Raw genomic sequence first — 144,179 nt, forward strand, 5'->3', positions numbered from 1 at the left:
GCTCACCTGTAGATAATGCCTACAACTGTGAAGCTCATCTGAAGATAATGCCTACAACTGTAAAGCTCACCTGTAGATAATGCCTTCAACTGTAAATCTCATCTGTAGATAATGCCTACAACTGTAAAGCTCACCTGTAGATAATGCCAACAACTGTCAACCTCACCTGTAGATAATGCCTACAACTGTAAACCTCACCTGTAGATAATGCCTACAACTGTAAAGCTCATCTGTAGATAATGCCTACAACTGTGAAGCTCATCTGTAGATAATGCCTACAACTTTAAAGCTAATCTGTAGATAATGCCTACAACTGTAAAGCTAACCTGTAGATAGTGCCTACAACTGTGTTGCTCATCTGTAGATAATGCCTACAACTGTGAAGCTCACCTGTAGCTAATGCCTACAACTGTAAAGCTCATCTGTAGATAATGCCTAAAACTGTGAAGTTCATCTGTAGATAATGCCTACAACTGTAAAGCTCACCTGTAGATAATGCCTACAATTGTGAAGCTCACCTGTAGATAATGCCTACAACTGTGAAGCTCATCTGAAGATAATGCCTACAACTGTAAAGCTCACCTATAGATAATGCCTACAACTGTAAATCTCATCTGTAGATAATGCCTACAACTGTAAAGCTCACCTGTAGATAATGCCTACAACTGTGAAGCTCACCTGTAGATAATACCTACAACTGTAAAGCTCATCTGTAGATAATGCCTACAACTGTAAATCTCATCTGTAGATAATGCCTACAACTGTAAAGCTAACCTGTAGATAGTGCCTACAACTGTGAAGCTCATCTGTAGATAATGCCTACAACTGTGAAGCTCACCTGTAGCTAATGCCTACAACTGTAAAGCTCATCTGTAGATAATGCCGACAACTGTGAAGCTCATCTGTAGATAATGCCTACAACTGTAAAGCTCATCTGAAGATAATGCCTACAACTGTAAAGCTCATCTGTAAATAATGCCTACAACTGTGAAGCTCATCTGTAGATAATGCCTACAACTGTAAACCTCAACTGTAGATAATGCCTACAACTGTGAAGCTCATCTGTAGATAATGCCTACAACTGTGAAGCTCATCTGTAGATAATGCCTACAACTGTGAAGCTCATCTGTAGATAATGCCTACAACTGTAAAGCTCACCTGTAGATAATGCCTACAACTGTGAAGCTCATCTGTAGATAATGCCAACAACTGTAAACCTCAACTGTAGATAATGCCTACAACTGTGAAGCTCATCTGTAGATAATGCCTACAACTGTGAAGCTCATCTGTAGATAATGCCTACAACTATGAAGCTAATCTGTAGATAATGTCAACAACTGTGAAGCTCATCTGTAGATAATGCCTACAACTGTGAAGCTCACCTGTAGATAATGCCTACAACTGTAAACCTCACTTGTAGATAATGCCTACAGCTACAAAGCTCACCTGTAGATAATGCCTACAACTGTAAACCTCACTTGTAGATAATGCCTACAGCTACAAAGCTCACCTGTAGATAATGCCTACATCTGTAAAGCTCACCTGTAGATAATGCCTACAACTGTGAAAACTCACCTGTAGATAATGCCTACAACTGTGAAGCTCACCTGTAGATAATGCCTACAACTGTAAAGCTCATCTGTAGATAATGCCTACAACTGTAAAGCTCACCTGTAGATAATGCCTACAACTGTGAAGCTCACCTGTAGATAATGCCTACAACTGTAAATCTCACCTGTAGATAATGCGTAAAACTGTAAAGCTCATCTGTAGATAATGCCTACAACTGTAAAGCTAATCTGTAGATAATGCCTACAACTGTAAACCTCACCTGTAGATAATGCCTAAACTGTGAAGCTCATCTGTAGATAATGCCTACAACTGTAAACCTCACCTGTAGATAATGCCTACAACTGTAAACCTCATCTGTAGATAATGCCTAAAACTGTGAAGCTCATTTGTAGATAATGCCTACAACTGTAAAGCTCAACTGTAGATAATGCCTACAACTGTGAAGCTCATCTGTAGATAATGCCTACAACTGTAAAGCTCATCTGTAGATAATGCCTACAACTGTATAGCTCATCTGTAGATAATGCCTACAACTGTAAACCTAACCTGTAGATAATGCCTACAACTGTGAACCTCACCTGTAGATAATGCCTACAACTGAGTACCTCACCTGTAGATAATGCCTAAATTTGTAAAGCTCATCTGTAGATAATGCCTACAACTGTGAAGCTCATCTGTAGATAATGCCTACAACTGTAAACTTCACCTGTAGATAATGCCTACAACTGTAAAGCTCATCTGTAGATAATGATGCCTACAACTGTATAGCTCATCTGTAGATAATGCCTACAACTGTAAACCTAACCTGTAGATAATGCCTACCACTGTGAACCTCACCTGTAGATAATGCCTACAACTGTAAAGCTCACCTGTAGATAATGCCTACAACTGTGAAGCTCATTTGTAGATAATGCCAACAACTGTAAACCTCAACTGTAGATAATGCCTACAACTGTGAAGCTCATCTGTAGATAATGCCTACAACTGTGAAGCTCATCTGTAGATAATGCCTACAACTGTGAAGCTCATCTCTAGATAATGCCAACAACTGTGAAGCTCATCTGTAGATAATGCCTACAACTGTGAAGCTCACCTGTAGATAATGCCTACAACTGTAAACCTCACTTGTAGATAATGCCTACAACTGTAAAGCTCATCTGTAGATAATGCCTATAACTGTAAACCTCACTTGTAGATAATGCCTACAACTGTAAAGCTCACCTGTAGATAATGCCTACAACTGTGAAGCTCATCTGTAGATAATGCCTACAACTGTAAAGCTCATCTGTAGATAATGCCTACAACTGTATAGCTCATCTGTAGATAATGCCTACAACTGTAAACCTAACCTGTAGATAATGCCTACAACTGTGAACCTCACCTGTAGATAATGCCTACAACTGAGTACCTCACCTGTAGATAATGCCTAAATTTGTAAAGCTCATCTGTAGATAATGCCTACAACTGTGAAGCTCATCTGTAGATAATGCCTACAACTGTAAACTTCACCTGTAGATAATGCCTACAACTGTAAAGCTCATCTGTAGATAATGATGCCTACAACTGTATAGCTCATCTGTAGATAATGCCTACAACTGTAAACCTAACCTGTAGATAATGCCTACAACTGTGAACCTCACCTGTAGATAATGCCTACAACTGAGTACCTCACCTGTAGATAATGCCTAAATTTGTAAAGCTCATCTGTAGATAATGCCTACAACTGTGAAGCTCATCTGTAGATAATGCCTACAACTGTAAACTTCACCTGTAGATAATGCCTACAACTGTAAAGCTCATCTGTAGATAATGATGCCTACAACTGTATAGCTCATCTGTAGATAATGCCTACAACTGTAAACCTAACCTGTAGATAATGCCTACCACTGTGAACCTCACCTGTAGATAATGCCTACAACTGTAAAGCTCACCTGTAGATAATGCCTACAACTGTGAAGCTCATTTGTAGATAATGCCAACAACTGTAAACCTCAACTGTAGATAATGCCTACAACTGTGAAGCTCATCTGTAGATAATGCCTACAACTGTGAAGCTCATCTGTAGATAATGCCTACAACTGTGAAGCTCATCTCTAGATAATGCCAACAACTGTGAAGCTCATCTGTAGATAATGCCTACAACTGTGAAGCTCACCTGTAGATAATGCCTACAACTGTAAACCTCACTTGTAGATAATGCCTACAACTGTAAAGCTCATCTGTAGATAATGCCTATAACTGTAAACCTCACTTGTAGATAATGCCTACAACTGTAAAGCTCACCTGTAGATAATGCCTACAACTGTGAAGCTCATCTGTAGATAATGCCTACAACTGTAAAGCTCATCTGTAGATAATGCCTACAACTGTATAGCTCATCTGTAGATAATGCCTACAACTGTAAACCTAACCTGTAGATAATGCCTACAACTGTGAACCTCACCTGTAGATAATGCCTACAACTGAGTACCTCACCTGTAGATAATGCCTAAATTTGTAAAGCTCATCTGTAGATAATGCCTACAACTGTGAAGCTCATCTGTAGATAATGCCTACAACTGTAAACTTCACCTGTAGATAATGCCTACAACTGTAAAGCTCATCTGTAGATAATGATGCCTACAACTGTATAGCTCATCTGTAGATAATGCCTACAACTGTAAACCTAACCTGTAGATAATGCCTACCACTGTGAACCTCACCTGTAGATAATGCCTACAACTGTAACGCTCACCTGTAGATAATGCCTACAACTGTGAAGCTCATTTGTAGATAATGCCAACAACTGTAAACCTCAACTGTAGATAATGCCTACAACTGTGAAGCTCATCTGTAGATAATGCCTACAACTGTGAAGCTCATCTGTAGATAATGCCTACAACTGTGAAGCTCATCTCTAGATAATGCCAACAACTGTGAAGCTCATCTGTAGATAATGCCTACAACTGTGAAGCTCACCTGTAGATAATGCCTACAACTGTAAACCTCACTTGTAGATAATGCCTACAACTGTAAAGCTCATCTGTAGATAATGCCTATAACTGTAAACCTCACTTGTAGATAATGCCTACAACTGTGAAGCTCACCTGTAGATAATGCCTACAACTGTAAACCTCACTTGTAGATAATGCCTACAACTGTAAAGCTCATCTGTAGATAATGCCTACAACTGTGAAAACTCACCTGTAGATAATGCCTACAACTGTGAAGCTCACCTGTAGATAATGCCTACATCTGTAAAGCTCACCTGTAGATAATGCCTACAACTGTGAAAACTCACCTGTAGATAATGCCTACAACTGTGAAGCTCACCTGTAGATAATGCCTACAACTGTAAAGCTCATCTGTAGATAATGCCTACAACTGTAAAGCTCACATGTAGATAATGCCTACAACTGTGAAGCTCACCTGTAGATAATGCCTACAACTGTAAATCTCACCTGTAGATAATGCGTACAACTGTAAAGCTCATCTGTAGATAATGCCTACAACTGTAAAGCTAATCTGTAGATAATGCCTACAACTGTAAACCTCACCTGTAGATAATGCCTAAACTGTGAAGCTCATCTGTAGATAATGCCTACAACTGTAAACCTCACCTGTAGATAATGCCTACAACTGTAAACCTCATCTGTAGATAATGCCTAAAACTGTGAAGCTCATTTGTAGATAATGCCTACAACTGTAAAGCTCACCTGTAGATAATGCCTACAACTGTGAAGCTCATCTGTAGATAATGCCTACAACTGTAAAGCTCATCTGTAGATAATGCCTACAACTGTATAGCTCATCTGTAGATAATGCCTACAACTGTAAACCTAACCTGTAGATAATGCCTACAACTGTGAACCTCACCTGTAGATAATGCCTACAACTGAGTACCTCACCTGTAGATAATGCCTAAATTTGTAAAGCTCATCTGTAGATACTGCCTACAACTGTGAAGCTCATCTGTAGATAATGCCTACAACTGTAAACTTCACCTGTAGATAATGCCTACAACTGTAAAGCTCATCTGTAGATAATGCCTACAACTGTATAGCTCATCTGTAGATAATGCCTACAACTGTAAACCTATTCTGTAGATAATGCCTACCACTGTGAACCTCACCTGTAGATAATGCCTACAACTGTAAAGCTCACCTGTAGATAATGCCTACAACTGTGAAGCTCATTTGTAGATAATGCCAACAACTGTAAACCTCAACTGTAGATAATGCCTACAACTGTGAAGCTCATCTGTAGATAATGCCTACAACTGTGAAGCTCATCTGTAGATAATGCCTACAACTGTGAAGCTCATCTCTAGATAATGCCAACAACTGTGAAGCTCATCTGTAGATAATGCCTACAACTGTGAAGCTCACCTGTAGATAATGCCTACAACTGTAAACCTCACTTGTAGATAATGCCTACAACTGTAAAGCTCATCTGTAGATAATGCCTATAACTGTAAACCTCACTTGTAGATAATGCCTACAACTGTGAAGCTCACCTGTAGATAATGCCTACAACTGTAAACCTCACTTGTAGATAATGCCTACAGCTGCAAAGCTCACCTGTAGATAATGCCTACATCTGTAAAGCTCACCTGTAGATAATGCCTACAACTGTGAAAACTCACCTGTAGATAATGCCTACAACTGTGAAGCTCACCTGTAGATAATGCCTACAACTGTAAAGCTCATCTGTAGATAATGCCTACAACTGTAAAGCTCACATGTAGATAATGCCTACAACTGTGAAGCTCACCTGTAGATAATGCCTACAACTGTAAATCTCACCTGTAGATAATGCGTACAACTGTAAAGCTCATCTGTAGATAATGCCTACAACTGTAAAGCTAATCTGTAGATAATGCCTACAACTGTAAACCTCACCTGTAGATAATGCCTAAACTGTGAAGCTCATCTGTAGATAATGCCTACAACTGTAAACCTCACCTGTAGATAATGCCTACAACTGTAAACCTCATCTGTAGATAATGCCTAAAACTGTGAAGCTCATTTGTAGATAATGCCTACAACTGTAAAGCTCACCTGTAGATAATGCCTACAACTGTGAAGCTCATCTGTAGATAATGCCTACAACTGTAAAGCTCATCTGTAGATAATGCCTACAACTGTATAGCTCATCTGTAGATAATGCCTACAACTGTAAACCTAACCTGTAGATAATGCCTACAACTGTGAACCTCACCTGTAGATAATGCCTACAACTGAGTACCTCACCTGTAGATAATGCCTAAATTTGTAAAGCTCATCTGTAGATAATGCCTACAACTGTGAAGCTCATCTGTAGATAATGCCTACAACTGTAAACTTCACCTGTAGATAATGCCTACAACTGTAAAGCTCATCTGTAGATAATGCCTACAACTGTATAGCTCATCTGTAGATAATGCCTACAACTGTAAACCTATTCTGTAGATAATGCCTACCACTGTGAACCTCACCTGTAGATAATGCCTACAACTGTAAAGCTCACCTGTAGATAATGCCTACAACTGTGAAGCTCATTTGTAGATAATGCCAACAACTGTAAACCTCAACTGTAGATAATGCCTACAACTGTGAAGCTCATCTGTAGATAATGCCTACAACTGTGAAGCTCATCTGTAGATAATGCCTACAACTGTAAAGCTCACCTGTAGATAATGCCTACAACTGTGAAGCTCATTTGTAGATAATGCCAACAACTGTAAACCTCAACTGTAGATAATGCCTACAACTGTGAAGCTCATCTGTAGATAATGCCTACAACTGTGAAGCTCATCTGTAGATAATGCCTACAACTGTGAAGCTCATCTGTAGATAATGCCAACAACTGTGAAGCTCATCTGTAGATAATGCCTACAACTGTGAAGCTCACCTGTAGATAATGCCTACAACTGTAAACCTCACTTGTAGATAATGCCTACAACTGTAAAGCTCATCTGTAGATAATGCCTATAACTGTAAACCTCACTTGTAGATAATGCCTACAACTGTGAAGCTCACCTGTAGATAATGCCTACAACTGTAAACCTCACTTGTAGATAATGCCTACAACTGTAAAGCTCATCTGTAGATAATGCCTATAACTGTAAACCTCACTTGTAGATAATGCCTACAACTGTGAAGCTCACCTGTAGATAATGCCTACAACTGTAAATCTCACCTGTAGATAATGCGTACAACTGTAAAGCTCATCTGTAGATAATGCCTACAACTGTAAAGCTAATCTGTAGATAATGCCTACAACTGTAAACCTCACCTGTAGATAATGCCTAAACTGTGAAGCTCATCTGTAGATAATGCCTACAACTGTAAACCTCACCTGTAGATAATGCCTACAACTGTAAACCTCATCTGTAGATAATGCCTAAAACTGTGAAGCTCATTTGTAGATAATGCCTACAACTGTAAAGCTCACCTGTAGATAATGCCTACAACTGTGAAAACTCACCTGTAGATAATGCCTACAACTGTGAAGCTCACCTGTAGATAATGCCTACAACTGTAAAGCTCATCTGTAGATAATGCCTACAACTGTAAACCTAACCTGTAGATAATGCCTACCACTGTGAACCTCACCTGTAGATAATGCCTACAACTGTAAAGCTCACCTGTAGATAATGCCTACAACTGTGAAGCTCATTTGTAGATAATGCCAACAACTGTAAACCTCAACTGTAGATAATGCCTACAACTGTGAAGCTCATCTGTAGATAATGCCTACAACTGTGAAGCTCATCTGTAGATAATGCCTACAACTGTGAAGCTCATCTGTAGATAATGCCAACAACTGTGAAGCTCATCTGTAGATAATGCCTACAACTGTGAAGCTCACCTGTAGATAATGCCTACAACTGTAAACCTCACTTGTAGATAATGCCTACAACTGTAAAGCTCATCTGTAGATAATGCCTATAACTGTAAACCTCACTTGTAGATAATGCCTACAACTGTGAAGCTCACCTGTAGATAATGCCTACAACTGTAAACCTCACTTGTAGATAATGCCTACAGCTGCAAAGCTCACCTGTAGATAATGCCTACATCTGTAAAGCTCACCTGTAAATAATGCCTACAACTGTGAAAACTCACCTGTAGATAATGCCTACAACTGTGAAGCTCACCTGTAGATAATGCCTACAACTGTAAAGCTCATCTGTAGATAATGCCTACAACTGTAAAGCTCACCTGTAGATAATGCCTACAACTGTGAAGCTCACCTGTAGATAATGCCTACAACTGTAAATCTCACCTGTAGATAATGCGTACAACTGTAAAGCTCATCTGTAGATAATGCCTACAACTGTAAAGCTAATCTGTAGATAATGCCTACAACTGTAAACCTCACCTGTAGATAATGCCTAAACTGTGAAGCTCATCTGTAGATAATGCCTACAACTGTAAACCTCACCTGTAGATAATGCCTACAACTGTAAACCTCATCTGTAGATAATGCCTAAAACTGTGAAGCTCATTTGTAGATAATGCCTACAACTGTAAAGCTCACCTGTAGATAATGCCTACAACTGTGAAGCTCATCTGTAGATAATGCCTACAACTGTAAAGCTCATCTGTAGATAATGCCTACAACTGTATAGCTCATCTGTAGATAATGCCTACAACTGTAAACCTAACCTGTAGATAATGCCTACAACTGTGAACCTCACCTGTAGATAATGCCTACAACTGAGTACCTCACCTGTAGATAATGCCTAAATTTGTAAAGCTCATCTGTAGATAATGCCTACAACTGTGAAGCTCATCTGTGGATAATGCCTACAACTGTAAACTTCACCTGTAGATAATGCCTACAACTGTAAAGCTCATCTGTAGATAATGCCTACAACTGTATAGCTCATCTGTAGATAATGCCTACAACTGTAAACCTATTCTGTAGATAATGCCTACCACTGTGAACCTCACCTGTAGATAATGCCTACAACTGTAAAGCTCACCTGTAGATAATGCCTACAACTGTGAAGCTCATTTGTAGATAATGCCAACAACTGTAAACCTCAACTGTAGATAATGCCTACAACTGTGAAGCTCATCTGTAGATAATGCCTACAACTGTGAAGCTCATCTGTAGATAATGCCTACAACTGTAAAGCTCACCTGTAGATAATGCCTACAACTGTGAAGCTCATTTGTAGATAATGCCAACAACTGTAAACCTCAACTGTAGATAATGCCTACAACTGTGAAGCTCATCTGTAGATAATGCCTACAACTGTGAAGCTCATCTGTAGATAATGCCTACAACTGTGAAGCTCATCTGTAGATAATGCCAACAACTGTGAAGCTCATCTGTAGATAATGCCTACAACTGTGAAGCTCACCTGTAGATAATGCCTACAACTGTAAACCTCACTTGTAGATAATGCCTACAACTGTAAAGCTCATCTGTAGATAATGCCTATAACTGTAAACCTCACTTGTAGATAATGCCTACAACTGTGAAGCTCACCTGTAGATAATGCCTACAACTGTAAACCTCACTTGTAGATAATGCCTACAACTGTAAAGCTCATCTGTAGATAATGCCTATAACTGTAAACCTCACTTGTAGATAATGCCTACAACTGTGAAGCTCACCTGTAGATAATGCCTACAACTGTAAACCTCACTTGTAGATAATGCCTACAGCTGCAAAGCTCACCTGTAGATAATGCCTACATCTGTAAAGCTCACCTGTAGATAATGCCTACAACTATGAAAACTCACCTGTAGATAATGCCTACAACTGTGAAGCTCACCTGTAGATAATGCCTACAACTGTAAACCTCATCTGTAGATAATGCCTACAACTGTAAAGCTCACCTGTAGATAATGCCTACAACTGTGAAGCTCACCTGTAGATAATGCCTACAACTGTAAATCTCACCTGTAGATAATGCGTACAACTGTAAAGCTCATCTGTAGATAATGCCTACAACTGTAAAGCTAATCTGTAGATAATGCCTACAACTGTAAACCTCACCTGTAGATAATGCCTAAACTGTGAAGCTCATCTGTAGATAATGTCTACAACTGTAAACCTCACCTGTAGATAATGCCTACAACTGTAAACCTCATCTGTAGATAATGCCTAAAACTGTGAAGCTCATTTGTAGATAATGCCTACAACTGTAAAGCTCACCTGTAGATAATGCCTACAACTGTGAAGCTCATCTGTAGATAATGCCTACAACTGTAAAGCTCATCTGTAGATAATGCCTACAACTGTATAGCTCATCTGTAGATAATGCCTACAACTGTAAACCTAACCTGTAGATAATGCCTACAACTGTGAACCTCACCTGTAGATAATGCCTACAACTGAGTACCTCACCTGTAGATAATGCCTAAATTTGTAAAACTCACCTGTAGATAATGCCTACAACTGTGAAGCTCACTTGTAGATAATGCCTACAACTGTAAACCTCATCTGTAGATAATGCCTACAACTGTAAAGCTCACCTGTAGATAATGCCTACAACTGTGAAGCTCACCTGTAGATAATGCCTACAACTGTAAACCTCACTTGTAGATAATGCCTACAACTGTAAAGCTCATCTGTAGATAATGCCTATAACTGTAAACCTCACTTGTAGATAATGCCTACAACTGTGAAGCTCACCTGTAGATAATGCCTACAACTGTAAACCTCACTTGTAGATAATGCCTACAACTGTAAAGCTCATCTGTAGATAATGCCTATAACTGTAAACCTCACTTGTAGATAATGCCTACAACTGTGAAGCTCACCTGTAGATAATGCCTACAACTGTAAACCTCACTTGTAGATAATGCCTACAGCTGCAAAGCTCACCTGTAGATAATGCCTACATCTGTAAAGCTCACCTGTAGATAATGCCTACAACTATGAAAACTCACCTGTAGATAATGCCTACAACTGTGAAGCTCACTTGTAGATAATGCCTACAACTGTAAACCTCATCTGTAGATAATGCCTACAACTGTAAAGCTCACCTGTAGATAATGCCTACAACTGTGAAGCTCACCTGTAGATAATGCCTACAACTGTAAATCTCACCTGTAGATAATGCGTACAACTGTAAAGCTCATCTGTAGATAATGCCTACAACTGTAAAGCTAATCTGTAGATAATGCCTACAACTGTAAACCTCACCTGTAGATAATGCCTAAACTGTGAAGCTCATCTGTAGATAATGTCTACAACTGTAAACCTCACCTGTAGATAATGCCTACAACTGTAAACCTCACCTGTAGATAATGCCTACAACTGTGAAGCTCACTTGTAGATAATGCCTACAACTGTAAACCTCATCTGTAGATAATGCCTACAACTGTAAAGCTCACCTGTAGATAATGCCTACAACTGTGAAGCTCACCTGTAGATAATGCCTACAACTGTAAATCTCACCTGTAGATAATGCGTACAACTGTAAAGCTCATCTGTAGATAATGCCTACAACTGTAAAGCTAATCTGTAGATAATGCCTACAACTGTAAACCTCACCTGTAGATAATGCCTAAACTGTGAAGCTCATCTGTAGATAATGTCTACAACTGTAAACCTCACCTGTAGATAATGCCTACAACTGTAAACCTCATCTGTAGATAATGCCTAAAACTGTGAAGCTCATTTGTAGATAATGCCTACAACTGTAAAGCTCACCTGTAGATAATGCCTACAACTGTGAAGCTCATCTGTAGATAATGCCTACAACTGTAAAGCTCATCTGTAGATAATGCCTACAACTGTATAGCTCATCTGTAGATAATGCCTACAACTGTAAACCTAACCTGTAGATAATGCCTACAACTGTGAACCTCACCTGTAGATAATGCCTACAACTGAGTACCTCACCTGTAGATAATGCCTAAATTTGTAAAGCTCATCTGTAGATAATGCCTACAACTGTGAAGCTCATCTGTAGATAATGCCTACAACTGTAAACTTCACCTGTAGATAATGCCTACAACTGTGAACCTCACCTGTAGATAATGCCTACAACTGTGAAGCTCACCTGTAGATAATGCCTACAACTGTAAACCTCACTTGTAGATAATGCCTACAACTGTAAAGCTCATCTGTAGATAATGCCTATAACTGTAAACCTCACTTGTAGATAATGCCTACAACTGTGAAGCTCACCTGTAGATAATGCCTACAACTGTAAACCTCACTTGTAGATAATGCCTACAACTGTAAAGCTCATCTGTAGATAATGCCTATAACTGTAAACCTCACTTGTAGATAATGCCTACAACTGTGAAGCTCACCTGTAGATAATGCCTACAACTGTAAACCTCACTTGTAGATAATGCCTACAGCTGCAAAGCTCACCTGTAGATAATGCCTACATATGTAAAGCTCACCTGTAGATAATGCCTACAACTATGAAAACTCACCTGTAGATAATGCCTACAACTGTGAAGCTCACCTGTAGATAATGCCTACAACTGTAAACCTCATCTGTAGATAATGCCTACAACTGTAAAGCTCACCTGTAGATAATGCCTACAACTGTGAAGCTCACCTGTAGATAATGCCTACAACTGTAAATCTCACCTGTAGATAATGCGTACAACTGTAAAGCTCATATGTAGATAATGCCTACAACTGTAAAGCTAATCTGTAGATAATGCCTACAACTGTAAACCTCACCTGTAGATAATGCCTAAACTGTGAAGCTCATCTGTAGATAATGTCTACAACTGTAAACCTCACCTGTAGATAATGCCTACAACTGTAAACCTCATCTGTAGATAATGCCTAAAACTGTGAAGCTCATTTGTAGATAATGCCTACAACTGTAAAGCTCACCTGTAGATAATGCCTACAACTGTGAAGCTCATCTGTAGATAATGCCTACAACTGTAAAGCTCATCTGTAGATAATGCCTACAACTGTATAGCTCATCTGTAGATAATGCCTACAACTGTAAACCTAACCTGTAGATAATGCCTACAACTGTGAACCTCACCTGTAGATAATGCCTACAACTGAGTACCTCACCTGTAGATAATGCCTAAATTTGTAAAGCTCATCTGTAGATAATGCCTACAACTGTGAAGCTCATCTGTAGATAATGCCTACAACTGTAAACTTCACCTGTAGATAATGCCTACAACTGTAAAGCTCATCTGTAGATAATGCCTACAACTGTATAGCTCATCTGTAGATAATGCCTACAACTGTAAACCTAACCTGTAGATAATGCCTACCACTGTGAACCTCACCTGTAGATAATGCCTACAACTGTAAAGCTCACCTGTAGATAATGCCTACAACTGTGAAGCTCATTTGTAGATAATGCCAACAACTGTAAACCTCAACTGTAGATAATGCCTACAACTGTGAAGCTCATCTGTAGATAATGCCTACAACTGTGAAGCTCATCTGTAGATAATGCCTACAACTGTGAAGCTCACCTGTAGATAATGCCTACAACTGTAAACCTCACTTGTAGATAATGCCTACAACTGTAAAGCTCATCTGTAGATAATGCCTATAACTGTAAACCTCACTTGTAGATAATGCCTACAACTGTGAAGCTCACCTGTAGATAATGCCTACAACTGTAAACCTCACTTGTAGATAATGCCTACAGCTGCAAAGCTCACCTGTAGATAATGCCTACATCTGTAAAGCTCACCTGTAGATAATGCCTACAACTGTGAAAACTCACCTGTAGATAATGCCTACAACTGTGAAGCTCACCTGTAGATAATGCCTACAACTGTAAAGCTCATCTGTAGATAATGCCTACAACTGTAAAGCTCACCTGTAGATAATGCCTACAACTGTGAAGCTCACCTGTAGATAATGCCTACAACTGTAAATCTCACCTGTAGATAATGCGTACAACTGTAAAGCTCATCTGTAGATAATGCCTACAACTGTAAAGCTAATCTGTAGATAATGCCTACAACTGTAAACCTCACCTGTAGATAATGCCTAAACTGTGAAGCTCATCTGTAGATAATGCCTACAACTGTAAACCTCACCTGTAGATAATGCCTACAACTGTAAACCTCATCTGTAGATAATGCCTAAAACTGTGAAGCTCATTTGTAGATAATGCCTACAACTGTAAAGCTCACCTGTAGATAATGCCTACAACTGTGAAGCTCATCTGTAGATAATGCCTACAACTGTAAAGCTCATCTGTAGATAATGCCTACAACTGTATAGCTCATCTGTAGATAATGCCTACAACTGTAAACCTAACCTGTAGATAATGCCTACAACTGTGAACCTCACCTGTAGATAATGCCTACAACTGAGTACCTCACCTGTAGATAATGCCTAAATTTGTAAAGCTCATCTGTAGATAATGCCTACAACTGTGAAGCTCATCTGTAGATAATGCCTACAACTGTAAAGCTAATCTGTAGATAATGCCTACAACTGTAAACCTCATCTGTAGATAATGCCTACAACTGTGAAGCTCATCTGTAGATAATGCCTACAACTGTAAACTTCACCTGTAGATAATGCCTACAACTGTAAAGCTCATCTGTAGATAATGCCTACAACTGTAAAGCTCATCTGTAGATAATGCCTACAACTGTAAACCTCACCTGTAGATAATGCCTACAACTGTAAAGCTCATCTGTAGATAATGCCTAAAACTGTGAAGCTCACCTGTAGATAATGCCTACAACTGTGAAGATCATCTGTAGATAATGCCTACAACTGTGAAGCTCACCTGTAGATAATGCCTACAACTGTAAAGCTCACCTGTAGATAATGCCTACAACTGTAAAGCTAATCTGTAGATAATGCCTACAACTGTAAAGCTCATCTGTAGAGAATGCCTACAACTGTGAAGCTCATCTGTAGATAATGCCTACAACTGTAAAGCTCACCTGTAGATAATGCCTACAACTGTAAAGCTAATCTGTAGATAATGCCTACAACTGTAAACCTCACCTGTAGATAATGCCTAAACTGTGAAGCTCATCTGTAGATAATGCCTACAACTGTAAACCTCACCTGTAGATAATGCCTACAACTGTAAACCTCATCTGTAGATAATGCCTACAACTGTATAGCTCATCTGTAGATAATGCCTACAACTGTAAACCTCACCTGTAGATAATGCCTACAACTTTAAAGCTCATCTGTAGATAATGCCTACAACTGTATAGCTCATCTGTAGATAATGCCTACAACTGTAAACATAATCTGTAGATAATGCCTACAACTGTAAACCTCATCTGTAGATAATGCCTACAACTGTGAAGCTCATCTGTAGATAATGCCTACAACTGTAAACTTCACCTATAGATAATGCCTACAACTGTAAAGCTCATCTGTAGATAATGCCTACAACTGTAAAGCTAATCTGTAGATAATGCCTACAACTGTAAACCTCACCTGTAGATAATGCCTACAACTGTAAAGCTCATCTGTAGATAATGCCTAAAACTGTGAAGCTCACCTGTAGATAATGCCTACAACTGTGAAGATCATCTGCAGAGAATGCCTACAACTGTGAAGCTCACCTGTAGATAATGCCTACAACTGTAAAGCTAACCTGTAGATAATGCCTACAACTGTAAACCTCACTTGTAGATAATGAATACAACTGTAAACCTCACTTGTAGATAATGCCTACAACTGTAAAGCTCACCTGTAGATAATGCCTACAACTGTAAAGCTCACCTGTAGATAATGCCTACAACTGTGAAGGTCATCTGTAGATAATGCCTACAACTGTAAACCTCACCTGTAGATAATGCCTACAACTGTAAAGCTCATCTGTAGATAATGCCTACAACTGTGAAGCTCATCTGTAGATAATGCCTACAACTGTGAAGCTCATCTGTAGATAATGCCTACAACTGTGAAGCTCATCTGTAGATAATGCCTACAACTGTAAAGCTCACCTGTAGATAATGCCTACAACTGTGAAGCTCATTTGTAGATAATGCCAACAACTGTAAACCTCAACTGTAGATAATGCCTACAACTGTGAAGCTCATCTGTAGATAATGCCTACAACTGTGAAGCTCATCTGTAGATAAATGCCTACAACTGTGAAGCTCACCTGTAGATAATGCCTACAACTGTAAAGCTCACCTGTAGATAATGCCTACAACTGTGAAGCTCATCTGTAGATAATGCCTACAACTGTGAAGCTCATCTGTAGATAATGCCAACAACTGTGAAGCTCATCTGTAGATAATGCCTACAACTGTGAAGCTCACCTGTAGATAATGCCTACAACTGTAAACCTCACTTGTAGATAATCCCTACAACTGTAAAGCTCATCTGTAGATAATGCCTACAACTGTAAACGTCACTTGTAGATAATGCATACAACTTTAAAACTCACCTGTAGATAATGCCTACAACTGTAAACCTCACTTGTAGATAATGCCTACAACTGTAAAGCTAATCTGTAGATAATGCCTACAACTGTAAACCTCATCTGTAGATTATGCCTACAACTGTGAAGCTCATCTGTAGATAATGCCTACAACTGTGAAGCTTATCTGTAGATAATGCCTACAACTGTAAAGCTCATCTGTAGATAATGCCTACAACTGTAAAGCTAATCTGTAGATAATGCCTACAACTGTAAACCTCACCTGTAGATAATGCCTACAACTGTAAAGCTCATCTGTAGATAATGCCTAAAACTGTGAAGCTCACCTGTAGATAATGCCTACAACTGTGAAGATCATCTGTAGATAATGCCTACAACTGTGAAGCTCACCTGTAGATAATGCCTACAACTGTAAAGCTAACCTGAAGATAATGCCTACAACTGTAAACCTCACTTGTAGATAATGCCTACAACTGTAAACCTCACTTGTAGATAATGCCTACAACTGTAAAGCTCATTTGTAGATAATGCCTACAACTGTAAAGCTCACCTGTAGATAATGCCTACAACTGTGAAGCTCATCTGTAGATAATGCCTACAACTTTAAAGCTCATCTGTAGATAATGCCTACAACTGTAAACCTAACCTGTAGATAATGCCTACAACTGTGAACCTCACCTGTAGATAATGCTTAGAACTGAGTACCTCACCTGTAGATAATGCCTAAATTTGTAAAGCTCATCTGTAGATAATGCCTACAACTGTGAAGCTCATCTGTAGATAATGCCTACAACTGTAAACTTCACCTGTAGATAATGCCTACAACTGTAAACTTCACCTGTAGATAATGCCTACAACTGTAAAGCTCATCTGTAGATAATGCCTACAACTGTATACCTCATCTGTAGATAATGCCTACAACTGTAAACCTAACCTGTAGATAATGCCTACAACTGTGAACCTCACTTGTAGATAATGCCTACAACTGTAAACTTCACCTGTAGATAATGCCTACAACTGTAAAGCTCATCTGTAGATAATGCCTACAACTGCAAACCTCACCTGTAGATAATGCCTACAACTGTGACGCTCATCTGTAGATAATGCCTACAACTGTGACGCTCATCTGTAGATAATGCCTACAACTGTGACGCTCATCTGTAGATAATGCCTACAACTGTGAAGCTCATCTGTAGATAATGCCTACAACTGTGAAGCTCATCTGTAGATAATGCCTACAACTGTAAACCTAAACTGTAGATAATGCCTACAACTGTGAAGCTCACCTGTAGATAATGCCTACAACTGTAAACCTCACTTGTAGATAATGCATACAACTGTGAAACTCACCTGTAGATAATGCCTACAACTGTGAAGATCATCTGTAGATAATGCCTACAACTGTGAAGCTCACCTGTAGATAATGCCTACAACTGTAAAGCTCACCTGTAGATAATGCCTACAACTGTAAAGCTAATCTGTAGATAATGCCTACAACTGTAAAGCTCATCTGTAGATAATGCCTAAAACTGTGAAGCTCACCTGTAGATAATGCCTACAAATGTGAAGATCATCTGTAGAGAATGCCTACAACTGTGAAGCTCACCTGTAGATAATGCCTACAACTGTGAAGCTCATCTGTAGATAATGCCTACAACTGTAAACCTCACTTGTAGATAATGAATACAACTGTAAACCTCACTTGTAGATAATGCCTACAACTGTAAAGCTCACCTGTAGATAATGCCTACAACTGTAAAGCTCATCTGTAGATAATGCCTACAACTGTAAAGCTCACCTGTAGATAATGCCTACAACTGTAAAGCTCACCTGTAGATAATGCCTACAACTGTGAAGCTCATCTGTAGATAATGCCTACAACTGTAAACCTCACCTGTCGATAATGCCTACAACTGTAAAGCTCATCTGTAGATAATGCCTACAACTGTGAAGCTCATCTTTAGATAATGCCTACAACTGTGAAGCTCATCTGTAGATAATGCCTACAACTGTGAAGCTCATCTGTAGATAATGCCAACAACTGTAAACCTCAACTGTAGATAATGCCTACAACTGTGAAGCTCAACTGTAGATAATGCCTACAACTGTGAAGCTCATCTGTAGATAATGCCTACAACTGTGAAGCTCATCTGTAGATAATGCCTACAACTGTGAAGCTCATCTGTAGATAATGCCAACAACTGTGAAGCTCATCTGTAGATAATGCCTACAACTGTGAAGCTCACCTGTAGATAATGCCTACAACTGTAAACCTCACTTGTAGATAATCCCTACAACTGTAAAGCTCATCTGTAGATAATGCCTACAACTGTAAACGTCACTTGTAGATAATGCATACAACTGTGAAACTCACCTGTAGATAATGCCTACAACTGTAAACCTCACTTGTAGATAATGCCTACAACTGTAAACCTCATCTGTAGATAATGCCTACAACTGTGAAGCTCATCTGTAGATAATGCCTACAACTGTGAAGCTCATCTGTAGATAATGCCTACAACTGTGAAGCTCATCTGTAGATAATGCCTACAACTGTAAAGCTCACCTGTAGATAATGCCTACAACTGTGAAGCTCATCTGTAGATAATGCCAACAACTGTAAACCTCAACTGTAGATAATGCCTACAACTGTGAAGCTCATCTGTAGATAATGCCTACAACTGTGAAGCTCATCTGTAGATAATGCCTACAACTGTGAAGCTCATCTGTAGATAATGCCAACAACTGTGAAGCTCATCTGTAGATAATGCCTACAACTGTGAAGCTCACCTGTAGATAATGCCTACAACTGTAAACCTCACTTGTAGATAATCCCTACAACTGTGAAACTCACCTGTAGATAATGCCTACAACTGTAAACCTCACTTGTAGATAATGCCTACAACTGTAAAGCTAATCTGTAGATAATGCCTACAACTGTAAACCTCATCTGTAGATAATGCATACAACTGTGAAGCTCATCTGTAGATAATGCCTACAACTGTGAAGCTTATCTGTAGATAATGCCTACAACTGTAAAGCTCATCTGTAGATAATGCCTACACATGTAAAGCTAATCTGTAGATAATGCCTACAACTGTAAACCTCACCTGTAGATAATGCCTACAACTGTAAAGCTCATCTGTAGATAATGCCTAAAACTGTGAAGCTCACCTGTAGATAATGCCTACAACTGTGAAGATCATCTGTAGATAATGCCTACAACTGTGAAGCTCACCTGTAGATAATGCCTACAACTGTGAAGCTAACCTGTAGATAATGCCTACAACTGTAAACCTCACTTGTAGATAATGCCTACAACTGTAAACCTCACTTGTAGATAATGCCTACAACTGTAAAGCTCATTTGTAGATAATGCCTACAACTGTAAAGCTCACCTGTAGATAATGCCTACAACTGTGAAGCTCATCTGTAGATAATGCCTACAACTGTATACCTCATCTGTAGATAATGCCTACAACTGTAAACCTAACCTGTAGATAATGCCTACAACTGTGAACCTCACTTGTAGATAATGCCTACAACTGTGAACCTCACCTGTAGATAATGCCTAAATTTGTAAAGCTCATCTGTAGATAATGCCTACAACTGTGAAACTCATCTGTAGATAATGCCTACAACTGTAAACTTCACCTGTAGATAATGCCTACAACTGTAAAGCTCATCTGTAGATAATGCCTACAACTGCAAACCTCACCTGTAGATAATGCCTACAACTGTGACGCTCATCTGTAGATAATGCCTACAACTGTGACGCTCATCTGTAGATAATGCCAACAACTGTGAAGCTCATCTGTAGATAATGCCTACAACTGTGAAGCTCATCTGTAGATAATGCCAACAACTGTGAAGCTCATCTGTAGATAATGCCTACAACTGTGAAGCTCACCTGTAGATAATGCCTACAACTGTAAACCTCACTTGTAGATAATCCCTACAACTGTAAAGCTCATCTGTAGATAATGCCTACAACTGTAAACGTCACTTGTAGATAATGCATACAACTGTGAAACTCACCTGTAGATAATGCCTACAACTGTAAACCTCACTTGTAGATAATGCCTACAACTGTAAAGCTAATCTGTAGATAATGCCTACAACTGTAAACCTCATCTGTAGATAATGCATACAACTGTGAAGCTCATCTGTAGATAATGCCTACAACTGTGAAGCTTATCTGTAGATAATGCCTACAACTGTAAAGCTCATCTGTAGATAATGCCTACAACTGTAAAGCTAATCTGTAGATAATGCCTACAACTGTAAACCTCACCTGTAGATAATGCCTACAACTGTAAAACTCATCTGTAGATAATGCCTAAAACTGTGAAGCTCACCTGTAGATAATGCCTACAACTGTGAAGATCATCTGTAGATAATGCCTACAACTGTGAAGCTCACCTGTAGATAATGCCTACAACTGTAAAGCTAACCTGTAGATAATGCCTACAACTGTAAACCTCACTTGTAGATAATGCCTACAACTGTAAACCTCACTTGTAGATAATGCCTACAACTGTAAAGCTCATTTGTAGATAATGCCTACAACTGTAAAGCTCACCTGTAGATAATGCCTACAACTGTGAAGCTCATCTGTAGATAATGCCTACAACTGTATACCTCATCTGTAGATAATGCCTACAACTGTAAACCTAACCTGTAGATAATGCCTACAACTGTGAACCTCACTTGTAGATAATGCCTACAACTGTGAACCTCACCTGTAGATAATGCCTAAATTTGTAAAGCTCATCTGTAGATAATGCCTACAACTGTGAAACTCATCTGTAGATAATGCCTACAACTGTAAACTTCACCTGTAGATAATGCCTACAACTGTAAAGCTCATCTGTAGATAATGCCTACAACTGCAAACCTCACCTGTAGATAATGCCTACAACTGTGACGCTCATCTGTAGATAATGCCTACAACTGTGACGCTCATCTGTAGATAATGCCTACAACTGTGAAGCTCATCTGTAGATAATGCCTACAACTGTGAAGCTCATCTGTAGATAATGCCTACAACTGTAAACCTAAACTGTAGATAATGCCTACAACTGTGAAGCTCACCTGTAGATAATGCCTACAACTGTAAACCTCACTTGTAGATAATGCATACAACTGTGAAACTCACCTGTAGATAATGCCTACAACTGTGAAGATCATCTGTAGATAATGCCTACAACTGTGAAGCTCACCTGTAGATAATGCCTACAACTGTAAAGCTCACCTGTTGATAATGCCTACAACTGTAAAGCTAATCTGTAGATAATGCCTACAACTGTAAAGCTCATCTGTAGATAATGCCTAAAACTGTGAAGCTCACCTGTAGATAATGCCTACAACTGTGAAGCTCATCTGTAGATAATGCCTACAACTGTATACCTCATCTGTAGATAATGCCTACAACTGTAAACCTAACCTGTAGATAATGCCTACAACTGTGAACCTCACTTGTAGATAATGCCTACAACTGTGAACCTCACCTGTAGATAATGCCTAAATTTGTAAAGCTCATCTGTAGATAATGCCTACAACTGTGAAGCTCACCTGTAGATAATGCCTACAACTGTAAACCTCACTTGTAGATAATGCATACAACTGTGAAACTCACCTGTAGATAATGCCTACAACTGTGAAGATCATCTGTAGATAATGCCTACAACTGTGAAGCTCACCTGTAGATAATGCCTACAACTGTAAAGCTCACCTGTTGATAATGCCTACAACTGTAAAGCTAATCTGTAGATAATGCCTACAACTGTAAAGCTCATTTGTAGATAATGCCTACAACTGTAAAGCTCACCTGTAGATAATGCCTACAACTGTGAAGCTCATCTGTAGATAATGCCTACAACTGTATACCTCATCTGTAGATAATGCCTACAACTGTAAACCTAACCTGTAGATAATGCCTACAACTGTGAACCTCACTTGTAGATAATGCCTACAACTGTGAACCTCACCTGTAGATAATGCCTAAATTTGTAAAGCTCATCTGTAGATAATGCCTACAACTGTGAAACTCATCTGTAGATAATGCCTACAACTGTAAACTTCACCTGTAGATAATGCCTACAACTGTAAAGCTCATCTGTAGATAATGCCTACAACTGCAAACCTCACCTGTAGATAATGCCTACAACTGTGACGCTCATCTGTAGATAATGCCTACAACTGTGACGCTCATCTGTAGATAATGCCTACAACTGTGAAGCTCATCTGTAGATAATGCCTACAACTGTGAAGCTCATCTGTAGATAATGCCTACAACTGTAAACCTAAACTGTAGATAATGCCTACAACTGTGAAGCTCACCTGTAGATAATGCCTACAACTGTAAACCTCACTTGTAGATAATGCATACAACTGTGAAACTCACCTGTAGATAATGCCTACAACTGTGAAGATCATCTGTAGATAATGCCTACAACTGTTAAGCTCACCTGTAGATAATGCCTACAACTGTAAAGCTCACCTGTTGATAATGCCTACAACTGTAAAGCTAATCTGTAGATAATGCCTACAACTGTAAAGCTCATCTGTAGATAATGCCTAAAACTGTGAAGCTCACCTGTAGAAAATGCCTACAACTGTGAAGATCATCTGTAGAGAATGCCTACAACTGTGAAGCTCACCTGTAGATAATGCCTACAACTGTGAAGCTCATCTGTAGATAATGCCTACAACTGTAAACCTCACTTATAGATAATGAATACAACTGTAAACCTCACTTGTAGATAATGCCTACAACTGTAAAGCTCACCTGTAGATAATGCCTACAACTGTAAAGCTCATCTGTAGATAATGCCTACAACTGTAAAGCTCACCTGTAGATAATGCCTATAACTGTAAAGCTCACCTGTAGATAATGCCTACAACTGTGAAGGTCATCTGTAGATAATGCCTACAACTGTAAACCTCACCTGTCGATAATGCCTACAACTGTAAAGCTCACCTGTAGATAATGCCTACAACTGTAAAGCTCACCTGTAGATAATGCCTACAACTGTGAAGGTCATCTGTAGATAATGCCAACAACTGTAAAGCTCATCTGTAGATAATGCCTACAACTGTGAAGCTCATCTGTAGATAATGCCTACAACTGTGAAGCTCATCTGTAGATAATGCCTACAACTGTGAAGCTCATCTGTAGATAATGCCAACAACTGTGAAGCTCATCTGTAGATAATGCCTACAACTGTGAAGTTCACCTGTAGATAATGCCTACAACTGTAAAGCTCATCTGTAGATAATGCCTATAACTGTAAACCTCAGTTGTAGATAATGCCTACAACTGTGAAGCTCACCTGTAGATAATGCCTACAACTGTGAACCTCACCTGTAGATAATGCCTAAATTTGTAAAGCTCATCTGTAGATAATGCCTACAACTGTGAAGCTCATCTGTAAATAATGCCTACAACTGTAAACTTCACCTGTAGATAATGCCTACAACTGTAAAGCTCATCTGTAGATAATGCCTACAACTGCAAACCTCACCTGTAGATAATGCCTACAACTGTAAAGCTCATCTGTAGATAATGCCTACAACTGTAAAGCTCACCTGTAGATAATGCCTACAAATGTAAAGCTAATCTGTAGATAATGCCTACAACTGTAAACCTCACCTGTAGATAATGCCTAAACTGTGAAGCTCATCTGTAGATAATGCCTACAACTGTAAACCTCACCTGTAGATAATGCCTACAACTGTAAACCTCATCTGTAGATAATGCCTACAACTGTATAGCTCATCTGTAGATAATGCCTACAACTGTAAACCTCACCTGTAGATAATGCCTACAACTGTAAAGCTCATCTGTAGATAATGCCTACAACTGTATAGCTCATCTGTAGATAATGCCTACAACTGTAAACCTAATCTGTAGATAATGCCTACAACTGTAAACCTCATCTGAAGATAATGCCTACAACTGTGAAGCTCATCTGTAGATAATGCCTACAACTGTAAACTTCACCTATAGATAATGCCTACAACTGTAAAGCTCATCTGTAGATAATGCCTACAACTGTAAAGCTAATCTGTAGATAATGCCTACAACTGTAAACCTCACCTGTAGATAATGCCTACAACTGTAAAGCTCATCTGTAGATAATGCCTAAAACTGTGAAGCTCACCTGAAGATAATGCCTACAACTTTAAAGCTCATCTGTAGATAATGCCTATAACTGTAAACCTCACTTGTAGATAATGCCTACAACTGTGAAGCTCACCTGTAGATAATGCCTACAACTGTGAACCTCACCTGTAGATAATGCCTAAATTTGTAAAGCTCATCTGTAGATAATGCCTACAACTGTGAAGCTCATCTGTAAATAATGCCTACAACTGTAAAATTCACCTGTAGATAATGCCTACAACTGTAAAGCTCATCTGTAGATAATGCCTACAACTGCAAACCTCACCTGTAGATAATGCCTACAACTGTAAAGCTCATCTGTAGATAATGCCTACAACTGTGACGCTCATCTGTAGATAATGCCTACAACTGTGAAGCTCATCTGTAAATAATGCCTACAACTGTGAAGCTCATCTGTAGATAATGCCTACAACTGTAAACCTCAACTGTAGATAATGCCTACAACTGTGAAGCTCATCTGTAGATAATGCCTACAACTGTGAAGCTCATCTGTAGATAATGCCTACAACTGTGAAGCTCATCTGTAGATAATGCCTACAACTGTAAAGCTCACCTGTAGATAATGCCTACAACTGTGAAGCTCATCTGTAGATAATGCCAACAACTGTAAACCTCAAATGTAGATAATGCCTACAACTGTGAAGCTCATCTGTAGATAATGCCTACAACTGTGAAGCTCATCTGTAGATAATGCCTACAACTATGAAGCTAATCTGTAGATAATGTCAACAACTGTGAAGCTCATCTGTAGATAATCCCTACAACTGTGAAGCTCACCTGTAGATAATGCCTACAACTGTAAACCTCACTTGTAGATAATCCCTACAACTGTAAAGCTCATCTGTAGAAAATGCCTACAACTGTAAACCTCACTTGTAGATAATGCCTACAACTGTGAAACTGACCTGTAGATAATGCCTACAACTGTAAACCTCACTTGTAGATAATGCCTACAACTGTAAAGCTAATCTGTAGATAATGCCTACAACTGTAAACCTCATCTGTAGATAATGCCTACAACTGTAAAGCTCATCTGTAGATAATGCCTACAACTGTAAAGCTAATCTGTAGATAATGCCTACAACTGTAAACCTCACCTGTAGATAATGCCTTCAACTGTAAAGCTCATCTCAGACATCTGTAGATAATGCCTAAAACTGTGAAGCTCACCTGTAGATAATGCCTACAACTGTGAAGATCATCTGTAGACAATGCCTACAACTGTGAAGCTCACCTGTAGATAATGCCTACAACTGTAAAGCTAACCTGTAGATAATGCCTACAACTGTAAAGCTCACCTGTAGATAATGCCTACAACTGTAAAGCTCATCTGTAGATAATGCCTACAACTGTAAAGCTCACCTGTAGATAATGCCTACAACTGTAAAGCTCACCTGTAGATAATGCCTACAACTGTGAAGGTCATCTGTAGATAAGGCCTACAACTGTAAACCTCACCTGTCGATAATGCCTACAACTGTAAAGCTCATCTGTACATAATGCCTACAACTGTGAAGCTCATCTTTAGATAATGCCTACAACTGTGAAGCTCATCTGTAGATAATGCCTACAACTGTGAAGCTCATCTGTAGATAATGCCTACAACTGTGAAGCTCACCTGTAGATAATGCCTACAACTGTAAAGCTCATCTGTAGATAATGCCTATAACTGTAAACCTCACTTGTAGATAATGCCTACAACTGTGAAGCTCACCTGTAGATAATGCCTACAACTGTGAACCTCACCTGTAGATAATGCCTAAATTTGTAAAGCTCATCTGTAGATAATGCCTACAACTGTGAAGCTCATCTGTAAATAATGCCTACAACTGTAAAATTCACCTGTAGATAATGCCTACAACTGTAAAGCTCATCTGTAGATAATGCCTACAACTGCAAACCTCACCTGTAGATAATGCCTACAACTGTAAAGCTCATCTGTAGATAATGCCTACAACTGTGACGCTCATCTGTAGATAATGCCTACAACTGTGAAGCTCATCTGTAAATAATGCCTACAACTGTGAAGCTCATCTGTAGATAATGCCTACAACTGTAAACCTCAACTGTAGATAATGCCTACAACTGTGAAGCTCATCTGTAGATAATGCCTACAACTGTGAAGCTCATCTGTAGATAATGCCTACAACTGTGAAGCTCATCTGTAGATAATGCCTACAACTGTAAAGCTCACCTGTAGATAATGCCTACAACTGTGAAGCTCATCTGTAGATAATGCCAACAACTGTAAACCTCAACTGTAGATAATGCCTACAACTGTGAAGCTCATCTGTAGATAATGCCTACAACTGTGAAGCTCATCTGTAGATAATGCCTACAACTATGAAGCTAATCTGTAGATAATGTCAACAACTGTGAAGCTCATCTGTAGATAATGCCTACAACTGTGAAGCTCACCTGTAGATAATGCCTACAACTGTAAACCTCACTTGTAGATAATCCCTACAACTGTAAAGCTCATCTGTAGAAAATGCCTACAACTGTAAACCTCACTTGTAGATAATGCCTACAACTGTGAAACTCACCTGTAGATAATGCCTACAACTGTAAACCTCACTTGTAGATAATGCCTACAACTGTAAAGCTAATCTGTAGATAATGCCTACAACTGTAAACCTCATCTGTAGATAATGCCTACAACTGTAAAGCTCATCTGTAGATAATGCCTACAACTGTAAAGCTAATCTGTAGATAATGCCTACAACTGTAAACCTCACCTGTAGATAATGCCTTCAACTGTAAAGCTCATCTCAGACATCTGTAGATAATGCCTAAAACTGTGAAGCTCATCTGTAAATAATGCCTACAACTGTAAACTTCACCTGTAGATAATGCCTACAACTGTAAAGCTCATCTGTAGATAATGCCTACAACTGCAAACCTCACCTGTAGATAATGCCTACAACTGTAAAGCTCACCTGTAGATAATGCCTACAAATGTAAAGCTAATCTGTAGATAATGCCTACAACTGTAAACCTCACCTGTAGATAATGCCTAAACTGTGAAGCTCATCTGTAGATAATGCCTACAACTGTAAACCTCACCTGTAGATAATGCCTACAACTGTAAACCTCATCTGTAGATAATGCCTACAACTGTATAGCTCATCTGTAGATAATGCCTACAACTGTAAACCTCACCTGTAGATAATGCCTACAACTGTAAAGCTCATCTGTAGATAATGCCTACAACTGTATAGCTCATCTGTAGATAATGCCTACAACTGTAAACCTAATCTGTAGATAATGCCTACAACTGTAAACCTCATCTGAAGATAATGCCTACAACTGTGAAGCTCATCTGTAGATAATGCCTACAACTGTAAACTTCACCTATAGATAATGCCTACAACTGTAAAGCTCATCTGTAGATAATGCCTACAACTGTAAAGCTAATCTGTAGATAATGCCTACAACTGTAAACCTCACCTGTAGATAATGCCTACAACTGTAAAGCTCATCTGTAGATAATGCCTAAAACTGTGAAGCTCACCTGAAGATAATGCCTACAACTTTAAAGCTCATCTGTAGATAATGCCTATAACTGTAAACCTCACTTGTAGATAATGCCTACAACTGTGAAGCTCACCTGTAGATAATGCCTACAACTGTGAACCTCACCTGTAGATAATGCCTAAATTTGTAAAGCTCATCTGTAGATAATGCCTACAACTGTGAAGCTCATCTGTAAATAATGCCTACAACTGTAAAATTCACCTGTAGATAATGCCTACAACTGTAAAGCTCATCTGTAGATAATGCCTACAACTGCAAACCTCACCTGTAGATAATGCCTACAACTGTAAAGCTCATCTGTAGATAATGCCTACAACTGTGACGCTCATCTGTAGATAATGCCTACAACTGTGAAGCTCATCTGTAAATAATGCCTACAACTGTGAAGCTCATCTGTAGATAATGCCTACAACTGTAAACCTCAACTGTAGATAATGCCTACAACTGTGAAGCTCATCTGTAGATAATGCCTACAACTGTGAAGCTCATCTGTAGATAATGCCTACAACTGTGAAGCTCATCTGTAGATAATGCCTACAACTGTAAAGCTCACCTGTAGATAATGCCTACAACTGTGAAGCTCATCTGTAGATAATGCCAACAACTGTAAACCTCAAATGTAGATAATGCCTACAACTGTGAAGCTCATCTGTAGATAATGCCTACAACTGTGAAGCTCATCTGTAGATAATGCCTACAACTGTAAAGCTCATCTGTAGATAATGCCTACAACTGTAAAGCTCACCTGTAGATAATGCCTACAACTGTAAAGCTCACCTGTAGATAATGCCTACAACTGTGAAGCTCATCTGTAGATAATGCCTACAACTGTAAACCTCACCTGTCGATAATGCCTACAACTGTAAAGCTCATCTGTAGATAATGCCTACAACTGTGAAGCTCATCTTTAGATAATGCCTACAACTGTGAAGCTCATCTGTAGATAATGCCTACAACTGTGAAGCTCATCTGTAGATAATGCCTACAACTGTGAAGCTCATCTGTAGATAATGCCAACAACTGTAAACCTCAACTGTAGATAATGCCTACAACTGTGAAGCTCATCTGTAGATAATGCCTACAACTGTGAAGCTCATCTGTAGATAATGCCTACAACTGTGAAGCTCATCTGTAGATAATGCCAACAACTGTGAAGCTCATCTGTAGATAATGCCTACAACTGTGAAGCTCACCTGTAGATAATGCCTACAACTGTAAACCTCACTTGTAGATAATCCCTACAACTGTAAAGCTCATCTGTAGATAATGCCTACAACTGTAAACGTCACTTGTAGATAATGCATACAACTGTGAAACTCACCTGTAGATAATGCCTACAACTGTAAACCTCACTTGTAGATAATGCCTACAACTGTAAACCTCATCTGTAGATAATGCCTACAACTGTGAAGCTCATCTGTAGATAATGCCTACAACTGTGAAGCTCATCTGTAGATAATGCCTACAACTGTGAAGCTCATCTGTAGATAATGCCTACAACTGTAAAGCTCACCTGTAGATAATGCCTACAACTGTGAAGCTCATCTGTAGATAATGCCAACAACTGTAAACCTCAACTGTAGATAATGCCTACAACTGTGAAGCTCATCTGTAGATAATGCCTACAACTGTGAAGCTCATCTGTAGATAATGCCTACAACTGTGAAGCTCATCTGTAGATAATGCCAACAACTGTGAAGCTCATCTGTAGATAATGCCTACAACTGTGAAGCTCACCTGTAGATAATGCCTACAACTGTAAACCTCACTTGTAGATAATCCCTACAACTGTGAAACTCACCTGTAGATAATGCCTACAACTGTAAACCTCACTTGTAGATAATGCCTACAACTGTAAAGCTAATCTGTAGATAATGCCTACAACTGTAAACCTCATCTGTAGATAATGCATACAACTGTGAAGCTCATCTGTAGATAATGCCTACAACTGTGAAGCTTATCTGTAGATAATGCCTACAACTGTAAAGCTCATCTGTAGATAATGCCTACAACTGTAAAGCTAATCTGTAGATAATGCCTACAACTGTAAACCTCACCTGTAGATAATGCCTACAACTGTAAAGCTCATCTGTAGATAATGCCTAAAACTGTGAAGCTCACCTGTAGATAATGCCTACAACTGTGAAGATCATCTGTAGATAATGCCTACAACTGTGAAGCTCACCTGTAGATAATGCCTACAACTGTGAAGCTAACCTGTAGATAATGCCTACAACTGTAAACCTCACTTGTAGATAATGCCTACAACTGTAAACCTCACTTGTAGATAATGCCTACAACTGTAAAGCTCATTTGTAGATAATGCCTACAACTGTAAAGCTCACCTGTAGATAATGCCTACAACTGTGAAGCTCATCTGTAGATAATGCCTACAACTGTATACCTCATCTGTAGATAATGCCTACAACTGTAAACCTAACCTGTAGATAATGCCTACAACTGTGAACCTCACTTGTAGATAATGCCTACAACTGTGAACCTCACCTGTAGATAATGCCTAAATTTGTAAAGCTCATCTGTAGATAATGCCTACAACTGTGAAACTCATCTGTAGATAATGCCTACAACTGTAAACTTCACCTGTAGATAATGCCTACAACTGTAAAGCTCATCTGTAGATAATGCCTACAACTGCAAACCTCACCTGTAGATAATGCCTACAACTGTGACGCTCATCTGTAGATAATGCCTACAACTGTGACGCTCATCTGTAGATAATGCCAACAACTGTGAAGCTCATCTGTAGATAATGCCTACAACTGTGAAGCTCATCTGTAGATAATGCCAACAACTGTGAAGCTCATCTGTAGATAATGCCTACAACTGTGAAGCTCACCTGTAGATAATGCCTACAACTGTAAACCTCACTTGTAGATAATCCCTACAACTGTAAAGCTCATCTGTAGATAATGCCTACAACTGTAAACGTCACTTGTAGATAATGCATACAACTGTGAAACTCACCTGTAGATAATGCCTACAACTGTAAACCTCACTTGTAGATAATGCCTACAACTGTAAAGCTAATCTGTAGATAATGCCTACAACTGTAAACCTCATCTGTAGATAATGCATACAACTGTGAAGCTCATCTGTAGATAATGCCTACAACTGTGAAGCTTATCTGTAGATAATGCCTACAACTGTAAAGCTCATCTGTAGATAATGCCTACAACTGTAAAGCTAATCTGTAGATAATGCCTACAACTGTAAACCTCACCTGTAGATAATGCCTACAACTGTAAAACTCATCTGTAGATAATGCCTAAAACTGTGAAGCTCACCTGTAGATAATGCCTACAACTGTGAAGATCATCTGTAGATAATGCCTACAACTGTGAAGCTCACCTGTAGATAATGCCTACAACTGTAAAGCTAACCTGTAGATAATGCCTACAACTGTAAACCTCACTTGTAGATAATGCCTACAACTGTAAACCTCACTTGTAGATAATGCCTACAACTGTAAAGCTCATTTGTAGATAATGCCTACAACTGTAAAGCTCACCTGTAGATAATGCCTACAACTGTGAAGCTCATCTGTAGATAATGCCTACAACTGTATACCTCATCTGTAGATAATGCCTACAACTGTAAACCTAACCTGTAGATAATGCCTACAACTGTGAACCTCACTTGTAGATAATGCCTACAACTGTGAACCTCACCTGTAGATAATGCCTAAATTTGTAAAGCTCATCTGTAGATAATGCCTACAACTGTGAAACTCATCTGTAGATAATGCCTACAACTGTAAACTTCACCTGTAGATAATGCCTACAACTGTAAAGCTCATCTGTAGATAATGCCTACAACTGCAAACCTCACCTGTAGATAATGCCTACAACTGTGACGCTCATCTGTAGATAATGCCTACAACTGTGACGCTCATCTGTAGATAATGCCTACAACTGTGAAGCTCATCTGTAGATAATGCCTACAACTGTGAAGCTCATCTGTAGATAATGCCTACAACTGTAAACCTAAACTGTAGATAATGCCTACAACTGTGAAGCTCACCTGTAGATAATGCCTACAACTGTAAACCTCACTTGTAGATAATGCATACAACTGTGAAACTCACCTGTAGATAATGCCTACAACTGTGAAGATCATCTGTAGATAATGCCTACAACTGTGAAGCTCACCTGTAGATAATGCCTACAACTGTAAAGCTCACCTGTTGATAATGCCTACAACTGTAAAGCTAATCTGTAGATAATGCCTACAACTGTAAAGCTCATCTGTAGATAATGCCTAAAACTGTGAAGCTCACCTGTAGATAATGCCTACAACTGTGAAGCTCATCTGTAGATAATGCCTACAACTGTATACCTCATCTGTAGATAATGCCTACAACTGTAAACCTAACCTGTAGATAATGCCTACAACTGTGAACCTCACTTGTAGATAATGCCTACAACTGTGAACCTCACCTGTAGATAATGCCTAAATTTGTAAAGCTCATCTGTAGATAATGCCTACAACTGTGAAGCTCACCTGTAGATAATGCCTACAACTGTAAACCTCACTTGTAGATAATGCATACAACTGTGAAACTCACCTGTAGATAATGCCTACAACTGTGAAGATCATCTGTAGATAATGCCTACAACTGTGAAGCTCACCTGTAGATAATGCCTACAACTGTAAAGCTCACCTGTTGATAATGCCTACAACTGTAAAGCTAATCTGTAGATAATGCCTACAACTGTAAAGCTCATTTGTAGATAATGCCTACAACTGTAAAGCTCACCTGTAGATAATGCCTACAACTGTGAAGCTCATCTGTAGATAATGCCTACAACTGTATACCTCATCTGTAGATAATGCCTACAACTGTAAACCTAACCTGTAGATAATGCCTACAACTGTGAACCTCACTTGTAGATAATGCCTACAACTGTGAACCTCACCTGTAGATAATGCCTAAATTTGTAAAGCTCATCTGTAGATAATGCCTACAACTGTGAAACTCATCTGTAGATAATGCCTACAACTGTAAACTTCACCTGTAGATAATGCCTACAACTGTAAAGCTCATCTGTAGATAATGCCTACAACTGCAAACCTCACCTGTAGATAATGCCTACAACTGTGACGCTCATCTGTAGATAATGCCTACAACTGTGACGCTCATCTGTAGATAATGCCTACAACTGTGAAGCTCATCTGTAGATAATGCCTACAACTGTGAAGCTCATCTGTAGATAATGCCTACAACTGTAAACCTAAACTGTAGATAATGCCTACAACTGTGAAGCTCACCTGTAGATAATGCCTACAACTGTAAACCTCACTTGTAGATAATGCATACAACTGTGAAACTCACCTGTAGATAATGCCTACAACTGTGAAGATCATCTGTAGATAATGCCTACAACTGTTAAGCTCACCTGTAGATAATGCCTACAACTGTAAAGCTCACCTGTTGATAATGCCTACAACTGTAAAGCTAATCTGTAGATAATGCCTACAACTGTAAAGCTCATCTGTAGATAATGCCTAAAACTGTGAAGCTCACCTGTAGAAAATGCCTACAACTGTGAAGATCATCTGTAGAGAATGCCTACAACTGTGAAGCTCACCTGTAGATAATGCCTACAACTGTGAAGCTCATCTGTAGATAATGCCTACAACTGTAAACCTCACTTATAGATAATGAATACAACTGTAAACCTCACTTGTAGATAATGCCTACAACTGTAAAGCTCACCTGTAGATAATGCCTACAACTGTAAAGCTCATCTGTAGATAATGCCTACAACTGTAAAGCTCACCTGTAGATAATGCCTATAACTGTAAAGCTCACCTGTAGATAATGCCTACAACTGTGAAGGTCATCTGTAGATAATGCCTACAACTGTAAACCTCACCTGTCGATAATGCCTACAACTGTAAAGCTCACCTGTAGATAATGCCTACAACTGTAAAGCTCACCTGTAGATAATGCCTACAACTGTGAAGGTCATCTGTAGATAATGCCAACAACTGTAAAGCTCATCTGTAGATAATGCCTACAACTGTGAAGCTCATCTGTAGATAATGCCTACAACTGTGAAGCTCATCTGTAGATAATGCCTACAACTGTGAAGCTCATCTGTAGATAATGCCAACAACTGTGAAGCTCATCTGTAGATAATGCCTACAACTGTGAAGTTCACCTGTAGATAATGCCTACAACTGTAAAGCTCATCTGTAGATAATGCCTATAACTGTAAACCTCAGTTGTAGATAATGCCTACAACTGTGAAGCTCACCTGTAGATAATGCCTACAACTGTGAACCTCACCTGTAGATAATGCCTAAATTTGTAAAGCTCATCTGTAGATAATGCCTACAACTGTGAAGCTCATCTGTAAATAATGCCTACAACTGTAAACTTCACCTGTAGATAATGCCTACAACTGTAAAGCTCATCTGTAGATAATGCCTACAACTGCAAACCTCACCTGTAGATAATGCCTACAACTGTAAAGCTCATCTGTAGATAATGCCTACAACTGTAAAGCTCACCTGTAGATAATGCCTACAAATGTAAAGCTAATCTGTAGATAATGCCTACAACTGTAAACCTCACCTGTAGATAATGCCTAAACTGTGAAGCTCATCTGTAGATAATGCCTACAACTGTAAACCTCACCTGTAGATAATGCCTACAACTGTAAACCTCATCTGTAGATAATGCCTACAACTGTATAGCTCATCTGTAGATAATGCCTACAACTGTAAACCTCACCTGTAGATAATGCCTACAACTGTAAAGCTCATCTGTAGATAATGCCTACAACTGTATAGCTCATCTGTAGATAATGCCTACAACTGTAAACCTAATCTGTAGATAATGCCTACAACTGTAAACCTCATCTGAAGATAATGCCTACAACTGTGAAGCTCATCTGTAGATAATGCCTACAACTGTAAACTTCACCTATAGATAATGCCTACAACTGTAAAGCTCATCTGTAGATAATGCCTACAACTGTAAAGCTAATCTGTAGATAATGCCTACAACTGTAAACCTCACCTGTAGATAATGCCTACAACTGTAAAGCTCATCTGTAGATAATGCCTAAAACTGTGAAGCTCACCTGAAGATAATGCCTACAACTTTAAAGCTCATCTGTAGATAATGCCTATAACTGTAAACCTCACTTGTAGATAATGCCTACAACTGTGAAGCTCACCTGTAGATAATGCCTACAACTGTGAACCTCACCTGTAGATAATGCCTAAATTTGTAAAGCTCATCTGTAGATAATGCCTACAACTGTGAAGCTCATCTGTAAATAATGCCTACAACTGTAAAATTCACCTGTAGATAATGCCTACAACTGTAAAGCTCATCTGTAGATAATGCCTACAACTGCAAACCTCACCTGTAGATAATGCCTACAACTGTAAAGCTCATCTGTAGATAATGCCTACAACTGTGACGCTCATCTGTAGATAATGCCTACAACTGTGAAGCTCATCTGTAAATAATGCCTACAACTGTGAAGCTCATCTGTAGATAATGCCTACAACTGTAAACCTCAACTGTAGATAATGCCTACAACTGTGAAGCTCATCTGTAGATAATGCCTACAACTGTGAAGCTCATCTGTAGATAATGCCTACAACTGTGAAGCTCATCTGTAGATAATGCCTACAACTGTAAAGCTCACCTGTAGATAATGCCTACAACTGTGAAGCTCATCTGTAGATAATGCCAACAACTGTAAACCTCAAATGTAGATAATGCCTACAACTGTGAAGCTCATCTGTAGATAATGCCTACAACTGTGAAGCTCATCTGTAGATAATGCCTACAACTATGAAGCTAATCTGTAGATAATGTCAACAACTGTGAAGCTCATCTGTAGATAATCCCTACAACTGTGAAGCTCACCTGTAGATAATGCCTACAACTGTAAACCTCACTTGTAGATAATCCCTACAACTGTAAAGCTCATCTGTAGAAAATGCCTACAACTGTAAACCTCACTTGTAGATAATGCCTACAACTGTGAAACTGACCTGTAGATAATGCCTACAACTGTAAACCTCACTTGTAGATAATGCCTACAACTGTAAAGCTAATCTGTAGATAATGCCTACAACTGTAAACCTCATCTGTAGATAATGCCTACAACTGTAAAGCTCATCTGTAGATAATGCCTACAACTGTAAAGGTAATCTGTAGATAATGCCTACAACTGTAAACCTCACCTGTAGATAATGCCTTCAACTGTAAAGCTCATCTCAGACATCTGTAGATAATGCCTAAAACTGTGAAGCTCACCTGTAGATAATGCCTACAACTGTGAAGATCATCTGTAGACAATGCCTACAACTGTGAAGCTCACCTGTAGATAATGCCTACAACTGTAAAGCTAACCTGTAGATAATGCCTACAACTGTAAAGCTCACCTGTAGATAATGCCTACAACTGTAAAGCTCATCTGTAGATAATGCCTACAACTGTAAAGCTCACCTGTAGATAATGCCTACAACTGTAAAGCTCACCTGTAGATAATGCCTACAACTGTGAAGGTCATCTGTAGATAAGGCCTACAACTGTAAACCTCACCTGTCGATAATGCCTACAACTGTAAAGCTCATCTGTACATAATGCCTACAACTGTGAAGCTCATCTTTAGATAATGCCTACAACTGTGAAGCTCATCTGTAGATAATGCCTACAACTGTGAAGCTCATCTGTAGATAATGCCTACAACTGTGAAGCTCACCTGTAGATAATGCCTACAACTGTAAAGCTCATCTGTAGATAATGCCTATAACTGTAAACCTCACTTGTAGATAATGCCTACAACTGTGAAGCTCACCTGTAGATAATGCCTACAACTGTGAACCTCACCTGTAGATAATGCCTAAATTTGTAAAGCTCATCTGTAGATAATGCCTACAACTGTGAAGCTCATCTGTAAATAATGCCTACAACTGTAAAATTCACCTGTAGATAATGCCTACAACTGTAAAGCTCATCTGTAGATAATGCCTACAACTGCAAACCTCACCTGTAGATAATGCCTACAACTGTAAAGCTCATCTGTAGATAATGCCTACAACTGTGACGCTCATCTGTAGATAATGCCTACAACTGTGAAGCTCATCTGTAAATAATGCCTACAACTGTGAAGCTCATCTGTAGATAATGCCTACAACTGTAAACCTCAACTGTAGATAATGCCTACAACTGTGAAGCTCATCTGTAGATAATGCCTACAACTGTGAAGCTCATCTGTAGATAATGCCTACAACTGTGAAGCTCATCTGTAGATAATGCCTACAACTGTAAAGCTCACCTGTAGATAATGCCTACAACTGTGAAGCTCATCTGTAGATAATGCCAACAACTGTAAACCTCAACTGTAGATAATGCCTACAACTGTGAAGCTCATCTGTAGATAATGCCTACAACTGTGAAGCTCATCTGTAGATAATGCCTACAACTATGAAGCTAATCTGTAGATAATGTCAACAACTGTGAAGCTCATCTGTAGATAATGCCTACAACTGTGAAGCTCACCTGTAGATAATGCCTACAACTGTAAACCTCACTTGTAGATAATCCCTACAACTGTAAAGCTCATCTGTAGAAAATGCCTACAACTGTAAACCTCACTTGTAGATAATGCCTACAACTGTGAAACTCACCTGTAGATAATGCCTACAACTGTAAACCTCACTTGTAGATAATGCCTACAACTGTAAAGCTAATCTGTAGATAATGCCTACAACTGTAAACCTCATCTGTAGATAATGCCTACAACTGTAAAGCTCATCTGTAGATAATGCCTACAACTGTAAAGCTAATCTGTAGATAATGCCTACAACTGTAAACCTCACCTGTAGATAATGCCTTCAACTGTAAAGCTCATCTCAGACATCTGTAGATAATGCCTAAAACTGTGAAGCTCATCTGTAAATAATGCCTACAACTGTAAACTTCACCTGTAGATAATGCCTACAACTGTAAAGCTCATCTGTAGATAATGCCTACAACTGCAAACCTCACCTGTAGATAATGCCTACAACTGTAAAGCTCACCTGTAGATAATGCCTACAAATGTAAAGCTAATCTGTAGATAATGCCTACAACTGTAAACCTCACCTGTAGATAATGCCTAAACTGTGAAGCTCATCTGTAGATAATGCCTACAACTGTAAACCTCACCTGTAGATAATGCCTACAACTGTAAACCTCATCTGTAGATAATGCCTACAACTGTATAGCTCATCTGTAGATAATGCCTACAACTGTAAACCTCACCTGTAGATAATGCCTACAACTGTAAAGCTCATCTGTAGATAATGCCTACAACTGTATAGCTCATCTGTAGATAATGCCTACAACTGTAAACCTAATCTGTAGATAATGCCTACAACTGTAAACCTCATCTGAAGATAATGCCTACAACTGTGAAGCTCATCTGTAGATAATGCCTACAACTGTAAACTTCACCTATAGATAATGCCTACAACTGTAAAGCTCATCTGTAGATAATGCCTACAACTGTAAAGCTAATCTGTAGATAATGCCTACAACTGTAAACCTCACCTGTAGATAATGCCTACAACTGTAAAGCTCATCTGTAGATAATGCCTAAAACTGTGAAGCTCACCTGAAGATAATGCCTACAACTTTAAAGCTCATCTGTAGATAATGCCTATAACTGTAAACCTCACTTGTAGATAATGCCTACAACTGTGAAGCTCACCTGTAGATAATGCCTACAACTGTGAACCTCACCTGTAGATAATGCCTAAATTTGTAAAGCTCATCTGTAGATAATGCCTACAACTGTGAAGCTCATCTGTAAATAATGCCTACAACTGTAAAATTCACCTGTAGATAATGCCTACAACTGTAAAGCTCATCTGTAGATAATGCCTACAACTGCAAACCTCACCTGTAGATAATGCCTACAACTGTAAAGCTCATCTGTAGATAATGCCTACAACTGTGACGCTCATCTGTAGATAATGCCTACAACTGTGAAGCTCATCTGTAAATAATGCCTACAACTGTGAAGCTCATCTGTAGATAATGCCTACAACTGTAAACCTCAACTGTAGATAATGCCTACAACTGTGAAGCTCATCTGTAGATAATGCCTACAACTGTGAAGCTCATCTGTAGATAATGCCTACAACTGTGAAGCTCATCTGTAGATAATGCCTACAACTGTAAAGCTCACCTGTAGATAATGCCTACAACTGTGAAGCTCATCTGTAGATAATGCCAACAACTGTAAACCTCAAATGTAGATAATGCCTACAACTGTGAAGCTCATCTGTAGATAATGCCTACAACTGTGAAGCTCATCTGTAGATAATGCCTACAACTATGAAGCTAATCTGTAGATAATGTCAACAACTGTGAAGCTCATCTGTAGATAATCCCTACAACTGTGAAGCTCACCTGTAGATAATGCCTACAACTGTAAACCTCACTTGTAGATAATCCCTACAACTGTAAAGCTCATCTGTAGAAAATGCCTACAACTGTAAACCTCACTTGTAGATAATGCCTACAACTGTGAAACTGACCTGTAGATAATGCCTACAACTGTAAACCTCACTTGTAGATAATGCCTACAACTGTAAAGCTAATCTGTAGATAATGCCTACAACTGTAAACCTCATCTGTAGATAATGCCTACAACTGTAAAGCTCATCTGTAGATAATGCCTACAACTGTAAAGCTAATCTGTAGATAATGCCTACAACTGTAAACCTCACCTGTAGATAATGCCTTCAACTGTAAAGCTCATCTCAGACATCTGTAGATAATGCCTAAAACTGTGAAGCTCACCTGTAGATAATGCCTACAACTGTGAAGATCATCTGTAGACAATGCCTACAACTGTGAAGCTCACCTGTAGATAATGCCTACAACTGTAAAGCTAACCTGTAGATAATGCCTACAACTGTAAAGCTCACCTGTAGATAATGCCTACAACTGTAAAGCTCATCTGTAGATAATGCCTACAACTGTAAAGCTCACCTGTAGATAATGCCTACAACTGTAAAGCTCACCTGTAGATAATGCCTACAACTGTGAAGGTCATCTGTAGATAAGGCCTACAACTGTAAACCTCACCTGTCGATAATGCCTACAACTGTAAAGCTCATCTGTACATAATGCCTACAACTGTGAAGCTCATCTTTAGATAATGCCTACAACTGTGAAGCTCATCTGTAGATAATGCCTACAACTGTGAAGCTCATCTGTAGATAATGCCTACAACTGTGAAGCTCACCTGTAGATAATGCCTACAACTGTAAAGCTCATCTGTAGATAATGCCTATAACTGTAAACCTCACTTGTAGATAATGCCTACAACTGTGAAGCTCACCTGTAGATAATGCCTACAACTGTGAACCTCACCTGTAGATAATGCCTAAATTTGTAAAGCTCATCTGTAGATAATGCCTACAACTGTGAAGCTCATCTGTAAATAATGCCTACAACTGTAAAATTCACCTGTAGATAATGCCTACAACTGTAAAGCTCATCTGTAGATAATGCCTACAACTGCAAACCTCACCTGTAGATAATGCCTACAACTGTAAAGCTCATCTGTAGATAATGCCTACAACTGTGACGCTCATCTGTAGATAATGCCTACAACTGTGAAGCTCATCTGTAAATAATGCCTACAACTGTGAAGCTCATCTGTAGATAATGCCTACAACTGTAAACCTCAACTGTAGATAATGCCTACAACTGTGAAGCTCATCTGTAGATAATGCCTACAACTGTGAAGCTCATCTGTAGATAATGCCTACAACTGTGAAGCTCATCTGTAGATAATGCCTACAACTGTAAAGCTCACCTGTAGATAATGCCTACAACTGTGAAGCTCATCTGTAGATAATGCCAACAACTGTAAACCTCAACTGTAGATAATGCCTACAACTGTGAAGCTCATCTGTAGATAATGCCTACAACTGTGAAGCTCATCTGTAGATAATGCCTACAACTATGAAGCTAATCTGTAGATAATGTCAACAACTGTGAAGCTCATCTGTAGATAATGCCTACAACTGTGAAGCTCACCTGTAGATAATGCCTACAACTGTAAACCTCACTTGTAGATAATCCCTACAACTGTAAAGCTCATCTGTAGAAAATGCCTACAACTGTAAACCTCACTTGTAGATAATGCCTACAACTGTGAAACTCACCTGTAGATAATGCCTACAACTGTAAACCTCACTTGTAGATAATGCCTACAACTGTAAAGCTAATCTGTAGATAATGCCTACAACTGTAAACCTCATCTGTAGATAATGCCTACAACTGTAAAGCTCATCTGTAGATAATGCCTACAACTGTAAAGCTAATCTGTAGATAATGCCTACAACTGTGAAGCTCACCTGTAGATAATGCCTACAACTGTGAAGCTCATCTGTAGATAATGCCTACAACTGTATACCTCACCTGTAGATAATGCCTACAACTGTAAAGCTCATCTGTAGATAATGCCTACAACTGTAAAGCTCACCTGTAGATAATGCCTACAATTGTGAAGCTCACCTGTAGATAATGCCTACAACTGTGAAGCTCATCTGAAGATAATGCCTACAACTGTAAAGCTCACCTGTAGATAATGCCTTCAACTGTAAATCTCATCTGTAGATAATGCCTACAACTGTAAAGCTCACCTGTAGATAATGCCAACAACTGTCAACCTCACCTGTAGATAATGCCTACAACTGTAAACCTCACCTGTAGATAATGCCTACAACTGTAAAGCTCATCTGTAGATAATGCCTACAACTGTGAAGCTCATCTGTAGATAATGCCTACAACTTTAAAGCTAATCTGTAGATAATGCCTACAACTGTAAAGCTAACATGTAGATAGTGCCTACAACTGTGTTGCGCATCTGTAGATAATGCCTACAACTGTGAAGCTCACCTGTAGCTAATGCCTACAACTGTAAAGCTCATCTGTAGATAATGCCTAAAACTGTGAAGTTCATCTGTAGATAATGCCTACAACTGTAAAGCTCACCTGTAGATAATGCCTACAATTGTGAAGCTCACCTGTAGATAATGCCTACAACTGTGAAGCTCATCTGAAGATAATGCCTACAACTGTAAAGCTCACCTATAGATAATGCCTACAACTGTAAATCTCATCTGTAGATAATGCCTACAACTGTAAAGCTCACCTGTAGATAATGCCTACAACTGTGAAGCTCACCTGTAGATAATACCGACAACTGTAAAGCTCATCTGTAGATAATGCCTACAAATGTAAATCTCATCTGTAGATAATGCCTACAACTGTAAAGCTAACCTGTAGATAGTGCCTACAACTGTGAAGCTCATCTGTAAATAATGCCTACAACTGTGAAGCTCACCTGTAGCTAATGCCTACAACTGTAAAGCTCATCTGTAGATAATGCCGACAACTGTGAAGCTCATCTGTAGATAATGCCTACAACTGTAAAGCTCATCTGAAGATAATGCCTACAACTGTAAAGCTCACCTGTAGATAATGCCTACAACTGTAAATCTAATCTGTAGATAATGCCTACAACTGTAAAGCTCACCTGTAGATAATGCCTACAACTGTGAAGCTCACCTGTAGATAATGCCTACAACTGTCAAGCTCATCTGTAGATAATGCCTACAACTGTAAAGCTCATCTGTAGATAATGCCTACAACTGTAAACCTCACTTGTAGATAATGCCTACAACTGTGAAGCTCATCTGTAGATAATGCCTACAACTGTGAAGCTCACCTGTAGATAATGCCTACAACTGTGAAGCTCACCTGTAGATAATGCCTACAACTGTAAAGCTCACCTGTAGCTAATGCCTACAACTGTAAAGCTCATCTGTAGATAATGCCTAAAACTGTGAAGTTCATCTGTAGATAATGCCTACAACTGTAAAGCTCACCTGTAGATAATGTCTACAATTGTGAAGCTCACCTGTAGATAATGCCTACAACTGTAAAGCTAACCTGTAGATAATGCCTACAACTGTAAACCTCACTTGTAGATAATGCCTACAACTGTAAAGCTCACTTGTAGATAATGCCTACAACTGTAAAGCTCACCTGTAGATAATGCCTACAACTGTAAAGCTCATCAGTAGATAATGCCTACAACTGTAAAGCTCACCTGTAGATAATGCCTACAACTGTAAAGCTCACCTGTAGATAATGCCTACAACTGTGAAGCTCATCTGTAGATAATGCCTACAACTGTAAAGCTCACCTGTAGATAATGCCTACAACTGTAAATTTTATCTGTAGATAATGCCTACAACTGTAAACCTCACCTGTAGATAATGCCTACAACTGTAAAGCTCACCTGTAGATAATGCCTACAACTGTAAACCTCACTTGTAGATAATGCCTACAACTGCAAATCTCATCTGTAGATAATGCCTACAACTGTAAACCTCAGCTGTAGATAATGCCTACAACTGTAAAGCTCACCTGTAGATAATGCCTACAACTGTGAAGCTCATCTGTAGATGATGCCTACAACTGTGAAGCTCATCTGTAGATAATGCCTACAACTGTAAAGCTCACCTGTAGATAATGCCTACAACTGTGAAGCTCACCTGTAGATAATGCCTACAACTGTGAAGCTCATCAGTAGATAATGCCTACAACTGTGAAGCTCATCTGTAGATAATGCCTACAACTGTGAAGCTCATCTGTAGATAATGCCTACAACTGTAAAGCTCACCTGTAGATAATGCCTACAACTGTGAAGCTCATCTGTAGATAATGCCTACAACTGTAAACCTCACTAGAAGATAATGCCTACAACTGTAAAGCTCACCTGTAGATAATGCCTATAACTGTAAAGCTCACCTGTAGATAATGCCTACAACTGTAAAGCTCACCTGTAGATAATGCCTACAACTGTGAAGCTCACCTGTAGATAATGCCTACAACTGTGAAGCTCATCTGTAGATAATGCCTACAACTGTATACCTCACCTGTAGATAATGCCTACAACTGTAAAGCTCATCTGTAGATAATGCCTACAACTGTAAAGCTCACCTGTAGATAATGCCTACAATTGTGAAGCTCACCTGTAGATAATGCCTACAACTGTGAAGCTCATCTGAAGGTAATGCCTACAACTGTAAAGCTCACCTGTAGATAATGCCTTCAACTGTAAATCTCATCTGTAGATAATGCCTACAACTGTAAAGCTCACCTGTAGATAATGCCAACAACTGTCAACCTCACCTGTAGATAATGCCTACAACTGTAAACCTCACCTGTAGATAATGCCTACAACTGTAAAGCTCATCTGTAGATAATGCCTACAACTGTGAAGCTCATCTGTAGATAATGCCTACAACTTTAAAGCTAATCTGTAGATAATGCCTACAACTGTAAAGCTAACCTGTAGATAGTGCCTACAACTGTGTTGCTCATCTGTAGATAATGCCTACAACTGTGAAGCTCACCTGTAGCTAATGCCTACAACTGTAAAGCTCATCTGTAGATAATGCCTAAAACTGTGAAGTTCATCTGTAGATAATGCCTACAACTGTAAAGCTCACCTGTAGATAATGCCTACAATTGTGAAGCTCACCTGTAGATAATGCCTACAACTGTGAAGCTCATCTGAAGATGATGCCTACAACTGTAAAGCTCACCTATAGATAATGCCTACAACTGTAAAGCTCACCTGTAGATAATGCCTACAACTGTGAAGCTCACCTGTAGATAATACCTACAACTGTAAAGCTCATCTGTAGATAATGCCTACAACTGTAAATCTCATCTGTATATAATGCCTACAACTGTAAAGCTAACCTGTAGATAGTGCCTACAACTGTGAAGCTCATCTGTAGATAATGCCTACAACTGTGAAGCTCACCTGTAGCTAATGCCTACAACTGTAAAGCTCATCTGTAGATAATGCCGACAACTGTGAAGCTCATCTGTAGATAATGCCTACAACTGTAAAGCTCATCTGAAGATAATGCCTACAACTGTAAAGCTCACCTGTAGATAATGCCTACAACTGTAAATCTAATCGGTAGATAATGCCTACAACTGTAAAGCTCACCTGTAGATAATGCCTTCAACTGTAAAGCTCACCTGTAGATAATGCCTACAACTGTGAAGGTCATCTGTAGATAATGCCAACAACTGTAAAGCTCATCTGTAGATAATGCCTACAACTGTGAAGCTCATCTGTAGATAATGCCTACAACTGTGAAGCTCATCTGTAGATAATGCCTACAACTGTGAAGCTCATCTGTAGATAATGCCAACAACTGTGAAGCTCATCTGTAGATAATGCCTACAACTGTGAAGTTCACCTGTAGATAATGCCTACAACTGTAAAGCTCATCTGTAGATAATGCCTATAACTGTAAACCTCAGTTGTAGATAATGCCTACAACTGTGAAGCTCACCTGTAGATAATGCCTACAACTGTGAACCTCACCTGTAGATAATGCCTAAATTTGTAAAGCTCATCTGTAGATAATGCCTACAACTGTGAAGCTCATCTGTAAATAATGCCTACAACTGTAAACTTCACCTGTAGATAATGCCTACAACTGTAAAGCTCATCTGTAGATAATGCCTACAACTGCAAACCTCACCTGTAGATAATGCCTACAACTGTAAAGCTCATCTGTAGATAATGCCTACAACTGTAAAGCTCACCTGTAGATAATGCCTACAAATGTAAAGCTAATCTGTAGATAATGCCTACAACTGTAAACCTCACCTGTAGATAATGCCTAAACTGTGAAGCTCATCTGTAGATAATGCCTACAACTGTAAACCTCACCTGTAGATAATGCCTACAACTGTAAACCTCATCTGTAGATAATGCCTACAACTGTATAGCTCATCTGTAGATAATGCCTACAACTGTAAACCTCACCTGTAGATAATGCCTACAACTGTAAAGCTCATCTGTAGATAATGCCTACAACTGTATAGCTCATCTGTAGATAATGCCTACAACTGTAAACCTAATCTGTAGATAATGCCTACAACTGTAAACCTCATCTGAAGATAATGCCTACAACTGTGAAGCTCATCTGTAGATAATGCCTACAACTGTAAACTTCACCTATAGATAATGCCTACAACTGTAAAGCTCATCTGTAGATAATGCCTACAACTGTAAAGCTAATCTGTAGATAATGCCTACAACTGTAAACCTCACCTGTAGATAATGCCTACAACTGTAAAGCTCATCTGTAGATAATGCCTAAAACTGTGAAGCTCACCTGAAGATAATGCCTACAACTTTAAAGCTCATCTGTAGATAATGCCTATAACTGTAAACCTCACTTGTAGATAATGCCTACAACTGTGAAGCTCACCTGTAGATAATGCCTACAACTGTGAACCTCACCTGTAGATAATGCCTAAATTTGTAAAGCTCATCTGTAGATAATGCCTACAACTGTGAAGCTCATCTGTAAATAATGCCTACAACTGTAAAATTCACCTGTAGATAATGCCTACAACTGTAAAGCTCATCTGTAGATAATGCCTACAACTGCAAACCTCACCTGTAGATAATGCCTACAACTGTAAAGCTCATCTGTAGATAATGCCTACAACTGTGACGCTCATCTGTAGATAATGCCTACAACTGTGAAGCTCATCTGTAAATAATGCCTACAACTGTGAAGCTCATCTGTAGATAATGCCTACAACTGTAAACCTCAACTGTAGATAATGCCTACAACTGTGAAGCTCATCTGTAGATAATGCCTACAACTGTGAAGCTCATCTGTAGATAATGCCTACAACTGTGAAGCTCATCTGTAGATAATGCCTACAACTGTAAAGCTCACCTGTAGATAATGCCTACAACTGTGAAGCTCATCTGTAGATAATGCCAACAACTGTAAACCTCAAATGTAGATAATGCCTACAACTGTGAAGCTCATCTGTAGATAATGCCTACAACTGTGCAGCTCATCTGTAGATAATGCCTACAACTATGAAGCTAATCTGTAGATAATGTCAACAACTGTGAAGCTCATCTGTAGATAATCCCTACAACTGTGAAGCTCACCTGTAGATAATGCCTACAACTGTAAACCTCATCTGTAGATAATGCCTACAACTGTAAAGCTCATCTGTAGATAATGCCTACAACTGTAAAGCTAATCTGTAGATAATGCCTACAACTGTAAACCTCACCTGTAGATAATGCCTTCAACTGTAAAGCTCATCTCAGACATCTGTAGATAAAGCCTAAAACTGTGAAGCTCACCTGTAGATAATGCCTACAACTGTGAAGATCATCTGTAGACAATGCCTACAACTGTGAAGCTCACCTGTAGATAATGCCTACAACTGTAAAGCTAACCTGTAGATAATGCCTACAACTGTAAACCTCACTTGTAGATAATGCCTACAACTGTAAAGCTCACTTGTAGATAATGCCTACAACTGTAAAGCTCACCTGTAGATAATGCCTACAACTGTAAATCTTATCTGTAGATAATGCCTACAACTGTAAACCTCACCTGTAGATAATGCCTACAACTGTAAACCTCACCTGTAGATAATGCCTACAACTGTAAACCTCACTTGTAGATAATGCCTACAACTGTAAACCTCACCTGTAGATAATGCCTACAACTGTAAAGCTCACCTGTAGATAATGCCTACAACTGTAAACCTCACTTGTAGATAATGCCTACAACTGTAAAGCTCACTTGTAGATAATGCCTACAACTGTAAAGCTCACCTGTAGATAATGCCTACAACTGTAAAGCTCATCAGTAGATAATGCCTACAACTGTAAAACTCACCTGTAGATAATGCCTACAACTGTAAAGCTCACCTGTAGATAATGCCTACAACTGTGAAGCTCATCTGTAGATAATGCCTACAACTGTAAAGCTCACCTGTAGATAATGCCTACAACTGTAAATCTTATCTGTAGATAATGCCTACAACTGTAAACCTCACCTGTAGATAATGCCTACAACTGTAAAGCTCACCTGTAGATAATGCCTACAACTGTAAACCTCACTTGTAGATAATGCCTACAACTGCAAATCTCATCTGTAGATAATGCCTACAACTGTAAACCTCAGCTGTAGATAATGCCTACAACTGTAAAGCTCACCTGTAGATAATGCCTACAACTGTGAAGCTCATCTGTAGATGATGCCTACAACTGTGAAGCTCATCTGTAGATAATGCCTACAACTGTAAAGCTCACCTGTAGATAATGCCTACAACTGTGAAGCTCACCTGTAGATAATGCCTACAACTGTGAAGCTCATCAGTAGATAATGCCTACAACTGTGAAGCTCATCTGTAGATAATGCCTACAACTGTGAAGCTCATCTGTAGATAATGCCTACAACTGTAAAGCTCACCTGTAGATAATGCCTACAACTGTGAAGCTCATCTGTAGATAATGCCTACAACTGTAAACCTCACTAGAAGATAATGCCTACAACTGTAAAGCTCACCTGTAGATAATGCCTATAACTGTAAAGCTCACCTGTAGATAATGCCTACAACTGTAAAGCTCACCTGTAGATAATGCCTACAACTGTGAAGCTCACCTGTAGATAATGCCTACAACTGTGAAGCTCATCTGTAGATAATGCCTACAACTGTATACCTCACCTGTAGATAATGCCTACAACTGTAAAGCTCATCTGTAGATAATGCCTACAACTGTAAAGCTCACCTGTAGATAATGCCTACAATTGTGAAGCTCACCTGTAGATAATGCCTACAACTGTGAAGCTCATCTGAAGGTAATGCCTACAACTGTAAAGCTCACCTGTAGATAATGCCTTCAACTGTAAATCTCATCTGTAGATAATGCCTACAACTGTAAAGCTCACCTGTAGATAATGCCAACAACTGTCAACCTCACCTGTAGATAATGCCTACAACTGTAAACCTCACCTGTAGATAATGCCTACAACTGTAAAGCTCATCTGTAGATAATGCCTACAACTGTGAAGCTCATCTGTAGATAATGCCTACAACTTTAAAGCTAATCTGTAGATAATGCCTACAACTGTAAAGCTAACCTGTAGATAGTGCCTACAACTGTGTTGCTCATCTGTAGATAATGCCTACAACTGTGAAGCTCACCTGTAGCTAATGCCTACAACTGTAAAGCTCATCTGTAGATAATGCCTAAAACTGTGAAGTTCATCTGTAGATAATGCCTACAACTGTAAAGCTCACCTGTAGATAATGCCTACAATTGTGAAGCTCACCTGTAGATAATGCCTACAACTGTGAAGCTCATCTGAAGATGATGCCTACAACTGTAAAGCTCACCTATAGATAATGCCTACAACTGTAAATCTCATCTGTAGATAATGCCTACAACTGTAAAGCTCACCTGTAGATAATGCCTACAACTGTGAAGCTCACCTGTAGATAATACCTACAACTGTAAAGCTCATCTGTAGATAATGCCTACAACTGTAAATCTCATCTGTATATAATGCCTACAACTGTAAAGCTAACCTGTAGATAGTGCCTACAACTGTGAAGCTCATCTGTAGATAATGCCTACAACTGTGAAGCTCACCTGTAGCTAATGCCTACAACTGTAAAGCTCATCTGTAGATAATGCCGACAACTGTGAAGCTCATCTGTAGATAATGCCTACAACTGTAAAGCTCATCTGAAGATAATGCCTACAACTGTAAAGCTCACCTGTAGATAATGCCTACAACTGTAAATCTAATCTGTAGATAATGCCTACAACTGTAAAGCTCACCTGTAGATAATGCCTACAACTGTAAAGCTCACCTGTAGATAATGCCTACAACTGTGAAGGTCATCTGTAGATAATGCCAACAACTGTAAAGCTCATCTGTAGATAATGCCTACAACTGTGAAGCTCATCTGTAGATAATGCCTACAACTGTGAAGCTCATCTGTAGATAATGCCTACAACTGTGAAGCTCATCTGTAGATAATGCCAACAACTGTGAAGCTCATCTGTAGATAATGCCTACAACTGTGAAGTTCACCTGTAGATAATGCCTACAACTGTAAAGCTCATCTGTAGATAATGCCTATAACTGTAAACCTCAGTTGTAGATAATGCCTACAACTGTGAAGCTCACCTGTAGATGATGCCTACAACTGTGAACCTCACCTGTAGATAATGCCTTAATTTGTAAAGCTCATCTGTAGATAATGCCTACAACTGTGAAGCTCATCTGTAAATAATGCCTACAACTGTAAACTTCACCTGTAGATAATGCCTACAACTGTAAAGCTCATCTGTAGATAATGCCTACAACTGCAAACCTCACCTGTAGATAATGCCTACAACTGTAAAGCTCATCTGTAGATAATGCCTACAACTGTAAAGCTCACCTGTAGATAATGCCTACAAATGTAAAGCTAATCTGTAGATAATGCCTACAACTGTAAACCTCACCTGTAGATAATGCCTAAACTGTGAAGCTCATCTGTAGATAATGCCTACAACTGTAAACCTCACCTGTAGATAATGCCTACAACTGTAAACCTCATCTGTAGATAATGCCTACAACTGTATAGCTCATCTGTAGATAATGCCTACAACTGTAAACCTCACCTGTAGATAATGCCTACAACTGTAAAGCTCATCTGTAGATAATGCCTACAACTGTATAGCTCATCTGTAGATAATGCCTACAACTGTAAACCTAATCTGTAGATAATGCCTACAACTGTAAACCTCATCTGAAGATAATGCCTACAACTGTGAAGCTCATCTGTAGATAATGCCTACAACTGTAAACTTCACCTATAGATAATGCCTACAACTGTAAAGCTCATCTGTAGATAATGCCTACAACTGTAAAGCTAATCTGTAGATAATGCCTACAACTGTAAACCTCACCTGTAGATAATGCCTACAACTGTAAAGCTCATCTGTAGATAATGCCTAAAACTGTGAAGCTCACCTGAAGATAATGCCTACAACTTTAAAGCTCATCTGTAGATAATGCCTATAACTGTAAACCTCACTTGTAGATAATGCCTACAACTGTGAAGCTCACCTGTAGATAATGCCTACAACTGTGAACCTCACCTGTAGATAATGCCTAAATTTGTAAAGCTCATCTGTAGATAATGCCTACAACTGTGAAGCTCATCTGTAAATAATGCCTACAACTGTAAAATTCACCTGTAGATAATGCCTACAACTGTAAAGCTCATCTGTAGATAATGCCTACAACTGCAAACCTCACCTGTAGATAATGCCTACAACTGTAAAGCTCATCTGTAGATAATGCCTACAACTGTGACGCTCATCTGTAGATAATGCCTACAACTGTGAAGCTCATCTGTAAATAATGCCTACAACTGTGAAGCTCATCTGTAGATAATGCCTACAACTGTAAACCTCAACTGTAGATAATGCCTACAACTGTGAAGCTCATCTGTAGATAATGCCTACAACTGTGAAGCTCATCTGTAGATAATGCCTACAACTGTGAAGCTCATCTGTAGATAATGCCTACAACTGTAAAGCTCACCTGTAGATAATGCCTACAACTGTGAAGCTCATCTGTAGATAATGCCAACAACTGTAAACCTCAAATGTAGATAATGCCTACAACTGTGAAGCTCATCTGTAGATAATGCCTACAACTGTGCAGCTCATCTGTAGATAATGCCTACAACTATGAAGCTAATCTGTAGATAATGTCAACAACTGTGAAGCTCATCTGTAGATAATCCCTACAACTGTGAAGCTCACCTGTAGATAATGCCTACAACTGTAAACCTCACTTGTAGATAATCCCTACAACTGTAAAGCTCATCTGTAGAAAATGCCTACAACTGTAAACCTCACTTGTAGATAATGCCTACAACTGTGAAACTGACCTGTAGATAATGCCTACAACTGTAAACCTCACTTGTAGATAATGCCTACAACTGTAAAGCTAATCTGTAGATAATGCCTACAACTGTAAACCTCATCTGTAGATAATGCCTACAACTGTAAAGCTCATCTGTAGATAATGCCTACAACTGTAAAGCTAATCTGTAGATAATGCCTACAACTGTAAACCTCACCTGTAGATAATGCCTTCAACTGTAAAGCTCATCTCAGACATCTGTAGATAAAGCCTAAAACTGTGAAGCTCACCTGTAGATAATGCCTACAACTGTGAAGATCATCTGTAGACAATGCCTACAACTGTGAAGCTCACCTGTAGATAATGCCTACAACTGTAAAGCTAACCTGTAGATAATGCCTACAACTGTAAAGCTCACCTGTAGATAATGCCTACAACTGTAAAGCTCATCTGTAGATAATGCCTACAACTGTAAAGCTCACCTGTAGATAATGCCTACAACTGTAAAGCTCACCTGTAGATAATGCCTACAACTGTGAAGGTCATCTGTAGATAAGGCCTACAACTGTAAACCTCACCTGTCGATAATGCCTACAACTGTAAAGCTCATCTGTAGATAATGCCTACAACTGTGAAGCTCATCTTTAGATAATGCCTACAACTGTGAAGCTCATCTGTAGATAATGCCTACAACTGTGAAGCTCATCTGTAGATAATGCCTACAACTGTGAAGCTCACCTGTAGATAATGCCTACAACTGTAAAGCTCATCTGTAGATAATGCCTATAACTGTAAACCTCACTTGTAGATAATGCCTACAACTGTGAAGCTCACCTGTAGATAATGCCTACAACTGTGAACCTCACCTGTAGATAATGCCTAAATTTGTAAAGCTCATCTGTAGATAATGCCTACAACTGTGAAGCTCATCTGTAAATAATGCCTACAACTGTAAAATTCACCTGTAGATAATGCCTACAACTGTAAAGCTCATCTGTAGATAATGCCTACAACTGCAAACCTCACCTGTAGATAATGCCTACAACTGTAAAGCTCATCTGTAGATAATGCCTACAACTGTGACGCTCATCTGTAGATAATGCCTACAACTGTGAAGCTCATCTGTAAATAATGCCTACAACTGTGAAGCTCATCTGTAGATAATGCCTACAACTGTAAACCTCAACTGTAGATAATGCCTACAACTGTGAAGCTCATCTGTAGATAATGCCTACAACTGTGAAGCTCATCTGTAGATAATGCCTACAACTATGAAGCTAATCTGTAGATAATGTCAACAACTGTGAAGCTCATCTGTAGATAATGCCTACAACTGTGAAGCTCACCTGTAGATAATGCCTACAACTGTAAACCTCACTTGTAGATAATGCCTACAACTGTAAAGCTAATCTGTAGATAATGCCTACAACTGTAAACCTCATCTGTAGATAATGCCTACAACTGTAAAGCTCATCTGTAGATAATGCCTACAACTGTAAAGCTAATCTGTAGATAATGCCTACAACTGTAAACCTCACCTGTAGATAATGCCTTCAACTGTAAAGCTCATCTCAGACATCTGTAGATAATGCCTAAAACTGTGAAGCTCACCTGTAGATAATGCCTACAACTGTGAAGATCATCTGTAGATAATGCCTACAACTGTGAAGCTCACCTGTAGATAATGCCTACAACTGTAAAGCTAACCTGTAGATAATGCCTACAACTGTAAACCTCACTTGTAGATAATGCCTACAACTGTAAAGCTCACTTGTAGATAATGCCTACAACTGTAAAGCTCACCTGTAGATAATGCCTACAACTGTAAAGCTCATCAGTAGATAATGCCTACAACTGTAAAGCTCACCTGTAGCTAATGCCTACAACTGTAAAGCTCATCTGTAGATAATGCATAAAACTGTGAAGTTCATCTGTAGATAATGCCTACAACTGTAAAGCTCACCTGTAGATAATGCCTACAATTGTGAAGCTCACCTGTAGATAATGCCTACAACTGTAAAGCTAACCTGTAGATAATGCCTACAACTGTAAACCTCACTTGTAGATAATGCCTACAACTGTAAAGCTCACTTGTAGATAATGCCTACAACTGTAAAGCTCACCTGTAGATAATGCCTACAACTGTAAAGCTCATCAGTAGATAATGCCTACAACTGTAAAGCTCACCTGTAGATAATGCCTACAACTGTAAAGCTCACCTGTAGATAATGCCTACAACTGTGAAGCTCATCTGTAGATAATGCCTACAACTGTAAAGCTCACCTGTAGATAATGCCTACAACTGTAAATCTCATCTGTAGATAATGCCTACAACTGTAAACCTCACCTGTAGATAATGCCTACAACTGTAAAGCTCACCTGTAGATAATGCCTACAACTGTAAACCTCACTTGTAGATAATGCCTACAACTGCAAATCTCATCTGTAGATAATGCCTACAACTGTAAACCTCAGCTGTAGATAATGCCTACAACTGTAAAGCTCACCTGTAGATAATGCCTACAACTGTGAAGCTCATCTGTAGATGATGCCTACAACTGTGAAGCTCATCTGTAGTTAATGCCTACAACTGTAAAGCTCAAATGTAGATAATGCCTACAACTGTGAAGCTCACCTGTAGATAATGCCTACAACTGTGAAGCTCATCAGTAGATAATGCCTACAACTGTGAAGCTCATCTGTAGATAATGCCTACAACTGTGAAGCTCATCTGTAGATAATGCCTACAACTGTAAAGCTCACCTGTAGATAATGCCTACAACTGTGAAGCTCATCTGTAGATAATGCCTACAACTGTAAACCTCACTAGAAGATAATGCCTACAACTGTAAAGCTCACCTGTAGATAATGCCTATAACTGTAAAGCTCACCTGTAGATAATGCCTACAACTGTAAAGCTCACCTGTAGATAATGCCTACAACTGTGAAGCTCACCTGTAGATAATGCCTACAACTGTGAAGCTCATCTGTAGATAATGCCTACAACTGTATACCTCACCTGTAGATAATGCCTACAACTGTAAAGCTCATCTGTAGATAATGCCTACAACTGTAAAGCTCACCTGTAGATAATGCCTACAATTGTGAAGCTCACCTGTAGATAATGCCTACAACTGTGAAGCTCATCTGAAGATAATGCCTACAACTGTAAAGCTCACCTGTAGATAATGCCTTCAACTGTAAATCTCATCTGTAGATAATGCCTACAACTGTAAAGCTCACCTGTAGATAATGCCAACAACTGTCAACCTCACCTGTAGATAATGCCTACAACTGTAAACCTCACCTGTAGATAATGCCTACAACTGTAAAGCTCATCTGTAGATAATGCCTACAACTGTGAAGCTCATCTGTAGATAATGCCTACAACTTTAAAGCTAATCTGTAGATAATGCCTACAACTGTAAAGCTAACCTGTAGATAGTGCCTACAACTGTGTTGCTCATCTGTAGATAATGCCTACAACTGTGAAGCTCACCTGTAGCTAATGCCTACAACTGTAAAGCTCATCTGTAGATAATGCCTAAAACTGTGAAGTTCATCTGTAGATAATGCCTACAACTGTAAAGCTCACCTGTAGATAATGCCTACAATTGTGAAGCTCACCTGTAGATAATGCCTACAACTGTGAAGCTCATCTGAAGATAATGCCTACAACTGTAAAGCTCACCTATAGATAATGCCTACAACTGTAAATCTCATCTGTAGATAATGCCTACAACTGTAAAGCTCACCTGTAGATAATGCCTACAACTGTGAAGCTCACCTGTAGATAATACCTACAACTGTAAAGCTCATCTGTAGATAATGCCTACAACTGTAAATCTCATCTGTAGATAATGCCTACAACTGTAAAGCTAACCTGTAGATAGTGCCTACAACTGTGAAGCTCATCTGTAGATAATGCCTACAACTGTGAAGCTCACCTGTAGCTAATGCCTACAACTGTAAAGCTCATCTGTAGATAATGCCGACAACTGTGAAGCTCATCTGTAGATAATGCCTACAACTGTAAAGGTCATCTGAAGATAATGCCTACAACTGTAAAGCTCACCTGTAGATAATGCCTACAACTGTAAATCTAATCTGTAGATAATGCCTACAACTGTAAAGCTCACCTGTAGATAATGCCTACAACTGTGAAGCTCACCTGTAGATAATGCCTACAACTGTCAAGCTCATCTGTAGATAATGCCTACAACTGTAAAGCTCATCTGTAGATAATGCCTACAACTGTAAACCTCACTTGTAGATAATGCCTACAACTGTGAAGCTCATCTGTAGATAATGCCTACAACTGTGAAGCTCACCTGTAGATAATGCCTACAACTGTGAAGCTCACCTGTAGATAATGCCTACAACTGTAAAGCTCACCTGTAGCTAATGCCTACAACTGTAAAGCTCATCTGTAGATAATGCCTAAAACTGTGAAGTTCATCTGTAGATAATGCCTACAACTGTAAAGCTCACCTGTAGATAATGTCTACAATTGTGAAGCTCACCTGTAGATAATGCCTACAACTGTAAAGCTAACCTGTAGATAATGCCTACAACTGTAAACCTCACTTGTAGATAATGCCTACAACTGTAAAGCTCACTTGTAGATAATGCCTACAACTGTAAAGCTCACCTGTAGATAATGCCTACAACTGTAAAGCTCATCAGTAGATAATGCCTACAACTGTAAAGCTCACCTGTAGATAATGCCTACAACTGTAAAGCTCACCTGTAGATAATGCCTACAACTGTGAAGCTCATCTGTAGATAATGCCTACAACTGTAAAGCTCACCTGTAGATAATGCCTACAACTGTAAATCTTATCTGTAGATAATGCCTACAACTGTAAACCTCACCTGTAGATAATGCCTACAACTGTAAAGCTCACCTGTAGATAATGCCTACAACTGTAAACCTCACTTGTAGATAATGCCTACAACTGCAAATCTCATCTGTAGATAATGCCTACAACTGTAAACCTCAGCTGTAGATAATGCCTACAACTGTAAAGCTCACCTGTAGATAATGCCTACAACTGTGAAGCTCATCTGTAGATGATGCCTACAACTGTGAAGCTCATCTGTAGATAATGCCTACAATTGTAAAGCTCACCTGTAGATAATGCCTACAACTGTATACCTCACCTGTAGATAATGCCTACAACTGTAAAGCTCATCTGTAGATAATGCCTACAACTGTAAAGCTCACCTGTAGATAATGCCTACAATTGTGAAGCTCACCTGTAGATAATGCCTACAACTGTGAAGCTCATCTGAAGATAATGCCTACAACTGTAAAGCTCACCTGTAGATAATGCCTTCAACTGTAAATCTCATCTGTAGATAATGCCTACAACTGTAAAGCTCACCTGTAGATAATGCCAACAACTGTCAACCTCACCTGTAGATAATGCCTACAACTGTAAACCTCACCTGTAGATAATGCCTACAACTGTAAAGCTCATCTGTAGATAATGCCTACAACTGTGAAGCTCATCTGTAGATAATGCCTACGACTTTAAAGCTAATCTGTAGATAATGCCTACAACTGTAAAGCTCACCTGTAGATAATGCCTACAACTGTAAACCTCACTTGTAGATAATGCCTACAACTGCAAATCTCATCTGTAGATAATGCCTACAACTGTAAACCTCAGCTGTAGATAATGCCTACAACTGTAAAGCTCACCTGTAGATAATGCCTACAACTGTGAAGCTCATCTGTAGATGATGCCTACAACTGTGAAGCTCATCTGTAGATAATGCCTACAACTGTAAAGCTCACCTGTAGATAATGCCTACAACTGTATACCTCACCTGTAGATAATGCCTACAACTGTAAAGCTCATCTGTAGATAATGCCTACAACTGTAAAGCTCACCTGTAGATAATGCCTACAATTGTGAAGCTCACCTGTAGATAATGCCTACAACTGTGAAGCTCATCTGAAGATAATGCCTACAACTGTAAAGCTCACCTGTAGATAATGCCTTCAACTGTAAATCTCATCTGTAGATAATGCCTACAACTGTAAAGCTCACCTGTAGATAATGCCAACAACTGTCAACCTCACCTGTAGATAATGCCTACAACTGTAAACCTCACCTGTAGATAATGCCTACAACTGTAAAGCTCATCTGTAGATAATGCCTACAACTGTGAAGCTCATCTGTAGATAATGCCTACAACTTTAAAGCTAATCTGTAGATAATGCCTACAACTGTAAAGCTAACCTGTAGATAGTGCCTACAACTGTGTTGCTCATCTGTAGATAATGCCTACAACTGTGAAGCTCACCTGTAGCTAATGCCTACAACTGTAAAGCTCATCTGTAGATAATGCCTAAAACTGTGAAGTTCATCTGTAGATAATGCCTACAACTGTAAAGCTCACCTGTAGATAATGCCTACAATTGTGAAGCTCACCTGTAGATAATGCCTACAACTGTGAAGCTCATCTGAAGATAATGCCTACAACTGTAAAGCTCACCTATAGATAATGCCTACAACTGTAAATCTCATCTGTAGATAATGCCTACAACTGTAAAGCTCACCTGTAGATAATGCCTACAACTGTGAAGCTCACCTGTAGATAATACCTACAACTGTAAAGCTCATCTGTAGATAATGCCTACAACTGTAAATCTCATCTGTAGATAATGCCTACAACTGTAAAGCTAACCTGTAGATAGTGCCTACAACTGTGAAGCTCATCTGTAGATAATGCCTACAACTGTGAAGCTCACCTGTAGCTAATGCCTACAACTGTAAAGCTCATCTGTAGATAATGCCGACAACTGTGAAGCTCATCTGTAGATAATGCCTACAACTGTAAAGCTCATCTGAAGATAATGCCTACAACTGTAAAGCTCACCTGTAGATAATGCCTACAACTGTAAATCTAATCTGTAGATAATGCCTACAACTGTAAAGCTCACCTGTAGATAATGCCTACAACTGTGAAGCTCACCTGTAGATAATGCCTACAACTGTCAAGCTCATCTGTAGATAATGCCTACAACTGTAAAGCTCATCTGTAGATAATGCCTACAACTGTAAACCTCACTTGTAGATAATGCCTACAACTGTGAAGCTCATCTGTAGATAATGCCTACAACTGTAAAGCTCACCTGTAGCTAATGCCTACAACTGTAAAGCTCATCTGTAGATAATGCCTACAACTGTAAAGCTCACCTGTAGCTAATGCCTACAACTGTAAAGCTCATCTGTAGATAATGCCTAAAACTGTGAAGTTCATCTGTAGATAATGCCTACAACTGTAAAGCTCACCTGTAGATAATGTCTACAATTGTGAAGCTCACCTGTAGATAATGCCTACAACTGTAAAGCTAACCTGTAGATAATGCCTACAACTGTAAACCTCACTTGTAGATAATGCCTACAACTGTAAAGCTCACTTGTAGATAATGCCTACAACTGTAAAGATCACCTGTAGATAATGCCTACAACTGTAAAGCTCATCAGTAGATAATGCCTACAACTGTAAAGCTCACCTGTAGATAATGCCTACAACTGTAAAGCTCACCTGTAGATAATGCCTACAACTGTGAAGCTCATCTGTAGATAATGCCTACAACTGTAAAGCTCACCTGTAGATAATGCCTACAACTGTAAATCTTATCTGTAGATAATGCCTACAACTGTAAACCTCACCTGTAGATAATGCCTACAACTGTAAAGCTCACCTGTAGATAATGCCTACAACTGTAAACCTCACTTGTAGATAATGCCTACAACTGCAAATCTCATCTGTAGATAATGCCTACAACTGTAAACCTCAGCTGTAGATAATGCCTACAACTGTAAAGCTCACCTGTAGATAATGCCTACAACTGTGAAGCTCATCTGTAGATGATGCCTACAACTGTGAAGCTCATCTGTAGATAATGCCTACAACTGTAAAGCTCACCTGTAGATAATGCCTACAACTGTGAAGCTCACCTGTAGATAATGCCTACAACTGTGAAGCTCATCAGTAGATAATGCCTACAACTGTGAAGCTCATCTGTAGATAATGCCTACAACTGTGAAGCTCATCTGTAGATAATGCCTACAACTGTAAAGCTCACCAATAGATAATGCCTACAACTGTGAAGCTCATCTGTAGATAATGCCTACAACTGTAAACCTCACTAGAAGATAATGCCTACAACTGTAAAGCTCACCTGTAGATAATGCCTATAACTGTAAAGCTCACCTGTAGATAATGCCTACAACTGTAAAGCTCACCTGTAGATAATGCCTACAACTGTGAAGCTCACCTGTAGATAATGCCTACAACTGTGAAGCTCATCTGTAGATAATGCCTACAACTGTATACCTCACCTGTAGATAATGCCTACAACTGTAAAGCTCATCTGTAGATAATGCCTACAACTGTAAAGCTCACCTGTAGATAATGCCTACAATTGTGAAGCTCACCTGTAGATAATGCCTACAACTGTGAAGCTCATCTGAAGGTAATGCCTACAACTGTAAAGCTCACCTGTAGATAATGCCTTCAACTGTAAATCTCATCTGTAGATAATGCCTACAACTGTAAAGCTCACCTGTAGATAATGCCAACAACTGTCAACCTCACCTGTAGATAATGCCTACAACTGTAAACCTCACCTGTAGATAATGCCTACAACTGTAAAGCTCATCTGTAGATAATGCCTACAACTGTGAAGCTCATCTGTAGATAATGCCTACAACTTTAAAGCTAATCTGTAGATAATGCCTACAACTGTAAAGCTAACCTGTAGATAGTGCCTACAACTGTGTTGCTCATCTGTAGATAATGCCTACAACTGTGAAGCTCACCTGTAGCTAATGCCTACAACTGTAAAGCTCATCTGTAGATAATGCCTAAAACTGTGAAGTTCATCTGTAGATAATGCCTACAACTGTAAAGCTCACCTGTAGATAATGCCTACAATTGTGAAGCTCACCTGTAGATAATGCCTACAACTGTGAAGCTCATCTGAAGATGATGCCTACAACTGTAAAGCTCACCTATAGATAATGCCTACAACTGTAAATCTCATCTGTAGATAATGCCTACAACTGTAAAGCTCACCTGTAGATAATGCCTACAACTGTGAAGCTCACCTGTAGATAATACCTACAACTGTAAAGCTCATCTGTAGATAATGCCTACAACTGTAAATCTCATCTGTATATAATGCCTACAACTGTAAAGCTAACCTGTAGATAGTGCCTACAACTGTGAAGCTCATCTGTAGATAATGCCTACAACTGTGAAGCTCACCTGTAGCTAATGCCTACAACTGTAAAGCTCATCTGTAGATAATGCCGACAACTGTGAAGCTCATCTGTAGATAATGCCTACAACTGTAAAGCTCATCTGAAGATAATGCCTACAACTGTAAAGCTCACCTGTAGATAATGCCTACAACTGTAAATCTAATCTGTAGATAATGCCTACAACTGTAAAGCTCACCTGTAGATAATGCCTACAACTGTGAAGCTCACCTGTAGATAATGCCTACAACTGTCAAGCTCATCTGTAGATAATGCCTACAACTGTAAAGCTCATCTGTAGATAATGCCTACAACTGTAAACCTCACTTGTAGATAATGCCTACAACTGTGAAGCTCATCTGTAGATAATGCCTACAACTGTGAAGCTCACCTGTAGATAATGCCTACAACTGTGAAGCTCACCTGTAGATAATGCCTACAACTGTAAAGCTCATCTGTAGATAATGCCTACAACTGTAAACCTCACCTGTAGATAATGCCTACAACTGTAAAGCTCACCTGTAGATACTGCCTACAACTGTAAATCCCATCTGTAGATAATGCCTACAACTGTAAACCTCACCTGTAGATAATGCCTACAACTGTAAAGCTCACCTGTAGATAATGCCGACAACTGTAAACCTCACTTGTAGATAATGCCTACAACTGTAAATCTCATCTGTAGATAATGCCTACAACTGTAAACCTCACCTAGATAATGCCTACAACTGTGAATCTCATCTGTAGATAATGCCTACAACTGTGAAGCTCATCTGTAGATAATGCCTACAACTTTGAAGCTCATCTGTAGATAATGCCTACAACTGTATACCTCACCTGTAGATAATGCCTACAACTGTAAAGCTCAACTGTAGATAATGCCTACAACTGTAAAGCTCACCTGTAGATAATGCCTACAACTATGAAGCTCATCTGTAGATAATGCCTACAACTGTGCAGCTCATCTGTAGATAATGCCTACAACTGTAAATCTCATCTGTAGATAATGCCTACAACTGAAAACCTCACTTGTAGATAATGCCTACAACTGTAAACCTCACTTGTAGATAATGCCTACAACTGTGAAGCTCATCTGTAGATAATGCCTACAACTGTGAAGCTCACCTGTAGATAATGCCTACAACTGTGAAGCTCACCTGTAGATAATGCCTACAACTGTAAAGCTCATCTGTAGATAATGCCTACAACTGTAAACCTCACCTGTAGATAATGCCTACAACTGTAAAGCTCACCTGTAGATAATGCCTACAACTGTAAATCACATCTGTAGATAATGCCTACAACTGTAAACCTCACCTGTAGATAATGCCTACAACTGTAAAGCTCACCTGTAGATAATGCCGACAACTGTAAACCTCACTTGTAGATAATGCCTACAACTGTAAATCTCATCTGTAGATAATGCCTACAACTGTAAACCTCACCTGTAGATAATGCCTACAACTGTAAAGCTCACCTGTAGATAATGCCTACAACTGTGAAGCTCATCTGTAGATGATGCCTACAACTGTGAAGCTCATCTGTAGATAATGCCTACAACTGTAAAGCTCACCTGTAGATAATGCCTACAACTGTGAAGCTCACCTGTAGATAATGCCTACAACTGTGAAGCTCATCAGTAGATAATGCCTACAACTGTGAAGCTCATCTGTAGATAATGCCTACAATTGTGAAGCTCACCTGTAGATAATGCCTACAACTGTGAAGCTCATCTGAAGATAATGCCTACAACTGTAAAGCTCACCTGTAGATAATGCCTTCAACTGTAAATCTCATCTGTAGATAATGCCTACAACTGTAAAGCTCACCTGTAGATAATGCCAACAACTGTCAACCTCACCTGTAGATAATGCCTACAACTGTAAACCTCACCTGTAGATACTGCCTACAACTGTAAAGCTCACCTGTAGATAATGCCTACAACTGTAAATCTCATCTGTAGATAATGCCTACAACTGTAAACCTCACCTGTAGATAATGCCTACAACTGTAAAGCTCACCTGTAGATAATGCCGACAACTGTAAACCTCACTTGTAGATAATGCCTACAACTGTAAACCTCAACTGTAGATAATGCCTACAACTGTGAAGCTCATCTGTAGATAATGCCTACAACTTTAAAGCTAATCTGTAGATAATGCCTACAACTGTAAAGCTAACCTGTAGATAGTGCCTACAACTGTGTTGCTCATCTGTAGATAATGCCTACAACTGTGAAGCTCACCTGTAGCTAATGCCTACAACTATAAAGCTCATCTGTAGATAATGCCTAAAACTGTGAAGTTCATCTGTAGATAATGCCTACAACTGTAAAGCTCACCTGTAGATAATGCCTACAATTGTGAAGCTCACCTGTAGATAATGCCTACAACTGTGAAGCTCATCTGAAGATAATGCCTACAACTGTAAAGCTCACCTATAGATAATGCCTACAATTGTGAAGCTCACCTGTAGATAATGCCTACAACTGTAAAGCTCACCTGTAGATAATGCCTACAACTGTAAATCTCATCTGTAGATAATGCCTACAACTGTAAAGCTCACCTGTAGATAATGCCTACAACTGTGAAGATCACCTGTAGATAATACCTACAACTGTAAAGCTCATCTGTAGATAATGCCTACAACTGTAAATCTCATCTGTAGATAATGCCTACAACTGTAAAGCTAACCTGTAGATAGTGCCTACAACTGTGAAGCTCATCTGTAGATAATGCCTACAACTGTGAAGCTCACCTGTAGCTAATGCCTACAACTGTAAAGCTCATCTGTAGATAATGCCGACAACTGTGAAGCTCATCTGTAGATAATGCCTACAACTGTAAAGCTCATCTGAAGATAATGCCTACAACTGTAAAGCTCACCTGTAGATAATGCCTACAACTGTAAATCTCATCTGTAGATAATGCCTACAACTGTAAAGCTCACCTGTAGATAATGCCTACAACTGTGAAGCTCACCTGTAGATAATGCCTACAACTGTCAAGCTCATCTGTAGATAATGCCTACAACTGTAAAGCTCATCTGTAGATAATGCCTACAACTGTAAACCTCACTTGTAGATAATGCCTACAACTGTGAAGCTCATCTGTAGATAATGCCTACAACTGTGAAGCTCACCTGTAGATAATGCCTACAACTTTGAAGCTCATCTGTAGATAATGCCTACAACTGTAAATCCCATCTGTAGATAATGCCTACAACTGTAAACCTCACCTGTAGATAATGCCTACAACTGTAAAGCTCACCTGTAGATAATGCCGACAACTGTAAACCTCACTTGTAGATAATGCCTACAACTGTAAATCTCATCTGTAGATAATGCCTACAACTGTAAACCTCACCTGTAGATAATGCCTACAACTGTAAAGCTCACCTGTAGATAATGCCTACAACTGTGAAGCTCATCTGTAGATGATGCCTACAACTGTGAAGCTCATCTGTAGATAATGCCTACAACTGTAAAGCTCACCTGTAGATAATGCCTACAACTGTGAAGCTCACCTGTAGATAATGCCTACAACTGTGAAGCTCATCAGTAGATAATGCCTACAACTGTGAAGCTCATCTGTAGATAATGCCTACAACTGTGAAGCTCATCTGTAGATAATGCCTACAACTTTGAAGCTCATCTGTAGATAATGCCTACAACTGTATACCTCACCTGTAGATAATGCCTACAACTGTAAAGCTCAACTGTAGATAATGCCTACAACTGTAAAGCTCACCTGTAGATAATGCCTACAACTATGAAGCTCATCTGTAGATAATGCCTACAACTGTGCAGCTCATCTGTAGATAATGCCTACAACTGTAAATCTCATCTGTTGATAATGCCTACAACTGTAAACCTCACTTGTAGATAATGCCTACAACTGTGAAGCTCATCTGTAGATAATGCCTACAACTGTGAAGCTCACCTGTAGATAATGCCTACAACTGTGAAGCTCACCTGTAGATAATGCCTACAACTGTAAAGCTCATCTGTAGATAATGCCTACAACTGTAAACCTCACCTGTATTTAATGCCTACAACTGTAAAGCTCACCTGTAGATAATGCCTACAACTGTAAATCTCATCTGTAGATAATGCCTACAACTGTAAACCTCACCTGTAGATAATGCCTACAACTGTAAAGCTCACCTGTAGATAATGCCGACAACTGTAAACCTCACTTGTAGATAATGCCTACAACTGTAAATCTCATCTGTAGATAATGCCTACAACTGTAAACCTCACCTGTAGATAATGCCTACAACTGTAAAGCTCACCTGTAGATAATGCCTACAACTGTGAAGCTCATCTGTAGATGATGCCTACAACTGTGAAGCTCATCTGTAGATAATGCCTACAACTGTGAAGCTCATCTGTAGATAATGCCTACAACTTTGAAGCTCATCTGTAGATAATGCCTACAACTGTATACCTCACCTGTAGATAATGCCTACAACTGTAAAGCTCATCTGTAGATAATGCCTACAACTGTAAAGCTCACCTGTAGATAATGCCTACAACTATGAAGCTCATCTGTAGATAATGCCTACAACTGTGAAGCTCATCTGTAGATAATGCCTAAAACTGTAAAGCTCACCTGTAGATAATGCCTACAACTGTGAAGCTCACCTGTAGATAATGCCTACAACTGTGAAGCTCATCAGTAGATAATGCCTACAACTGTGAAGCTCATCTGTAGATTATGTCTACAACTGTGAAACTCATATGTAGATAATGCCTACAACTGTAAAGCTCACCTGTAGATAATGCCTACAACTGTGAAGCTCATCTGTAGATAATGCCTACAACTGTAAACCTCACTAGTAGATAATGCCTACAACTGTAAAGCTCACCTGAAGATAATGCCTATAACTGTAAAGCTCACCTGTAGATAATGCCTACAACTGTAAAGCTCACCTGTAGATAATGCCTACAACTGTGAAGCTCACCTGTAGATAATGCCTACAACTGTGAAGCTCATCTGAAGATAATGCCTACAACTGTAAAGCTCACCTATAGATAATGCCTACAACTGTAAATCTCATCTGTAGATAATGCCTACAACTGTAAAGCTCACCTGTAGATAATGCCTACAACTGTGAAGCTCACCTGTAGATAATGCCTACAACTGTAAAGCTCATCTGTAGATAATGCCTACAACTGTGAAGCTCACCTGTAGATAATGCCTACAACTGTGAAGCTCACCTGTAGATATTGCCTACAACTGTAAAGCTCATCTGTCGATAATGCCCACAACTGTAAATCTCATCTGTAGATAATGCCTACAACTGTAAACCTCACCTGTAGATAATGCCTACAACTGTGAAGCTCATCTGTAGATAATGCCTACAACTGTGAAGCTCATCTGTAGATAATGCCTACAACTGTAAAGCTCACCTGTAGATAATGCCTACAACTGTGAAGCTCACCTGTAGATAATGCCTACAACTGTGAAGCTCATCAGTAGATAATGCCTACAACTGTAAACCTCACCTGTAGATAATGCCTACAACTTTAAAGCTCACCTGTAGATAATGCCTACAACTGTAAACATCACTTGTAGATAATGCCTACAACTGCAAATCTCATCTGTAGATAATGCCTACAACTGTAAACCTCACCTGTAGATAATGCCTACAACTGTAAAGCTCACCTGTAAATAATGCCTACAACTGTGAAGCTCATCTGTAGATGATGCCTACAACTGTGAAGCTCATCTGTAGATAATGCCTACAACTGTAAAGCTCACCTGTAGATAATGCCTACAACTGTGAAGCTCACCTGTAGATAATGCCTAAAACTGTGAAGCTCATCAGTAGATAATGTCTACAACTGTGAAGCTCATCTGTAGATAATGCCTACAACTGTGAAGCTCATCTGTAGATAATACCTACAACTGTAAAAGTCACCTGTAGATAATGCCTACAACTGTGAAGCTCATCTGTAGATAATGCCTACAACTGTGAAGCTCACCTGTAGATAATGCCTACAACTGTGAAGCTCATCTGAGGATAATGCCTACAACTGTAAAGCTCACCTATAGATAATGCCTACAACTGTAAATCTCATCTGTAGATAATGCCTCCAACTGTAAAGCTCACCTGTAGATAATGCCTACAACTGTGAAGCTCACCTGTAGATAATGCCTACAACTGTAAAGCTCATCTGTAGATAATGCCTACAACTGTAAATCTCATCTGTAGATAATGCCTACAACTGTAAAGCTCACCTGTAGATAATGCCTACAACTGTAAAGCTAATCTGTAGATAATGCCTACAACTGTAAAGCTAACCTGTAGATAGTGCCTACAACTGTGAAGCTCATCTGTAGATAATGCCTACAACTGTGAAGCTTACCTGTAGATAATGCCTACAACTGTGAAGCTCATCTGTAGATAATGCCTACAACTTTGAAGCTCATCTGTAGATAATGCCTACAACTGTATACCTCATCTGTAGATAATGCCGACAACTGTGAAGCTCATCTGTAGATAATGCCTACAACTGTAAAGCTCACCTGTAGATAATGCCTACAACTGTAAAGCTCACCTGTAGATAATGCCTACAACTGTAAAGCTCACCTGTAGATAATGCCTACAACTGTGAAGCTCATATGTAGATAAGGCCTACAACTGTATACCTCACCTGTAGATAATGCCTACAACTGTAAAGCTCATCTGTAGATAATGCCTACAACTGTAAAGCTCACCTGTAGATAATGCCTACAACTGTAAAGCTCACCTGTAGATAATGCCTACAACTGTAAATCTCATCTGTAGATAATGCCTACAACTGTAAACCTCACCTGTAGATAATGCCTACAACTGTGAAGCTCACCTGTAGATAATGCCTACAACTGTGAAGCTCACCTGTAGATAATGCCTACAACTGTAAAGCTCATCTGTAGATAATGCCTACAACTGTAAACCTCACCTGTAGATAATGCCTACAACTGTAAAGCTCACCTGTAGATAATGCCTACAACTGTAAATCTCATCTGTAGATAATGCCTACAACTGTAAACCTCACCTGTAGATAATGCCTACAACTGTAAAGCTCACCTGTAGATAATGCCTACAACTGTGAAGCTCATCTGTAGATAATGCCTACAACTGTGAAGCTCATGTGTAGATAATGCCTACAACTGTGAAGCTCATCTGTAGATAATGCCTACAACTGTATACCTCACCTGTAGATAATGCCTACAACTGTAAAGCTCATCTGTAGATAATGCCTACAACTGTAAAGCTCACCTGTAGATAATGCCTACAACTATGAAGCTCATCTGTAGATAATGCCTACAACTGTGAAGCTCATCTGTAGATAATGCCTACAACTGTAAAGCTCACCTGTAGATAATGCCTATAACTGTGAAGCTCACCTGTATATAATGCCTACAACTGTGAAGCTCATCAGTAGATAATGCCTACAACTGTGAAGCTCATCTGTAGATAATGTCTACAACTGTGAAACTCATATGTAGATAATGCCTACAACTGTAAAGCTCACCTGTAGATAATGCCTACAACTGTGAAGCTCACCTGTAGATAATGCCTACAACTGTAAAGCTCATCTGTAGATAATGCCTGCAACTGTAAATCTCATCTGTAGATAATGCCTACAACTGTAAACCTCACTTGTAGATAATGCCTACAACTGTGAAGCTCATCTGTAGATAATGCCTACAACTGTGAAGCTCACCTGTAGATAATGCCTACAACTGTGAAGCTCACCTGTAGATAATGCCTACAACTGTAAAGCTCATCTGTAGATAATGCCTACAACTGTAAATCTCATCTGTAGATAATGCCTACAACTGTAAACCTCACTTGTAGATAATGCCTACAACTGTGAAGCTCATCTGTAGATAATGCCTACAACTGTGAAGCTCACCTGTAGATAATGCCTACAACTGTGAAGCTCACCTGTAGATAATGCCTACAACTGTAAAGCTCATCTGTAGATAATGCCTACAACTGTAAACCTCACCTGTAGATAATGCCTACAACTGTAAAGCTCACCTGTAGATAATGCCTACAACTGTAAATCTCATCTGTAGGTACTGCCTACAACTGTAAACCTCACCTGTAGATAATGCCTACAACTGTAAAGCTCACCTGTAGATAATGCCGACAACTGTAAACCTCACTTGTAGATAATGCCTACAACTGTAAATCTCATCTGTAGATAATGCCTACAACTGTAAACCTCACTTGTAGATAATGCCTACAACTGTAAATCTCATCTGTAGATAATGCCTACAACTGTAAACCTCACCTGTAGATAATGCCTACAACTGTAAAGCTCACCTGTAGATAATGCCTACAACTGTGAAGCTCATCTGTAGATGATGCCTACAACTGTGAAGCTCATCTGTAGATAATGCCTACAACTGTAAAGCTTACCTGTAGATAATGCCTACAACTGTGAAGCTCACCTGTAGATAATGCCTACAACTGTAAAGCTCATCTGTAGATAATACCTGCAACTGTAAATCTCATCTGTAGATATTGCCTACAACTGTAAACCTCACTTGTAGATAATGCCTACAACTGTGAAGCTCATCTGTAGATAATGCCTACAACTGTGAAGCTCACCTGTAGATAATGCCTACAACTTTGAAGCTCATCTGTAGATAATGCCTACAACTGTAAATCCCATCTGTAGATAATGCCTACAACTGTAAACCTCACCTGTAGATAATGCCTACAACTGTAAAGCTCACTTGTAGATAATGCCGACAACTGTAAACCTCACTTGTAGATAATGCCTACAACTGTAAATCTCATCTGTAGATAATGCCTACAACTGTAAACCTCACCTGTAGATAATGCCTACAACTGTAAAGCTCACCTGTAGATAATGCCTACAACTGTGAAGCTCATCTGTAGATGATGCCTACAACTGTGAAGCTCATCTGTAGATAATGCCTACAACTGTAAAGCTCACCTGTAGATAATGCCTACAACTGTGAAGCTCACCTGTAGATAATGCCTACAACTGTGAAGCTCATCAGTAGATAATGCCTACAACTGTGAAGCTCATCTGTAGATAATGCCTACAACTGTGAAGCTCATCTGTAGATAATGCCTACAACTTTGAAGCTCATCTGTAGATAATGCCTACAACTGTATACCTCACCTGTAGATAATGCCTACAACTGTAAAGCTCAACTGTAGATAATGCCTACAACTGTAAAGCTCACCTGTAGATAATGCCTACAACTATGAAGCTCATCTGTAGATAATGCCTACAACTGTGCAGCTCATCTGTAGATAATGCCTACAACTGTAAATCTCATCTGTTGATAATGCCTACAACTGTAAACCTCACTTGTAGATAATGCCTACAACTGTGAAGCTCATCTGTAGATAATGCCTACAACTGTGAAGCTCACCTGTAGATAATGCCTACAACTGTGAAGCTCACCTGTAGATAATGCCTACAACTGTAAAGCTCATCTGTAGATAATGCCTACAACTGTAAACCTCACCTGTATTTAATGCCTACAACTGTAAAGCTCACCTGTAGATAATGCCTACAACTGTAAATCTCATCTGTAGATAATGCCTACAACTGTAAACCTCACCTGTAGATAATGCCTACAACTGTAAAGCTCACCTGTAGATAATGCCGACAACTGTAAACCTCACTTGTAGATAATGCCTACAACTGTAAATCTCATCTGTAGATAATGCCTACAACTGTAAACCTCACCTGTAGATAATGCCTACAACTGTAAAGCTCACCTGTAGATAATGCCTACAACTGTGAAGCTCATCTGTAGATGATGCCTACAACTGTGAAGCTCATCTGTAGATAATGCCTACAACTGTGAAGCTCATCTGTAGATAATGCCTACAACTTTGAAGCTCATCTGTAGATAATGCCTACAACTGTATACCTCACCTGTAGATAATGCCTACAACTGTAAAGCTCATCTGTAGATAATGCCTACAACTGTATACCTCACCTGTAGATAATGCCTACAACTGTAAAGCTCATCTGTAGATAATGCCTACAACTGTAAAGCTCACCTGTAGATAATGCCTACAACTATGAAGCTCATCTGTAGATAATGCCTACAACTGTGAAGCTCATCTGTAGATAATGCCTACAACTGTAAAGCTCACCTGTAGATAATGCCTATAACTGTGAAGCTCACCTGTATATAATGCCTACAACTGTGAAGCTCATCAGTAGATAATGCCTACAACTGTGAAGCTCATCTGTAGATAATGTCTACAACTGTGAAACTCATATGTAGATAATGCCTACAACTGTAAAGCTCACCTGTAGATAATGCCTACAACTGTGAAGATCATCTGTAGATAATGCCTACAACTGTAAACCTCACTAGTAGATAATGCCTACAACTGTAAAGCTCACCTGAAGATAATGCCTATAACTGTAAAGCTCACCTGTAGATAATGCCTACAACTGTAAAGCTCACCTGTAGATAATGCCTACAACTGTGAAGCTCACCTGTAGATAATGCCTACAACTGTGAAGCTCATCTGAAGATAATGCCTACAACTGTAAAGCTCACCTATAGATAATACCTACAACTGTAAATCTCATCTGTAGATAATGCCTACAACTGTAAAGCTCACCTGTAGATAATGCCTACAACTGTGAAGCTCACCTGTAGATAATGCCTACAACTGTAAAGCTCATCTGTAGATAATGCCTGCAACTGTAAATCTCATCTGTAGATAATGCCTACAACTGTAAACCTCACTTGTAGATAATGCCTACAACTGTGAAGCTCATCTGTAGATAATGCCTACAACTGTGAAGCTCACCTGTAGATAATGCCTACAACTGTGAAGCTCACCTGTAGATAATGCCTACAACTGTAAAGCTCATCTGTAGATAATGCCTACAACTGTAAATCTCATCTGTAGATAATGCCTACAACTGTAAACCTCACTTGTAGATAATGCCTACAACTGTGAAGCTCATCTGTAGATAATGCCTACAACTGTGAAGCTCACCTGTAGATAATGCCTACAACTGTGAAGCTCACCTGTAGATAATGCCTACAACTGTAAAGCTCATCTGTAGATAATGCCTACAACTGTAAACCTCACCTGTAGATAATGCCTACAACTGTAAAGCTCACCTGTAGATAATGCCTACAACTGTAAATCTCATCTGTAGGTACTGCCTACAACTGTAAACCTCACCTGTAGATAATGCCTACAACTGTAAAGCTCACCTGTAGATAATGCCGACAACTGTAAACCTCACTTGTAGATAATGCCTACAACTGTAAATCTCATCTGTAGATAATGCCTACAACTGTAAACCTCACTTGTAGATAATGCCTACAACTGTAAATCTCATCTGTAGATAATGCCTACAACTGTAAACCTCACCTGTAGATAATGCCTACAACTGTAAAGCTCACCTGTAGATAATGCCTACAACTGTGAAGCTCATCTGTAGATGATGCCTACAACTGTGAAGCTCATCTGTAGATAATGCCTACAACTGTAAAGCTTACCTGTAGATAATGCCTACAACTGTGAAGCTCACCTGTAGATAATGCCTACAACTGTAAAGCTCATCTGTAGATAATGCCTGCAACTGTAAATCTCATCTGTAGATATTGCCTACAACTGTAAACCTCACTTGTAGATAATGCCTACAACTGTGAAGCTCATCTGTAGATAATGCCTACAACTGTGAAGCTCACCTGTAGATAATGCCTACAACTTTGAAGCTCATCTGTAGATAATGCCTACAACTGTAAATCCCATCTGTAGATAATGCCTACAACTGTAAACCTCACCTGTAGATAATGCCTACAACTGTAAAGCTCACCTGTAGATAATGCCGACAACTGTAAACCTCACTTGTAGATAATGCCTACAACTGTAAATCTCATCTGTAGATAATGCCTACAACTGTAAACCTCACCTGTAGATAATGCCTACAACTGTAAAGCTCACCTGTAGATAATGCCTACAACTGTGAAGCTCATCTGTAGATGATGCCTACAACTGTGAAGCTCATCTGTAGATAATGCCTACAACTGTAAAGCTCACCTGTAGATAATGCCTACAACTGTGAAGCTCACCTGTAGATAATGCCTACAACTGTGAAGCTCATCAGTAGATAATGCCTACAACTGTGAAGCTCATCTGTAGATAATGCCTACAACTGTGAAGCTCATCTGTAGATAATGCCTACAACTTTGAAGCTCATCTGTAGATAATGCCTACAACTGTATACCTCACCTGTAGATAATGCCTACAACTGTAAAGCTCAACTGTAGATAATGCCTACAACTGTAAAGCTCACCTGTAGATAATGCCTACAACTATGAAGCTCATCTGTAGATAATGCCTACAACTGTGCAGCTCATCTGTAGATAATGCCTACAACTGTAAATCTCATCTGTTGATAATGCCTACAACTGTAAACCTCACTTGTAGATAATGCCTACAACTGTGAAGCTCATCTGTAGATAATGCCTACAACTGTGAAGCTCACCTGTAGATAATGCCTACAACTGTGAAGCTCACCTGTAGATAATGCCTACAACTGTAAAGCTCATCTGTAGATAATGCCTACAACTGTAAACCTCACCTGTATTTAATGCCTACAACTGTAAAGCTCACCTGTAGATAATGCCTACAACTGTAAATCTCATCTGTAGATAATGCCTACAACTGTAAACCTCACCTGTAGATAATGCCTACAACTGTAAAGCTCACCTGTAGATAATGCCGACAACTGTAAACCTCACTTGTAGATAATGCCTACAACTGTAAATCTCATCTGTAGATAATGCCTACAACTGTAAACCTCACCTGTAGATAATGCCTACAACTGTAAAGCTCACCTGTAGATAATGCCTACAACTGTGAAGCTCATCTGTAGATGATGCCTACAACTGTGAAGCTCATCTGTAGATAATGCCTACAACTGTGAAGCTCATCTGTAGATAATGCCTACAACTTTGAAGCTCATCTGTAGATAATGCCTACAACTGTATACCTCACCTGTAGATAATGCCTACAACTGTAAAGCTCATCTGTAGATAATGCCTACAACTGTAAAGCTCACCTGTAGATAATGCCTACAACTATGAAGCTCATCTGTAGATAATGCCTACAACTGTGAAGCTCATCTGTAGATAATGCCTAAAACTGTAAAGCTCACCTGTAGATAATGCCTACAACTGTGAAGCTCACCTGTAGATAATGCCTACAACTGTGAAGCTCATCAGTAGATAATGCCTACAACTGTGAAGCTCATCTGTAGATTATGTCTACAACTGTGAAACTCATATGTAGATAATGCCTACAACTGTAAAGCTCACCTGTAGATAATGCCTACAACTGTGAAGCTCATCTGTAGATAATGCCTACAACTGTAAACCTCACTAGTAGATAATGCCTACAACTGTAAAGCTCACCTGAAGATAATGCCTATAACTGTAAAGCTCACCTGTAGATAATGCCTACAACTGTAAAGCTCACCTGTAGATAATGCCTACAACTGTGAAGCTCACCTGTAGATAATGCCTACAACTGTGAAGCTCATCTGAAGATAATGCCTACAACTGTAAAGCTCACCTATAGATAATGCCTACAACTGTAAATCTCATCTGTAGATAATGCCTACAACTGTAAAGCTCACCTGTAGATAATGCCTACAACTGTGAAGCTCACCTGTAGATAATGCCTACAACTGTAAAGCTCATCTGTAGATAATGCCTACAACTGTGAAGCTCACCTGTAGATAATGCCTACAACTGTGAAACTCACCTGTAGATATTGCCTACAACTGTAAAGCTCATCTGTCGATAATGCCTACAACTGTAAATCTCATCTGTAGATAATGCCTACAACTGTAAACCTCACCTGTAGATAATGCCTACAACTGTGAAGCTCATCTGTAGATAATGCCTACAACTGTGAAGCTCATCTGTAGATAATGCCTACAACTGTAAAGCTCACCTGTAGATAATGCCTACAACTGTGAAGCTCACCTGTAGATAATGCCTACAACTGTGAAGCTCATCAGTAGATAATGCCTACAACTGTAAACCTCACCTGTAGATAATGCCTACAACTTTAAAGCTCACCTGTAGATAATGCCTACAACTGTAAACATCACTTGTAGATAATGCCTACAACTGCAAATCTCATCTGTAGATAATGCCTACAACTGTAAACCTCACCTGTAGATAATGCCTACAACTGTAAAGCTCACCTGTAAATAATGCCTACAACTGTGAAGCTCATCTGTAGATGATGCCTACAACTGTGAAGCTCATCTGTAGATAATGCCTACAACTGTAAAGCTCACCTGTAGATAATGCCTACAACTGTGAAGCTCACCTGTAGATAATGCCTAAAACTGTGAAGCTCATCAGTAGATAATGTCTACAACTGTGAAGCTCATCTGTAGATAATGCCTACAACTGTGAAGCTCATCTGTAGATAATACCTACAACTGTAAAAGTCACCTGTAGATAATGCCTACAACTGTGAAGCTCATCTGTAGATAATGCCTACAACTGTGAAGCTCACCTGTAGATAATGCCTACAACTGTGAAGCTCATCTGAGGATAATGCCTACAACTGTAAAGCTCACCTATAGATAATGCCTACAACTGTAAATCTCATCTGTAGATAATGCCTCCAACTGTAAAGCTCACCTGTAGATAATGCCTACAACTGTGAAGCTCACCTGTAGATAATGCCTACAACTGTAAAGCTCATCTGTAGATAATGCCTACAACTGTAAATCTCATCTGTAGATAATGCCTACAACTGTAAAGCTCACCTGTAGATAATGCCTACAACTGTAATGCTAATCTGTAGATAATGCCTACAACTGTAAAGCTAACCTGTAGATAGTGCCTACAACTGTGAAGCTCATCTGTAGATAATGCCTACAACTGTGAAGCTTACCTGTAGATAATGCCTACAACTGTGAAGCTCATCTGTAGATAATGCCTACAACTTTGAAGCTCATCTGTAGATAATGCCTACAACTGTATACCTCATCTGTAGATAATGCCGACAACTGTGAAGCTCATCTGTAGATAATGCCTACAACTGTAAAGCTCACCTGTAGATAATGCCTACAACTGTAAAGCTCACCTGTAGATAATGCCTACAACTGTAAAGCTCACCTGTAGATAATGCCTACAACTGTGAAGCTCATATGTAGATAAGGCCTACAACTGTATACCTCACCTGTAGATAATGCCTACAACTGTAAAGCTCATCTGTAGATAATGCCTACAACTGTAAACCTCACCTGTAGATAATGCCTACAACTGTAAAGCTCACCTGTAGATAATGCCTACAACTGTAAATCTCATCTGTAGATAATGCCTACAACTGTAAACCTCACCTGTAGATAATGCCTACAACTGTGAAGCTCACCTGTAGATAATGCCTACAACTGTGAAGCTCACCTGTAGATAATGCCTACAACTGTAAAGCTCATCTGTAGATAATGCCTACAACTGTGAAGCTCATCTGTAGATAATGCCTACAACTGTGAAGCTCATCTGTAGATAATGCCTACAACTTTGAAGCTCATCTGTAGATAATGCCTACAACTGTATACCTCACCTGTAGATAATGCCTACAACTGTAAAGCTCAACTGTAGATAATGCCTACAACTGTAAAGCTCACCTGTAGATAATGCCTACAACTATGAAGCTCATCTGTAGATAATGCCTACAACTGTGCAGCTCATCTGTAGATAATGCCTACAACTGTAAATCTCATCTGTTGATAATGCCTACAACTGTAAACCTCACTTGTAGATAATGCCTACAACTGTGAAGCTCATCTGTAGATAATGCCTACAACTGTGAAGCTCACCTGTAGATAATGCCTACAACTGTGAAGCTCACCTGTAGATAATGCCTACAACTGTAAAGCTCATCTGTAGATAATGCCTACAACTGTAAACCTCACCTGTATTTAATGCCTACAACTGTAAAGCTCACCTGTAGATAATGCCTACAACTGTAAATCTCATCTGTAGATAATGCCTACAACTGTAAACCTCACCTGTAGATAATGCCTACAACTGTAAAGCTCACCTGTAGATAATGCCGACAACTGTAAACCTCACTTGTAGATAATGCCTACAACTGTAAATCTCATCTGTAGATAATGCCTACAACTGTAAACCTCACCTGTAGATAATGCCTACAACTGTAAAGCTCACCTGTAGATAATGCCTACAACTGTGAAGCTCATCTGTAGATGATGCGTACAACTGTGAAGCTCATCTGTAGATAATGCCTACAACTGTGAAGCTCATCTGTAGATAATGCCTACAACTTTGAAGCTCATCTGTAGATAATGCCTACAACTGTATACCTCACCTGTAGATAATGCCTACAACTGTAAAGCTCATCTGTAGATAATGCCTACAACTGTAAAGCTCACCTGTAGATAATGCCTACAACTATGAAGCTCATCTGTAGATAATGCCTACAACTGTGAAGCTCATCTGTAGATAATGCCTAAAACTGTAAAGCTCACCTGTAGATAATGCCTACAACTGTGAAGCTCACCTGTAGATAATGCCTACAACTGTGAAGCTCATCAGTAGATAATGCCTACAACTGTGAAGCTCATCTGTAGATTATGTCTACAACTGTGAAACTCATATGTAGATAATGCCTACAACTGTAAAGCTCACCTGTAGATAATGCCTACAACTGTGAAGCTCATCTGTAGATAATGCCTACAACTGTAAACCTCACTAGTAGATAATGCCTACAACTGTAAAGCTCACCTGAAGATAATGCCTATAACTGTAAAGCTCACCTGTAGATAATGCCTACAACTGTAAAGCTCACCTGTAGATAATGCCTACAACTGTGAAGCTCACCTGTAGATAATGCCTACAACTGTGAAGCTCATCTGAAGATAATGCCTACAACTGTAAAGCTCACCTATAGATAATGCCTACAACTGTAAATCTCATCTGTAGATAATGCCTACAACTGTAAAGCTCACCTGTAGATAATGCCTACAACTGTGAAGCTCACCTGTAGATAATGCCTACAACTGTAAAGCTCATCTGTAGATAATGCCTACAACTGTGAAGCTCACCTGTAGATAATGCCTACAACTGTGAAGCTCACCTGTAGATATTGCCTACAACTGTAAAGCTCATCTGTCGATAATGCCTACAACTGTAAATCTCATCTGTAGATAATGCCTACAACTGTAAACCTCACCTGTAGATAATGCCTACAACTGTGAAGCTCATCTGTAGATAATGCCTACAACTGTGAAGCTCATCTGTAGATAATGCCTACAACTGTAAAGCTCACCTGTAGATAATGCCTACAACTGTGAAGCTCACCTGTAGATAATGCCTACAACTGTGAAGCTCATCAGTAGATAATGCCTACAACTGTAAACCTCACCTGTAGATAATGCCTACAACTTTAAAGCTCACCTGTAGATAATGCCTACAACTGTAAACATCACTTGTAGATAATGCCTACAACTGCAAATCTCATCTGTAGATAATGCCTACAACTGTAAACCTCACCTGTAGATAATGCCTACAACTGTAAAGCTCACCTGTAAATAATGCCTACAACTGTGAAGCTCATCTGTAGATGATGCCTACAACTGTGAAGCTCATCTGTAGATAATGCCTACAACTGTAAAGCTCACCTGTAGATAATGCCTACAACTGTGAAGCTCACCTGTAGATAATGCCTAAAACTGTGAAGCTCATCAGTAGATAATGTCTACAACTGTGAAGCTCATCTGTAGATAATGCCTACAACTGTGAAGCTCATCTGTAGATAATACCTACAACTGTAAAAGTCACCTGTAGATAATGCCTACAACTGTGAAGCTCATCTGTAGATAATGCCTACAACTGTGAAGCTCACCTGTAGATAATGCCTACAACTGTGAAGCTCATCTGAGGATAATGCCTACAACTGTAAAGCTCACCTATAGATAATGCCTACAACTGTAAATCTCATCTGTAGATAATGCCTCCAACTGTAAAGCTCACCTGTAGATAATGCCTACAACTGTGAAGCTCACCTGTAGATAATGCCTACAACTGTAAAGCTCATCTGTAGATAATGCCTACAACTGTAAATCTCATCTGTAGATAATGCCTACAACTGTAAAGCTCACCTGTAGATAATGCCTACAACTGTAAAGCTAATCTGTAGATAATGCCTACAACTGTAAAGCTAACCTGTAGATAGTGCCTACAACTGTGAAGCTCATCTGTAGATAATGCCTACAACTGTAAAGCTTACCTGTAGATAATGCCTACAACTGTGAAGCTCATCTGTAGATAATGCCTACAACTTTGAAGCTCATCTGTAGATAATGCCTACAACTGTATACCTCATCTGTAGATAATGCCGACAACTGTGAAGCTCATCTGTAGATAATGCCTACAACTGTAAAGCTCACCTGTAGATAATGCCTACAACTGTAAAGCTCACCTGTAGATAATGCCTACAACTGTAAAGCTCACCTGTAGATAATGCCTACAACTGTGAAGCTCATATGTAGATAAGGCCTACAACTGTATACCTCACCTGTAGATAATGCCTACAACTGTAAAGCTCATCTGTAGATAATGCCTACAACTGTAAACCTCACCTGTAGATAATGCCTACAACTGTAAAGCTCACCTGTAGATAATGCCTACAACTGTAAATCTCATCTGTAGATAATGCCTACAACTGTAAACCTCACCTGTAGATAATGCCTACAACTGTGAAGCTCACCTGTAGATAATGCCTACAACTGTGAAGCTCACCTGTAGATAATGCCTACAACTGTAAAGCTCATCTGTAGATAATGCCTACAACTGTAAACCTCACCTGTAGATAATGCCTACAACTGTAAACATCACTTGTAGATAATGCCTACAACTGCAAATCTCATCTGTAGATAATGCCTACAACTGTAAACCTCACCTGTAGATAATGCCTACAACTGTAAAGCTCACCTGTAGATAATGCCGACAACTGTAAACCTCACTTGTAGATAATGCCTACAACTGTAAATCTCATCTGTAGATAATGCCTACAACTGTAAACCTCACTTGTAGATAATGCCTACAACTGTAAATCTCATCTGTAGATAATGCCTACAACTGTAAACCTCACCTGTAGATAATGCCTACAACTGTAAAGCTCACCTGTAGATAATGCCTACAACTGTGAAGCTCATCTGTAGATGATGCCTACAACTGTGAAGCTCATCTGTAGATAATGCCTACAACTGTAAAGCTTACCTGTAGATAATGCCTACAACTGTGAAGCTCACCTGTAGATAATGCCTACAACTGTAAAGCTCATCTGTAGATAATGCCTGCAACTGTAAATCTCATCTGTAGATATTGCCTACAACTGTAAACCTCACTTGTAGATAATGCCTACAACTGTGAAGCTCATCTGTAGATAATGCCTACAACTGTGAAGCTCACCTGTAGATAATGCCTACAACTTTGAAGCTCATCTGTAGATAATGCCTACAACTGTAAATCCCATCTGTAGATAATGCCTACAACTGTAAACCTCACCTGTAGATAATGCCTACAACTGTAAAGCTCACCTGTAGATAATGCCGACAACTGTAAACCTCACTTGTAGATAATGCCTACAACTGTAAATCTCATCTGTAGATAATGCCTACAACTGTAAACCTCACCTGTAGATAATGCCTACAACTGTAAAGCTCACCTGTAGATAATGCCTACAACTGTGAAGCTCATCTGTAGATGATGCCTACAACTGTGAAGCTCATCTGTAGATAATGCCTACAACTGTAAAGCTCACCTGTAGATAATGCCTACAACTGTGAAGCTCACCTGTAGATAATGCCTACAACTGTGAAGCTCATCAGTAGATAATGCCTACAACTGTGAAGCTCATCTGTAGATAATGCCTACAACTGTGAAGCTCATCTGTAGATAATGCCTACAACTTTGAAGCTCATCTGTAGATAATGCCTACAACTGTATACCTCACCTGTAGATAATGCCTACAACTGTAAAGCTCAACTGTAGATAATGCCTACAACTGTAAAGCTCACCTGTAGATAATGCCTACAACTATGAAGCTCATCTGTAGATAATGCCTACAACTGTGCAGCTCATCTGTAGATAATGCCTACAACTGTAAATCTCATCTGTTGATAATGCCTACAACTGTAAACCTCACTTGTAGATAATGCCTACAACTGTGAAGCTCATCTGTAGATAATGCCTACAACTGTGAAGCTCACCTGTAGATAATGCCTACAACTGTGAAGCTCACCTGTAGATAATGCCTACAACTGTAAAGCTCATCTGTAGATAATGCCTACAACTGTAAACCTCACCTGTATTTAATGCCTACAACTGTAAAGCTCACCTGTAGATAATGCCTACAACTGTAAACCTCACCTGTAGATAATGCCTACAACTGTAAAGCTCACCTGTAGATAATGCCGACAACTGTAAACCTCACTTGTAGATAATGCCTACAACTGTAAATCTCATCTGTAGATAATGCCTACAACTGTAAACCTCACCTGTAGATAATGCCTACAACTGTAAAGCTCACCTGTAGATAATGCCTACAACTGTGAAGCTCATCTGTAGATGATGCCTACAACTGTGAAGCTCATCTGTAGATAATGCCTACAACTGTGAAGCTCATCTGTAGATAATGCCTACAACTTTGAAGCTCATCTGTAGATAATGCCTACAACTGTATACCTCACCTGTAGATAATGCCTACAACTGTAAAGCTCATCTGTAGATAATGCCTACAACTGTAAAGCTCACCTGTAGATAATGCCTACAACTATGAAGCTCATCTGTAGATAATGCCTACAACTGTGAAGCTCATCTGTAGATAATGCCTAAAACTGTAAAGCTCACCTGTAGATAATGCCTACAACTGTGAAGCTCACCTGTAGATAATGCCTACAACTGTGAAGCTCATCAGTAGATAATGCCTACAACTGTGAAGCTCATCTGTAGATTATGTCTACAACTGTGAAACTCATATGTAGATAATGCCTACAACTGTAAAGCTCACCTGTAGATAATGCCTACAACTGTGAAGCTCATCTGTAGATAATGCCTACAACTGTAAACCTCACTAGTAGATAATGCCTACAACTGTAAAGCTCACCTGAAGATAATGCCTATAACTGTAAAGCTCACCTGTAGATAATGCCTACAACTGTAAAGCTCACCTGTAGATAATGCCTACAACTGTGAAGCTCACCTGTAGATAATGCCTACAACTGTGAAGCTCATCTGAAGATAATGCCTACAACTGTAAAGCTCACCTATAGATAATGCCTACAACTGTAAATCTCATCTGTAGATAATGCCTACAACTGTAAAGCTCACCTGTAGATAATGCCTACAACTGTGAAGCTCACCTGTAGATAATGCCTACAACTGTAAAGCTCATCTGTAGATAATGCCTACAACTGTGAAGCTCACCTGTAGATAATGCCTACAACTGTGAAACTCACCTGTAGATATTGCCTACAACTGTAAAGCTCATCTGTCGATAATGCCTACAACTGTAAATCTCATCTGTAGATAATGCCTACAACTGTAAACCTCACCTGTAGATAATGCCTACAACTGTGAAGCTCATCTGTAGATAATGCCTACAACTGTGAAGCTCATCTGTAGATAATGCCTACAACTGTAAAGCTCACCTGTAGATAATGCCTACAACTGTGAAGCTCACCTGTAGATAATGCCTACAACTGTGAAGCTCATCAGTAGATAATGCCTACAACTGTAAACCTCACCTGTAGATAATGCCTACAACTTTAAAGCTCACCTGTAGATAATGCCTACAACTGTAAACATCACTTGTAGATAATGCCTACAACTGCAAATCTCATCTGTAGATAATGCCTACAACTGTAAACCTCACCTGTAGATAATGCCTACAACTGTAAAGCTCACCTGTAAATAATGCCTACAACTGTGAAGCTCATCTGTAGATGATGCCTACAACTGTGAAGCTCATCTGTAGATAATGCCTACAACTGTAAAGCTCACCTGTAGATAATGCCTACAACTGTGAAGCTCACCTGTAGATAATGCCTAAAACTGTGAAGCTCATCAGTAGATAATGTCTACAACTGTGAAGCTCATCTGTAGATAATGCCTACAACTGTGAAGCTCATCTGTAGATAATACCTACAACTGTAAAAGTCACCTGTAGATAATGCCTACAACTGTGAAGCTCATCTGTAGATAATGCCTACAACTGTGAAGCTCACCTGTAGATAATGCCTACAACTGTGAAGCTCATCTGAGGATAATGCCTACAACTGTAAAGCTCACCTATAGATAATGCCTACAACTGTAAATCTCATCTGTAGATAATGCCTCCAACTGTAAAGCTCACCTGTAGATAATGCCTACAACTGTGAAGCTCACCTGTAGATAATGCCTACAACTGTAAAGCTCATCTGTAGATAATGCCTACAACTGTAAATCTCATCTGTAGATAATGCCTACAACTGTAAAGCTCACCTGTAGATAATGCCTACAACTGTAATGCTAATCTGTAGATAATGCCTACAACTGTAAAGCTAACCTGTAGATAGTGCCTACAACTGTGAAGCTCATCTGTAGATAATGCCTACAACTGTGAAGCTTACCTGTAGATAATGCCTACAACTGTGAAGCTCATCTGTAGATAATGCCTACAACTTTGAAGCTCATCTGTAGATAATGCCTACAACTGTATACCTCATCTGTAGATAATGCCGACAACTGTGAAGCTCATCTGTAGATAATGCCTACAACTGTAAAGCTCACCTGTAGATAATGCCTACAACTGTAAAGCTCACCTGTAGATAATGCCTACAACTGTAAAGCTCACCTGTAGATAATGCCTACAACTGTGAAGCTCATATGTAGATAAGGCCTACAACTGTATACCTCACCTGTAGATAATGCCTACAACTGTAAAGCTCATCTGTAGATAATGCCTACAACTGTAAACCTCACCTGTAGATAATGCCTACAACTGTAAAGCTCACCTGTAGATAATGCCTACAACTGTAAATCTCATCTGTAGATAATGCCTACAACTGTAAACCTCACCTGTAGATAATGCCTACAACTGTGAAGCTCACCTGTAGATAATGCCTACAACTGTGAAGCTCACCTGTAGATAATGCCTACAACTGTAAAGCTCATCTGTAGATAATGCCTACAACTGTGAAGCTCATCTGTAGATAATGCCTACAACTGTGAAGCTCATCTGTAGATAATGCCTACAACTTTGAAGCTCATCTGTAGATAATGCCTACAACTGTATACCTCACCTGTAGATAATGCCTACAACTGTAAAGCTCAACTGTAGATAATGCCTACAACTGTAAAGCTCACCTGTAGATAATGCCTACAACTATGAAGCTCATCTGTAGATAATGCCTACAACTGTGCAGCTCATCTGTAGATAATGCCTACAACTGTAAATCTCATCTGTTGATAATGCCTACAACTGTAAACCTCACTTGTAGATAATGCCTACAACTGTGAAGCTCATCTGTAGATAATGCCTACAACTGTGAAGCTCACCTGTAGATAATGCCTACAACTGTGAAGCTCACCTGTAGATAATGCCTACAACTGTAAAGCTCATCTGTAGATAATGCCTACAACTGTAAACCTCACCTGTATTTAATGCCTACAACTGTAAAGCTCACCTGTAGATAATGCCTACAACTGTAAATCTCATCTGTAGATAATGCCTACAACTGTAAACCTCACCTGTAGATAATGCCTACAACTGTAAAGCTCACCTGTAGATAATGCCGACAACTGTAAACCTCACTTGTAGATAATGCCTACAACTGTAAATCTCATCTGTAGATAATGCCTACAACTGTAAACCTCACCTGTAGATAATGCCTACAACTGTAAAGCTCACCTGTAGATAATGCCTACAACTGTGAAGCTCATCTGTAGATGATGCCTACAACTGTGAAGCTCATCTGTAGATAATGCCTACAACTGTGAAGCTCATCTGTAGATAATGCCTACAACTTTGAAGCTCATCTGTAGATAATGCCTACAACTGTATACCTCACCTGTAGATAATGCCTACAACTGTAAAGCTCATCTGTAGATAATGCCTACAACTGTAAAGCTCACCTGTAGATAATGCCTACAACTATGAAGCTCATCTGTAGATAATGCCTACAACTGTGAAGCTCATCTGTAGATAATGCCTAAAACTGTAAAGCTCACCTGTAGATAATGCCTACAACTGTGAAGCTCACCTGTAGATAATGCCTACAACTGTGAAGCTCATCAGTAGATAATGCCTACAACTGTGAAGCTCATCTGTAGATTATGTCTACAACTGTGAAACTCATATGTAGATAATGCCTACAACTGTAAAGCTCACCTGTAGATAATGCCTACAACTGTGAAGCTCATCTGTAGATAATGCCTACAACTGTAAACCTCACTAGTAGATAATGCCTACAACTGTAAAGCTCACCTGAAGATAATGCCTATAACTGTAAAGCTCACCTGTAGATAATGCCTACAACTGTAAAGCTCACCTGTAGATAATGCCTACAACTGTGAAGCTCACCTGTAGATAATGCCTACAACTGTGAAGCTCATCTGAAGATAATGCCTACAACTGTAAAGCTCACCTATAGATAATGCCTACAACTGTAAATCTCATCTGTAGATAATGCCTACAACTGTAAAGCTCACCTGTAGATAATGCCTACAACTGTGAAGCTCACCTGTAGATAATGCCTACAACTGTAAAGCTCATCTGTAGATAATGCCTACAACTGTGAAGCTCACCTGTAGATAATGCCTACAACTGTGAAGCTCACCTGTAGATATTGCCTACAACTGTAAAGCTCATCTGTCGATAATGCCTACAACTGTAAATCTCATCTGTAGATAATGCCTACAACTGTAAACCTCACCTGTAGATAATGCCTACAACTGTGAAGCTCATCTGTAGATAATGCCTACAACTGTGAAGCTCATCTGTAGATAATGCCTACAACTGTAAAGCTCACCTGTAGATAATGCCTACAACTGTGAAGCTCACCTGTAGATAATGCCTACAACTGTGAAGCTCATCAGTAGATAATGCCTACAACTGTAAACCTCACCTGTAGATAATGCCTACAACTTTAAAGCTCACCTGTAGATAATGCCTACAACTGTAAACATCACTTGTAGATAATGCCTACAACTGCAAATCTCATCTGTAGATAATGCCTACAACTGTAAACCTCACCTGTAGATAATGCCTACAACTGTAAAGCTCACCTGTAAATAATGCCTACAACTGTGAAGCTCATCTGTAGATGATGCCTACAACTGTGAAGCTCATCTGTAGATAATGCCTACAACTGTAAAGCTCACCTGTAGATAATGCCTACAACTGTGAAGCTCACCTGTAGATAATGCCTAAAACTGTGAAGCTCATCAGTAGATAATGTCTACAACTGTGAAGCTCATCTGTAGATAATGCCTACAACTGTGAAGCTCATCTGTAGATAATACCTACAACTGTAAAAGTCACCTGTAGATAATGCCTACAACTGTGAAGCTCATCTGTAGATAATGCCTACAACTGTGAAGCTCACCTGTAGATAATGCCTACAACTGTGAAGCTCATCTGAGGATAATGCCTACAACTGTAAAGCTCACCTATAGATAATGCCTACAACTGTAAATCTCATCTGTAGATAATGCCTCCAACTGTAAAGCTCACCTGTAGATAATGCCTACAACTGTGAAGCTCACCTGTAGATAATGCCTACAACTGTAAAGCTCATCTGTAGATAATGCCTACAACTGTAAATCTCATCTGTAGATAATGCCTACAACTGTAAAGCTCACCTGTAGATAATGCCTACAACTGTAAAGCTAATCTGTAGATAATGCCTACAACTGTAAAGCTAACCTGTAGATAGTGCCTACAACTGTGAAGCTCATCTGTAGATAATGCCTACAACTGTAAAGCTTACCTGTAGATAATGCCTACAACTGTGAAGCTCATCTGTAGATAATGCCTACAACTTTGAAGCTCATCTGTAGATAATGCCTACAACTGTATACCTCATCTGTAGATAATGCCGACAACTGTGAAGCTCATCTGTAGATAATGCCTACAACTGTAAAGCTCACCTGTAGATAATGCCTACAACTGTAAAGCTCACCTGTAGATAATGCCTACAACTGTAAAGCTCACCTGTAGATAATGCCTACAACTGTGAAGCTCATATGTAGATAAGGCCTACAACTGTATACCTCACCTGTAGATAATGCCTACAACTGTAAAGCTCATCTGTAGATAATGCCGACAACTGTAAACCTCACTTGTAGATAATGCCTACAACTGTAAATCTCATCTGTAGATAATGCCTACAACTGTAAATCTCATCTGTAGATAATGCCTACAACTGTAAACCTCACCTGTAGATAATGCCTACAACTGTGAAGCTCACCTGTAGATAATGCCTACAACTGTGAAGCTCACCTGTAGATAATGCCTACAACTGTAAAGCTCATCTGTAGATAATGCCTACAACTGTAAACCTCACCTGTAGATAATGCCTACAACTGTAAACCTCACCTGTAGATAATGCCTACAACTGTAAATCTCATCTGTAGATAATGCCTACAACTGTAAACCTCACCTGTAGATAATGCCTACAACTGTAAAGCTCACCTGTAGATAATGCCTACAACTGTGAAGCTCATCTGTAGATAATGCCTACAACTGTGAAGCTCATGTGTAGATAATGCCTACAACTGTAAACCTCAACTGTAGATAATGCCTACAACTGTGAAGCTCATCTGTAGATAATGCCTACAACTTTAAAGCTAATCTGTAGATAATGCCTACAACTGTAAACCTCACCTGTAGATACTGCCTACAACTGTAAAGCTCACCTGTAGATAATGCCTACAACTGTAAATCTCATCTGTAGATAATGCCTACAACTGTAAACCTCACCTGTAGATAATGCCTACAACTGTAAAGCTCACCTGTAGATAATGCCGACAACTGTAAACCTCACTTGTAGATAATGCCTACAACTGTAAACCTCAACTGTAGATAATGCCTACAACTGTGAAGCTCATCTGTAGATAATGCCTACAACTTTAAAGCTAATCTGTAGATAATGCCTACAACTGTAAAGCTAACCTGTAGATAGTGCCTACAACTGTGTTGCTCATCTGTAGATAATGCCTACAACTGTGAAGCTCACCTGTAGCTAATGCCTACAACTATAAAGCTCATCTGTAGATAATGCCTAAAACTGTGAAGTTCATCTGTAGATAATGCCTACAACTGTAAAGCTCACCTGTAGATAATGCCTACAATTGTGAAGCTCACCTGTAGATAATGCCTACAACTGTGAAGCTCATCTGAAGATAATGCCTACAACTGTAAAGCTCACCTATAGATAATGCCTACAATTGTGAAGCTCACCTGTAGATAATGCCTACAACTGTAAAGCTCACCTGTAGATAATGCCTACAACTGTAAATCTCATCTGTAGATAATGCCTACAACTGTAAAGCTCACCTGTAGATAATGCCTACAACTGTGAAGATCACCTGTAGATAATACCTACAACTGTAAAGCTCATCTGTAGATAATGCCTACAACTGTAAATCTCATCTGTAGATAATGCCTACAACTGTAAAGCTCACCTGTAGATAGTGCCTACAACTGTGAAGCTCATCTGTAGATAATGCCTACAACTGTGAAGCTCACCTGTAGCTAATGCCTACAACTGTAAAGCTCATCTGTAGATAATGCCGACAACTGTGAAGCTCATCTGTAGATAATGCCTACAACTGTAAAGCTCATCTGAAGATAATGCCTACAACTGTAAAGCTCACCTGTAGATAATGCCTACAACTGTAAATCTCATCTGTAGATAATGCCTACAACTGTAAAGCTCACCTGTAGATAATGCCTACAACTGTGAAGCTCACCTGTAGATAATGCCTACAACTGTCAAGCTCATCTGTAGATAATGCCTACAACTGTAAAGCTCATCTGTAGATAATGCCTACAACTGTAAACCTCACTTGTAGATAATGCCTACAACTGTGAAGCTCATCTGTAGATAATGCCTACAACTGTGAAGCTCACCTGTAGATAATGCCTACAACTTTGAAGCTCATCTGTAGATAATGCCTACAACTGTAAATCCCATCTGTAGATAATGCCTACAACTGTAAACCTCACCTGTAGATAATGCCTACAACTGTAAAGCTCACCTGTAGATAATGCCGACAACTGTAAACCTCACTTGTAGATAATGCCTACAACTGTAAATCTCATCTGTAGATAATGCCTACAACTGTAAACCTCACCTGTAGATAATGCCTACAACTGTAAAGCTCACCTGTAGATAATGCCTACAACTGTGAAGCTCATCTGTAGATGATGCCTACAACTGTGAAGCTCATCTGTAGATAATGCCTACAACTGTAAAGCTCACCTGTAGATAATGCCTACAACTGTGAAGCTCACCTGTAGATAATGCCTACAACTGTGAAGCTCATCAGTAGATAATGCCTACAACTGTGAAGCTCATCTGTAGATAATGCCTACAACTGTGAAGCTCATCTGTAGATAATGCCTACAACTTTGAAGCTCATCTGTAGATAATGCCTACAACTGTATACCTCACCTGTAGATAATGCCTACAACTGTAAAGCTCAACTGTAGATAATGCCTACAACTGTAAAGCTCACCTGTAGATAATGCCTACAACTATGAAGCTCATCTGTAGATAATGCCTACAACTGTGCAGCTCATCTGTAGATAATGCCTACAACTGTAAATCTCATCTGTTGATAATGCCTACAACTGTAAACCTCACTTGTAGATAATGCCTACAACTGTGAAGCTCATCTGTAGATAATGCCTACAACTGTGAAGCTCACCTGTAGATAATGCCTACAACTGTGAAGCTCACCTGTAGATAATGCCTACAACTGTAAAGCTCATCTGTAGATAATGCCTACAACTGTAAACCTCACCTGTATTTAATGCCTACAACTGTAAAGCTCACCTGTAGATAATGCCTACAACTGTAAATCTCATCTGTAGATAATGCCTACAACTGTAAACCTCACCTGTAGATAATGCCTACAACTGTAAAGCTCACCTGTAGATAATGCCGACAACTGTAAACCTCACTTGTAGATAATGCCTACAACTGTAAATCTCATCTGTAGATAATGCCTACAACTGTTAACCTCACCTGTAGATAATGCCTACAACTGTAAAGCTCACCTGTAGATAATGCCTACAACTGTGAAGCTCATCTGTAGATGATGCCTACAACTGTGAAGCTCATCTGTAGATAATGCCTACAACTGTGAAGCTCATCTGTAGATAATGCCTACAACTTTGAAGCTCATCTGTAGATAATGCCTACAACTGTATACCTCACCTGTAGATAATGCCTACAACTGTAAAGCTCATCTGTAGATAATGCCTACAACTGTAAAGCTCACCTGTAGATAATGCCTACAACTATGAAGCTCATCTGTAGATAATGCCTACAACTGTGAAGCTCATCTGTAGATAATGCCTAAAACTGTAAAGCTCACCTGTAGATAATGCCTACAACTGTGAAGCTCACCTGTAGATAATGCCTACAACTGTGAAGCTCATCAGTAGATAATGCCTACAACTGTGAAGCTCATCTGTAGATTATGTCTACAACTGTGAAACTGATATGTAGATAATGCCTACAACTGTAAAGCTCACCTGTAGATAATGCCTACAACTGTGAAGCTCATCTGTAGATAATGCCTACAACTGTAAACCTCACTAGTAGATAATGCCTACAACTGTAAAGCTCACCTGAAGATAATGCCTATAACTGTAAAGCTCACCTGTAGATAATGCCTACAACTGTAAAGCTCACCTGTAGATAATGCCTACAACTGTGAAGCTCACCTGTAGATAATGCCTACAACTGTGAAGCTCATCTGAAGATAATGCCTACAACTGTAAAGCTCACCTATAGATAATGCCTACAACTGTAAATCTCATCTGTAGATAATGCCTACAACTGTAAAGCTCACCTGTAGATAATGCCTACAACTGTGAAGCTCACCTGTAGATAATGCCTACAACTGTAAAGCTCATCTGTAGATAATGCCTACAACTGTGAAGCTCACCTGTAGATAATGCCTACAACTGTGAAGCTCACCTGTAGATATTGCCTACAACTGTAAAGCTCATCTGTCGATAATGCCCACAACTGTAAATCTCATCTGTAGATAATGCCTACAACTGTAAACCTCACCTGTAGATAATGCCTACAACTGTGAAGCTCATCTGTAGATAATGCCTACAACTGTGAAGCTCATCTGTAGATAATGCCTACAACTGTAAAGCTCACCTGTAGATAATGCCTACAACTGTGAAGCTCACCTGTAGATAATGCCTACAACTGTGAAGCTCATCAGTAGATAATGCCTACAACTGTAAACCTCACCTGTAGATAATGCCTACAACTTTAAAGCTCACCTGTAGATAATGCCTACAACTGTAAACATCACTTGTAGATAATGCCTACAACTGCAAATCTCATCTGTAGATAATGCCTACAACTGTAAACCTCACCTGTAGATAATGCCTACAACTGTAAAGCTCACCTGTAAATAATGCCTACAACTGTGAAGCTCATCTGTAGATGATGCCTACAACTGTGAAGCTCATCTGTAGATAATGCCTACAACTGTAAAGCTCACCTGTAGATAATGCCTACAACTGTGAAGCTCACCTGTAGATAATGCCTAAAACTGTGAAGCTCATCAGTAGATAATGTCTACAACTGTGAAGCTCATCTGTAGATAATGCCTACAACTGTGAAGCTCATCTGTAGATAATACCTACAACTGTAAAAGTCACCTGTAGATAATGCCTACAACTGTGAAGCTCATCTGTAGATAATGCCTACAACTGTGAAGCTCACCTGTAGATAATGCCTACAACTGTGAAGCTCATCTGAGGATAATGCCTACAACTGTAAAGCTCACCTATAGATAATGCCTACAACTGTAAATCTCATCTGTAGATAATGCCTCCAACTGTAAAGCTCACCTGTAGATAATGCCTACAACTGTGAAGCTCACCTGTAGATAATGCCTACAACTGTAAAGCTCATCTGTAGATAATGCCTACAACTGTAAATCTCATCTGTAGATAATGCCTACAACTGTAAAGCTCACCTGTAGATAATGCCTACAACTGTAAAGCTAATCTGTAGATAATGCCTACAACTGTAAAGCTAACCTGTAGATAGTGCCTACAACTGTGAAGCTCATCTGTAGATAATGCCTACAACTGTGAAGCTTACCTGTAGATAATGCCTACAACTGTGAAGCTCATCTGTAGATAATGCCTACAACTTTGAAGCTCATCTGTAGATAATGCCTACAACTGTATACCTCATCTGTAGATAATGCCGACAACTGTGAAGCTCATCTGTAGATAATGCCTACAACTGTAAAGCTCACCTGTAGATAATGCCTACAACTGTAAAGCTCACCTGTAGATAATGCCTACAACTGTAAAGCTCACCTGTAGATAATGCCTACAACTGTGAAGCTCATATGTAGATAAGGCCTACAACTGTATACCTCACCTGTAGATAATGCCTACAACTGTAAAGCTCATCTGTAGATAATGCCTACAACTGTAAACCTCACCTGTAGATAATGCCTACAACTGTAAAGCTCACCTGTAGATAATGCCTACAACTGTAAATCTCATCTGTAGATAATGCCTACAACTGTAAACCTCACCTGTAGATAATGCCTACAACTGTGAAGCTCACCTGTAGATAATGCCTACAACTGTGAAGCTCACCTGTAGATAATGCCTACAACTGTAAAGCTCATCTGTAGATAATGCCTACAACTGTAAACCTCACCTGTAGATAATGCCTACAACTGTAAAGCTCACCTGTAGATAATGCCTACAACTGTAAATCTCATCTGTAGATAATGCCTACAACTGTAAACCTCACCTGTAGATAATGCCTACAACTGTAAAGCTCACCTGTAGATAATGCCTACAACTGTGAAGCTCATCTGTAGATAATGCCTACAACTGTGAAGCTCATGTGTAGATAATGCCTACAACTGTGAAGCTCATCTGTAGATAATGCCTACAACTGTATACCTCACCTGTAGATAATGCCTACAACTGTAAAGCTCATCTGTAGATAATGCCTACAACTGTAAAGCTCACCTGTAGATAATGCCTACAACTATGAAGCTCATCTGTAGATAATGCCTACAACTGTGAAGCTCATCTGTAGATAATGCCTACAACTGTAAAGCTCACCTGTAGATAATGCCTATAACTGTGAAGCTCACCTGTATATAATGCCTACAACTGTGAAGCTCATCAGTAGATAATGCCTACAACTGTGAAGCTCATCTGTAGATAATGTCTACAACTGTGAAACTCATATGTAGATAATGCCTACAACTGTAAAGCTCACCTGTAGATAATGCCTACAACTGTGAAGCTCACCTGTAGATAATGCCTACAACTGTAAAGCTCATCTGTAGATAATGCCTGCAACTGTAAATCTCATCTGTAGATAATGCCTACAACTGTAAACCTCACTTGTAGATAATGCCTACAACTGTGAAGCTCATCTGTAGATAATGCCTACAACTGTGAAGCTCACCTGTAGATAATGCCTACAACTGTGAAGCTCACCTGTAGATAATGCCTACAACTGTAAAGCTCATCTGTAGATAATGCCTACAACTGTAAATCTCATCTGTAGATAATGCCTACAACTGTAAACCTCACTTGTAGATAATGCCTACAACTGTGAAGCTCATCTGTAGATAATGCCTACAACTGTGAAGCTCACCTGTAGATAATGCCTACAACTGTGAAGCTCACCTGTAGATAATGCCTACAACTGTAAAGCTCATCTGTAGATAATGCCTACAACTGTAAACCTCACCTGTAGATAATGCCTACAACTGTAAAGCTCACCTGTAGATAATGCCTACAACTGTAAATCTCATCTGTAGGTACTGCCTACAACTGTAAACCTCACCTGTAGATAATGCCTACAACTGTAAAGCTCACCTGTAGATAATGCCGACAACTGTAAACCTCACTTGTAGATAATGCCTACAACTGTAAATCTCATCTGTAGATAATGCCTACAACTGTAAACCTCACTTGTAGATAATGCCTACAACTGTAAATCTCATCTGTAGATAATGCCTACAACTGTAAACCTCACCTGTAGATAATGCCTACAACTGTAAAGCTCACCTGTAGATAATGCCTACAACTGTGAAGCTCATCTGTAGATGATGCCTACAACTGTGAAGCTCATCTGTAGATAATGCCTACAACTGTAAAGCTTACCTGTAGATAATGCCTACAACTGTGAAGCTCACCTGTAGATAATGCCTACAACTGTAAAGCTCATCTGTAGATAATGCCTGCAACTGTAAATCTCATCTGTAGATATTGCCTACAACTGTAAACCTCACTTGTAGATAATGCCTACAACTGTGAAGCTCATCTGTAGATAATGCCTACAACTGTGAAGCTCACCTGTAGATAATGCCTACAACTTTGAAGCTCATCTGTAGATAATGCCTACAACTGTAAATCCCATCTGTAGATAATGCCTACAACTGTAAACCTCACCTGTAGATAATGCCTACAACTGTAAAGCTCACCTGTAGATAATGCCGACAACTGTAAACCTCACTTGTAGATAATGCCTACAACTGTAAATCTCATCTGTAGATAATGCCTACAACTGTAAACCTCACCTGTAGATAATGCCTACAACTGTAAAGCTCACCTGTAGATAATGCCTACAACTGTGAAGCTCATCTGTAGATGATGCCTACAACTGTGAAGCTCATCTGTAGATAATGCCTACAACTGTAAAGCTCACCTGTAGATAATGCCTACAACTGTGAAGCTCACCTGTAGATAATGCCTACAACTGTGAAGCTCATCAGTAGATAATGCCTACAACTGTGAAGCTCATCTGTAGATAATGCCTACAACTGTGAAGCTCATCTGTAGATAATGCCTACAACTTTGAAGCTCATCTGTAGATAATGCCTACAACTGTATACCTCACCTGTAGATAATGCCTACAACTGTAAAGCTCAACTGTAGATAATGCCTACAACTGTAAAGCTCACCTGTAGATAATGCCTACAACTATGAAGCTCATCTGTAGATAATGCCTACAACTGTGCAGCTCATCTGTAGATAATGCCTACAACTGTAAATCTCATCTGTTGATAATGCCTACAACTGTAAACCTCACTTGTAGATAATGCCTACAACTGTGAAGCTCATCTGTAGATAATGCCTACAACTGTGAAGCTCACCTGTAGATAATGCCTACAACTGTGAAGCTCACCTGTAGATAATGCCTACAACTGTAAAGCTCATCTGTAGATAATGCCTACAACTGTAAACCTCACCTGTATTTAATGCCTACAACTGTAAAGCTCACCTGTAGATAATGCCTACAACTGTAAATCTCATCTGTAGATAATGCCTACAACTGTAAACCTCACCTGTAGATAATGCCTACAACTGTAAAGCTCACCTGTAGATAATGCCGACAACTGTAAACCTCACTTGTAGATAATGCCTACAACTGTAAATCTCATCTGTAGATAATGCCTACAACTGTAAACCTCACCTGTAGATAATGCCTACAACTGTAAAGCTCACCTGTAGATAATGCCTACAACTGTGAAGCTCATCTGTAGATGATGCCTACAACTGTGAAGCTCATCTGTAGATAATGCCTACAACTGTGAAGCTCATCTGTAGATAATGCCTACAACTTTGAAGCTCATCTGTAGATAATGCCTACAACTGTATACCTCACCTGTAGATAATGCCTACAACTGTAAAGCTCATCTGTAGATAATGCCTACAACTGTATACCTCACCTGTAGATAATGCCTACAACTGTAAAGCTCATCTGTAGATAATGCCTACAACTGTAAAGCTCACCTGTAGATAATGCCTACAACTATGAAGCTCATCTGTAGATAATGCCTACAACTGTGAAGCTCATCTGTAGATAATGCCTACAACTGTAAAGCTCACCTGTAGATAATGCCTATAACTGTGAAGCTCACCTGTATATAATGCCTACAACTGTGAAGCTCATCAGTAGATAATGCCTACAACTGTGAAGCTCATCTGTAGATAATGTCTACAACTGTGAAACTCATATGTAGATAATGCCTACAACTGTAAAGCTCACCTGTAGATAATGCCTACAACTGTGAAGATCATCTGTAGATAATGCCTACAACTGTAAACCTCACTAGTAGATAATGCCTACAACTGTAAAGCTCACCTGAAGATAATGCCTATAACTGTAAAGCTCACCTGTAGATAATGCCTACAACTGTAAAGCTCACCTGTAGATAATGCCTACAACTGTGAAGCTCACCTGTAGATAATGCCTACAACTGTGAAGCTCATCTGAAGATAATGCCTACAACTGTAAAGCTCACCTATAGATAATACCTACAACTGTAAATCTCATCTGTAGATAATGCCTACAACTGTAAAGCTCACCTGTAGATAATGCCTACAACTGTGAAGCTCACCTGTAGATAATGCCTACAACTGTAAAGCTCATCTGTAGATAATGCCTGCAACTGTAAATCTCATCTGTAGATAATGCCTACAACTGTAAACCTCACTTGTAGATAATGCCTACAACTGTGAAGCTCATCTGTAGATAATGCCTACAACTGTGAAGCTCACCTGTAGATAATGCCTACAACTGTGAAGCTCACCTGTAGATAATGCCTACAACTGTAAAGCTCATCTGTAGATAATGCCTACAACTGTAAATCTCATCTGTAGATAATGCCTACAACTGTAAACCTCACTTGTAGATAATGCCTACAACTGTGAAGCTCATCTGTAGATAATGCCTACAACTGTGAAGCTCACCTGTAGATAATGCCTACAACTGTGAAGCTCACCTGTAGATAATGCCTACAACTGTAAAGCTCATCTGTAGATAATGCCTACAACTGTAAACCTCACCTGTAGATAATGCCTACAACTGTAAAGCTCACCTGTAGATAATGCCTACAACTGTAAATCTCATCTGTAGGTACTGCCTACAACTGTAAACCTCACCTGTAGATAATGCCTACAACTGTAAAGCTCACCTGTAGATAATGCCGACAACTGTAAACCTCACTTGTAGATAATGCCTACAACTGTAAATCTCATCTGTAGATAATGCCTACAACTGTAAACCTCACTTGTAGATAATGCCTACAACTGTAAATCTCATCTGTAGATAATGCCTACAACTGTAAACCTCACCTGTAGATAATGCCTACAACTGTAAAGCTCACCTGTAGATAATGCCTACAACTTTAAAGCTCACCTGTAGATAATGCCTACAACTGTAAACATCACTTGTAGATAATGCCTACAACTGCAAATCTCATCTGTAGATAATGCCTACAACTGTAAACCTCACCTGTAGATAATGCCTACAACTGTAAAGCTCACCTGTAAATAATGCCTACAACTGTGAAGCTCATCTGTAGATGATGCCTACAACTGTGAAGCTCATCTGTAGATAATGCCTACAACTGTAAAGCTCACCTGTAGATAATGCCTACAACTGTGAAGCTCACCTGTAGATAATGCCTAAAACTGTGAAGCTCATCAGTAGATAATGTCTACAACTGTGAAGCTCATCTGTAGATAATGCCTACAACTGTGAAGCTCATCTGTAGATAATACCTACAACTGTAAAAGTCACCTGTAGATAATGCCTACAACTGTGAAGCTCATCTGTAGATAATGCCTACAACTGTGAAGCTCACCTGTAGATAATGCCTACAACTGTGAAGCTCATCTGAGGATAATGCCTACAACTGTAAAGCTCACCTATAGATAATGCCTACAACTGTAAATCTCATCTGTAGATAATGCCTCCAACTGTAAAGCTCACCTGTAGATAATGCCTACAACTGTGAAGCTCACCTGTAGATAATGCCTACAACTGTAAAGCTCATCTGTAGATAATGCCTACAACTGTAAATCTCATCTGTAGATAATGCCTACAACTGTAAAGCTCACCTGTAGATAATGCCTACAACTGTAAAGCTAATCTGTAGATAATGCCTACAACTGTAAAGCTAACCTGTAGATAGTGCCTACAACTGTGAAGCTCATCTGTAGATAATGCCTACAACTGTGAAGCTTACCTGTAGATAATGCCTACAACTGTGAAGCTCATCTGTAGATAATGCCTACAACTTTGAAGCTCATCTGTAGATAATGCCTACAACTGTATACCTCATCTGTAGATAATGCCGACAACTGTGAAGCTCATCTGTAGATAATGCCTACAACTGTAAAGCTCACCTGTAGATAATGCCTACAACTGTAAAGCTCACCTGTAGATAATGCCTACAACTGTAAAGCTCACCTGTAGATAATGCCTACAACTGTGAAGCTCATATGTAGATAAGGCCTACAACTGTATACCTCACCTGTAGATAATGCCTACAACTGTAAAGCTCATCTGTAGATAATGCCTACAACTGTAAACCTCACCTGTAGATAATGCCTACAACTGTAAAGCTCACCTGTAGATAATGCCTACAACTGTAAATCTCATCTGTAGATAATGCCTACAACTGTAAACCTCACCTGTAGATAATGCCTACAACTGTGAAGCTCACCTGTAGATAATGCCTACAACTGTGAAGCTCACCTGTAGATAATGCCTACAACTGTAAAGCTCATCTGTAGATAATGCCTACAACTGTAAACCTCACCTGTAGATAATGCCTACAACTGTAAAGCTCACCTGTAGATAATGCCTACAACTGTAAATCTCATCTGTAGATAATGCCTACAACTGTAAACCTCACCTGTAGATAATGCCTACAACTGTAAAGCTCACCTGTAGATAATGCCTACAACTGTGAAGCTCATCTGTAGATAATGCCTACAACTGTGAAGCTCATGTGTAGATAATGCCTACAACTGTGAAGCTCATCTGTAGATAATGCCTACAACTGTATACCTCACCTGTAGATAATGCCTACAACTGTAAAGCTCATCTGTAGATAATGCCTACAACTGTAAAGCTCACCTGTAGATAATGCCTACAACTATGAAGCTCATCTGTAGATAATGCCTACAACTGTGAAGCTCATCTGTAGATAATGCCTACAACTGTAAAGCTCACCTGTAGATAATGCCTATAACTGTGAAGCTCACCTGTATATAATGCCTACAACTGTGAAGCTCATCAGTAGATAATGCCTACAACTGTGAAGCTCATCTGTAGATAATGTCTACAACTGTGAAACTCATATGTAGATAATGCCTACAACTGTAAAGCTCACCTGTAGATAATGCCTACAACTGTGAAGCTCACCTGTAGATAATGCCTACAACTGTAAAGCTCATCTGTAGATAATGCCTGCAACTGTAAATCTCATCTGTAGATAATGCCTACAACTGTAAACCTCACTTGTAGATAATGCCTACAACTGTGAAGCTCATCTGTAGATAATGCCTACAACTGTGAAGCTCACCTGTAGATAATGCCTACAACTGTGAAGCTCACCTGTAGATAATGCCTACAACTGTAAAGCTCATCTGTAGATAATGCCTACAACTGTAAATCTCATCTGTAGATAATGCCTACAACTGTAAACCTCACTTGTAGATAATGCCTACAACTGTGAAGCTCATCTGTAGATAATGCCTACAACTGTGAAGCTCATGTGTAGATAATGCCTACAACTGTGAAGCTCATCTGTAGATAATGCCTACAACTGTATACCTCACCTGTAGATAATGCCTACAACTGTAAAGCTCATCTGTAGATAATGCCTACAACTGTAAAGCTCACCTGTAGATAATGCCTACAACTATGAAGCTCATCTGTAGATAATGCCTACAACTGTGAAGCTCATCTGTAGATAATGCCTACAACTGTAAAGCTCACCTGTAGATAATGCCTATAACTGTGAAGCTCACCTGTATATAATGCCTACAACTGTGAAGCTCATCAGTAGATAATGCCTACAACTGTGAAGCTCATCTGTAGATAATGTCTACAACTGTGAAACTCATATGTAGATAATGCCTACAACTGTAAAGCTCACCTGTAGATAATGCCTACAACTGTGAAGCTCACCTGTAGATAATGCCTACAACTGTAAAGCTCATCTGTAGATAATGCCTGCAACTGTAAATCTCATCTGTAGATAATGCCTACAACTGTAAACCTCACTTGTAGATAATGCCTACAACTGTGAAGCTCATCTGTAGATAATGCCTACAACTGTGAAGCTCACCTGTAGATAATGCCTACAACTGTGAAGCTCACCTGTAGATAATGCCTACAACTGTAAAGCTCATCTGTAGATAATGCCTACAACTGTAAATCTCATCTGTAGATAATGCCTACAACTGTAAACCTCACTTGTAGATAATGCCTACAACTGTGAAGCTCATCTGTAGATAATGCCTACAACTGTGAAGCTCACCTGTAGATAATGCCTACAACTGTGAAGCTCACCTGTAGATAATGCCTACAACTGTAAAGCTCATCTGTAGATAATGCCTACAACTGTAAACCTCACCTGTAGATAATGCCTACAACTGTAAAGCTCACCTGTAGATAATGCCTACAACTGTAAATCTCATCTGTAGGTACTGCCTACAACTGTAAACCTCACCTGTAGATAATGCCTACAACTGTAAAGCTCACCTGTAGATAATGCCGACAACTGTAAACCTCACTTGTAGATAATGCCTACAACTGTAAATCTCATCTGTAGATAATGCCTACAACTGTAAACCTCACTTGTAGATAATGCCTACAACTGTAAATCTCATCTGTAGATAATGCCTACAACTGTAAACCTCACCTGTAGATAATGCCTACAACTGTAAAGCTCACCTGTAGATAATGCCTACAACTGTGAAGCTCATCTGTAGATGATGCCTACAACTGTGAAGCTCATCTGTAGATAATGCCTACAACTGTAAAGCTTACCTGTAGATAATGCCTACAACTGTGAAGCTCACCTGTAGATAATGCCTACAACTGTAAAGCTCATCTGTAGATAATGCCTGCAACTGTAAATCTCATCTGTAGATATTGCCTACAACTGTAAACCTCACTTGTAGATAATGCCTACAACTGTGAAGCTCATCTGTAGATAATGCCTACAACTGTGAAGCTCACCTGTAGATAATGCCTACAACTTTGAAGCTCATCTGTAGATAATGCCTACAACTGTAAATCCCATCTGTAGATAATGCCTACAACTGTAAACCTCACCTGTAGATAATGCCTACAACTGTAAAGCTCACCTGTAGATAATGCCGACAACTGTAAACCTCACTTGTAGATAATGCCTACAACTGTAAATCTCATCTGTAGATAATGCCTACAACTGTAAACCTCACCTGTAGATAATGCCTACAACTGTAAAGCTCACCTGTAGATAATGCCTACAACTGTGAAGCTCATCTGTAGATGATGCCTACAACTGTGAAGCTCATCTGTAGATAATGCCTACAACTGTAAAGCTCACCTGTAGATAATGCCTACAACTGTGAAGCTCACCTGTAGATAATGCCTACAACTGTGAAGCTCATCAGTAGATAATGCCTACAACTGTGAAGCTCATCTGTAGATAATGCCTACAACTGTGAAGCTCATCTGTAGATAATGCCTACAACTTTGAAGCTCATCTGTAGATAATGCCTACAACTGTATACCTCACCTGTAGATAATGCCTACAACTGTAAAGCTCAACTGTAGATAATGCCTACAACTGTAAAGCTCACCTGTAGATAATGCCTACAACTATGAAGCTCATCTGTAGATAATGCCTACAACTGTGCAGCTCATCTGTAGATAATGCCTACAACTGTAAATCTCATCTGTTGATAATGCCTACAACTGTAAACCTCACTTGTAGATAATGCCTACAACTGTGAAGCTCATCTGTAGATAATGCCTACAACTGTGAAGCTCACCTGTAGATAATGCCTACAACTGTGAAGCTCACCTGTAGATAATGCCTACAACTGTAAAGCTCATCTGTAGATAATGCCTACAACTGTAAACCTCACCTGTATTTAATGCCTACAACTGTAAAGCTCACCTGTAGATAATGCCTACAACTGTAAATCTCATCTGTAGATAATGCCTACAACTGTAAACCTCACCTGTAGATAATGCCTACAACTGTAAAGCTCACCTGTAGATAATGCCGACAACTGTAAACCTCACTTGTAGATAATGCCTACAACTGTAAATCTCATCTGTAGATAATGCCTACAACTGTAAACCTCACCTGTAGATAATGCCTACAACTGTAAAGCTCACCTGTAGATAATGCCTACAACTGTGAAGCTCATCTGTAGATGATGCCTACAACTGTGAAGCTCATCTGTAGATAATGCCTACAACTGTGAAGCTCATCTGTAGATAATGCCTACAACTTTGAAGCTCATCTGTAGATAATGCCTACAACTGTATACCTCACCTGTAGATAATGCCTACAACTGTAAAGCTCATCTGTAGATAATGCCTACAACTGTATACCTCACCTGTAGATAATGCCTACAACTGTAAAGCTCATCTGTAGATAATGCCTACAACTGTAAAGCTCACCTGTAGATAATGCCTACAACTATGAAGCTCATCTGTAGATAATGCCTACAACTGTGAAGCTCATCTGTAGATAATGCCTACAACTGTAAAGCTCACCTGTAGATAATGCCTATAACTGTGAAGCTCACCTGTATATAATGCCTACAACTGTGAAGCTCATCAGTAGATAATGCCTACAACTGTGAAGCTCATCTGTAGATAATGTCTACAACTGTGAAACTCATATGTAGATAATGCCTACAACTGTAAAGCTCACCTGTAGATAATGCCTACAACTGTGAAGATCATCTGTAGATAATGCCTACAACTGTAAACCTCACTAGTAGATAATGCCTACAACTGTAAAGCTCACCTGAAGATAATGCCTATAACTGTAAAGCTCACCTGTAGATAATGCCTACAACTGTAAAGCTCACCTGTAGATAATGCCTACAACTGTGAAGCTCACCTGTAGATAATGCCTACAACTGTGAAGCTCATCTGAAGATAATGCCTACAACTGTAAAGCTCACCTATAGATAATACCTACAACTGTAAATCTCATCTGTAGATAATGCCTACAACTGTAAAGCTCACCTGTAGATAATGCCTACAACTGTGAAGCTCACCTGTAGATAATGCCTACAACTGTAAAGCTCATCTGTAGATAATGCCTGCAACTGTAAATCTCATCTGTAGATAATGCCTACAACTGTAAACCTCACTTGTAGATAATGCCTACAACTGTGAAGCTCATCTGTAGATAATGCCTACAACTGTGAAGCTCACCTGTAGATAATGCCTACAACTGTGAAGCTCACCTGTAGATAATGCCTACAACTGTAAAGCTCATCTGTAGATAATGCCTACAACTGTAAATCTCATCTGTAGATAATGCCTACAACTGTAAACCTCACTTGTAGATAATGCCTACAACTGTGAAGCTCATCTGTAGATAATGCCTACAACTGTGAAGCTCACCTGTAGATAATGCCTACAACTGTGAAGCTCACCTGTAGATAATGCCTACAACTGTAAAGCTCATCTGTAGATAATGCCTACAACTGTAAACCTCACCTGTAGATAATGCCTACAACTGTAAAGCTCACCTGTAGATAATGCCTACAACTGTAAATCTCATCTGTAGGTACTGCCTACAACTGTAAACCTCACCTGTAGATAATGCCTACAACTGTAAAGCTCACCTGTAGATAATGCCGACAACTGTAAACCTCACTTGTAGATAATGCCTACAACTGTAAATCTCATCTGTAGATAATGCCTACAACTGTAAACCTCACTTGTAGATAATGCCTACAACTGTAAATCTCATCTGTAGATAATGCCTACAACTGTAAACCTCACCTGTAGATAATGCCTACAACTGTAAAGCTCACCTGTAGATAATGCCTACAACTGTGAAGCTCATCTGTAGATGATGCCTACAACTGTGAAGCTCATCTGTAGATAATGCCTACAACTGTAAAGCTTACCTGTAGATAATGCCTACAACTGTGAAGCTCACCTGTAGATAATGCCTACAACTGTAAAGCTCATCTGTAGATAATGCCTGCAACTGTAAATCTCATCTGTAGATATTGCCTACAACTGTAAACCTCACTTGTAGATAATGCCTACAACTGTGAAGCTCATCTGTAGATAATGCCTACAACTGTGAAGCTCACCTGTAGATAATGCCTACAACTTTGAAGCTCATCTGTAGATAATGCCTACAACTGTAAATCCCATCTGTAGATAATGCCTACAACTGTAAACCTCACCTGTAGATAATGCCTACAACTGTAAAGCTCACCTGTAGATAATGCCGACAACTGTAAACCTCACTTGTAGATAATGCCTACAACTGTAAATCTCATCTGTAGATAATGCCTACAACTGTAAACCTCACCTGTAGATAATGCCTACAACTGTAAAGCTCACCTGTAGATAATGCCTACAACTGTGAAGCTCATCTGTAGATGATGCCTACAACTGTGAAGCTCATCTGTAGATAATGCCTACAACTGTAAAGCTCACCTGTAGATAATGCCTACAACTGTGAAGCTCACCTGTAGATAATGCCTACAACTGTGAAGCTCATCAGTAGATAATGCCTACAACTGTGAAGCTCATCTGTAGATAATGCCTACAACTGTGAAGCTCATCTGTAGATAATGCCTACAACTTTGAAGCTCATCTGTAGATAATGCCTACAACTGTATACCTCACCTGTAGATAATGCCTACAACTGTAAAGCTCAACTGTAGATAATGCCTACAACTGTAAAGCTCACCTGTAGATAATGCCTACAACTATGAAGCTCATCTGTAGATAATGCCTACAACTGTGCAGCTCATCTGTAGATAATGCCTACAACTGTAAATCTCATCTGTTGATAATGCCTACAACTGTAAACCTCACTTGTAGATAATGCCTACAACTGTGAAGCTCATCTGTAGATAATGCCTACAACTGTGAAGCTCACCTGTAGATAATGCCTACAACTGTGAAGCTCACCTGTAGATAATGCCTACAACTGTAAAGCTCATCTGTAGATAATGCCTACAACTGTAAACCTCACCTGTATTTAATGCCTACAACTGTAAAGCTCACCTGTAGATAATGCCTACAACTGTAAATCTCATCTGTAGATAATGCCTACAACTGTAAACCTCACCTGTAGATAATGCCTACAACTGTAAAGCTCACCTGTAGATAATGCCGACAACTGTAAACCTCACTTGTAGATAATGCCTACAACTGTAAATCTCATCTGTAGATAATGCCTACAACTGTAAACCTCACCTGTAGATAATGCCTACAACTGTAAAGCTCACCTGTAGATAATGCCTACAACTGTGAAGCTCATCTGTAGATGATGCCTACAACTGTGAAGCTCATCTGTAGATAATGCCTACAACTGTGAAGCTCATCTGTAGATAATGCCTACAACTTTGAAGCTCATCTGTAGATAATGCCTACAACTGTATACCTCACCTGTAGATAATGCCTACAACTGTAAAGCTCATCTGTAGATAATGCCTACAACTGTAAAGCTCACCTGTAGATAATGCCTACAACTATGAAGCTCATCTGTAGATAATGCCTACAACTGTGAAGCTCATCTGTAGATAATGCCTAAAACTGTAAAGCTCACCTGTAGATAATGCCTACAACTGTGAAGCTCACCTGTAGATAATGCCTACAACTGTGAAGCTCATCAGTAGATAATGCCTACAACTGTGAAGCTCATCTGTAGATTATGTCTACAACTGTGAAACTCATATGTAGATAATGCCTACAACTGTAAAGCTCACCTGTAGATAATGCCTACAACTGTGAAGCTCATCTGTAGATAATGCCTACAACTGTAAACCTCACTAGTAGATAATGCCTACAACTGTAAAGCTCACCTGAAGATAATGCCTATAACTGTAAAGCTCACCTGTAGATAATGCCTACAACTGTAAAGCTCACCTGTAGATAATGCCTACAACTGTGAAGCTCACCTGTAGATAATGCCTACAACTGTGAAGCTCATCTGAAGATAATGCCTACAACTGTAAAGCTCACCTATAGATAATGCCTACAACTGTAAATCTCATCTGTAGATAATGCCTACAACTGTAAAGCTCACCTGTAGATAATGCCTACAACTGTGAAGCTCACCTGTAGATAATGCCTACAACTGTAAAGCTCATCTGTAGATAATGCCTACAACTGTGAAGCTCACCTGTAGATAATGCCTACAACTGTGAAGCTCACCTGTAGATATTGCCTACAACTGTAAAGCTCATCTGTCGATAATGCCTACAACTGTAAATCTCATCTGTAGATAATGCCTACAACTGTAAACCTCACCTGTAGATAATGCCTACAACTGTGAAGCTCATCTGTAGATAATGCCTACAACTGTGAAGCTCATCTGTAGATAATGCCTACAACTGTAAAGCTCACCTGTAGATAATGCCTACAACTGTGAAGCTCACCTGTAGATAATGCCTACAACTGTGAAGCTCATCAGTAGATAATGCCTACAACTGTAAACCTCACCTGTAGATAATGCCTACAACTTTAAAGCTCACCTGTAGATAATGCCTACAACTGTAAACATCACTTGTAGATAATGCCTACAACTGCAAATCTCATCTGTAGATAATGCCTACAACTGTAAACCTCACCTGTAGATAATGCCTACAACTGTAAAGCTCACCTGTAAATAATGCCTACAACTGTGAAGCTCATCTGTAGATGATGCCTACAACTGTGAAGCTCATCTGTAGATAATGCCTACAACTGTAAAGCTCACCTGTAGATAATGCCTACAACTGTGAAGCTCACCTGTAGATAATGCCTAAAACTGTGAAGCTCATCAGTAGATAATGTCTACAACTGTGAAGCTCATCTGTAGATAATGCCTACAACTGTGAAGCTCATCTGTAGATAATACCTACAACTGTAAAAGTCACCTGTAGATAATGCCTACAACTGTGAAGCTCATCTGTAGATAATGCCTACAACTGTGAAGCTCACCTGTAGATAATGCCTACAACTGTGAAGCTCATCTGAGGATAATGCCTACAACTGTAAAGCTCACCTATAGATAATGCCTACAACTGTAAATCTCATCTGTAGATAATGCCTCCAACTGTAAAGCTCACCTGTAGATAATGCCTACAACTGTGAAGCTCACCTGTAGATAATGCCTACAACTGTAAAGCTCATCTGTAGATAATGCCTACAACTGTAAATCTCATCTGTAGATAATGCCTACAACTGTAAAGCTCACCTGTAGATAATGCCTACAACTGTAATGCTAATCTGTAGATAATGCCTACAACTGTAAAGCTAACCTGTAGATAGTGCCTACAACTGTGAAGCTCATCTGTAGATAATGCCTACAACTGTGAAGCTTACCTGTAGATAATGCCTACAACTGTGAAGCTCATCTGTAGATAATGCCTACAACTTTGAAGCTCATCTGTAGATAATGCCTACAACTGTATACCTCATCTGTAGATAATGCCGACAACTGTGAAGCTCATCTGTAGATAATGCCTACAACTGTAAAGCTCACCTGTAGATAATGCCTACAACTGTAAAGCTCACCTGTAGATAATGCCTACAACTGTAAAGCTCACCTGTAGATAATGCCTACAACTGTGAAGCTCATATGTAGATAAGGCCTACAACTGTATACCTCACCTGTAGATAATGCCTACAACTGTAAAGCTCATCTGTAGATAATGCCTACAACTGTAAACCTCACCTGTAGATAATGCCTACAACTGTAAAGCTCACCTGTAGATAATGCCTACAACTGTAAATCTCATCTGTAGATAATGCCTACAACTGTAAACCTCACCTGTAGATAATGCCTACAACTGTGAAGCTCACCTGTAGATAATGCCTACAACTGTGAAGCTCACCTGTAGATAATGCCTACAACTGTAAAGCTCATCTGTAGATAATGCCTACAACTGTGAAGCTCATCTGTAGATAATGCCTACAACTGTGAAGCTCATCTGTAGATAATGCCTACAACTTTGAAGCTCATCTGTAGATAATGCCTACAACTGTATACCTCACCTGTAGATAATGCCTACAACTGTAAAGCTCAACTGTAGATAATGCCTACAACTGTAAAGCTCACCTGTAGATAATGCCTACAACTATGAAGCTCATCTGTAGATAATGCCTACAACTGTGCAGCTCATCTGTAGATAATGCCTACAACTGTAAATCTCATCTGTTGATAATGCCTACAACTGTAAACCTCACTTGTAGATAATGCCTACAACTGTGAAGCTCATCTGTAGATAATGCCTACAACTGTGAAGCTCACCTGTAGATAATGCCTACAACTGTGAAGCTCACCTGTAGATAATGCCTACAACTGTAAAGCTCATCTGTAGATAATGCCTACAACTGTAAACCTCACCTGTATTTAATGCCTACAACTGTAAAGCTCACCTGTAGATAATGCCTACAACTGTAAATCTCATCTGTAGATAATGCCTACAACTGTAAACCTCACCTGTAGATAATGCCTACAACTGTAAAGCTCACCTGTAGATAATGCCGACAACTGTAAACCTCACTTGTAGATAATGCCTACAACTGTAAATCTCATCTGTAGATAATGCCTACAACTGTAAACCTCACCTGTAGATAATGCCTACAACTGTAAAGCTCACCTGTAGATAATGCCTACAACTGTGAAGCTCATCTGTAGATGATGCCTACAACTGTGAAGCTCATCTGTAGATAATGCCTACAACTGTGAAGCTCATCTGTAGATAATGCCTACAACTTTGAAGCTCATCTGTAGATAATGCCTACAACTGTATACCTCACCTGTAGATAATGCCTACAACTGTAAAGCTCATCTGTAGATAATGCCTACAACTGTAAAGCTCACCTGTAGATAATGCCTACAACTATGAAGCTCATCTGTAGATAATGCCTACAACTGTGAAGCTCATCTGTAGATAATGCCTAAAACTGTAAAGCTCACCTGTAGATAATGCCTACAACTGTGAAGCTCACCTGTAGATAATGCCTACAACTGTGAAGCTCATCAGTAGATAATGCCTACAACTGTGAAGCTCATCTGTAGATTATGTCTACAACTGTGAAACTCATATGTAGATAATGCCTACAACTGTAAAGCTCACCTGTAGATAATGCCTACAACTGTGAAGCTCATCTGTAGATAATGCCTACAACTGTAAACCTCACTAGTAGATAATGCCTACAACTGTAAAGCTCACCTGAAGATAATGCCTATAACTGTAAAGCTCACCTGTAGATAATGCCTACAACTGTAAAGCTCACCTGTAGATAATGCCTACAACTGTGAAGCTCACCTGTAGATAATGCCTACAACTGTGAAGCTCATCTGAAGATAATGCCTACAACTGTAAAGCTCACCTATAGATAATGCCTACAACTGTAAATCTCATCTGTAGATAATGCCTACAACTGTAAAGCTCACCTGTAGATAATGCCTACAACTGTGAAGCTCACCTGTAGATAATGCCTACAACTGTAAAGCTCATCTGTAGATAATGCCTACAACTGTGAAGCTCACCTGTAGATAATGCCTACAACTGTGAAGCTCACCTGTAGATATTGCCTACAACTGTAAAGCTCATCTGTCGATAATGCCTACAACTGTAAATCTCATCTGTAGATAATGCCTACAACTATAAACCTCACCTGTAGATAATGCCTACAACTGTGAAGCTCATCTGTAGATAATGCCTACAACTGTGAAGCTCATCTGTAGATAATGCCTACAACTGTAAAGCTCACCTGTAGATAATGCCTACAACTGTGAAGCTCACCTGTAGATAATGCCTACAACTGTGAAGCTCATCAGTAGATAATGCCTACAACTGTAAACCTCACCTGTAGATAATGCCTACAACTTTAAAGCTCACCTGTAGATAATGCCTACAACTGTAAACATCACTTGTAGATAATGCCTACAACTGCAAATCTCATCTGTAGATAATGCCTACAACTGTAAACCTCACCTGTAGATAATGCCTACAACTGTAAAGCTCACCTGTAAATAATGCCTACAACTGTGAAGCTCATCTGTAGATGATGCCTACAACTGTGAAGCTCATCTGTAGATAATGCCTACAACTGTAAAGCTCACCTGTAGATAATGCCTACAACTGTGAAGCTCACCTGTAGATAATGCCTAAAACTGTGAAGCTCATCAGTAGATAATGTCTACAACTGTGAAGCTCATCTGTAGATAATGCCTACAACTGTGAAGCTCATCTGTAGATAATACCTACAACTGTAAAAGTCACCTGTAGATAATGCCTACAACTGTGAAGCTCATCTGTAGATAATGCCTACAACTGTGAAGCTCACCTGTAGATAATGCCTACAACTGTGAAGCTCATCTGAGGATAATGCCTACAACTGTAAAGCTCACCTATAGATAATGCCTACAACTGTAAATCTCATCTGTAGATAATGCCTCCAACTGTAAAGCTCACCTGTAGATAATGCCTACAACTGTGAAGCTCACCTGTAGATAATGCCTACAACTGTAAAGCTCATCTGTAGATAATGCCTACAACTGTAAATCTCATCTGTAGATAATGCCTACAACTGTAAAGCTCACCTGTAGATAATGCCTACAACTGTAAAGCTAATCTGTAGATAATGCCTACAACTGTAAAGCTAACCTGTAGATAGTGCCTACAACTGTGAAGCTCATCTGTAGATAATGCCTACAACTGTAAAGCTTACCTGTAGATAATGCCTACAACTGTGAAGCTCATCTGTAGATAATGCCTACAACTTTGAAGCTCATCTGTAGATAATGCCTACAACTGTATACCTCATCTGTAGATAATGCCGACAACTGTGAAGCTCATCTGTAGATAATGCCTACAACTGTAAAGCTCACCTGTAGATAATGCCTACAACTGTAAAGCTCACCTGTAGATAATGCCTACAACTGTAAAGCTCACCTGTAGATAATGCCTACAACTGTGAAGCTCATATGTAGATAAGGCCTACAACTGTATACCTCACCTGTAGATAATGCCTACAACTGTAAAGCTCATCTGTAGATAATGCCTACAACTGTAAACCTCACCTGTAGATAATGCCTACAACTGTAAAGCTCACCTGTAGATAATGCCTACAACTGTAAATCTCATCTGTAGATAATGCCTACAACTGTAAACCTCACCTGTAGATAATGCCTACAACTGTGAAGCTCACCTGTAGATAATGCCTACAACTGTGAAGCTCACCTGTAGATAATGCCTACAACTGTAAAGCTCATCTGTAGATAATGCCTACAACTGTAAACCTCACCTGTAGATAATGCCTACAACTGTAAACCTCACCTGTAGATAATGCCTACAACTGTAAATCTCATCTGTAGATAATGCCTACAACTGTAAACCTCACCTGTAGATAATGCCTACAACTGTAAAGCTCACCTGTAGATAATGCCTACAACTGTGAAGCTCATCTGTAGATAATGCCTACAACTGTGAAGCTCATGTGTAGATAATGCCTACAACTGTGAAGCTCATCTGTAGATAATGCCTACAACTGTATACCTCACCTGTAGATAATGCCTACAACTGTAAAGCTCATCTGTAGATAATGCCTACAACTGTAAAGCTCACCTGTAGATAATGCCTACAACTATGAAGCTCATCTGTAGATAATGCCTACAACTGTGAAGCTCATCTGTAGATAATGCCTACAACTGTAAAGCTCACCTGTAGATAATGCCTATAACTGTGAAGCTCACCTGTATATAATGCCTACAACTGTGAAGCTCATCAGTAGATAATGCCTACAACTGTGAAGCTCATCTGTAGATAATGCCTACAACTGTGAAGCTCATCTGTAGATAATGCCTACAACTGTAAAGCTCACCTGTAGATAATGCCTACAACTGTGAAGATCATCTGTAGATAATGCCTACAACTGTAAACCTCACTAGTAGATAATGCCTACAACTGTAAAGCTCACCTGAAGATAATGCCTATAACTGTAAAGCTCACCTGTAGATAATGCCTACAACTGTAAAGCTCACCTGTAGATAATGCCTACAACTGTGAAGCTCACCTGTAGATAATGCCTACAACTGTGAAGCTCATCTGAAGATAATGCCTACAACTGTAAAGCTCACCTATAGATAATACCTACAACTGTAAATCTCATCTGTAGATAATGCCTACAACTGTAAAGCTCACCTGTAGATAATGCCTACAACTGTGAAGCTCACCTGTAGATAATGCCTACAACTGTAAAGCTCATCTGTAGATAATGCCTGCAACTGTAAATCTCATCTGTAGATAATGCCTACAACTGTAAACCTCACTTGTAGATAATGCCTACAACTGTGAAGCTCATCTGTAGATAATGCCTACAACTGTGAAGCTCACCTGTAGATAATGCCTACAACTGTGAAGCTCACCTGTAGATAATGCCTACAACTGTAAAGCTCATCTGTAGATAATGCCTACAACTGTAAATCTCATCTGTAGATAATGCCTACAACTGTAAACCTCACTTGTAGATAATGCCTACAACTGTGAAGCTCATCTGTAGATAATGCCTACAACTGTGAAGCTCACCTGTAGATAATGCCTACAACTGTGAAGCTCACCTGTAGATAATGCCTACAACTGTAAAGCTCATCTGTAGATAATGCCTACAACTGTAAACCTCACCTGTAGATAATGCCTACAACTGTAAAGCTCACCTGTAGATAATGCCTACAACTGTAAATCTCATCTGTAGGTACTGCCTACAACTGTAAACCTCACCTGTAGATAATGCCTACAACTGTAAAGCTCACCTGTAGATAATGCCGACAACTGTAAACCTCACTTGTAGATAATGCCTACAACTGTAAATCTCATCTGTAGATAATGCCTACAACTGTAAACCTCACTTGTAGATAATGCCTACAACTGTAAATCTCATCTGTAGATAATGCCTACAACTGTAAACCTCACCTGTAGATAATGCCTACAACTGTAAAGCTCACCTGTAGATAATGCCTACAACTGTGAAGCTCATCTGTAGATGATGCCTACAACTGTGAAGCTCATCTGTAGATAATGCCTACAACTGTAAAGCTTACCTGTAGATAATGCCTACAACTGTGAAGCTCACCTGTAGATAATGCCTACAACTGTAAAGCTCATCTGTAGATAATGCCTGCAACTGTAAACCTCACCTGTAGATAATGCCTACAACTGTAAAGCTCACCTGTAGATAATGCCGACAACTGTAAACCTCACTTGTAGATAATGCCTACAACTGTAAACCTCAACTGTAGATAATGCCTACAACTGTGAAGCTCATCTGTAGATAATGCCTACAACTTTAAAGCTAATCTGTAGATAATGCCTACAACTGTAAACCTCACCTGTAGATACTGCCTACAACTGTAAAGCTCACCTGTAGATAATGCCTACAACTGTAAATCTCATCTGTAGATAATGCCTACAACTGTAAACCTCACCTGTAGATAATGCCTACAACTGTAAAGCTCACCTGTAGATAATGCCGACAACTGTAAACCTCACTTGTAGATAATGCCTACAACTGTAAACCTCAACTGTAGATAATGCCTACAACTGTGAAGCTCATCTGTAGATAATGCCTACAACTTTAAAGCTAATCTGTAGATAATGCCTACAACTGTAAAGCTAACCTGTAGATAGTGCCTACAACTGTGTTGCTCATCTGTAGATAATGCCTACAACTGTGAAGCTCACCTGTAGCTAATGCCTACAACTATAAAGCTCATCTGTAGATAATGCCTAAAACTGTGAAGTTCATCTGTAGATAATGCCTACAACTGTAAAGCTCACCTGTAGATAATGCCTACAATTGTGAAGCTCACCTGTAGATAATGCCTACAACTGTGAAGCTCATCTGAAGATAATGCCTACAACTGTAAAGCTCACCTATAGATAATGCCTACAATTGTGAAGCTCACCTGTAGATAATGCCTACAACTGTAAAGCTCACCTGTAGATAATGCCTACAACTGTAAATCTCATCTGTAGATAATGCCTACAACTGTAAAGCTCACCTGTAGATAATGCCTACAACTGTGAAGATCACCTGTAGATAATACCTACAACTGTAAAGCTCATCTGTAGATAATGCCTACAACTGTAAATCTCATCTGTAGATAATGCCTACAACTGTAAAGCTAACCTGTAGATAGTGCCTACAACTGTGAAGCTCATCTGTAGATAATGCCTACAACTGTGAAGCTCACCTGTAGCTAATGCCTACAACTGTAAAGCTCATCTGTAGATAATGCCGACAACTGTGAAGCTCATCTGTAGATAATGCCTACAACTGTAAAGCTCATCTGAAGATAATGCCTACAACTGTAAAGCTCACCTGTAGATAATGCCTACAACTGTAAATCTCATCTGTAGATAATGCCTACAACTGTAAAGCTCACCTGTAGATAATGCCTACAACTGTGAAGCTCACCTGTAGATAATGCCTACAACTGTCAAGCTCATCTGTAGATAATGCCTACAACTGTAAAGCTCATCTGTAGATAATGCCTACAACTGTAAACCTCACTTGTAGATAATGCCTACAACTGTGAAGCTCATCTGTAGATAATGCCTACAACTGTGAAGCTCACCTGTAGATAATGCCTACAACTTTGAAGCTCATCTGTAGATAATGCCTACAACTGTAAATCCCATCTGTAGATAATGCCTACAACTGTAAACCTCACCTGTAGATAATGCCTACAACTGTAAAGCTCACCTGTAGATAATGCCGACAACTGTAAACCTCACTTGTAGATAATGCCTACAACTGTAAATCTCATCTGTAGATAATGCCTACAACTGTAAACCTCACCTGTAGATAATGCCTACAACTGTAAAGCTCACCTGTAGATAATGCCTACAACTGTGAAGCTCATCTGTAGATGATGCCTACAACTGTGAAGCTCATCTGTAGATAATGCCTACAACTGTAAAGCTCACCTGTAGATAATGCCTACAACTGTGAAGCTCACCTGTAGATAATGCCTACAACTGTGAAGCTCATCAGTAGATAATGCCTACAACTGTGAAGCTCATCTGTAGATAATGCCTACAACTGTGAAGCTCATCTGTAGATAATGCCTACAACTTTGAAGCTCATCTGTAGATAATGCCTACAACTGTATACCTCACCTGTAGATAATGCCTACAACTGTAAAGCTCAACTGTAGATAATGCCTACAACTGTAAAGCTCACCTGTAGATAATGCCTACAACTATGAAGCTCATCTGTAGATAATGCCTACAACTGTGCAGCTCATCTGTAGATAATGCCTACAACTGTAAATCTCATCTGTTGATAATGCCTACAACTGTAAACCTCACTTGTAGATAATGCCTACAACTGTGAAGCTCATCTGTAGATAATGCCTACAACTGTGAAGCTCACCTGTAGATAATGCCTACAACTGTGAAGCTCACCTGTAGATAATGCCTACAACTGTAAAGCTCATCTGTAGATAATGCCTACAACTGTAAACCTCACCTGTATTTAATGCCTACAACTGTAAAGCTCACCTGTAGATAATGCCTACAACTGTAAATCTCATCTGTAGATAATGCCTACAACTGTAAACCTCACCTGTAGATAATGCCTACAACTGTAAAGCTCACCTGTAGATAATGCCGACAACTGTAAACCTCACTTGTAGATAATGCCTACAACTGTAAATCTCATCTGTAGATAATGCCTACAACTGTTAACCTCACCTGTAGATAATGCCTACAACTGTAAAGCTCACCTGTAGATAATGCCTACAACTGTGAAGCTCATCTGTAGATGATGCCTACAACTGTGAAGCTCATCTGTAGATAATGCCTACAACTGTGAAGCTCATCTGTAGATAATGCCTACAACTTTGAAGCTCATCTGTAGATAATGCCTACAACTGTATACCTCACCTGTAGATAATGCCTACAACTGTAAAGCTCATCTGTAGATAATGCCTACAACTGTAAAGCTCACCTGTAGATAATGCCTACAACTATGAAGCTCATCTGTAGATAATGCCTACAACTGTGAAGCTCATCTGTAGATAATGCCTAAAACTGTAAAGCTCACCTGTAGATAATGCCTACAACTGTGAAGCTCACCTGTAGATAATGCCTACAACTGTGAAGCTCATCAGTAGATAATGCCTACAACTGTGAAGCTCATCTGTAGATTATGTCTACAACTGTGAAACTGATATGTAGATAATGCCTACAACTGTAAAGCTCACCTGTAGATAATGCCTACAACTGTGAAGCTCATCTGTAGATAATGCCTACAACTGTAAACCTCACTAGTAGATAATGCCTACAACTGTAAAGCTCACCTGAAGATAATGCCTATAACTGTAAAGCTCACCTGTAGATAATGCCTACAACTGTAAAGCTCACCTGTAGATAATGCCTACAACTGTGAAGCTCACCTGTAGATAATGCCTACAACTGTGAAGCTCATCTGAAGATAATGCCTACAACTGTAAAGCTCACCTATAGATAATGCCTACAACTGTAAATCTCATCTGTAGATAATGCCTACAACTGTAAAGCTCACCTGTAGATAATGCCTACAACTGTGAAGCTCACCTGTAGATAATGCCTACAACTGTAAAGCTCATCTGTAGATAATGCCTACAACTGTGAAGCTCACCTGTAGATAATGCCTACAACTGTGAAGCTCACCTGTAGATATTGCCTACAACTGTAAAGCTCATCTGTCGATAATGCCCACAACTGTAAATCTCATCTGTAGATAATGCCTACAACTGTAAACCTCACCTGTAGATAATGCCTACAACTGTGAAGCTCATCTGTAGATAATGCCTACAACTGTGAAGCTCATCTGTAGATAATGCCTACAACTGTAAAGCTCACCTGTAGATAATGCCTACAACTGTGAAGCTCACCTGTAGATAATGCCTACAACTGTGAAGCTCATCAGTAGATAATGCCTACAACTGTAAACCTCACCTGTAGATAATGCCTACAACTTTAAAGCTCACCTGTAGATAATGCCTACAACTGTAAACATCACTTGTAGATAATGCCTACAACTGCAAATCTCATCTGTAGATAATGCCTACAACTGTAAACCTCACCTGTAGATAATGCCTACAACTGTAAAGCTCACCTGTAAATAATGCCTACAACTGTGAAGCTCATCTGTAGATGATGCCTACAACTGTGAAGCTCATCTGTAGATAATGCCTACAACTGTAAAGCTCACCTGTAGATAATGCCTACAACTGTGAAGCTCACCTGTAGATAATGCCTAAAACTGTGAAGCTCATCAGTAGATAATGTCTACAACTGTGAAGCTCATCTGTAGATAATGCCTACAACTGTGAAGCTCATCTGTAGATAATACCTACAACTGTAAAAGTCACCTGTAGATAATGCCTACAACTGTGAAGCTCATCTGTAGATAATGCCTACAACTGTGAAGCTCACCTGTAGATAATGCCTACAACTGTGAAGCTCATCTGAGGATAATGCCTACAACTGTAAAGCTCACCTATAGATAATGCCTACAACTGTAAATCTCATCTGTAGATAATGCCTCCAACTGTAAAGCTCACCTGTAGATAATGCCTACAACTGTGAAGCTCACCTGTAGATAATGCCTACAACTGTAAAGCTCATCTGTAGATAATGCCTACAACTGTAAATCTCATCTGTAGATAATGCCTACAACTGTAAAGCTCACCTGTAGATAATGCCTACAACTGTAAAGCTAATCTGTAGATAATGCCTACAACTGTAAAGCTAACCTGTAGATAGTGCCTACAACTGTGAAGCTCATCTGTAGATAATGCCTACAACTGTGAAGCTTACCTGTAGATAATGCCTACAACTGTGAAGCTCATCTGTAGATAATGCCTACAACTTTGAAGCTCATCTGTAGATAATGCCTACAACTGTATACCTCATCTGTAGATAATGCCGACAACTGTGAAGCTCATCTGTAGATAATGCCTACAACTGTAAAGCTCACCTGTAGATAATGCCTACAACTGTAAAGCTCACCTGTAGATAATGCCTACAACTGTAAAGCTCACCTGTAGATAATGCCTACAACTGTGAAGCTCATATGTAGATAAGGCCTACAACTGTATACCTCACCTGTAGATAATGCCTACAACTGTAAAGCTCATCTGTAGATAATGCCTACAACTGTAAACCTCACCTGTAGATAATGCCTACAACTGTAAAGCTCACCTGTAGATAATGCCTACAACTGTAAATCTCATCTGTAGATAATGCCTACAACTGTAAACCTCACCTGTAGATAATGCCTACAACTGTGAAGCTCACCTGTAGATAATGCCTACAACTGTGAAGCTCACCTGTAGATAATGCCTACAACTGTAAAGCTCATCTGTAGATAATGCCTACAACTGTAAACCTCACCTGTAGATAATGCCTACAACTGTAAAGCTCACCTGTAGATAATGCCTACAACTGTAAATCTCATCTGTAGATAATGCCTACAACTGTAAACCTCACCTGTAGATAATGCCTACAACTGTAAAGCTCACCTGTAGATAATGCCTACAACTGTGAAGCTCATCTGTAGATAATGCCTACAACTGTGAAGCTCATGTGTAGATAATGCCTACAACTGTGAAGCTCATCTGTAGATAATGCCTACAACTGTATACCTCACCTGTAGATAATGCCTACAACTGTAAAGCTCATCTGTAGATAATGCCTACAACTGTAAAGCTCACCTGTAGATAATGCCTACAACTATGAAGCTCATCTGTAGATAATGCCTACAACTGTGAAGCTCATCTGTAGATAATGCCTACAACTGTAAAGCTCACCTGTAGATAATGCCTATAACTGTGAAGCTCACCTGTATATAATGCCTACAACTGTGAAGCTCATCAGTAGATAATGCCTACAACTGTGAAGCTCATCTGTAGATAATGTCTACAACTGTGAAACTCATATGTAGATAATGCCTACAACTGTAAAGCTCACCTGTAGATAATGCCTACAACTGTGAAGCTCACCTGTAGATAATGCCTACAACTGTAAAGCTCATCTGTAGATAATGCCTGCAACTGTAAATCTCATCTGTAGATAATGCCTACAACTGTAAACCTCACTTGTAGATAATGCCTACAACTGTGAAGCTCATCTGTAGATAATGCCTACAACTGTGAAGCTCACCTGTAGATAATGCCTACAACTGTGAAGCTCACCTGTAGATAATGCCTACAACTGTAAAGCTCATCTGTAGATAATGCCTACAACTGTAAATCTCATCTGTAGATAATGCCTACAACTGTAAACCTCACTTGTAGATAATGCCTACAACTGTGAAGCTCATCTGTAGATAATGCCTACAACTGTGAAGCTCACCTGTAGATAATGCCTACAACTGTGAAGCTCACCTGTAGATAATGCCTACAACTGTAAAGCTCATCTGTAGATAATGCCTACAACTGTAAACCTCACCTGTAGATAATGCCTACAACTGTAAAGCTCACCTGTAGATAATGCCTACAACTGTAAATCTCATCTGTAGGTACTGCCTACAACTGTAAACCTCACCTGTAGATAATGCCTACAACTGTAAAGCTCACCTGTAGATAATGCCGACAACTGTAAACCTCACTTGTAGATAATGCCTACAACTGTAAATCTCATCTGTAGATAATGCCTACAACTGTAAACCTCACTTGTAGATAATGCCTACAACTGTAAATCTCATCTGTAGATAATGCCTACAACTGTAAACCTCACCTGTAGATAATGCCTACAACTGTAAAGCTCACCTGTAGATAATGCCTACAACTGTGAAGCTCATCTGTAGATGATGCCTACAACTGTGAAGCTCATCTGTAGATAATGCCTACAACTGTAAAGCTTACCTGTAGATAATGCCTACAACTGTGAAGCTCACCTGTAGATAATGCCTACAACTGTAAAGCTCATCTGTAGATAATGCCTGCAACTGTAAATCTCATCTGTAGATATTGCCTACAACTGTAAACCTCACTTGTAGATAATGCCTACAACTGTGAAGCTCATCTGTAGATAATGCCTACAACTGTGAAGCTCACCTGTAGATAATGCCTACAACTTTGAAGCTCATCTGTAGATAATGCCTACAACTGTAAATCCCATCTGTAGATAATGCCTACAACTGTAAACCTCACCTGTAGATAATGCCTACAACTGTAAAGCTCACCTGTAGATAATGCCGACAACTGTAAACCTCACTTGTAGATAATGCCTACAACTGTAAATCTCATCTGTAGATAATGCCTACAACTGTAAACCTCACCTGTAGATAATGCCTACAACTGTAAAGCTCACCTGTAGATAATGCCTACAACTGTGAAGCTCATCTGTAGATGATGCCTACAACTGTGAAGCTCATCTGTAGATAATGCCTACAACTGTAAAGCTCACCTGTAGATAATGCCTACAACTGTGAAGCTCACCTGTAGATAATGCCTACAACTGTGAAGCTCATCAGTAGATAATGCCTACAACTGTGAAGCTCATCTGTAGATAATGCCTACAACTGTGAAGCTCATCTGTAGATAATGCCTACAACTTTGAAGCTCATCTGTAGATAATGCCTACAACTGTATACCTCACCTGTAGATAATGCCTACAACTGTAAAGCTCAACTGTAGATAATGCCTACAACTGTAAAGCTCACCTGTAGATAATGCCTACAACTATGAAGCTCATCTGTAGATAATGCCTACAACTGTGCAGCTCATCTGTAGATAATGCCTACAACTGTAAATCTCATCTGTTGATAATGCCTACAACTGTAAACCTCACTTGTAGATAATGCCTACAACTGTGAAGCTCATCTGTAGATAATGCCTACAACTGTGAAGCTCACCTGTAGATAATGCCTACAACTGTGAAGCTCACCTGTAGATAATGCCTACAACTGTAAAGCTCATCTGTAGATAATGCCTACAACTGTAAACCTCACCTGTATTTAATGCCTACAACTGTAAAGCTCACCTGTAGATAATGCCTACAACTGTAAATCTCATCTGTAGATAATGCCTACAACTGTAAACCTCACCTGTAGATAATGCCTACAACTGTAAAGCTCACCTGTAGATAATGCCGACAACTGTAAACCTCACTTGTAGATAATGCCTACAACTGTAAATCTCATCTGTAGATAATGCCTACAACTGTAAACCTCACCTGTAGATAATGCCTACAACTGTAAAGCTCACCTGTAGATAATGCCTACAACTGTGAAGCTCATCTGTAGATGATGCCTACAACTGTGAAGCTCATCTGTAGATAATGCCTACAACTGTGAAGCTCATCTGTAGATAATGCCTACAACTTTGAAGCTCATCTGTAGATAATGCCTACAACTGTATACCTCACCTGTAGATAATGCCTACAACTGTAAAGCTCATCTGTAGATAATGCCTACAACTGTATACCTCACCTGTAGATAATGCCTACAACTGTAAAGCTCATCTGTAGATAATGCCTACAACTGTAAAGCTCACCTGTAGATAATGCCTACAACTATGAAGCTCATCTGTAGATAATGCCTACAACTGTGAAGCTCATCTGTAGATAATGCCTACAACTGTAAAGCTCACCTGTAGATAATGCCTATAACTGTGAAGCTCACCTGTATATAATGCCTACAACTGTGAAGCTCATCAGTAGATAATGCCTACAACTGTGAAGCTCATCTGTAGATAATGTCTACAACTGTGAAACTCATATGTAGATAATGCCTACAACTGTAAAGCTCACCTGTAGATAATGCCTACAACTGTGAAGATCATCTGTAGATAATGCCTACAACTGTAAACCTCACTAGTAGATAATGCCTACAACTGTAAAGCTCACCTGAAGATAATGCCTATAACTGTAAAGCTCACCTGTAGATAATGCCTACAACTGTAAAGCTCACCTGTAGATAATGCCTACAACTGTGAAGCTCACCTGTAGATAATGCCTACAACTGTGAAGCTCATCTGAAGATAATGCCTACAACTGTAAAGCTCACCTATAGATAATACCTACAACTGTAAATCTCATCTGTAGATAATGCCTACAACTGTAAAGCTCACCTGTAGATAATGCCTACAACTGTGAAGCTCACCTGTAGATAATGCCTACAACTGTAAAGCTCATCTGTAGATAATGCCTGCAACTGTAAATCTCATCTGTAGATAATGCCTACAACTGTAAACCTCACTTGTAGATAATGCCTACAACTGTGAAGCTCATCTGTAGATAATGCCTACAACTGTGAAGCTCACCTGTAGATAATGCCTACAACTGTGAAGCTCACCTGTAGATAATGCCTACAACTGTAAAGCTCATCTGTAGATAATGCCTACAACTGTAAATCTCATCTGTAGATAATGCCTACAACTGTAAACCTCACTTGTAGATAATGCCTACAACTGTGAAGCTCATCTGTAGATAATGCCTACAACTGTGAAGCTCACCTGTAGATAATGCCTACAACTGTGAAGCTCACCTGTAGATAATGCCTACAACTGTAAAGCTCATCTGTAGATAATGCCTACAACTGTAAACCTCACCTGTAGATAATGCCTACAACTGTAAAGCTCACCTGTAGATAATGCCTACAACTGTAAATCTCATCTGTAGGTACTGCCTACAACTGTAAACCTCACCTGTAGATAATGCCTACAACTGTAAAGCTCACCTGTAGATAATGCCGACAACTGTAAACCTCACTTGTAGATAATGCCTACAACTGTAAATCTCATCTGTAGATAATGCCTACAACTGTAAACCTCACTTGTAGATAATGCCTACAACTGTAAATCTCATCTGTAGATAATGCCTACAACTGTAAACCTCACCTGTAGATAATGCCTACAACTGTAAAGCTCACCTGTAGATAATGCCTACAACTGTGAAGCTCATCTGTAGATGATGCCTACAACTGTGAAGCTCATCTGTAGATAATGCCTACAACTGTAAAGCTTACCTGTAGATAATGCCTACAACTGTGAAGCTCACCTGTAGATAATGCCTACAACTGTAAAGCTCATCTGTAGATAATGCCTGCAACTGTAAATCTCATCTGTAGATATTGCCTACAACTGTAAACCTCACTTGTAGATAATGCCTACAACTGTGAAGCTCATCTGTAGATAATGCCTACAACTGTGAAGCTCACCTGTAGATAATGCCTACAACTTTGAAGCTCATCTGTAGATAATGCCTACAACTGTAAATCCCATCTGTAGATAATGCCTACAACTGTAAACCTCACCTGTAGATAATGCCTACAACTGTAAAGCTCACCTGTAGATAATGCCGACAACTGTAAACCTCACTTGTAGATAATGCCTACAACTGTAAATCTCATCTGTAGATAATGCCTACAACTGTAAACCTCACCTGTAGATAATGCCTACAACTGTAAAGCTCACCTGTAGATAATGCCTACAACTGTGAAGCTCATCTGTAGATGATGCCTACAACTGTGAAGCTCATCTGTAGATAATGCCTACAACTGTAAAGCTCACCTGTAGATAATGCCTACAACTGTGAAGCTCACCTGTAGATAATGCCTACAACTGTGAAGCTCATCAGTAGATAATGCCTACAACTGTGAAGCTCATCTGTAGATAATGCCTACAACTGTGAAGCTCATCTGTAGATAATGCCTACAACTTTGAAGCTCATCTGTAGATAATGCCTACAACTGTATACCTCACCTGTAGATAATGCCTACAACTGTAAAGCTCAACTGTAGATAATGCCTACAACTGTAAAGCTCACCTGTAGATAATGCCTACAACTATGAAGCTCATCTGTAGATAATGCCTACAACTGTGCAGCTCATCTGTAGATAATGCCTACAACTGTAAATCTCATCTGTTGATAATGCCTACAACTGTAAACCTCACTTGTAGATAATGCCTACAACTGTGAAGCTCATCTGTAGATAATGCCTACAACTGTGAAGCTCACCTGTAGATAATGCCTACAACTGTGAAGCTCACCTGTAGATAATGCCTACAACTGTAAAGCTCATCTGTAGATAATGCCTACAACTGTAAACCTCACCTGTATTTAATGCCTACAACTGTAAAGCTCACCTGTAGATAATGCCTACAACTGTAAATCTCATCTGTAGATAATGCCTACAACTGTAAACCTCACCTGTAGATAATGCCTACAACTGTAAAGCTCACCTGTAGATAATGCCGACAACTGTAAACCTCACTTGTAGATAATGCCTACAACTGTAAATCTCATCTGTAGATAATGCCTACAACTGTAAACCTCACCTGTAGATAATGCCTACAACTGTAAAGCTCACCTGTAGATAATGCCTACAACTGTGAAGCTCATCTGTAGATGATGCCTACAACTGTGAAGCTCATCTGTAGATAATGCCTACAACTGTGAAGCTCATCTGTAGATAATGCCTACAACTTTGAAGCTCATCTGTAGATAATGCCTACAACTGTATACCTCACCTGTAGATAATGCCTACAACTGTAAAGCTCATCTGTAGATAATGCCTACAACTGTAAAGCTCACCTGTAGATAATGCCTACAACTATGAAGCTCATCTGTAGATAATGCCTACAACTGTGAAGCTCATCTGTAGATAATGCCTAAAACTGTAAAGCTCACCTGTAGATAATGCCTACAACTGTGAAGCTCACCTGTAGATAATGCCTACAACTGTGAAGCTCATCAGTAGATAATGCCTACAACTGTGAAGCTCATCTGTAGATTATGTCTACAACTGTGAAACTCATATGTAGATAATGCCTACAACTGTAAAGCTCACCTGTAGATAATGCCTACAACTGTGAAGCTCATCTGTAGATAATGCCTACAACTGTAAACCTCACTAGTAGATAATGCCTACAACTGTAAAGCTCACCTGAAGATAATGCCTATAACTGTAAAGCTCACCTGTAGATAATGCCTACAACTGTAAAGCTCACCTGTAGATAATGCCTACAACTGTGAAGCTCACCTGTAGATAATGCCTACAACTGTGAAGCTCATCTGAAGATAATGCCTACAACTGTAAAGCTCACCTATAGATAATGCCTACAACTGTAAATCTCATCTGTAGATAATGCCTACAACTGTAAAGCTCACCTGTAGATAATGCCTACAACTGTGAAGCTCACCTGTAGATAATGCCTACAACTGTAAAGCTCATCTGTAGATAATGCCTACAACTGTGAAGCTCACCTGTAGATAATGCCTACAACTGTGAAGCTCACCTGTAGATATTGCCTACAACTGTAAAGCTCATCTGTCGATAATGCCTACAACTGTAAATCTCATCTGTAGATAATGCCTACAACTGTAAACCTCACCTGTAGATAATGCCTACAACTGTGAAGCTCATCTGTAGATAATGCCTACAACTGTGAAGCTCATCTGTAGATAATGCCTACAACTGTAAAGCTCACCTGTAGATAATGCCTACAACTGTGAAGCTCACCTGTAGATAATGCCTACAACTGTGAAGCTCATCAGTAGATAATGCCTACAACTGTAAACCTCACCTGTAGATAATGCCTACAACTTTAAAGCTCACCTGTAGATAATGCCTACAACTGTAAACATCACTTGTAGATAATGCCTACAACTGCAAATCTCATCTGTAGATAATGCCTACAACTGTAAACCTCACCTGTAGATAATGCCTACAACTGTAAAGCTCACCTGTAAATAATGCCTACAACTGTGAAGCTCATCTGTAGATGATGCCTACAACTGTGAAGCTCATCTGTAGATAATGCCTACAACTGTAAAGCTCACCTGTAGATAATGCCTACAACTGTGAAGCTCACCTGTAGATAATGCCTAAAACTGTGAAGCTCATCAGTAGATAATGTCTACAACTGTGAAGCTCATCTGTAGATAATGCCTACAACTGTGAAGCTCATCTGTAGATAATACCTACAACTGTAAAAGTCACCTGTAGATAATGCCTACAACTGTGAAGCTCATCTGTAGATAATGCCTACAACTGTGAAGCTCACCTGTAGATAATGCCTACAACTGTGAAGCTCATCTGAGGATAATGCCTACAACTGTAAAGCTCACCTATAGATAATGCCTACAACTGTAAATCTCATCTGTAGATAATGCCTCCAACTGTAAAGCTCACCTGTAGATAATGCCTACAACTGTGAAGCTCACCTGTAGATAATGCCTACAACTGTAAAGCTCATCTGTAGATAATGCCTACAACTGTAAATCTCATCTGTAGATAATGCCTACAACTGTAAAGCTCACCTGTAGATAATGCCTACAACTGTAATGCTAATCTGTAGATAATGCCTACAACTGTAAAGCTAACCTGTAGATAGTGCCTACAACTGTGAAGCTCATCTGTAGATAATGCCTACAACTGTGAAGCTTACCTGTAGATAATGCCTACAACTGTGAAGCTCATCTGTAGATAATGCCTACAACTTTGAAGCTCATCTGTAGATAATGCCTACAACTGTATACCTCATCTGTAGATAATGCCGACAACTGTGAAGCTCATCTGTAGATAATGCCTACAACTGTAAAGCTCACCTGTAGATAATGCCTACAACTGTAAAGCTCACCTGTAGATAATGCCTACAACTGTAAAGCTCACCTGTAGATAATGCCTACAACTGTGAAGCTCATATGTAGATAAGGCCTACAACTGTATACCTCACCTGTAGATAATGCCTACAACTGTAAAGCTCATCTGTAGATAATGCCTACAACTGTAAACCTCACCTGTAGATAATGCCTACAACTGTAAAGCTCACCTGTAGATAATGCCTACAACTGTAAATCTCATCTGTAGATAATGCCTACAACTGTAAACCTCACCTGTAGATAATGCCTACAACTGTGAAGCTCACCTGTAGATAATGCCTACAACTGTGAAGCTCACCTGTAGATAATGCCTACAACTGTAAAGCTCATCTGTAGATAATGCCTACAACTGTGAAGCTCATCTGTAGATAATGCCTACAACTGTGAAGCTCATCTGTAGATAATGCCTACAACTTTGAAGCTCATCTGTAGATAATGCCTACAACTGTATACCTCACCTGTAGATAATGCCTACAACTGTAAAGCTCAACTGTAGATAATGCCTACAACTGTAAAGCTCACCTGTAGATAATGCCTACAACTATGAAGCTCATCTGTAGATAATGCCTACAACTGTGCAGCTCATCTGTAGATAATGCCTACAACTGTAAATCTCATCTGTTGATAATGCCTACAACTGTAAACCTCACTTGTAGATAATGCCTACAACTGTGAAGCTCATCTGTAGATAATGCCTACAACTGTGAAGCTCACCTGTAGATAATGCCTACAACTGTGAAGCTCACCTGTAGATAATGCCTACAACTGTAAAGCTCATCTGTAGATAATGCCTACAACTGTAAACCTCACCTGTATTTAATGCCTACAACTGTAAAGCTCACCTGTAGATAATGCCTACAACTGTAAATCTCATCTGTAGATAATGCCTACAACTGTAAACCTCACCTGTAGATAATGCCTACAACTGTAAAGCTCACCTGTAGATAATGCCGACAACTGTAAACCTCACTTGTAGATAATGCCTACAACTGTAAATCTCATCTGTAGATAATGCCTACAACTGTAAACCTCACCTGTAGATAATGCCTACAACTGTAAAGCTCACCTGTAGATAATGCCTACAACTGTGAAGCTCATCTGTAGATGATGCCTACAACTGTGAAGCTCATCTGTAGATAATGCCTACAACTGTGAAGCTCATCTGTAGATAATGCCTACAACTTTGAAGCTCATCTGTAGATAATGCCTACAACTGTATACCTCACCTGTAGATAATGCCTACAACTGTAAAGCTCATCTGTAGATAATGCCTACAACTGTAAAGCTCACCTGTAGATAATGCCTACAACTATGAAGCTCATCTGTAGATAATGCCTACAACTGTGAAGCTCATCTGTAGATAATGCCTAAAACTGTAAAGCTCACCTGTAGATAATGCCTACAACTGTGAAGCTCACCTGTAGATAATGCCTACAACTGTGAAGCTCATCAGTAGATAATGCCTACAACTGTGAAGCTCATCTGTAGATTATGTCTACAACTGTGAAACTCATATGTAGATAATGCCTACAACTGTAAAGCTCACCTGTAGATAATGCCTACAACTGTGAAGCTCATCTGTAGATAATGCCTACAACTGTAAACCTCACTAGTAGATAATGCCTACAACTGTAAAGCTCACCTGAAGATAATGCCTATAACTGTAAAGCTCACCTGTAGATAATGCCTACAACTGTAAAGCTCACCTGTAGATAATGCCTACAACTGTGAAGCTCACCTGTAGATAATGCCTACAACTGTGAAGCTCATCTGAAGATAATGCCTACAACTGTAAAGCTCACCTATAGATAATGCCTACAACTGTAAATCTCATCTGTAGATAATGCCTACAACTGTAAAGCTCACCTGTAGATAATGCCTACAACTGTGAAGCTCACCTGTAGATAATGCCTACAACTGTAAAGCTCATCTGTAGATAATGCCTACAACTGTGAAGCTCACCTGTAGATAATGCCTACAACTGTGAAGCTCACCTGTAGATATTGCCTACAACTGTAAAGCTCATCTGTCGATAATGCCTACAACTGTGAATCTCATCTGTAGATAATGCCTACAACTGTAAACCTCACCTGTAGATAATGCCTACAACTGTGAAGCTCATCTGTAGATAATGCCTACAACTGTGAAGCTCATCTGTAGATAATGCCTACAACTGTAAAGCTCACCTGTAGATAATGCCTACAACTGTGAAGCTCACCTGTAGATAATGCCTACAACTGTGAAGCTCATCAGTAGATAATGCCTACAACTGTAAACCTCACCTGTAGATAATGCCTACAACTTTAAAGCTCACCTGTAGATAATGCCTACAACTGTAAACATCACTTGTAGATAATGCCTACAACTGCAAATCTCATCTGTAGATAATGCCTACAACTGTAAACCTCACCTGTAGATAATGCCTACAACTGTAAAGCTCACCTGTAAATAATGCCTACAACTGTGAAGCTCATCTGTAGATGATGCCTACAACTGTGAAGCTCATCTGTAGATAATGCCTACAACTGTAAAGCTCACCTGTAGATAATGCCTACAACTGTGAAGCTCACCTGTAGATAATGCCTAAAACTGTGAAGCTCATCAGTAGATAATGTCTACAACTGTGAAGCTCATCTGTAGATAATGCCTACAACTGTGAAGCTCATCTGTAGATAATACCTACAACTGTAAAAGTCACCTGTAGATAATGCCTACAACTGTGAAGCTCATCTGTAGATAATGCCTACAACTGTGAAGCTCACCTGTAGATAATGCCTACAACTGTGAAGCTCATCTGAGGATAATGCCTACAACTGTAAAGCTCACCTATAGATAATGCCTACAACTGTAAATCTCATCTGTAGATAATGCCTCCAACTGTAAAGCTCACCTGTAGATAATGCCTACAACTGTGAAGCTCACCTGTAGATAATGCCTACAACTGTAAAGCTCATCTGTAGATAATGCCTACAACTGTAAATCTCATCTGTAGATAATGCCTACAACTGTAAAGCTCACCTGTAGATAATGCCTACAACTGTAAAGCTAATCTGTAGATAATGCCTACAACTGTAAAGCTAACCTGTAGATAGTGCCTACAACTGTGAAGCTCATCTGTAGATAATGCCTACAACTGTGAAGCTTACCTGTAGATAATGCCTACAACTGTGAAGCTCATCTGTAGATAATGCCTACAACTTTGAAGCTCATCTGTAGATAATGCCTACAACTGTATACCTCATCTGTAGATAATGCCGACAACTGTGAAGCTCATCTGTAGATAATGCCTACAACTGTAAAGCTCACCTGTAGATAATGCCTACAACTGTAAAGCTCACCTGTAGATAATGCCTACAACTGTAAAGCTCACCTGTAGATAATGCCTACAACTGTGAAGCTCATATGTAGATAAGGCCTACAACTGTATACCTCACCTGTAGATAATGCCTACAACTGTAAAGCTCATCTGTAGATAATGCCTACAACTGTAAACCTCACCTGTAGATAATGCCTACAACTGTAAAGCTCACCTGTAGATAATGCCTACAACTGTAAATCTCATCTGTAGATAATGCCTACAACTGTAAACCTCACCTGTAGATAATGCCTACAACTGTGAAGCTCACCTGTAGATAATGCCTACAACTGTGAAGCTCACCTGTAGATAATGCCTACAACTGTAAAGCTCATCTGTAGATAATGCCTACAACTGTAAACCTCACCTGTAGATAATGCCTACAACTGTAAACCTCACCTGTAGATAATGCCTACAACTGTAAATCTCATCTGTAGATAATGCCTACAACTGTAAACCTCACCTGTAGATAATGCCTACAACTGTAAAGCTCACCTGTAGATAATGCCTACAACTGTGAAGCTCATCTGTAGATAATGCCTACAACTGTGAAGCTCATGTGTAGATAATGCCTACAACTGTGAAGCTCATCTGTAGATAATGCCTACAACTGTATACCTCACCTGTAGATAATGCCTACAACTGTAAAGCTCATCTGTAGATAATGCCTACAACTGTAAAGCTCACCTGTAGATAATGCCTACAACTATGAAGCTCATCTGTAGATAATGCCTACAACTGTGAAGCTCATCTGTAGATAATGCCTACAACTGTAAAGCTCACCTGTAGATAATGCCTATAACTGTGAAGCTCACCTGTATATAATGCCTACAACTGTGAAGCTCATCAGTAGATAATGCCTACAACTGTGAAGCTCATCTGTAGATAATGCCTACAACTGTGAAGCTCATCTGTAGATAATGCCTACAACTGTAAAGCTCACCTGTAGATAATGCCTACAACTGTGAAGATCATCTGTAGATAATGCCTACAACTGTAAACCTCACTAGTAGATAATGCCTACAACTGTAAAGCTCACCTGAAGATAATGCCTATAACTGTAAAGCTCACCTGTAGATAATGCCTACAACTGTAAAGCTCACCTGTAGATAATGCCTACAACTGTGAAGCTCACCTGTAGATAATGCCTACAACTGTGAAGCTCATCTGAAGATAATGCCTACAACTGTAAAGCTCACCTATAGATAATACCTACAACTGTAAATCTCATCTGTAGATAATGCCTACAACTGTAAAGCTCACCTGTAGATAATGCCTACAACTGTGAAGCTCACCTGTAGATAATGCCTACAACTGTAAAGCTCATCTGTAGATAATGCCTGCAACTGTAAATCTCATCTGTAGATAATGCCTACAACTGTAAACCTCACTTGTAGATAATGCCTACAACTGTGAAGCTCATCTGTAGATAATGCCTACAACTGTGAAGCTCACCTGTAGATAATGCCTACAACTGTGAAGCTCACCTGTAGATAATGCCTACAACTGTAAAGCTCATCTGTAGATAATGCCTACAACTGTAAATCTCATCTGTAGATAATGCCTACAACTGTAAACCTCACTTGTAGATAATGCCTACAACTGTGAAGCTCATCTGTAGATAATGCCTACAACTGTGAAGCTCACCTGTAGATAATGCCTACAACTGTGAAGCTCACCTGTAGATAATGCCTACAACTGTAAAGCTCATCTGTAGATAATGCCTACAACTGTAAACCTCACCTGTAGATAATGCCTACAACTGTAAAGCTCACCTGTAGATAATGCCTACAACTGTAAATCTCATCTGTAGGTACTGCCTACAACTGTAAACCTCACCTGTAGATAATGCCTACAACTGTAAAGCTCACCTGTAGATAATGCCGACAACTGTAAACCTCACTTGTAGATAATGCCTACAACTGTAAATCTCATCTGTAGATAATGCCTACAACTGTAAACCTCACTTGTAGATAATGCCTACAACTGTAAATCTCATCTGTAGATAATGCCTACAACTGTAAACCTCACCTGTAGATAATGCCTACAACTGTAAAGCTCACCTGTAGATAATGCCTACAACTGTGAAGCTCATCTGTAGATGATGCCTACAACTGTGAAGCTCATCTGTAGATAATGCCTACAACTGTAAAGCTTACCTGTAGATAATGCCTACAACTGTGAAGCTCACCTGTAGATAATGCCTACAACTGTAAAGCTCATCTGTAGATAATGCCTGCAACTGTAAATCTCATCTGTAGATATTGCCTACAACTGTAAACCTCACTTGTAGATAATGCCTACAACTGTGAAGCTCATCTGTAGATAATGCCTACAACTGTGAAGCTCACCTGTAGATAATGCCTACAACTGTGAAGCTCACCTGTAGATAATGCCTACAACTGTAAAGCTCATCTGTAGATAATGCCTACAACTGTAAATCTCATCTGTAGATAATGCCTACAACTGTAAACCTCACTTGTAGATAATGCCTACAACTGTGAAGCTCATCTGTAGATAATGCCTACAACTGTGAAGCTCACCTGTAGATAATGCCTACAACTGTGAAGCTCACCTGTAGATAATGCCTACAACTGTAAAGCTCATCTGTAGATAATGCCTACAACTGTAAATCTCACCTGTAGATAATGCCTACAACTGTAAAGCTCACCTGTAGATAATGCCTACAACTGTAAATCTCATCTGTAGGTAATGCCTACAACTGTAAACCTCACCTGTAGATAATGCCTACAACTGTAAAGCTCATCTGTAGATAATGCCTACAACTGTAAATCTCATCTGTAGATAATGCCTACAACTGTAAACCTCACTTGTAGATAATGCCTACAACTGTGAAGCTCATCTGTAGATAATGCCTACAACTGTGAAGCTCACCTGTAGATAATGCCTACAACTGTGAAGCTCACCTGTAGATAATGCCTACAACTGTAAAGCTCATCTGTAGATAATGCCTACAACTGTAAACCTCACCTGTAGATAATGCCTACAACTGTAAAGCTCACCTGTAGATAATGCCTACAACTGTAAATCTCATCTGTAGGTACTGCCTACAACTGTAAACCTCACCTGTAGATAATGCCTACAACTGTAAAGCTCACCTGTAGATAATGCCGACAACTGTAAACCTCACTTGTAGATAATGCCTACAACTGTAAATCTCATCTGTAGATAATGCCTACAACTGTAAACCTCACTTGTAGATAATGCCTACAACTGTAAATCTCATCTGTAGATAATGCCTACAACTGTAAACCTCACCTGTAGATAATGCCTACAACTGTAAAGCTCACCTGTAGATAATGCCTACAACTGTGCAGCTCATCTGTAGATGATGCCTACAACTGTGAAGCTCATCTGTAGATAATGCCTACAACTGTAAAGCTTACCTGTAGATAATGCCTACAACTGTGAAGCTCACCTGTAGATAATGCCTACAACTGTAAAGCTCATCTGTAGATAATGCCTGCAACTGTAAATCTCATCTGTAGATAATGCCTACAACTGTAAACCTCACTTGTAGATAATGCCTACAACTGTGAAGCTCATCTGTAGATAATGCCTACAACTGTGAAGCTTACCTGTAGATAATGCCTACAACTGTGAAGCTCACCTGTAGATAATGCCTACAACTGTAAAGCTCATCTGTAGATAATGCCTACAACTGTAAATCTCATCTGTAGATAATGCCTACAACTGTAAACCTCACTTGTAGATAATGCCTACAACTGTGAAGCTCATCTGTAGATAATGCCTACAACTGTGAAGCTCACCTGTAGATAATGCCTACAACTGTGAAGCTCACCTGTAGATAATGCCTACAACTGTAAAGCTCATCTGTAGATAATGCCTACAACTGTAAACCTCACCTGTAGATAATGCCTACAACTGTAAAGCTCACCTGTAGATAATGCCTACAACTGTAAATCTCATCTGTAGGTAATGCCTACAACTGTAAAGCTCACCTGTAGATAATGCCTACAACTGTAAAGCTCACCTGTAGATAATGCCGACAACTGTAAACCTCACTTGTAGATAATGCCTACAACTGTAAATCTCATCTGTAGATAATGCCTACAACTGTAAACCTCACTTGTAGATAATGCCTACAACTGTAAATCTCATCTGTAGATAATGCCTACAACTGTAAACCTCACCTGTAGATAATGCCTACAACTGTAAAGCTCACCTGTAGATAATGCCTACAACTGTGAAGCTCATCTGTAGATGATGCCTACAACTGTGAAGCTCATCTGTAGATAATGCCTACAACTGTAAAGCTTACCTGTAGATAATGCCTACAACTGTGAAGCTCACCTGTAGATAATGCCTACAACTGTGAAGCTCATCAGTAGATAATGCCTACAACTGTGAAGCTCATATGTAGATAATGCCTACAACTGTGAAGCTCATCTGTAGATAATGCCTACAACTGTGAAGCTCATCTGTAGATAATGCCTACAACTGTATACCTCACCTGTAGATAATGCCTACAACTGTGAAGCTCATCTGTAGATAATGCTTACAACTGTGAAGCTCATCTGTAGATAATGCCTACAACTGTATACCTCACCTGTAGATAATGCCTACAACTGTAAAGCTCATCTGTAGATAATGCCTACAACTGTAAAGCTCACCTGTAGATAATGCCTACAACTGTGAAGCTCACCTGTAGATAATGCCTACAACTGTAAACCTCACTTGTAGATAATGCCTATAACTGTAAACCTCACTTGTAGATAATGCCTACAACTGTGAAGCTCACCTGTAGATAATGCCTACAACTGTAAACCTCACTTGTAGATAATGCCTACAGCTGCAAAGCTCACCAGTAGATAATGCCTACATCTGTAAAGCTCACCTGTAGATAATGCCTACAACTGTGAAAACTCACCTGTAGATAATGCCTACAACTGTGAAGCTCACCTGTAGATAATGCCTACAACTGTAAAGCTCATCTGTAGATAATGCCTACAACTGTAAAGCTCACCTGTAGATAATGCCTACAACTGTGAAGCTCACCTGTAGATAATGCCTACAACTGTAAATCTCACCTGTAGATAATGCGTACAACTGTAAAGCTCATCTGTAGATAATGCCTACAACTATAAAGCTAATCTGTAGATAATGCCTACAACTGTAAACCTCACCTGTAGATAATGCCTAAACTGTGAAGCTCATCTGTAGATAATGCCTACAACTGTAAACCTCACCTGTAGATAATGCCTACAACTGTAAACCTCATCTGTAGATAATGCCTAAAACTGTGAAGCTCATTTGTAGATAATGCCTACAACTGTAAAGCTCACCTGTAGATAATGCCTACAACTGTGAAGCTCATCTGTAGATAAATGCCTACAACTGTAAAGCTCATCTGTAGATAATGCCTACAACTGTATAGATCATCTGTAGATAATGCCTACAACTGTAAACCTAACCTGTAGATAATGCCTACAACTGTGAACCTCACCTGTAGATAATGTCTACAACTGAGTACCTCACCTGTAGATAATGCCTAAATTTGTAAAGCTCATCTGTAGATAATGCCTACAACTGTGAAGCTCATCTGTAGATAATGCCTACAACTGTAAACTTCACCTGTAGATAATGCCTAAAATTGTGAACCTCACCTGTAGATAATGCCTACAACTGTGAAGCTCATCTGTAGATAATGCCTACAACTGTAAAGCTCACCTGTAGATAATGCCTACAACTGTGAACCTCATTTGTAGATAATGCCAACAACTGTAAAATTGGACTGTAGATAATGCCTACAACTGTGAAGCTCATCTGTAGATAATGCCTACAACTGTGAAGCTCATCTGTAGATAATGCCTACAACTGTAAAGCTCATCTGTAGATAATGCCTACAACTGTGACGCTCATCTGTAGATAATGCCCACAACTGTGAAGCTCATCTGTAGATAATGCCTACAACTGTGAAGCTCATCTGTAGATAATGCCTACAACTGTAAACCTAATCTGTAGATAATGCCTACAACTGTGAAGCTCATCTGTAGATAATGCCTACAACTGTGAAGCTCATCTGTAGATAATGCCTACAACTGTGAAGCTCATCTGTAGATAATGCCTACAACTGTATACCTCACCTGTAGATAATGCCTACAACTGTGAAGCTCATCTGTAGATAATGCTTACAACTGTGAAGCTCATCTGTAGATAATGCCTACAACTGTATACCTCACCTGTAGATAATGCCTACAACTGTAAAGCTCATCTGTAGATAATGCCTACAACTGTAAAGCTCACCTGTAGATAATGCCTACAACTGTGAAGCTCACCTGTAGATAATGCCTACAACTGTAAACCTCACTTGTAGATAATGCCTATAACTGTAAACCTCACTTGTAGATAATGCCTACAACTGTGAAGCTCACCTGTAGATAATGCCTACAACTGTAAACCTCACTTGTAGATAATGCCTACAGCTGCAAAGCTCACCAGTAGATAATGCCTACATCTGTAAAGCTCACCTGTAGATAATGCCTACAACTGTGAAAACTCACCTGTAGATAATGCCTACAACTGTGAAGCTCACCTGTAGATAATGCCTACAACTGTAAAGCTCATCTGTAGATAATGCCTACAACTGTAAAGCTCACCTGTAGATAATGCCTACAACTGTGAAGCTCACCTGTAGATAATGCCTACAACTGTAAATCTCACCTGTAGATAATGCGTACAACTGTAAAGCTCATCTGTAGATAATGCCTACAACTATAAAGCTAATCTGTAGATAATGCCTACAACTGTAAACCTCACCTGTAGATAATGCCTAAACTGTGAAGCTCATCTGTAGATAATGCCTACAACTGTAAACCTCACCTGTAGATAATGCCTACAACTGTAAACCTCATCTGTAGATAATGCCTAAAACTGTGAAGCTCATTTGTAGATAATGCCTACAACTGTAAAGCTCACCTGTAGATAATGCCTACAACTGTGAAGCTCATCTGTAGATAAATGCCTACAACTGTAAAGCTCATCTGTAGATAATGCCTACAACTGTATAGATCATCTGTAGATAATGCCTACAACTGTAAACCTAACCTGTAGATAATGCCTACAACTGTGAACCTCACCTGTAGATAATGTCTACAACTGAGTACCTCACCTGTAGATAATGCCTAAATTTGTAAAGCTCATCTGTAGATAATGCCTACAACTGTGAAGCTCATCTGTAGATAATGCCTACAACTGTAAACTTCACCTGTAGATAATGCCTAAAATTGTGAACCTCACCTGTAGATAATGCCTACAACTGTGAAGCTCATCTGTAGATAATGCCTACAACTGTAAAGCTCACCTGTAGATAATGCCTACAACTGTGAACCTCATTTGTAGATAATGCCAACAACTGTAAAATTGGACTGTAGATAATGCCTACAACTGTGAAGCTCATCTGTAGATAATGCCTACAACTGTGAAGCTCATCTGTAGATAATGCCTACAACTGTAAAGCTCATCTGTAGATAATGCCTACAACTGTGACGCTCATCTGTAGATAATGCCCACAACTGTGAAGCTCATCTGTAGATAATGCCTACAACTGTGAAGCTCATCTGTAGATAATGCCTACAACTGTAAACCTAATCTGTAGATAATGCCTACAACTGTGAAGCTCATCTGTAGATAATGCCTACAACTGTGAAGCTCATCTGTAGATAATGCCTACAACTGTGAAGCTCATCTATAGATAATGCCTACAACTGTAAAGCTCACCTGTAGATAATGCCTACAACTGTGAAGCTCATCTGTAGATAATGCCAACAACTGTAAACCTCAACTGTAGATAATGCCTACAACTGTGAAGCTCATCTGTAGATAATGCCTACAACTGTGAAGCTCATCTGTAGATAATGCCTACAACTGTGAAGCTCATCTGTAGATAATGCCAACAACTGTGAAGCTCATCTGTAGATAATGCCTACAACTGTGAAGCTCACCTGTAGATAATGCCTACAACTGTAAACCTCACTTGTAGATAATCCCTACAACTGTAAAGCTCATCTGTAGATAATGCCTACAACTGTAAACGTCACTTGTAGATAATGCATACAACTGTGAAACTCACCTGTAGATAATGCCTACAACTGTAAACCTCACTTGTAGATAATGCCTACAACTGTAAAGCTAATCTGTAGATAATGCCTACAACTGTAAACCTCATCTGTAGATAATGCCTACAACTGTGAAGCTCATCTGTAGATAATGCCTACAACTGTGAAGCTTATCTGTAGATAATGCCTACAACTGTAAAGCTCATCTGTAGATAATGCCTACAACTGTAAAGCTAATCTGTAGATAATGCCTACAACTGTAAACCTCACCTGTAGATAATGCCTACAACTGTAAAGCTCATCTGTAGATAATGCTTAAAACTGTGAAGCTCACCTGTAGATAATGCCTACAACTGTGAAGATCATCTGTAGATAATGCCTACAACTGTGAAGTGTGCCGTTCTGGCCCCGGAAGGAATTTTCGACATTTGAAAAAAAAAAAAAAAAAAAAAATTTCATCGGGCTTACCCGCGGCTGAGAAGGGACGTGGTCGTCCTCGATAGCGGTGCTACCGCATGCGATGGGAAATTTTTTTTTTTTTTTTTTTTCATCGGGCTTACCCGCGGCTGAGAAGGTACGTGGTCGACCTCGATAGCGGGGCTACCGCATGCGATGGGAAAAAAAAAAAAAAAAAAAAAAAAATTTTCATCGGGCTTACCCGCGGCTGAGAAGGGACGTGGTCGTCCTCGATAGCGGGGCTACCGCATGCGATGGGAAATTTTTTTTTTTTTTTTTTTTTTTTTTTTTTTCATCGGGCTTACCCGCGGCTGAGAAGGGACGTGGTCGTCCTCGATAGCGGGGCTACCGCATGCGATGGGAAAAAAAAAAAAAAAAAAAAAAATTTTTCATCGGGCTTACCCGCGGCTGAGAAGGGACGTGGTCGACCTCGATAGCGGGGCTACCGCATGCGATGGGAAAATTTTTTTTTTTTTTTTCATCGGGCTTACCCGCGGCTGAGAAGGGACGTGGTCGACCTCGATAGCGGGGCTACCGCATGCGATGGGAAAAAAAAATTTTTTTTTTTTCATCGGGCTTACCCGCGGCTGAGAAGGGACGTGGTCGACCTCGATAGCGGGGCTACCGCATGCGATGGGAAAAAAAATTTTTTTTTTTTTCATCGGGCTTACCCGCGGCTGAGAAGGGACGTGGTCGACCTCGATAGCGGGGCTACCGCATGCGATGGGAAAAAAAATTTTTTTTTTTTTTCATCGGGCTTACCCGCGGCTGAGAAGGGACGTGGTCGACCTCGATAGCGGGGCTACCGCATGCGATGGGGAAAAAAAAATTTTTTTTTTCATCGGGCTTACCCGCGGCTGAGAAGGGACGTGGTCGACCTCGATAGCGGGGCTACCGCATGCGATGGGAAAAAAAAAAAAAAAAAAAAAAAAATTTTCATCGGGCTTACCCGCGGCTGAGAAGGGACTAAGGTTTAATTTTTAAATTGTTATTTGGATGGAGAGTTGTCTCATTGGCACTCACACCACATCTTCCTATATCTAGTTAAATGACATATAACTTACAAGTGTGAATAATATTATGTACAGGTAACTAAACAAGGTGTATATATGTGGACAAATTCAATTTCAAGCAAGTGTACATTATATAAAACTAATTGTAAACATGTTTACTGTACATGGCGTTTGGTGTGAACACGGCCTTAGTATTTCAAAAATTCAAACGTTTTGTAAACTGTCAATTTATAAACCACATACACCGAATTAGACTTAATCATGTTATATAGAAATATTTTCAGAAGATCTCTAATGGAAAATTCTGCAACATCATGCTGGTTTGTGTTCTTTTTGGACATAATAATACTCAGTTTTGACTCAACAACATTGAGAGAAAAAATATGGATAAAAACAAGAGTACATGTATGATCAGACATTCAGATATTTTTAGGGATTCGTTGACATTTCTGTTTGTATAATATATCTTGTAAAATTGTGTAATAATACTGGTTAAATTCATCATTATTTTTAAAAATAATTTCTGACCCTAACAAACCTGAGCAGATAAAGTTTTTCCCCCTTATTCTGATCTCCGCCTTGGTCTTATATTTGAACAATTTAGCTGAAGACTTGTGAATTTTGACATAACATTTAGAGCATTGTTCTTCCTGATGATAATCGATAAGAAATGGTAAATTTTATTTGAACTGACACCTCTTATTTGAATGGAGAAGAATGTTTTCTTATTCGCAGTCAAAGTTCACTGACATTTTCATATTATAAATTTGAGAGTCACAATGTAATTTGGGGTTGGCCTTTTCCGTACTGCAAAGTTACCATCACGGTGGGTATGGTTGTCCTGCGAGAGAACGTACTGTGCTGGTGATTTGGTCCTGACGGGTGCTGGTGGGCCCTGATTCTGTGCTGGTGGGTTTGTTTACATTGTATCAGAACGGCAATAAAATGACTGTTTTGTTGCTTAATTTTTCTCTGATGTGTCATAAGTACCATGCAAAGTATATTACAACAATATTATATTGCAAAAGTCGTGCAAATTCGTTAAACGGAATTGTCCTGACGCTGTGCTGGTGATCAGAAAAACGGTCCTGGTTCTGTGCTCCTATGTCCTGGTTCTGTGCTTTTATATTTTAGTTAAAAGTGGCATTTATTCAAGATCATTGATGCTGTCCTGTAATTGACTTATTAGCTGTTGTCTGCTTTCTTGAAATTGACATTGTTGTGAATCTGTTTACTGTTATTATGAGAGAAAAAATACCCCTATTTTTTTTTTTTTTTAAACTAACTGTAATCTTATTCATTGGCCTGTTAATGGAACCCTTCTTGCCCCCTTTTAAGATAAGAAAATATGTTTATAATGATTTTCGGGATAACGATCATTTGGCAAGATCACCAAAATACGTAGTAATTTATACAATACTTATATATAAAGTAGATGATGTGGTATGTTTGTTTTCAATGGACAAATTTCCATAAGAAACCAAAGGAAGTATGTGTTAACAACCATACGTCATCGTACGACCTTCAACAATAACCTATAAAATTAAAATGTAAAAGGTTTAGCATAAAAATGGAGAGCAAAAATATAGAACAAAGGACTTTCTGAGCGTTTGAATCATGTCTTTAGCAGCTTAAAACACATTTGTTTGTGAACAATTGAGTGCTGACTATAAGAATGACAATAGTATTGCGGGTTTGTTTGTTTGATGTTTCTTTTGGGGGGATAAGTTAGAGCGAGGTTACAGTGAAAGCTTGGAACAGTTTCCCGTAAGATTTAAAAGTTGTATTGTATAAGAAAAATGTATCTTTTAGCTATTTTAGAATCACTTGCTGTAAGATTTTTCCAAAACATTTTTTTTTGTCTAAACGGTTATCAGGTATATTTTTTTTCGAAAGTTCGATAGAATACTAAAAAAAAAATCACTATTTTATGAAAGGGCAGGCTAGAATATGTCAGAGAATGAAGACGAGATAACTTAGAGAACACTTATACAATTAATATTTCTTAGCTTTTTTCATTTCAAAATAAATATTTTGATAACGAATTAAGGGGGAGGAAGTGAACAATGTGTCCTTCTTTTCTATAAATAAATATTTTTCATGAATAAAAATAAAATGTTATAATTGAAAATGAGTCAATGGAAAAAATACCCAACTAAAATACACTTTTATTTTAATATTGGTAATATCACTAAGCTTTTAAGTTTTGTGTGTCAAACACACCATCTCTGTAATAATGACTCCTTACTAAGATATTTCACTTCATTCATTTTTTTTCTGCATTTTTTTATATTGTGAATTCATAGAATTATTATTTTAAAATGTAGCCTTAATTTATATTTTAAAAAAAAAACTGAATCCAAAGCCAGATATATCAAACATTTTTGTTTCCATCTATCCGTTTTCAAGACTTTAACAATCAACAATAACACGCCTGGAAAGTGAAATGTGTACTCGGCTGTCTGTAATCGACCACTTTTAGACACATCAGGCTCCTAAAAAAAACAAGCCGGGGTGGGGGTTCAAAGATGCAAACTAAGTACTTATATCAATATTTTATCTGTTCGTGTACGGTTTATGACCCCTCCTGTGGCCTGTCAATTCCGAAATGTGCAAACTGCAATAGTACTAAAACAGCACAGACAAAGAATAATAGAGATATAATTTTGTACATAAATCAAGAAGAAACTTCTTGCAAAGCTTTATTATTTATAGTTTATTATTGTATTTAGTAGAAAAGGAAAATTTAGTGAAAATAAAATCACTATTTTTGTAGAAAATTCACAGACCTTTGTACAGAGATTTTTGTTATGTTTAGCATGGGATCAACACAATGGTTCTTTTCCGAGTAAAAAAAATCAAAATGTCTATCTACCTTGCACATTTCAGAAAACTCAGATCAGATAACGAAACTGGTTCCAGCAACATTTGTAAGCAATTTAAGATTGTGACCCTCACAGTTTTCATTCACCACAAATATTCTCGTTACAACGAATCATTTTAAATACAAAAATACGTGTTGCATGCAGCCTTTTGTTTATCTATTAATATATGTATACGGATAAAGTTATGAAAGGCAGCAGGGTCATCAGGGTGAGGAGTCCATGTCATCTGAAATAAATGCTAAGCATAGATCTAGAAAGCGACATATAATCATGACATTAAAAAAAAGTCTCTTCTCTTCGACTTTTTTCGAACAAATTGACACATAAAATGAATTATATAGTATTGTGGAATTTTTAACTTATTTCAGATACTATATATTGTTATCTGATATTGGACGAAAGATGTTGCCCTTTTATGTTATTATGTAATACAAGTTCAGATCATTTGAAAACACATATTAAACAGCCAAATGGATGCACAAGAGCTAAAATAGGAGTCATAGATCCTGTTGGCAACAATTATCTGGCTAATTTTATTGATTTTGTAACATTTGTTTCAAATATGACCAACTTTTTATCCAAAATCACCAGCACCGTTTCAGGACCCACACCAATTTAATTCCTTGTTCGACGGAGCCGCCCGCAGCTATT

The sequence above is a fragment of the Mytilus trossulus genome, chromosome 14 (genome assembly GCF_036588685.1).
Source record: "Mytilus trossulus isolate FHL-02 chromosome 14, PNRI_Mtr1.1.1.hap1, whole genome shotgun sequence".
NCBI classification, from domain to species: Eukaryota; Metazoa; Mollusca; class Bivalvia; order Mytilida; family Mytilidae; genus Mytilus; species Mytilus trossulus.